The sequence below is a fragment of the Helicoverpa zea genome, chromosome 8, assembly GCF_022581195.2.
Source record: "Helicoverpa zea isolate HzStark_Cry1AcR chromosome 8, ilHelZeax1.1, whole genome shotgun sequence".
NCBI classification, from domain to species: Eukaryota; Metazoa; Arthropoda; class Insecta; order Lepidoptera; family Noctuidae; genus Helicoverpa; species Helicoverpa zea.
In genome coordinates, this window is record NC_061459.1 from 35,231 (window position 1) to 179,409 (window position 144,179).

At 44.5% G+C, this 144,179-nt stretch overlaps 1 protein-coding gene across 1 annotated transcript; it reads right to left on the bottom strand.

Annotated features, from left to right (window-relative positions):
• Positions 1–26,730: 26,730 nt before the first annotated feature.
• Positions 26,731–94,291, bottom strand: LOC124632838 (fat-like cadherin-related tumor suppressor homolog). Its single transcript, XM_047167824.1, has 29 exons — positions 93,964–94,291; positions 67,068–67,162; positions 63,914–66,982; positions 63,767–63,841; positions 63,486–63,690; positions 63,087–63,193; positions 62,811–63,021; positions 62,513–62,727; positions 61,135–61,278; positions 60,695–61,061; positions 59,738–59,877; positions 59,391–59,629; positions 58,510–59,161; positions 57,771–58,097; positions 57,170–57,694; positions 50,055–50,685; positions 46,767–46,790; positions 46,013–46,249; positions 45,735–45,935; positions 45,264–45,670; positions 44,051–44,822; positions 43,253–43,411; positions 42,642–43,187; positions 41,256–41,647; positions 29,951–32,401; positions 29,269–29,881; positions 28,547–29,026; positions 28,069–28,461; positions 26,731–27,997 (listed from the first exon to the last, which is right to left on the bottom strand). Exons 3-29 carry the CDS (start codon positions 66,956–66,958, stop codon positions 27,864–27,866), a joined length of 13,692 nt encoding a protein of 4,563 aa, XP_047023780.1. The 5' UTR covers positions 66,959–66,982; positions 67,068–67,162; positions 93,964–94,291; the 3' UTR covers positions 26,731–27,863.
• Positions 94,292–144,179: the final 49,888 nt, after the last annotated feature.

A 144,179-nucleotide genomic window follows, 5' to 3' on the forward strand; every position in this document is an offset into this window, starting at 1 on the left:
TTTAATACCCAATAAAAATATTTATTTATTTATAATGATTCTGAATCGCTACTTGAAAAATCAAGTCCACACTTTTATTTATTGTCCTCGTACCCCGAGCTAGAAAATATGTAAGGAGTATTTAATTCATCTTAGATATTTCACCTCATTTATTTCTTAGATACTGTCAATGTCAATTTGAAAAAACTTATGAGAAAATAAATGTCAATGGAAAATAATGAAAAACTGTAAGATGTAATAATAAAAAGCTTTGGATGTTGTTTCATTTTTTGAAACGCTACCTGACTCCTTAAACATTTTCTTCGTGAACAACTAGACATTTTTGTAAACGACTGTACCCATAACAAAAAGCGATAAGAACACGTCATGCTCGGACGACGTCACTGTCACACGAGCGAAAGTTGTATATTTACAAGCCGACGCACACATAGGGCCGCGCGCAAATCTGAGTTATCGTCACAAATTATTATACCTACGGCCGGAGCGACAACATGCGCAGGTCCGACCTCGACGAGGGCTATCGCCGGACTGGCTCGTCTCCGTACACATTGTGTATCAATCGCTAGAGCACGGACTTAAGGTTCAGAATTGCGTAGCGTCTATCATGATCGCTGCCGCTCAAAAAATCCAATATCTTAAAACTTTAATTAAAAATGTTTGGTAATAGTTATGGAAAAATGACTTTGACAGAACGTTAATATTGATGTTAAGAATATATTAGAGTAATTTTGAAACATAAAGATAGTGTAACTTCCTTGTAATTTCAAAAATAGTACTTTTTTAGACGTGTTTTCGGAATTAATTATGATCGAGTAAAATTATCAGTATCGTGTTTTCGTTCTGGCAGAATCTAGATAAAGATATCAATTTACCTATATCAAAATTTCAGATCCATTGGTAAGCGGGTAGTCCTATAATTTGGCATGGCAAACGGCTATCAAAATCACGGTGGCGTCTTAATGTAACCAAGTAGTACCTAGATTGTAAGAAAGAAGATGTTAAAATAAGAAAAATAGATAGTAAGTATCCAAACTATTGTTATTTTATCACAAGCTACAGAGAAAAACCAATTGTAAGCAATATAAAAATACAAAATAAGTGCAAATGTCATATAATTAAGATAACTAGTAATACTAAGAACATAAGGATGTGAAATGAAAAACTGCTGTCAAGAGTTAGAAATAAGAGTAAAAATTATGTAAGATAAAATAGAAGTTAAGAAGCTATTGTAAAAAGTTTCATAAAATACTGTTGGAAGTACATAAAATAAGGATAAAAATTGTAAAATTAGAAAACCGCTAAAAACATAATAACATTGTGTCATAATCTTTATTTGAAATAAAAGTCAAAACCCAAAATTGTAATCCCTGAACAAAATAAAGAGTAGTAAGTAAATTAGCGGGAATCCCACCCGGCAAAGAATAAAGGATGACGAATGAATGCGTAAAGTATGCGGCTTGAAAGTGCGAGAGGCAAAACTGCGAGAACTGGCATGGATGAGAAAATTAGAATACTAAGGTCCCGTTGTTCTCATGAACGGGGAAAAGCAGAAAAAAAAAAAAAAAAAAAAAAAAAAAAAAAAAAAAAAAAAAAAAACCTAACCTAACCTAACCTAACCTAACCTAACCTTTTTTTTTTTTTTTTTTTCTTTTTTTTTTTTTTTTTTTTCTCGGGGGGAAATCCTCATGGACTTCCTCCGCCTGGGGAGAGGCGGAGGGGTGTGCCGGACTCTTACCGGCTAAAACCCCCCTGTGTCCTCCTTACACGTGGGCGCGGGGCCGCGGGAATCCAAATTCTTCCGCAGCCCCGCACTGGTGCTGGCCCGCCTTGCGGGCCTCGCCTCGGGCACGGGGGAGTGAGGTGTTAAACTCCCCCGTGCAACGCCTCAGAGGCGCGCGTCGACACCCGCGCGCGCCTCCGCCTCGGGTCCGTTGAATAGGGGGCGGGGACTTCCCCAAGTCCTTCGCCCCTGGACCCGTTCATGGGGGGCGGAAGAGGGCGTTGTCTGCCCTCCTCCGGCGCCCGGAGCGCCTGCTGCGGGCGGGATCGGCAGTTGAAATCTCCCTCTCCCGTTCCGCAGCTTCCTTCTGCGACATCACGTCCTCGCAGAAGGACACCACTGCGTCCCACGACTCTGCGCTGCCGACCATCTTCCGTACCACGGCCGGCAGCGACAGATCGCCTCCTACTTCATTTGTGAGGACACGGCGCTGCTCCTCCCAAGCAACACACTGAACGAACGTGTGTTGCGCCGTGTCCTCCCCGCCATGGACGCAGTGGTGGCACCGAGCGTCCGGCTCCCTGCCTATGCGACACAGGTACTTGCCGAAGCAGCCGTGCCCCGACAGCACCTGCGTCACCCTGAACGACAGGGAGCCGTGCCTTCTCCCGAGCCAGTCGTCGAGCACTGGCCGGATCGCCTCGACGGTGGCGAGGCCGGCGGTAGGGCGCAGAAGCCTCTGCCGCCATTCCGCCACCAAGACCTGACGGAGCTCTGCTCGGCGCTGCGCTATCTGCCGCTGCACCGGCCTCGAGTCCCGTGCCCGCTCTTCCTCGCGCCACCGATACAGCGACGCGAGTACTTTAGCCTCTAGGTCCCAGGGCGGGGATCCGGCCAGGACGCAAGCCGCCTCGTAGGAAATCGTGCGATACCCGCGGACGACTCTGACGGCCATCGCCCTCTGCGGTCTGCGCAGAATGGCTAGAGTGCTGGCCGCCAGGTCCATCGCCCACACAGGGGCCCCATATAGGGCCATGGACCGCACGATTCCCACGTACAACCGCCTACAGGCGGCGCTCGGGCCCCCCATGTTAGGAAGCAACGTTGACAGCGCGCCCGCTGCACCCATCAGCTTGGGCACCAGCCGCCGGAAGTGGGGGCCGAATTCCCATCGGCTGTCGAGCACCAATCCCAGATACTTCATGGTGGACTCGACAGCTATCCGGGCTCCACCGACCACGATGTGTGATCCCGACGGCGGCGCGCGTCGGGGGCCATGAAACACCATGGCCTCCGACTTGTTGAGGGCCACCTCCAGGCCCAGGCGCCGGATGCGGTTCACCACCTGTGACACCGCAGCCGTGGCTATCAACGCTGCTTCCCTGTGCGAGCTCCCCCGGGCAGTGACAAGCGTGTCGTCCGCATAACACGTCAAGTCGGCGCCCGACGGGAGTTCGCCTCTCAGCACCCAATCGTAACCGATGTTCCACAGGAGCGGCCCCAGCACCGATCCCTGTGGAACACCGCACGTCATGAGGTGCCGACCGGCACCGTCATGTCCCCGATATAACCTAACCTAACCTAACCTAACCTAACCTAACCTTTTTTTTTTTTTTTTTTCTCGGGGGGAAATCCTCATGGACTTCCTCCGCCTGGGGAGAGGCGGAGGGGTGTGCCGGACTCTTACCGGCTAAAACCCCCCTGTGTCCTCCTTACACGTGGGCGCGGGGCCGCGGGAATCCAAATTCTTCCGCAGCCCCGCACTGGTGCTGGCCCGCCTTGCGGGCCTCGCCTCGGGCACGGGGGAGTGAGGTGTTAAACTCCCCCGTGCAACGCCTCAGAGGCGCGCGTCGACACCCGCGCGCGCCTCCGCCTCGGGTCCGTTGAATAGGGGGCGGGGACTTCCCCAAGTCCTTCGCCCCTGGACCCGTTCATGGGGGGCGGAAGAGGGCGTTGTCTGCCCTCCTCCGGCGCCCGGAGCGCCTGCTGCGGGCGGGATCGGCAGTTGAAATCTCCCTCTCCCGTTCCGCAGCTTCCTTCTGCGACATCACGTCCTCGCAGAAGGACACCACTGCGTCCCACGACTCTGCGCTGCCGACCATCTTCCGTACCACGGCCGGCAGCGACAGATCGCCTCCTACTTCATTTGTGAGGACACGGCGCTGCTCCTCCCAAGCAACACACTGAACGAACGTGTGTTGCGCCGTGTCCTCCCCGCCATGGACGCAGTGGTGGCACCGAGCGTCCGGCTCCCTGCCTATGCGACACAGGTACTTGCCGAAGCAGCCGTGCCCCGACAGCACCTGCGTCACCCTGAACGACAGGGAGCCGTGCCTTCTCCCGAGCCAGTCGTCGAGCACTGGCCGGATCGCCTCGACGGTGGCGAGGCCGGCGGTAGGGCGCAGAAGCCTCTGCCGCCATTCCGCCACCAAGACCTGACGGAGCTCTGCTCGGCGCTGCGCTATCTGCCGCTGCACCGGCCTCGAGTCCCGTGCCCGCTCTTCCTCGCGCCACCGATACAGCGACGCGAGTACTTTAGCCTCTAGGTCCCAGGGCGGGGATCCGGCCAGGACGCAAGCCGCCTCGTAGGAAATCGTGCGATACCCGCGGACGACTCTGACGGCCATCGCCCTCTGCGGTCTGCGCAGAATGGCTAGAGTGCTGGCCGCCAGGTCCATCGCCCACACAGGGGCCCCATATAGGGCCATGGACCGCACGATTCCCACGTACAACCGCCTACAGGCGGCGCTCGGGCCCCCCATGTTAGGAAGCAACGTTGACAGCGCGCCCGCTGCACCCATCAGCTTGGGCACCAGCCGCCGGAAGTGGGGGCCGAATTCCCATCGGCTGTCGAGCACCAATCCCAGATACTTCATGGTGGACTCGACAGCTATCCGGGCTCCACCGACCACGATGTGTGATCCCGACGGCGGCGCGCGTCGGGGGCCATGAAACACCATGGCCTCCGACTTGTTGAGGGCCACCTCCAAACCTAACCTAACCTAACCAGTCACGCGGACACCCCCCGCCGCGAGAACACGTGCGCAAGTGAACCTCCGCTCAAAAATTTGTTTGAAAAATTGCCAAAAGTGGTATTTTCTTCTTGAACCATATCGTGTTACACATCAAATTGTGCGGAAAAATCAGTTCTACACGCGGGTGAAAGTTTGGTGAAAATCGGTGCAGCGGTTAAGGAAATAAGTGAAAATAAGTGAAAATTTGTGAAAAATTTTACTTTTAAAAAAATAACGCTGCCCGATCTAGCGCGGTGACATATACCTTTTTTGATGCCATCTGGAAGCCGGGAACGACACCTTCATTTTGGACTACCTTGCTGATTTTTTCCGCTCACGAGGCTATACACAAATATCTATAATTTAATTTATACAATTATACTCAAATATTTATAATCTAATTTATACAATTAAACACAAATATTTATAATTTAATTTATACAACTATATACAAAAATTTATAATTTAATATATACAAATAATAATACTGTACCATATACAACTATACACAAAAATGACAATGTATTATATACAAAACTGAGATTTTATGATATAGACTACACATGAACTACTTAACATAAATATATACAAACATGTAAATGTATATGAATATTTATAATACACAAATATATATTGAATACGATCTAAGATTCCACGTATCATCAAAAAATAACCTAAGCTATAATAAAAGACAAATAGACTATAGTTCGGCCATTCAGAGAATGCGTTCCTGACACGTCGCGATTGAACTGACGACGTAACTACATTCATTGATTATTGATATAATAATGTTGTTTTAATGCTCCTCAATTGTTAAAACGGTAAACAACCAGCAAAAATATTTTTATCGTAACTGCAACGCCATTGCAAAGTTACGTCGTCAGTTCAATCGCGACGTGTCAGGAACGCATTCTCTGAATGGCCGAACTTTAAACAGGTCCCTGATCACGTCAGGGGAACAAGGGACGGCAGGAGTGGGTTTTAGCCGGTAAGAGTCCGGCACTACCCCTCGGGGTGTCCATGAGGATTTCCCACTCCTGCCACAAAAAAAAAAAAAAAAACCTAACCTAACCTAACCTAACTTTGTACAACCTACATTTGTGCAACCTATCTTTGTGCAACCTACATTTTTGTGCTGTAAATTTGTGCACCTGTTAGCTCATTCAAAAATATTGAGGTATTGGATATTAAATAAAATGCTTGAGGGCACTAAAGTTTTTTTTTTTTTTTTTCTTTGAAATCTTCCTTATAATAAACTTTATACTCAATAATTTATATACAAATAACTTTTTACAATAACTTAATAATAAATATATATACAACATACAACTAACTTATCTATACATATAATAAATCTGTAGAAAAGTAATTTTTGTACATTGAAGAAATTGACAACAAAAATAGCCAGCATTTTAAAGGATAACTAACAGAACCCATTTCCACCGCTTCCGCCACTTTTTACAAAGCGGGTCAGATATGCCCCATGACCTTTAAGACATAATTAGTTATTTTCAATCAGATTTCTGAATGATGACTATAAAATGTTGTATATAAATAACTTCAATAAAATAACTTTTACAAGGTACTGGCCTACTATTTTAGTTATATTATAAAATAAAAAATATTTACTATTTTGACTCTCACGAAATTACCATAACTATGATTGTTCTAAACTGAACGGTTGGCGCGAAACTCACTTTTTATCTATACAGCATTTGTACGGAACCCTCGGTGCGCGAGTCCGACTCGCACTTGGCCGGTTTATTCGATAGACATTTCAATAGTGTTTGTCAGTTTGCCGTGCCACATCAAAATCCAACTATAATTATTACCTTGATGAAAAGAAAATTAATAGTTCTCAGCCAAAGGACAATGCCAGGGTGTGGGCTCAAAGTTTGCCCAGCAGTGGGAGTAGTTTCAGCTGGTTCCATAGTGCACTCTGAACACGAAATCCAAATATTTTTGAAATCAGTCCCAGAGGTTATTTACTTATTACTTAGTTTTTGTTTCATCGAAATCGATTCACTCTATCAAAAGATATGATTAATTTTGTGAATTCAAGATGTAAAATATTACGACACGCAATCTATTTGTCAAAACTGTACATTTGAATGTTGTACTTATATTAGTTGATCGGCCTATTATTAATATTTACACAGAAAATCACACCTTTATAAGTAACTTCGGAAGAAAAAAAAAATGAAAATTTTGTTTAGCCAAGGTTAAAGTAGCTCCATCTGTGGTAAATAAAATACATCATCAATTTGTCAAAGGAGCGAGGTGGTAAATGACAATATTACCATACATTCTTTATAGAGGATTATTATTTCAACAGATAAAGTTGTGTATTTTCCGTAATTCACCATATATTAACACGTAGTGTAATTTTTCGATAGACATTTCAATAGTGTTTGTCAGTTTGCCGTGCCACATCAAAATCCAACTATAATTATTACCTTGATGAAAAGAAAATTAATAGTTCTCAGCCAAATTTAAAACGGTGCCATCTAAATTATTTTTTGAACATTATGTCAAAAATGATGACTTTAGTGGAACAATTAATTATCATTTAAAGTTACAGATGGAGTTCATATCAGGATTTTTTCATAAACATAGTTTAGCTTATCTTCCACTAATGTGGTGGCCTTAAAACAAATTACTTTGAGTGAGTAGTATTAAGTAGACCTTAATTATTTTTTCTGATACAAAATATGTAAACTTAATCCTAGAAGAAATGAGGATCTATCTCTAGCAAGCGCTGCTAAGCGTGAGGAAGGTAATGTAGGATTCTGTAGCTTTAAAAACAAGCCCAGATACAAAGTGCAGATAAGAAATGGGAGCTCTCTCTATTTAATACCATACACACGTAAAATGCTTTATGCGTCTGAAAACGTACAAATTATGCGCCGCATACCAGAGACATGCTTACTTTCAACTTCTGATCGCAAATACACTGTTCACGATTACGAACAGTCTCAGTAAGACCCGAGCCAAGTCTAAAAACCCTAAAAAACACCGTTTATATAAAACTACGTTTGTCATTTAATCACAAAGACAGAATTGTTCTCTGTTGCAAATCCTATCCACCTATATCCTATCCTAATCCAGAATGCATTGCAGGTGTGCATTGCACAAAAACCAATGGTATCCTATTCGAGAAGTCAAAAGAGTTGACCTGCCAACGTCAGCTTCTGCGCTAAGCAAGTGTTCTTAATAGTACCATCAGAATTACATTCATCGTTGAATGAGGTGAATAAATTTTCAGAAACCACAATAACAGTAGGAGCCAAAGCGTATTATCGCTTCATAGAGCTCTGATTGGCCCCAGGTGACCAAGTCAGGTCTGATTTGTTCGTTCATCAGATCTTTGAAAGTGTTTCGGTGGATACTTACTGTCGTCCTGTTTACGTGTGACACAAAATATGGTATATAAACGTCTTCCGCAAGAGCGAAATTTTTCCGGTGTGCGGTAGTGACGCACAGTATACAACACTTATGTTTCTTTTGATTTGCTGGCTCCACCAAGAAATGACAAATTGCGAGCGTACATTCTGAAAATCTTGGCAAAACTACAGGTTTCAAGTACGAACACATGAAGTGGACTCTCACAGATACGTACATTTTGCCTATTCGTGAACTAATGCAAACATTTCGGTGGAGTCCCGGCTTAGGCCTCCCCCACATTAGGCGTGCGCGATCCTCGGGCGTGTGAGTAGCGCGGGCGCCGCGCGTGCCTCGCGAGCGCGTTGCGTGAGCGTCGCGTTTTGCTGCCCTGCGGCATTTGCAGCGCGCTCGCGGCGCGCACGCGCCGCTCTCCTTGACGTTTAACTGCTAAGGCGTTTAGCGGGCGGCGGGGTTAGCAGGCGAAGGGGTAAGAACGCAACTCGAGCGCCGCGTGCTCGCCGCGAGCGCGTCGCTTGCACTCTTCACACATGCCGCAGGGCAGCAAAACGCGACGTTCACGCAGCGCGCTCGCGACGCCCGCGCTACTCACACGCCCGAGGATCGCGCACGCCTAATCTGGGGTCAGCCTTACCATGAGTAAGTGAAACTATCCTACCCTATGCGCCTGCTGATGATGATGACTCATTTTATCATCCATCCAGCTATTCCCCAACTATGTTGGTGTTGGCTTCCAGTCACCGAATCTGTTTGAGTACCAATATTTTGCTTGGAGCGACTACCTATCTACAATCCAGTCAACTACACAAGACGATTAGTCGCAGCAGCTGCAGAAAATGTACAAATGACAGCTTTGTCAGACTCAAAGCATGTAGACATAGATTATAGCTGTTTCCTGTGAAAATTACTTACGCACCATACGTAATAATTTTCCAAATTGGCTCAATAACGACACAAACTTTACTCCTTTTGTTTAGATAAATGGTCACATCCACAACACAACCTTGATCAATGAATCTATGCGACTGCTAAGTGCTAATCCTAATTATACTGTCACGTGAAAGAATGCACCTACTGGATAAGTAGTATTTTGACTATTCTATATTGCCCACGCAGACGAAGTTGCGGGCAACAGCTAGTTTAAACTTACAGATGGAGTTCATATCAGGATTTTTTCATAAACATAGTTTAGCTTATCTTCCACTAATGTGGTGGCCTTAAGGTGATCTTCACACTGCCCCGCATCACGCTGCATCTTGCACGCACCTACGCGCGTTCCTGCGGGAGTGCAGATCTTCATAATCGTGCGGGTTTTTTGCGCGCTCACGCGCGTAGGTGCGTTTTGTAGATTCACGCACGGCGGCTCTCATCGAGTTCCATTTTCAAACACACATGTCACGCCCATTCAAAATCACGCGCGGCACTGCGGGATTCAGTGTGCCATACCTTGCGTCTCGCCCTGCACCTACGCGCGGGGGTGCATGTTTCTCCGCGTGTATGTGCGTAATCCACATGAACGCGCGTGGATGCATTTTCAGTGTGTTGGACTATGCGTGTTTTCCATACAAACGGAGATATTTACAAGCAACGGAAAAAAACGCATCCCCGCGCTACGCTGCATCATGCGGGGCAGTGTGATAATCGCCTTAAACAAATTACTTTGAGTGAGTAGTATTAAGTAGACCTTAATTATTTTTTCTGATGCAAAATATGTAAACTTAATCCTAGAAGAAATGAGGATCTATCTCTCGCAAGCGCTGCTAAGCGTGAGGTAGGTAATGTAGGATTCTGTAGCTTTAAAAACAAGCCCAGATACGAAGTGCAGATAAGAAATGGGAGCTTTCTCTATTTAATACCATACACACGTAAAATGCTTTATGCATCTGAAAACGTACAAATTACGCACCGCATACCAGAGACATGCTTACTTTCAACTTCTGACCGCAAATACACTGTTCACGATTACGAACAGTCTCAGTAACACCCGAGCCAAGTCTAAAAAAACACCTTTTATATAAAACTACGTTTGATGTCATTTAAACACAAAGACAGAATTGTTCTCTGTTGCAAATCCTATCCACCTATAACCTATCCTAATCCAGAATGCATTGCAGGTGTGCATTGCACAAAAACCAATGGTATCCTATTCGAGAAGTCAAAAGAGTTGACCTGCCAACGTCAGCTTCTGCGCTAAGCAAGTGTTCTTAATAGTACCATCAGAATTACATTCATCGTTGAATGAGGTGAATAAATTTTCAGAAACCACAATAACAGTAGGAGCCAAAGCGTATTATCGCTTCATAGAGCTCTGATTGGCCCCAGGTGACCAAGTCAGGTCTGATTTGTTCGTTCATCAGATCTTTGAAAGTGTTTCGGTGGATACTTACTGTCGTCCTGTTTACGTGTGACACAAAATATGGTATATAAACGTCCTCCGCAAGAGCAAAATTTTCCCTGTGTGCGGTAGTGACGCACAGTATACAACACTATGTTTCTTTTGATTTGCTGGCTCCACCAAGAAATGACAAATTGCGAGCGTACATTCTGAAAATCTTGGCAAAACTGCAGGTTTCAAGTACGAACACATGAAGTGGACTCTCACAGATACGTACATTTTGCCTATTCGTGAACTAATGCAAACATTTCGGTGGAGTCCCGGCTTAGGCCACCACATTAAGCGTGCGCGATCCTCGGGCGTGTGAGTAGCGCGGGCGTCGCGCGTGCGTCGCGAGCGCGTTGCGTGAGCGTCGCGTTTTGCTGCCCTGCGGCATTTGCAGCGCGCTCGCGGCGCGCACGCGCCTCTCTCCTTGACGTTTAACTGCTAAGGCGTTTAGCGGGCGGCGGGGATAGCGGGCGAAGGGGTAAGAACGTAACTCGAGCGCCGCGTGCTCGCCGCGAGCGCGTCGCTTGCACTCTTCACACATGCCGCAGGGCAGCAAAACGCGACGTTCACGCAGCGCGCTCGCGACGCCCGCGCTACTCACACGCCCGAGGATCGCGCACGCCTAATGTGGGGTCAGCCTTACCATAGTGAGTAAGTGAAACTATCCTACCCTATGCGCCTGCTGATGATGATGACTCATTTTATCATCCATCCAGCTATTCCCCAACTACGTTGGTGTTGGCTTCCAGTCACCGAATCTGTTTGAGTACCAATATTTTGCTTGGAGCGACTACCTATCTACAATCCAGTCAACTACACAAGACGATATCCATGGTAAGACTGACAGACTTTCTGGCTTCTGATTAGTCACAGCAGCTGTAGAAAATTTACAAATGACAGCTTTGTCAGACTCAAAGCATGTAGACATAGATTATAGCTGTTTCCTGTGAAAATTACTTACGCACCATACGTAATAATTTTCCAAATTGGCTGAACAACGTCACAAACTTTACTTCTTTTGTTTAGATAAATGGTCACATCCACAACACAACCTTGATCAATGAATCTATGCGACTGCTAAGTGCTAATCCTAATTATACTGTCACGTGAAAGAATGCACCTACGGGATAAGTAGTATTTTGACTATTCTATATTGCCCACGCAGACGAAGTTGCGGGCAACAGCTAGTTACCTAATATATATGTTATGGACCAAGTGATAAATTGAGCAGTATACATAATGCCCGGTCATTATGAAAAATGCCCAATATGAGAGCGCAATTTGATAATAATTATTCAAATAATCAAATTGACCGGGCACTATACATATTGCCCGTGACCTTTTGGGCAAAGTAATACAAGCAAAGTAATAACATATTTATATTCATTTTTTTATTGTTATTGCCATTTAATTTAAAATAAACTAAATATTAAACCACTTAAATAATCAGCCTCATGATTTGGATTAATTATGAAGGGCCTTAAAAATCCACTAGTTTTTGCATTTAAAAGTTAAGGAAAGTCATATTTAAAGGGTGCTTATTAAACAGGCTCCTTTTTAATATAATTATTCGCCCCGAATAATGTATGTTGCCTTCTAAATTACTAAGTCAGCCACAATTAACGAGCATCTAAATAATACTATCTCAGCCACTCGTTATCTTCTAAGTAAACCGCTCTAAATACAACTCCGCATGATGGTTATTTTTTAGCATCTAAATTTGTAGCATGCATTCTAACAGTAAACTTCTAAAATACTATTAAATGACATCATAAAATTTATTTATTTAGCTTCTAATTTTTTAACTCAGTACGTTTAAAATGTAAGCAAGCAACATGCAGCAAGCATGGCTTCTGTCACGGCTCCGGTGCTGCGGGGCTCCGGCGGTCCCATGCGAGCTTATCGTCGCAGATGGTTTTCACGCTCACCGCCGCAGCTTCGGCTTGCTGGCCGGCTCAGCCGGCCAGCCTCAGCCGCGTCGGCGAGCGTTAAAACTACCTGCGCCTCAGCTCGCAGGCCGCCTCGCCCCTCCACACTTACGCGGTTTTGAATTGCACTCTAGGGGTAGGACAGACAAGACTACGTGGAGTCGGTTTTGCAGCGATACGTTTTCGTCACATCATCCTCCGAGCCTTTTTCCCAAACTATGTTGGGGTCGGCTTCCAGTCTAACCGGATGTAGCTGAGTACCAGTCCTTTACAAGGAGCGACTGCCCTATCTGACCTCCTCAACCCAGTTACCCGGGCAACTGTTACGTGGGATACGTTTTCGTCACTAACTTCAATTTTTTGCTTTATTATCAAATTGCCCAACTGTCATGTAGCAATATAATAATGCCCGTGCAATGTGATAAATAATGAAGTTAAGATAGTTATTAATCACTTGGCCCGATAAAGCTAGACATTATTCATAATGCTCGGGCATTATTAATAATGCCCGAATTAATCACATGGTCCATAACATATACACTTACTATAAATAAAAATATTTAAAAAATTGCATCAAAAAACTCCTCCTCATCGCTGCCCACCGGGAGTGTACCCAAGAGGCTGGCAGCATTGCCACGTTGGATGGCAATGCTTACTTTTTGGCCAAAATAAAAACCAGCCCTTGGGTCACCTGAAGTGTCAGCAAGTCGCTTAGCGATTTCCTTATATAGGAGATGAGCACATGGACCCCACGGCCCGAGGGTTTCAACCCCAAACGGCTCAAAGGTATAGTTACCCACCAAGGTACTATATTTGCGCCGTTTGAGGTCCTCTGCAGCCGCAGCAGCGGAACCAGCACATCGCGCCGAGCTAGGAAGGTGAGATGGTGCAAGGTATTTCATTACTTATTATTACCTATAATTTGAGTTACTTTTCGTTTGCGCCGGGCTTGGGTTTTTTTGAGCATTGTCCTTTAGGTTGCACAAAGGATCATGCCCATATTAGTATGGAGTCAAAAGTCAGCAACGCCATGCAATGCCCAAATTCCAGTTCTATGTCATACGATAGCTTTACAGCCATATTTGTAAGATATCTAGATTTAATATTATATAAAGCACCGATTCAAAAGATATTGGACATTAAACATGATACATTCCCACTGGTTTTTTATACATTTTATCGTTTATAGACAGCATTGCTATTAGTTTTTCACTAGGAACTTCATGATCATCATGAATTCATGACTTAATTGTATGTTATTAGATAAACATGTCAGTTATTTGAATATATTGTATACAGTAAATGAATATATACATGGGCCAAAGGACGAGATTACAGACCGTAATAAATAAAGCATGATTGAAACGATGTCATGTACTGCAATATCAACAAGAATGTCTTATTTTTTTTATTTTTTAACCGGTGCCTTTTAAGACTTCAAATTATCATCATAATTCTAGTTTTTATTTAATAGGGCTATCTTGTAAAATACTTTCTCTGGGCGTTACTGGGGCACAGATGGGCATGGTCCTTTAGGTTGCACAAAGTTAGGTTACATAAAGTTAAGTTACAAAAAGGTAGGTTGCACATAGTTATTATTCTTCATTCTGTTCGTATTTCTGTCACTTTATGACAAAAATAATTTTTCAGTCGAAACTTTTAAATATTGTTATATCGGGTGTGTCGTTCACAATCACATTAAATCATATCGCATATACTTTATGATATTCTATGGCGAATTGTAAAAAAAATATCCTAATCCATTCAGTGGTTTAACCACAGGAGTCATTTTTAGTTTTTATAATTTACAACATCATGTGTAAAGCAGAGAAAGTTAGGAGTATCGTATGTTTTGATCAGTTGACAGCTGTCAGTTTTCAAGGGAGAATTTCAGTTGTTTGTAATGACTGACTTTTATATGGTGTTCTAATTTTTGCACATTTTTATTCCATTTACTTTGTAAAATGATCTTATTATAGGGAAATATTAAAACTAAGTATCAAAATATTCATCCGCATCGCTGTCAGCTGGGATCGTGCCCAAAAGGCTGGCTGCATTGCCACTTACTTTACACCATTTACTTTGTTTGAAAAAAAAACATTTTTTTCTTTTATCTTTGTGTTAATCGTCATATATTAACCAGTATATTAACACATTTCATTTAATGTGATTATGAACGACACACCCGATATACCCACCTACAATTGATTGCTTCTTTTGACACCACTTACGTTGCGAAATCTTTTAAGAAACGTCAAAAAATCAACAATAGTCAAATAGTAATTTTCTTGAAGTATTATTTGAGAGCTCAGTGTACAACGTCAGTTTAGAAGTGGTTTTCATGCAAACCAATGTCATCCTATATTGTCTTTCTCCCATATAGCAGTCGTAAATAATTAAGGTTTTTTTTTTTAATGGAATTAGGGTATAAATAAAATAATGCAATAATTGTTACTGTAACATCAGGCCCAACTTTTAGGAACTTTCGCCCGTCTCCTGTAAAAAACAAAAAAATCAAACCTTTTTTTTTTCTTTTTTTGGGGAGTGGAAATCTTCAAGGACTTCCTCCGCCTGGGGAGACCTGCTTCATATTCCCTGCATCATTAGAGGCATAAGATATTGCAAATGTTTGAGTGGACACCGTGTTATTGTGAAGCAACGCCGTTGACACCGCGTTGCAACACGATGAGTAGGCGAAGTAAAACACGTTTTTCATCCCACCATCTCGGAAAGAGTAGTTTTACCCTCTGATATCTGAGCGCAAAAGCCGTTTTTAGGGTTCCGTACCTCGAAAGGAAAAAACGGAACCCTTATAGGATCACTTTGTTGTCCGTCTGTCTGTCTGTCTGTCTGTCTGTCTGTCTGTCTGTCTGTCTGTCTGTCTGTCTGTCTGTCTGTCAAGACCCTTTATCTTAAGAACGCGTGGACGTATCAAGCTGAAATTCACATGAAATACTCGGGTCTATTGTCCCTTTAGGCTGTGAAAATATCAAGCTTCTAAGCCAAGCCAATCAAAAGATACAACCGATTATGTCGATATTTTCAACAAATTCTCGACACTCGCAAAGGAATCAAAACCTACAGGGTACTTCCCGTAAACTCAGAATCTTGAAATTTGGCATGAAGCATTGTTATATAATGCAAATATAGGAAAAATTGCGAAAATCTCATTTTTTTTGTTATATAATATAAAAAAAATATTTTAATAAAATGAAACTTACTACTGTCGTGATTTTTGAAATATGCAACTGACTTCACTTTGTATGAAGACCGGATTTAACAGGACGTGTAAATTTATAATTGTATTCATTACTTTTAAGTTACTTATTTGTCTAAATTTAAGTATTTAAATTATATTTAGAAATTGTGATTTAGTTGTAATGTCTACTTTTGACTATTATTTAAATAAATTGTAAATAGTTTTTGTATTGACTGATGTAAAAGCGCAAAGCGAAAAAGCGCGGGAACCGAGGTTATGTCCGCATGTGCGGTGTAGTCTTGAGCTCAGTTGTCGAGCAGCAGTCGACTTGAATAGTATGGTGTTATTAGATACGTGTGTATAATAAAGTAATAATTACTATCAGCACGAATTGAGCAGTTTTATTAAAGTTCAGAAGTGGCAAGACCTGCGAGCTATGTCGGAAACAAACCGTAAGTTATATTAATATTTAAAATTAAAAAAATAATCTGGTGTTCCTTTAATGTTTAATCTACTAAGTTACTACTGGAAAAGTTCAGTGAGTGGTAATTGCATAAAATAAAGATTATGGAACAATAAAACTAGTGGGTAAAATCATGCAGCGTACTTTCGGGAAAATAATCTACATAGATTTTACGGTATACGCGGTATGGTTGGGCCTATACATTGGATACCTTTGGTCGAGGCAACTCCTCGATAAGTGTACCTTTGTATCGGGACTAGCCATAAAGAGGGCGTGGTTGGGCCTATGCATTGGATACCTTTGGTCGAGGCAACTCCTCGATAAGTGTACCTTTGTATCGGACTAGCTATAAAGAGGGCGTGGTTGGGCCTATGCATTGGATACCTTTGGTCGAGGCAACTCCTCGATAAGTGTACCTTTGTATCGGACTAGCTATAAAGAGGGCGTGGTTGGGCCTATGCATTGGATACCTTTGGTCGAGGCAACTCCTCGATAAGTGTACCTTTGTATCGGACTAGCTATAAAAAGGGCGTGGTTGGGCCTATGCATTGGATACCTTTGGTCGAGGCAACTCCTCGATAAGTGTACCTTTGTATCGGACTAGCTATAAAAAGGGCGTGGTTGGGCCTATGCATTGGATACCTTTGGTCGAGGCAACTCCTCGATAAGTGTACCTGTGTATCGGACTAGCTATGAAAGGGTATTACGCTGCAGGATTAATGAATACATTTAAATAGAAAACATTGGTACTACGTTCCACTCACTGAATTTACCGTATAACAGCCATGTAGGTGTGCTGTTTGCTAAGAGTTGATCATTACAGCCATGTAGGTGTGCTGTTTGCTAAGAGTTGATCATTACAGCCATGTAGGTGTGCTGTTTGTTAAGAGTTGATCATTACAGCCATGTAGGTGTGCTGTTTGCTAAGAGTTGATCATTACAGCCATGTAGGTGTGCTGTAGTTTTGAGGCACATGCCAATATTTTTAGCTGTGATTCGAGTCACCCATGTGAGCATAATTTATGATGTTAATAATAATGAATACGTATTATGGCAATTTTTTTAAAGAGAGTTCGAGTCACACGCCAAAGCGGCATCGACGACGAAGACGACGACGGTCTACGTCCACTGAATCCGACGAGCCTACGGTGCCTAGGAAGAAATCAAAGTCAAGGAAAGAGTCGTCAGCGGCGGTTCTGTTGAAGATATTGTCTTCGCTACCAAGCACTGCAAGTAAGAACACTCATACGACTAATGTTGTTCCGGAATTCGATCCTAACAATAAATCCCAGGATGTCGAGCGGTGGTTGAGAAAAGTTAACGAATGTTCTGTGATTTATGGCTGGGATGGCAAACAAACTATCCATTATGCTCTTCAAAAACTAAGTGGCCTAGCGAAACGATGGTACGAGTCTCTTCCGTCACTCGATTTTACCTGGGAGGAGTGGCAAACTAAGTTTAGAAAAGCGTTTCCAAATGATGTAAATTTCGGTAAATTACTAGAAGAAATGTTACACCGAAAATCTCGCACAGATGAGACCCTCAGAGATTACTTTTATGATAAGTTGTCACTACTTAGCAGGTGCGAGATTGTCGGTCGTAAAGCGGTTGATTGTATTATATACGGAATAACTGATAATTCGATTAGAAATGGTGCTCAGGCCCTTAAATGTGAGGAACCTGAAGATTTACTAACTTACTTAGCGTCGCAGCAGCAAACGCAACTTAAAGACACTGTACGGAGCTCTTTCACGTCCAGTGCCTTTAGAAAGCGAGATTTTCGCACAAATAATTACAGTCAGAATAGAGTTTCATCGTCAACTAGACAGACTGATCTTATTTGTTTTAACTGCAATGAACGAGGACATATGTATACTACTTGCAACAAGCCATTGATAAGATGTGTCAAATGCGACAGAGTAGGTCATAATTTAGATAGTTGCTCTAGAAAACCCTTACAGTCACGTGAGGTAAATGCCCCAACTACTCAGCAAGCTGAGAAAAAGGTATTTAAAGTGAAATCTAAAAATCTTCATTCCAAACTTGAAAACCACTCTTTGGGTAACACCCCTTTGAACAATGCCGTTAAAACCATCCCATTAAACAACACTAAATTTAATAAAAAGGTTAATATTAATGGTACCATGGTTACTGCTTATATTGATTTTGGTAGTGAATGCAGCATGATTAGAGTTTCACTGGCTAAAAGTCTTGGTCTTGATGAAAGTTACGAATTACTGCCAACTGTAAAGGGGTTTGGCAATTCTAGCGTAAAGCCAAACTTCCAGTCTACTGTCTTTGTTAGAATAGATGAAATAGAAACTGAGTTGAGTGTCTTGGCTGTCGACGACGAATTATTAGATACTCCAATGCTAATAGGACAGAACTTTACTGAGTTAGCCTTCGTTATGGTGATGAAAGACAGCGACAGGCTAAATTTTTATCATGTTCCTTGTGATCCATTCGGTGAAAGGAAAAATACCCTTAACCTTTATGTGTCTAAGGACCTAGTCATATCAAAGGGGGGGCTAGTGGAAGTGTATACGCGTGAATCATACACGGGTGATATTTACTCTGACGGATGCGCTAGGCTGAATCCAAACCAAGAGTATTATTTGCATCAGGGGTGTTATCGGTTGGAATGCGGCAAGGGAATAATATTTGTTACTGCCTTAACGAATACACCCATTATTTTTAAGGCAGATAAATTATTAGCTCGAGTTAATCCTATCACAGAGACTAAAGCGTTGATCGTCCGGTCAAACGAAACTCAAAAAGTACAACCTTTAGATAAAACCGATATAAAAGTTGGACATGAGCTAGACCAAAATAATTTTGATAAATTGTACCAACTTTTACAAAAGTACAGAAATTGCTTTGCAAATAATTTAAGTGAGTTAGGCTGTGTCAAAAACACTGTGATGGATATAGAATTAGAGGATAAAACTCCAGTGGTCTACAGACCGTATCGTTTATCACATACTGAGCGTCAAAAGGTTAGAGATATAGTCGAAGATTTAGAACGGAACAATGTCGTTCAAGAATCCAACTCAAATTATGCAAGCCCTATTTTACTAGTCAAAAAGAAGAACGGAGAATCTAGGCTGTGCGTAGATTATCGGGCTCTAAATAATAAAACACTAAAAGACAAATATCCATTACCACTAATTGACGACCAACTTTCAAATTTGAGTGGTAACAAGTTTTTCATAACATTAGATTTAGCCTCGGGCTATTACCAGATACCAATGGGGGAACAAAGCCGTCACTTAACGGCATTCGTCACCCCGGATGGACATTATGAATTCAAACGAATGCCTTTCGGGTTGGCCAATGCACCCTCAGTATTTCAGAAAATGATGAATCGCTTATTAGGTCCGCGAAGATTTAGGTCCGCTCTAGCTTACATGGATGATCTCCTCATTCCAAGTAAGACAATAAAAGAGGGGTTCGAAAGACTCGAAGACGTACTTAACGTGATTCAGGACGCTGGACTTACGTTAAAGCTTTCAAAGTGCACCTTTTTCAATACAGAAATCGAATACTTAGGTTACCATATCTCTTCGGAAGGTATAAAGCCCAGCGAACGAAAGATTTTGGCTGTACGCGATTTTCCTGTACCACGCAATGTCCACGAAGTACGACAGTTTCTTGGTCTAGCAAGCTATTTTCGTAGGTTCGTTAAAGGGTTCGGAGAAATTGCTAGACCACTGACTTCGCTACTCAAAAAGGAAGCACAGTGGCGATGGGATCATGAGGAGTTAAAATCTTTCAGTACGTTGAAAGAACACTTAGTCAAACGTCCTTTGTTGGCTTTATATAACCCCGAGCTAGAAACGGAAGTCCATACTGATGCTAGTGCTCTCGGTTTAGGTGGTATATTAATGCAGTGGCAGCCTTGTCCTAAGATACTAAAACCCGTCGCATATTTCAGTAGACAAACCACACCCGAAGAACGACATTTTCACTCGTACGAGTTAGAAACTTTGGCTGTGGTTTGCTCGTTAAAGAAATTTCGCCCCTACCTTCTAGGAATTAACTTCACTGTTTATACTGATTGCAATGCTCTACGAACTACTCTGACCAAGCGAGATTTAATTCCTCGAATTGCGCGCTGGTGGTTACAAATTAGTGAGTACAATTTTAATATCCAGTATCGTCCCGGCAGTCGTATGAACCATGTTGATGCTCTGAGTCGCAATCCTCCAAAACGAGATAGCTCAATTCCGATTTTAAAGACTTTAAATATAAGCACAGACAACTGGATACTCACTCTGCAGATGGCAGACCCAGAACTTAAACGTATTTTCAGTATTTTGAAACCAGATGTTACTGACGAAGTAGTAGAAATAAAAAAGAACTACGCCGTCAGAAACCATTCGTTACATAGAAAGGTTGGGGAGGAATTTCGTTTAGTAATTCCAAAGGATGCGAGATGGCAAGTTTGCAGAGCTAATCATGACGATGTTGGTCATTTTGGATTTGCTAAGACACTTGAGCGAATTCAGAGCCGGTATTGGTTTCCCAAATTAAATCGATTTGTTAAGAAGTACGTTGCAGCTTGCATAGACTGCGCATATAATAAAGACAATGCAGCTCGGATACGCTCTGGACTGTTACATCCTATACACAAAGTAGAAAAGCCCTTCCACACCCTTCATATGGATCACTTAGGACCATTCGTACGGAGTAAATCTCGTAACAGCTACATTTTGACGATAGTGGACGGTTTCACGAAATACCTTTTTGCCAGGCCTGTCAGAGATACAAAAACAAAAAGCGTTGTTAAAGTTTTAGATAGTCTATTTTGTGATTTCGGTGTTCCTTCTAGAATAATTTCGGATCGTGGAACGGCATTCACCTCGACTCAATTTAAGAATTTTTGTTCTGATAAAGGTATCAAACACGTGCTTAACGCAGTTGCTTGCCCCAGAGCAAATGGACAAGCAGAAAGGTTTAACCAAACTATCCTAGCAGCTTTATCCACGCAAAATTTCACCAAGGACGAACGAATTTGGGACGAGCAACTGGGTAAAGTACAGTGGGGTATAAATAACACGGTTAACGCTTCTACTAAGAAGAGTGCGTCAGAGCTTTTATTCGGGATAAAACTAAGTAATCCTATTGACAATATTTTAACAATCGAAAATCATGAACCAAACCAACCAAGTGTGCAACACACACCTTTGCTTACCACTGAAGATCATGACGATCTTTCGAGTAATGAAGTAGAACAGGACTGTCTTGATGTTACTGCTAATAATAACAACGGTAATACTGATGAATTTCTGACGCACCTTCCAAATTCAGTCACAGTTAATGGCCCAAGTAATGAAAACTCTTGCTCATCTCCTGAAATCTCAGCAGATGAAGATGGAGCTATGCGTTACTCAGCTCACTCCAATTCCTCTGCAGAATTTGATAGAATTAGAAAAGAAGCCTCAATTAACATTGCAAACTGTCAGAACCGTCAAAAGAAAGCTTATGATTATAAAAGGTTACCAGCGCATTCATATTCCGTAGGAGACTTGGTAAAGATAACTAAAACTAACTTCAAGAACGATGGCAAAAGTAAAAAACTTTTACCTAAATTTATAGGCCCGTTTAAAATTAAGAAATGTTTAGGAAACGACCGCTATGAAATTACAAACGTACCCGGTTTTAAGGAAAAGAAATACGAAACCGTTGTAGCCGCGGACAGAATGAGACCCTGGATAAATGTTCAGGCCCTGGAAATCAATAATTCCTCTAGCCCTAATTCTTCTGTCGTGGCAACAGACTCTAGTTCAGATTCCCAGTAGTATACACTTGTCCTTTATATACATACGTTATATGATTTACCATTTCATAAAATGGTGTCGATCATTGTCATGTGTTCAATTAAATAGTTTCCAATATAATTTAACTACATAAATGTAGCAAGATACTGTTATACCATTTATTTATTTATGGTAATTGATTGTAATTATGATTAAGCTCAAAGTATGTCTCATCCATGTATAAAATAAATAAGTTTAAAAGTTTTATGTTTTGTTAAAGCATTTGTAATTGCTTATAATGTGTGTAAGGTATGTCGTCTATTATTTATACAATTTCTAAAAAGATCACACTTTATAATTCAGTGATTGTAATTTTTGTTTTTTTTAGGTATCTATATTATTACTTATATTGTTTTGTAGCATTTATTACAGTAGTCACATTATTTGTTAATAAATTGTATAATTTTGAATGTCGTGATTTCGCGTGTAGCAGAGCTTTACACGCAGTCGGACGGCCGAATGTCGTGATTTTTGAAATATGCAACTGACTTCACTTTGTATGAAGACCGGATTTAACAGGACGTGTAAATTTATAATTGTATTCATTACTTTTAAGTTACTTATTTGTCTAAATTTAAGTATTTAAATTATATTTAGAAATTGTGATTTAGTTGTAATGTCTACTTTTGACTATTATTTAAATAAATTGTAAATAGTTTTTTCATCCCACCATCTCGAAAAGAGTAGTTTTACCCTTTGATATCTGAGTGTAAAAGCCGTTTTTATCCTCTAGAGCGGCAAAGTGATTTGAATTTAGAACATCGTGTGCAATACTCCATTTGTGACAATCTTGATAAGACTTTTCAAACAAATACATATTAAACAAATAAAATACCGCTTAAAATAATTATTCAATTAATTAAGTAATATTTATTATTGTTTTTACATAGATTTTTAACCTCGTTTCATTTTTAAACTGAGTTTTCAAATAAATGTACTTTAATAGGTACTTCTTTTTAATTTGATGCTCATATGTGCGCGCCATTTTGTTTTTTGAGTTTGGAAATTTCCTCGATGAGGTGGGATGAAAAGTTACGTGTTGCACTCGAGTGCAAAGATTTTTCACCTTGTGCTCTTTTGATTCCCTCGCTATCGCTCAGGATTCTAATTATTGAAACACTCGCTACGCTCGTGTTTCAATTTTAGAATCCTTCGCTTGCTCGGTCATCAAAATTGAGCCCGCGGTTAAAAAGCAACTTTGCACTCTTGTATAACAAATAACTATTGTATTGACTGATGTAAAAGCGCAAAGCGAAAAAGCGCGGGAACCGAGGTTATGTCCGCATGTGCGGTGTAGTCTTGAGCTCAGTTGTCGAGCAGCAGTCGACTTGAATAGTATGGTGTTATTAGATACGTGTGTATAATAAAGTAATAATTACTATCAGCACGAATTGAGCAGTTTTATTAAACTACCTTATTTCTCACGAACGAATAAAGGTACCAAATTGAAATTTATACCAAATACCTAGGTCTATTGTCCCTTTAAGCAATGAAAAAATCAAACTTCTAAGTTAACGCGATCAAAAGATACAGCAGTTTTACCGACACCTTAGACGAATTTCCGTCACACGCTAGGGAATCAAAACCTACAAGGTACTTCCCGTGAACTCAGAATCTTAAAATTCGGCACGAAGCAACGTTATATAGTACAGATAAAGGAAAAATTGCGAAAATGATAAATTTGAAGTTACATAAAATATTAAAATATTATTTTTGCTTACATGACATAAAATATTTTTTTAATAATTATAAACTTACTACCTACCCTTTTTCACATGAACGCGTAGAGATATTAACGTTTTGAATAAAAAGTGAAATTCATATCAAACACTTCTTAAATATAATGGCCTCTAAACTGTGAAAAATTTTAAATCATTCAATGGTCATTGGGCACCTTAGTATGAAAACCATACCCACGGCGGATACGAACGAAATATAGCACAGTATAATGATAAAGGCTCTGATTTACTATGGCATTAGTCGCATCAATGTGAACCATGGGAATCTAGAGAAAATCAGGTGTAAACATTAAATATTTTCCTCATTTCAATGGGGAATTTAAACGACCAAGTTTGACGGAATTGAGAAATCATTTCTTTGTAGTGAAAGAGTATACTCGCCGTTTATTTCCATTGTCATCAGGTCAGGATCTGATGATGGAAATCGTGAGAAATCGAGGGCAACTATCAGAAATTGTAGGCATGCATAGGATTAAAACTTGATTCTCAGATGTATGTCTGGTGATACTGTCAAACAGTGAAGGTTTAGAGCTTACCTGATGATGGAGACGTGAGAAAGTCGAGAGAACTCCTCAACAGTATGTTTTAGTTACGTCGTGTTTGGGCTTATATTATTCGTATTGACGAGAACTTTTCACAAAAGTTATAAAAATAAAAACTTTTTATTACAAAAAAAAAACAACTTCTAAAACAACAAGAAAACTGTTTATATGCTTCGGTCTAGATCTCGGTGGTTAAATAAATATAGATGCATCCTCTAGACACCGACTTCTAGACCGATGCACCTAACATCTTTTTAATTTCTTTCTTGCTTTTGTTTTCTTGTTGCTTTTTTATATGTTTGAAGTTGGATTTGTTTGTAAAATGCTACAAAATAAAATAATGCCGACTTTATAAAACAAAGAAAGGGACAGAATTACACTTTTGTCAAGGCTCTAGAAACGAGGCGGAAAAAAACCTGAAACTGGGGCTCTTTAGGTGATTAATCCCTCAAAAATAAAAGATCCCATTCCTGCAATGGCTGCTTTAACCCAAGTTAGTAGTGAATTCTCATCACCTAAAATAAAATAAGCTCCAACACAAGGTTACGTTATAAATTGTAAAGGAGTTCCCATAACTATATCTGATCTTAGCTGTCGATCCCACAATGGCAGTCAAACCTATCTTTGTGGAAAGTCTTCGCCAATACGAATAAAATAAGCCCAAATACGTGGTAGTTGCAACATACCGTTCGGGAGTTCCCCTGACTCTCTGTAGTCTCCATAATCAAATCAGCTCCAAACCTTCAGTTTACCAGTACCCTCAAAAATACACTCACATGTCTGGTTATGACTCGATGCGTGCCTACAATATTCAAGAGTTGCCCTCGATTTCTCTGGGTTTCCAGATCCTCATCAGATCCTGGTCATCCGGATTGGCACCTTCCTTCTTTATGAAATGTCTTTACCAATAAAAACTAGCATTGCAACCTGTACAATCCTCTGAAACTGCTTGTCTTTTACATTTTTCAAACGATCCTGGACATTCGTCTCCATGGAATTTTAATAAAATATTTATATTCAAAGAAACGTCATACCATTCTCCACGATTTAAAACGACTTTGATTCATGTCCGCCACTTTTTACAAAGCGGGTCAGATATGCCCCATGACCTTTAAGACATAATTAGTTATTTTCAATCAGATTTCTGAATGATGACTATAAAATGTTGTATATAAATAACTTTTACAAGGTACTGGCCTACTATTTTAGTTATATTATAAAATAAAAAATATTAACTATTTTGACTCTCACGAAATTACCATAACTATGATTGTTCTAAACTGAACGGTTGGCGCGAAACTCACTTTTTATCTATACAGCATTTGTACGGAACCCTCGGTGCGCGAGTCCGACTCGCACTTGGCCGGTTTATTATCCTCTAGAGCGGCAAAGTGATTTGAATTTAGAACATCTTGTGCAATACTCCATTTGTGACAATCTTGATAAGACTTTTCAAACAAATACATATTAAACAAATAAAATACTGCTTAAAATAATTATTCAATTAATTAAGTAATTTTTATTATTGTTTTTACATAGATTTTTGACCTCGTTTCATTTTTAAACTGAGTTTTCAAATAAGGGAACTTTAATAGGTACTTCTTTTTAATTTGATACTCATATGTGCGCGCCATTTTGTTTTTTTGCATTTAGTAATTTCCTCGATGAGGTGGGATGAAAAGTTACGTGTTGCACTCGAGTGCAAAGATTTTTCACCTTGTGCTCTTTTGATTCCCTCGCTATCGCTCAGGATTCTAATTATTGAAACACTCGCTACGCTCGTGTTTCAATTTTAGAATCCTTCGCTTGCTCGGTCATCAAAATTGAGCCCGCGGTTAAAAAGCAACTTTGCACTCTTGTATAACAAATAACTATTGTTTTACGCACACTATTATGTATGTTTCTCCCAATATCACCACGCCGCGCCGGGTGGAACCACTTGCCTGCATAGCTTTCCGTTTTGCCGTGTGTACTTCCTTATGTATTCCCCTTATGAACTTCCTTAATATTACTCCTATAATGTAATCCCTTATCTTTTCTTATCTAGAAGATTCCTTATATTCTCCCCTTATGTACTTCCTTATATACTTTATTATATGCTCCCCCTATGTTTCCTTTTGTACTATCCTTATCTACTTCCTTATATACTCCCCTTATGAACTTCTATATGTACTCCCCTAATGTTCTTCCTTACCTATGTTTTTCTGAGATACTTCACTTTGTTATAGGACGTGGGGTAATTTTGATCCATCTTCTTTCCATTCGTGTGCGGCGGCTGAACCATACCTATTGTTCGCGAGCGCTGCGTTCCGTTCTGACTAACCAAATGCACGGAGAAAATTTTGAAACGGATGCCGTTCGGAAAAAGTAAGAAAGTGTGCGCAACTTGTCCGAAAAAAGAGCATTTCGGTTTCCGAATCTAAATTCCTGATCAGGAAACCTAATCTGGAAGACGAATGTGTGCATCCGCCCTTACCTGGGTGACCTACAACGTGAGTATTATTTAATGAAAATGTCAAAGTTGTTTTAGTTAGTCTTTATTGGTCGTGTCAAAATTTACACAACGATTCAATAATTTACTTTTATTTTATAAACCTTTCTTTATAAAAAAAGATACAGATAATCCGTCGACGGCCGCGCGAGCGCCAGCAGGCCGCGCGGAACATCCGCGCGGACGCCGCAGTCGCGCGGCCGCGGCCGGCGGCGAGCACCCGCCACTCTCTTTGTACATATAAAAATAGATCACTTACTTTAAACTAATCTAGGAGGAGAACGCATCGGCTACTCGACTTTTTAAATGCACAGTTTAAAGTATGATATGAAACTACAATTGGAGCACCATTTGATGAACGCGTCCGCGCGTGTCGCATTCCAATATCCTATCTACAGCACTCGCCGGGACGCGCCTCTCCGATATCAGCTCGTCATAAATATATTTTCATAATTTGCTTGTTCCCGGCGTAGCTCGTCACATCATCGAGGAAAAGGAGAGTAACAAAAAGTAACGATATCACTTTCATACAGATATTTACAACATGATCTATCTAATACTTAATTAACATTATTTTATTCTATGTACATAGTACAAGTCTTTTAATACCTCTGCGTAACCTCTGCTCGCACCACTGAGAACAATGAGTGTTTCACAATACGTTACAGATACACTTTGAATGCTTATTATGATACAAATTATGTACGAACGTATTAGTCTCGAGTGTTTTAACTATTCATTCACAACGTCTCTTTAGTTACCTACTTCTTGGACCGACCATCAAATTATAAACTCAATATTATTCGAATTTGAATACATAATACTTCATGTAGCGCATATACAACGAATCATACTATGAACACAGACATACCGGTCGTGGGCTATTAATTTGTTGCTCGATCCATAGGAGTCGACATATTCCGAAGGAACATGAGAATCCAACATGCCAGTATTAATACTACCAAACACAATGTCGGTTAGTTTACGGTGACGCAAAGGTTTTAACAATAAATTCGTTCTAAGTCCAAACATAACGGAGAGCTCGCAGTCCGGTGTTAGAGGCCGCGCGTGCGGCGCGGGTGGGGCGGGCGGGGCGCGTGTGGCGCGTGGGGCGCGTGGGGCGCGCGGGGCGGGCGGGGCGGCGCGGCGGCCGCGCGCCGGCGTCACACGTCGGTGTGGCGCGGCGCGGCGCGCGCCGGCTCGCTCTCCGCGTCCGACTCCTCGATCTCGCACAGGTTGGCCGACAGCTCGCTGCCGGAGCCGTCGTCCTCGTCGCCCAGCAGCGAGTTCCGCTCCTCTGTGAACGACAAACGGCGTCAGGGCGAGTCGGAGGGCGGCGGGCGGGCGGCGCGGCGGCGCGACTCTCACCCAGCATGGTGATGAGGCTGGCGGCGTCGGGCTCGCGCAGCGTGCGGGCGCGCAGCGGCTCGTCGTCGCTGAGGCGCGCGTCGGGCAGCAGGCGCGCGTCGGGCGCGGGCGGCTCGCTGTCGGCGGAGGCGGGGCGGCGCGCGCGGGTGGCGCGGCGGCGCGGCGCGGGCGAGGCGGCGGGCGAGGCGGGCGAGGCGGGCGAGGAGGAGTCGGGGCGCTCGGAGCCCGCCACCTCGCTGATGCCGGGCAGCGCGCCGCCGCCGCCGCACCAGTCGGAGCAGTCCCAGTGGTAGCCGCCCACCAGGTGCGGCTCCACCGGCCCCATGGGGCCCATCGCTCGTCGAGCGCAGCCCGGCGATCGTGCCCTGATGCGACTCTTACATCCTTTCAAATCTGAAAAATAGTATAAAGTATTTAGGTTTGTGTGAAAATATTTATTTCTTTTATTGAATTATTTATTTTTTGAAAATAAATTTACCATTATATATTTTGTTATCGACAAAAGTATGCAGATGCATCTGCTCGGACCAGGGCTTGCGGTCGACGACGTCGATGTTGAGGTTACGGCGGTAGTCGGGCGGGATGCCCTCGAGCTCGTCGCCGGCCGAGCCGTAGCTGCGCAGCGTGTCGACGTTGTTGAGCGGCGGCGGGTCGGCGCAGGAGGCGGGCCGCTCGCGCCGCACGGCCTCCAGGTTGGACAGCTTGGAGGCACGCGGCGCCAGCTTGTCCACGCAGCTGTTGAGCGGCTCGTCGCGCGGCTTGCGGCGGGCGCGGCGCCGCAGCGCCAGCGGCAGCGCGGCCGCCAGCAGCAGCAGCAGCAGCGCCGCCGCCGCCGCGCCCAGCGGCCAGCGCGCCTCGCACGCCCAGCGCCACGCCGCCCGCAGCGCCGCCGCCGGGCCCGCGCCCGCGCCGCCCGCCACCACCGCGTCCGAGTACAGCGGGTTGCCGCAGTTCATACCTGCACGAGAGCCACCCGATTACTCTCGCGCCTCATTTCGCTTAAATATCACTCAATTCTGATGATGTCTTAGCAGATACTCATACGCACATGACGTAAATACTTTTCAAATTATCGCACCTACTATGCAAGTTAACCCGCATGGGATACAAAAGCCTATAAAACATCACATAATGGAGTAGCCGAAACCTCAAACTGTGCAAAAGTAAATATTTAAGTAAGGTTACGACCCCCGTCATTACCAGTCTTGTCCGGCGGGCAGAGACAGCGGAAGGAGCCGGGCTCGTTGACGCACGTGGCGCCGTTCAGGCAGGGCTCGCCCGCGCACTCGTCCACGTCGTACTGGCAGCGCGGGCCGTAGTAGCCGCGGCAGCGACACGACGGGCCCCACTCGCCCTCCTCGCACGCGCCGCCGTGCGCGCACACGCCCTCCCCGCACCAGCGCCCGCGCTCGCAGCGCTCGCCCGCCAGCCCCGCCGCGCAGGCGCAGCGCCAGCCGCGCGCGTCCGCCGCGCACGAGCCGCCGTGCAGGCACGGCTGCGACGCGCACGGGTCGCCGTCCAGCTCGCAGCGCCGCCCCGAGAAGCGCGCGTGGCACGTGCACGCGTAGCCCTCGTCGCCGCCCGCCTCGCCCTCCAGCAGCTCGGCCACGTCGCGGCACGAGCCGCCGTTGAGGCAGGGGTAGGAGGCGCAGGGCGTGGGCGGCGGCAGCGCCTCGCACGCGCTGCCCACGCGCACGCGCACGCGCCGCAGCAGCTGCGCGCGCCCGTCGCTCGACGTGCCGCCCTCCTCCAGCGGCAGCGCCGCGCCGCCCAGCTTCAGCTCCGATATGCAGCCGTGGAAGCCGTACGTCACCTGCCAACGAGAACCAGCGTCACGACCCACTCGCGCCCCGCGTCCGCCGCAGTCGGAGTCGGTGCTGACCTGCTCGGCGGCGAAGGCGTGAGCGTGCCGCTGTAGTGCCGCGCCCACCACGAGGCGGTCGGCGCGCACGTCCAGCACGGCGGCCGGCGGCGGCGTCTGCGCCTGCGCGCTGCGCCGGTCCACGGTGAGGCGCATGCTGGCGCCGCGCCGCTCCAGCCGCGCCTCGTGCCACAGCCCGTCGGCCACGGGCACGGCGGCGCGCACCTGCGCCGGGCCCGAGCCCAGCTCCATGCGGAACTGCAGGTAGCCCTCGGCGACCTCGAGCGCGGCGTAGTCGACGCGGCCCTGCGCCTGCAGCAGCGTGCCGCGCTCGCGCCGCGTGCGGAAGCGCAGCGACAGCGCCAGCTCGTCGTCCAGCAGGCGCGCGCCCTGCACGGCGCCGCGCTCCAGGCGCAGCAGCAGGTAGCCGTCGCCCGCCAGCTGCGCCACGGGCGGCGCGCGGCAGTCGGCGCAGGCGGGCGCGGCGCAGCGCGGGCCGCCGTAGCCGGGCGCGCAGGCGCAGTGCGCGCGCAGGCGGTGCGGCGGCGCCACGAGCGCGAACACCTCGCAGGCGGCGGCGCGCGGCGCGGGCAGCAGCGCCACGCGCTCGGCGCAGGCGCCGTGCTCGCAGGCGGCGCAGGGCGCGCGGCGCAGCTCCTCCACCACGAGGCGCGCGCGCTCCTCCAGGCGCTCGAGGTGCGCGTGCAGGCGGCGGCGCAGCGCGTCGGCCGGCAGGAAGGCGGCGCCGGCGCGCACGGCCACGGCCACGTCCAGGTCCTGCGCCACCTGGCGCCGCGGCCGGCCCGGCCCGAGCTCGTCCGACTCGGCCGACTCGCCGGCCGGCTGCACGCTCACTATGACCACGTCGCCGGGCTCGCAGTCTGTGGCTTCGCCGATTGCTCGAATGAAGCCCTTGCGATGGCTCAGGATGAAATCGCGATCGGTGACCTCTCGAAACCTTACGACGATCGTTTGCGCTAGCATCTCGTCAGAGATGAGTATAACTGAGACCTTGATTATTGCAAAGCCAAGGAACTTGCCGTCGTCGACGGTGACGTTCAACCGGTATTCGCCCACATCCAGGCGCGGAGCAGCTTTCAGTGTGCCGTCGGCCGGATCGATCTCAAACAGGTCTGTGGGAGGATAAGGCGCGCCGTCGATTGGTACGATCGAGTATGAAAGCGTGTCGTAGGCGTCGCGATCGGAAGCGAACACTCGGCCGATGATGCCTCCTGGAAATTCGTCTAAATAAGAGTTAACGACCACTTCCAATGGCGTCACGACCGGTGGGTACTGGGATTCTTCTATCACTCTTATATAGACCCACGCGTCTGAGTATAACGGCGGCGTGCCATTGTCGAATACGCGTATTTGCAACACGTATCGGTCCTTGATACGATGATTGAACCGAGTCGCCGATCGCAGGTAACCGTCCTGTTCCAAGCGAAAAGCGCCCATTTCGTTGCCAGATTGGAAGTCAAACGTGTAAGGTGCCCCATTCGGCGGAGCGTCGGCGTCTTCTACGACAAACTTCAAGATAGTATGTCCGAGCGGGCGATCCTCTTGCACGACCGCGGTGTAGTTGGACTGCGCGAACAGCGGCGGGTTGTCGTTGGCGTCCAGCACTTCGATGTTGACGCTGACGCTGGCCTCCAGCGCGGGCAGGCCGTGGTCGCGCGCGCGGACCGTCAGCACGTGCGCCGGCGCCGCCTCGCGGTCCAGCGGCGCCGCCACCGACAGGTAGCCCGTGTCGGCGTCCAGCGCGAAGCGGCCGTCGCGGTCGCCGCGCGCCACCGAGTACGTGACGCGGCCATTGGCGCCCGAGTCGGCGTCGTCGGCCACCAGCTGCAGCACGCGCGTGCCGGGCGCCGCGTCCTCGCGCACGCGCGCCGAGTAGGCGACCTGCGCGAACTGCGGCGCGTTGTCGTTGCCGTCGCCCACGGTGATGTTGAGCGTGGCCAGGTCGCTGAGCGGCGGCGTGCCCCCGTCCACGGCCTGCACGGTCAGCAGGTACTGCTGGCGGCGCTCGTAGTCCAGCGGCCGCGCCACGCTCACGACGCCCGAGGCGCGGTCCACGGCGAAGTCGTCGCGGTCGTCGCCGCCCACCAGTGAGTAGTAGACGTCGGCGTTGACGCCGGCGTCGCGCGAGGTGGCGCGCACGCGCAGCACCTGCGTGCCGGGCGCGTCCAGCTCGGGCACGGCGGCGCGGTACTGGTGGAACTCGAACTCGGGCGGGTTGTCGTTGACGTCGGCGACGGTGAGGCGCAGCGTGGCGGTGGCGGAGCGCGGCGGGGTGCCGGCGTCGGTGGCGCGGACCAGCAGGCGGTGTTCGGCCTGCGTCTCGCGGTCCAGCGGCGCGCGCAGGGTGACGATGCCGCTGTCGGCCGCCAGCTCGAACGCGCCGCTCGGCTCCTCCACGAACGAGTACCGCACGAGCCGGTTCTCGCCGAGGTCGGGGTCTGTCGCGTGTACCTGCCGGAACGAGTATCGACATGAGCAAACCTATCCAAGACTCTATAAACACGACATAGCTTCTAACACCGACTTCTATTCTAAAGTTCATTTAAAAAACCGGCCAAGAGCACGTCGGGCCACGCTCACTGCAGGATTCCGCACTTTCCAGAGAATGGCCCATATTTATCCCGCCCATATTATTAACTATATACTAGCTTCTGCCAGCGACTTCGTCCGCATTAGATTCGGACTTTGTAGAAAGAGAGGAAGAAATAATAAACACCAGCCCATCAAATTATTTAAATCTATGCATACCTACTACTACTTCACCTAGAAAGAAATAAAATGTAAACTATTAATAATTGATAATTTGAGCGAATATTTGAACAATACCAAAATAACTAATACTTACATATTTTATAAAATAACGACAAAAAATATAAAAATAATATTTAAAGACTTTAAGTCATCAAATCAATATTGTCAATAAGGTCGAACACTCTGAACGTCTATTCGCATCAACAGCCGAATGTATGCAGATCGCGCAGTCGCCGCTTCGCGAGCCGCATCGAGCGCGACGATGTTACACAAAAATAATCCTTATAGCATGATTCACGCGCAATGGCTTATTATGGTATTTCATGTATAACTTTGGTATTTCTTTACCGATTCATATGATTATTTTTTTATTGAATAGGTAATAATGTTAACATTTTTAAATTAGGGATAAGTGAGAGTGTTATGAACGCAAGCGTAGACAAATATAATCAGAAAGCTCCGAACTGCTAAGCTATCGAGACTTACATCTGTTATTGTGAGTCAACCATAAAAGATATGCTGTCGTGAGATATTTTTTACATAATTTTAAGGAGAACATTTCCCTTCACTGCTCTGCTCCTATTAGTCGCAGCGTGATGAAAAGTATCTTATAACCTGCCCAGGAGTATGAAGAATAATTCTGTGGTGTTAAGGCAAAAGGGGATGAGTCAAAAAACACAACTTTTCACCAGGGGCTAATCAAAAAAACGCGTGTTTGTTTTGTAATAAAAATGCAGTTTAATCAAAAGTGTATAGAAATAATTAACACAACTCTGTTTTAATATTCATTTATTAATTTAGTCGTCTTTTATATGTACCCAAAAAGTATTTTTATTTCTTAATTATTAAAATAACTGACATATCTCCTTTTTCCATAACACGGTACAAATTAAAAAAAAAATCCTAGAACGACTCGTCTCTTTATTTGCTATTATTATTTACGTATATACCTTTTTTTTTGGCAGGGGGGAAATCCTCATGGACTTCCCTCCACCTGGGGTGGGTGGAGGGGGTGTGCCGAACTCTTACCGGCTAAAAACCCACCCAGTATTGCCTTCAATTACCTATTGTCGAGGGCACGGGTATCGCCAAAGCATTCTTCCGCACCCCCGATAGGTATTGGCCCCCCAGATGTTCAAAGGCGGGCCTCGTCATCCGCTGTGGCCGTCACCCAGCGGCCACAGCAAGCTCCACTAAAAGAGGCGCTCGCAACACAACGCCACCGTTTCGAGGCCTGTTTCTGATCGGACGACAGACGCCCCTAGTCTGTCGACCGCAGGCCGCGCCCTATGGTGACCGGAAATCAGTCAGCCTGCGACGTCCTCCACGTCTGCTGCGGGCGGGGAGAAAGGAAGCAGCTTCTCTCTCCCTTTCCGCCGCCTCCTTTAAAACCATCACATCCACCAAAAGGAGGCGACGGCGTTCCATCCATCTTCGCTGCCGACCATGCAGGACACGACAGCCGGCAGCGAAAGACTTCCCGCAGCGTCTACTGTTGCCGCTAGGTCACGGCGCTGCGTTGCCCCAGATGCCACAGTGGTGGCATTCGGGCGTGGGCTCCCGACCGATGCGACACAGGAACTTTCCGAAACACCCATGTCCGGTAAGGACCTGTGTCAGCCGGAAGCTGAAGGCGCCGTGGCATCCCTCCAGCCACTCCTTCAGTATGGGCCTTACCGCCGCGAGAGCGGCGTGCCCTGCCGTGGGTCGCGCAAGTCGCTGCTCCCATTCCGCAATGAGGTCTTGGCCGAGCTCTGCCCTGCGCACCTCAACTTGCTGAGGCACGAGGCGCTCGGCCCGCCCCACCGCTTCCTCGCGCCATATATAGAGTGACGCGAGGGCTGTCGGTCTCGAAGTCCCGGGATCCGGCTAGGAGGCATGCAGCTTCGAAGGAGATCGTGCGGTATCCTCTTATAACCCTGATGGCCATCGCTCGCTGTGGTCTTCGCAGCACTGCAAGTTTGCGGGCCGTCAGGGTGTTCGCCCATACTGGCGCGGCGTAAAGCGCCATCGCCCGCACGACCCCCATATAGAGCCTCCGGCAGGAGGTATTGGGTCACCTGAGGTTGGGCAATAAGCGTGAGAGCGCGCTGTAGATGCGACCATCAACCGAGGAGCGAGCCGCTGGAAGTGTGGCCCGAAGTCCCAACGACTTTCGAGAACGAGTCCCAGGTATTTCATTGTCGGCTCCACAGCGATGGTAACCCCTCCCACCACGATACTGGACCCCGGAGGTGGCTTCTTCCTTGGCCCATGGAAGCAAAGGGCCTCGGATTTGTGCAAGGCCACTTCGAGGCCAAGACCTACCCATGACCTGCGCGACACTGGCTGTGGCCCAAATGGCCGCCTGCCGGTACGCCTACCCATGTGCTGTGACTAGCGTGTCGTCAGCGTAGCATATCACGCTGACGCCGTGGAGAAGCTCACCGCGCAGGACCCAATCGTAGCCAAGGTTCCACAGGAGAGGGCCGAGAACCGACCCCTGAGGAAGAGATGTTCTGACGACTCCATCCTTCTCGACCCGGGTACACGACAGCTCTTTCGGATAAATAGGCCCCGATTATGCGACGGAGGTACCCTGGCACTCCATGATAACGGAGCGCCTCCTTTATGATATTCCAGGGCAGGGTGTTGAACGCGTTAGCGATGTCATGTGACACCGCCAAAACCACCTCGCCCCGGTCAACTGCTTCCTCCGCCAGGACCGCCAGGACCCTCACACGCATGCGTGGAGGAAGCAGTATAGCGTCAACTGTTGAACGCCCTTTACGGAAACCATACTGGTTGTCCTCCAGATCCGAATCAGCTCATAATTTTAAGGTTTTAAATCCATCATACTTACGTTAAATCGAACTTGTTAATCCTATTCATTTCTGTAGGTTTCAACACTCAAATTACCCACGTAAACCATAATTTTAGGATTTTTTGCACCGTTGCACTAGTAAAAAGACGTCAACTTCGCGCGCGAAATGCAACTAACGCGGAACGACGAATATGAATTTAGGCACAAGTCGACTTATCTCATTATACCTAATTTTATAAGTAAAGGATCACGTATGCAATAAGAAGATAACTAGACAAAACTCTTTTTTACTTTTTAGGTTTTGCTATTTATGACTAGACTCGTATTTTTTATTTGAGATTCACGAAATAAAATACATTATATTGACTTATCTCCTTTTTACCATGATAGTTCGTAAAATGTTGTACCCAACTGTGTAATTAACTCATTTTTCACAATTTCTGACTTATCCCCTTTTGCCTTAACACCACAGAATTGTAGATACCAAGTTTCGTTAAAATCCGTCAAGTAGTTTTTGTTTCTATAACGAACATGCAGACAGACAGACAGACAGACAAAAATGTTACTGATTGCATTTTTGGCATCAGTATCGATCACTAATCACCCCCTGATAGTTTTTTTGGAAATATATTCAATGTACAGAATTGACTTCTCTACAGATTTATTATAAGTTTAGATGAAAAAATTTTAACAGCTGAAGTAACCCAATGTACTGAGACATCTTACTTACATAACTAAAAAGATGGGTTATGTATGTTGGGATTTCAATCGGTAGCAATTTTGGATTGTTGGAACCCATTTCAATATAGTTTTTTTAATTTATCAGATGGTTCAAAAGTTAGAGGGGGCGAGGGGGAGACCATTATTTCCAACTATCAGAGCGATTGTTTCCGAAAAAAATAATATTATGATAAAAATATTAACCCCTATTCCTTTTTAAATATCTATTCAACGATATACAAGCTGTTGATTTGCATCCGTGCTATATTCAAGGACGTAATTATGCTAATGATTCTCGACCCGCTTTTTTTTCGGAATTCCGTCAATGTCATCAAGCCGTATTAAACTTGGCGCGTATGTTACTGGCCTTAAAACCGTGCTGCGCTCTCACACAAAGCATACGATCATTCATAAATTTCATTCATAAAATTGGATTACTTCTGAAATACTACGACATTACAATGACAAAAAAAGCAGTGCATATTAGCTATTTCCCGTCTACTGTAATTCCAATCGATTTATTTACGAATTTTATGTCCTCCTCCTGAAATATGGCCTAAATGCAAATCAACACCTTGTATAACCACACAGGGTTAGAATGAAGTAAAAAAAAGGGCCAAGAGCGTGTCGGGCCACGCTCTCTGTAGGGTTCCGTAGATTCCCGAGTATAGCTCATACCTATCCCGAGTCCCGACCCATTAACTCGGAAAAATCAACAATTCGAAGTAACCCAATGTCAACATCTCGGTAAATTAGGTTACTACTTTTAAAAACTAAGTAGATGGGTTATATCGGGCGTGTCGTTCACAATCACATTAAATGAAATGTGTTAATATACTGGTTAATATATGTCGATAAACACAAAGAAAAATAAACAAATACATTTTCAAACAAAGTAAATAGAATAAAAATATGCGAAAATTAGAATATCATTAAGTATATGATGTGATTGTGAACGACGCACTCTGTTTATGTTGGGTTTTCGGTGGTAATATCATTAAGTATATGATGTGATTGTGAACGACGCACTCTGTTTATGTTGGGTTTTCGGTGGTAATATCATTAAGTATATGATGTGATTGTGAACGACGCACTCTGTTTATGTTGGGTTTTCGGTGGTAATATCATTAAGTATATGATGTGATTGTGAACGACGCACTCTGTTTATGTTGGGTTTTCGGTGGTAATATCATTAAGTATATGATGTGATTGTGAACGACGCACTCTGTTTATGTTGGGTTTTCGGTGGTAATATCATTAAGTATATGATGTGATTGTGAACGACGCACTCTGTTTATGTTGGGTTTTCGGTGGTAATATCATTAAGTATATGATGTGATTGTGAACGACGCACTCTGTTTATGTTGGGTTTTCGGTGGTAATATCATTAAGTATATGATGTGATTGTGAACGACGCACTCTGTTTATGTTGGGTTTTCGGTGGTAATATCATTAAGTATATGATGTGATTGTGAACGACGCACTCTGTTTATGTTGGGTTTTCGGTGGTAATTTTGGATTGCGTGAACCGATTTTAATATATATATTTTTTATTTGAAAGAAGATACGTTAAAGATTATAAATATGTAAAGAAAGTAAAAAAAAATTGCAAATACGGTTGAACAACAAACTGAGTTCAGAAATTATTTTGCTGAATTTTTCTAAAACTGTTAAATCAATCGAGTTCAAAATAATTTTCCTAGAAAGTTTATATAAAGTTCTGCAATTTATATTTTTAAAACTTATGGTTCAAAATTTAGAGGAGGGGGGCGGACATTTGGAACCATAAAGTAAACGGTTATTTCCGAAAATATTAATATCATCAAAAACTTAGTAAACCTCTATTCATTTTTATATACCTATACTCAACGACAGGGTTGGATTGAAAAAAAATCACGCCCTTTACGTGCTTTACTTTACGCCCTTGCCCTAATAAAACATTTTTTTTTTCACTTTTAGGGTTCCGTACCTCGAAAGGAAAAAACGGAACCCTTATAGGATCACTTTGTTGTCCGTCTGTCTGTCTGTCTGTCTGTCAAGACCCTTTATCTTAAGAACGCGTGAACGTATCAAACTGAAATTCACATGAAATACTCGGGTCTATTGTCCCTTTAAGCTGTGAAAATATCAAACTTCTAAGCCAAGCCAATCAAAAGATACAACCGATTATGTCGATATTTTCAACAAATTTTCGACACTCGCAAAGGAATCAAAACCTACAGGGTACTTCCCGTAAACTCAGAATCTTGAAATTTGGCATGAAGCATTGTCATATAATGCAAATATAGGAAAAATTGCGAAAATCACATTTTTTTTTTTTGTTATATAATATAATAAAAATATTTTAATACAATGAAACTTACTACCTTATTTCTCACGAACGAATAAAGGTACCAAATTGAAATTTATACCAAATACCTAGGTCTATTGTCCCTTTAACCAATGAAAAAATCTAACTTCTAAGTTAACGCGATCAAAAGATACAGCAGTTTTACCGACACCTTAGACGAATTTCCGTCACACGCTAGGGAATCAAAACCTACAAGGTACTTCCCGTGAACTCAGAATCTTGAAATTCGGCACGAAGCAACGTTATATAGTACAGATAAAGGAAAAATTACGAAAATGATAAATTTGAAGTTACATAAAATATTAAAATAATATTATTTTTGCTTACATGACATAAAATATTTTTTTAATAATTATAAACTTACTACTTACCCTTTTTCACATGAACGCGTAGAGATATTAAAGTTTTGATAAAAAGTGAAATTCATATCAAACACTTCTTAAATATAATGACCTCTAAACTGTGAAAAATTTTAAATAATTCAAAGGTCATTGGGCACCTTAGTATGGAAACCATACCCACGGCGGATACGAACGAAATATAGCACAGTATAATGATAAAGGCTCTGATTTACTATGGCATTAGTCGCATCAATGTGAACCATGGGAATCTAGAGAAAATCAGGTGTAAACATCAAATATTTTCCTCATTTCAATGGGGAATTTAAACGACCACGTTTGACGGATTTGAGAAATCATTTCTTTGTAGTGAAAGAGTATACTCGCCGTTTATTTCCATTGTCATCAGGTCAGGATCTGATGATGGAAATCCTGAGAAATCGAGGGCAACTATCAGAAATTGTAGGCATGCATAGGATTAAAACTTGATTCTCAGATGTATGTCTGGTGATACTATCAAACAGTGAAGGTTTAGAGCTTATCTGATGATGGAGACGTGAGAAAGTCGAGAGAACTCGGTATGTTTTAGTTACGTCATGTTTGGGCTTATATTATTCGTATTGACGAGAACTTTTGAACACAAAAGTTAAAAATAAAAACTTTTTACAAAAAAAAAACAACTTCTAAAACAACAAGAAAACTGTTTATATGCATCGGTCTAGATCTCGGTGGTTAAATAAATATAGATGCATCCTCTAGACACCGACTTCTAGACCGATGCACCTAACATCTTTTTAATTTCTTTCTTGCTTTTGTTTTCTTGTTGCTTTTTTATATGTTTGAAGTTGGATTTGTTTGTAAAATGCTACAAAATAAAGCCGACTTTATAAAACAAAGAAAGGGACAGAATACTTTTGTCAAGGCTCTAGAAACGTAAAGCCAGCAGCCCCGAATCCTACTCTCTAGAAGTCGTTGTTACAATTCGACAGCTACAAGTCGTCAGGCGGTTTCGAAAAAAACCTGAAACTGGGGCTCTTTAGGTGATTAATCCCTCAAAAATAAAAGATCCCATTCCTGCAATGGCTGCTTTAACCCAAGTTAGTAGTGAATTCTCATCACCTAAAATAAAATAAGCTCCAACACAAGGTTACGTTATAAATTGTAAAGGAGTTCCCATAACTATATCTGATCTTAGCTGTCGATCCCACAATGGCAGTCAAACCTATCTATGTGGAAAGTCTTCGCCAACACGAATAAAATAAGCCCAAACACGTGGTAGTTGCAACATACCGTTCGGGAGTTCCCTTGACTCTCTGTAGTCTCCATAATCAAATCAGCTCCAAACCTTCACTGTTTACCAGTACCCTCAAAAATACACTCACATGTCTGGTTATGACTCGATGCGTGCCTACAATATTCAAGAGTTGCCCTCGATTTCTCAGGGTTTCCAGATCCTCATCAGATCCTGGTCATCCGGATTGGCACCTTCCTTCTTTATGAAATGTCTTTAACAATAAGAACTAGCATTGCAACCTGTACAATCCTCTGAAACTGCTTGTCTTTTATATTTTTCAAACGATCCTGGACATTCGTCTCCATGGAATTTTAATAAAATATTTATATTCAAAGAAACGTCATACCATTCTCCACGATTTAAAACTACTTTGATTCATGTTCGCCACTTTTTACAAAGCGGGTCAGATATACCCCATGACCTTTAAGACATAATTAGTTATTTTCAATCAAATTTCTGAATGATGACTAAGTATAAAATGTTGTATATAAATAACTTTAATAAAATAACTTTTACAAGGTGGCCTTCTATTTTAGTTATATTATAAAATAAAAAATATTAACTATTTTGACTCTCACGAAATTACCATAACTAAGATTGTTCTAAACTTAACGGTTGGCGCGAAACTCACTTTTTATCTATACAGGATTTGTACGGAACCCTCGCTGCGCGAGTCCGACTCGCACTTGGCCGGTTTTATTTATTTTTGTTTTCTGTTGGCGTGATTGATATACCCATTGGTACCAAATTTCAGCTCGGTAGTGCTAACGGTCACTGAAATTAAGCGAGGACGGACGGACTGACGGACAGAACGTGGTGAAACTATAAGGGTTAGTTTACTACGGAACCCTGAAACCTTGTCGCAGTAATTAATATACGTATTGGTACGAAAGAGCTCTCTAGTGCAAAACACGATTGACTCCAAAATTAATGACCATAAAGTAGACTGATGTTTTATTTAATCAATAAAATAATTAAGAAATGAACGCTATCGAGTTCATAAGGAATGGTGATCTGAAGTTCAGTAAGCGATTCGCTACTCGCGGTACCTTGGCGACGAGCGTGCCGAGGTCGGCGTCCTCGGGCAGCGTGACGCTGTAGAGCGGCGCGGAGAAGGCGGGCGCGTTGTCGTTGACGTCGGCGAGCGCCACGCGCAGCTCGGAGCTGCACTCCCAGTCGGCGCGCTCGCGGTCCTGCGCGTGTGCTCGCAGGCGGTACGCGGCGCGCCGCTCGCGGTCCAGCGCCGCCGCCACGCGCACCTCGCCCGAGTCGCGCGCGATGCTGAAGTGCTGCGCGGCGTCGCCCGACAGGTAGTAGCGCAGGCCGGCGGCGCCCGGCGCGTCGGCGTCGCCCGTCTCCAGGCGCATCACCAGCGTGCCGTTGGCCGCGTCCTCCGGCAGCCGCGCCCAGTAGCGGTGCCGCAGGCAGTACGGCGGGTTGTCTGCGCAGTCCACACTCCACTCGCTTACGATTTATCTCAATAAAATGATATAAATAATTCATGAAATCGCACATTTTTATTCTAGTACTTTGTGCGAATTAGTAAGTAGTAAGTTGGTTATACCATATTTATTACTTTGGCTAACTTGGACCAGCTATTATGAATAAAATATGTAGGGAAGTGGAATATATAAGTGGTGGAATATATACAAAAAAAATATTATACGAAATAGAAACTTTAATTAAGAAACAATCAGTCTTAGTTCTCTTATATTCTAATCAAAAATAACTCAAAAATTTAGATGTTATGATTACCCCACGACCCCATTTTATACCACTTTCCCCTATACAACTAAAGTGAATAATTTATCACATTGTCTAGTCTATTTGGGTATTGTATGTCACCGGAAAATAACAAGACTCGTAAGTTGATCAATTTTCTAGGTAGGACAAGTAAAATCATCCACGAATGGGCCAATCGTTACCCAGTGTAATTTGACGGTACACTATTATCCGTCACTTATTATACTTTTCTCTGATTGGTCGACAGCATTCATTACAAGCATTTGGCAAGTGAAAGCACGTGAGTCTTTTGACCAATCATCGTAGGTACACCTCGCCTTTGTCGGATCATTTAACGGCAAGATGCCGTAAATTAATCAACTTACATATTTATCACTTACAAATTAATCAGCAACATAAGTTAAATAGTACATATCAAATGCCGTTTAATGATCGAGGAAAATCTGTGAGGTACAATAGAGAAGACGGATGTAGGAATTGTGAGCACAAACAGGAAGTGGTATGACGAATAAGGAGGCGAAAATGTATTTAATGCAATGATGTCATGTATAAAATTGTTCTGACTGTTTTAAGACAAATAGACATTTTTTTATTCTCATGCAAAAATGCAAAAGAACGATTAATAAATGCTTTATTTTGTCGATAGATAGGTAAGGAGCGATGCGATCTAGCAGCGAGCGCGAGCCACTCACCGTTAACGTCGAGCACGTCGATGTGCAGGTCGGTCTGCGCGGTGAACTTGCCGTCGCTGGCGGCCAGCACGAGGTCGTAGCTTGGCGTCAGCTCGCGGTCGAGCGGGCGCGCCACCAGCAGCTCGCCCGACGCGCGCAGCTGGAAGCGCGCGCGCGGGTCGCCGCCCGCCACGAAGAAGCTGAGCGGCGCCGCCTGCGCGTCCGCGTCGCGCACCTCCAGCCGCGCCACCACCGTGCCCGGCGCCGCGTCCTCGCGCACGGCGGCCGGCGCGGGCGCGCGCAGCTCGGGCGGGCAGTCGTTGTAGTCCAGCAGGCGCAGCACCAGCGTGCCGCGCGCCACGCGCCGCGGGCTGCCCGCGTCGCTGGCCAGCAGCGCCACGCGGTGCTCGGCGCGCGCCTCGCGGTCCAGCGGCGCCAGCGTGCTCACCCAGCCCGTGTACGGGTCCACGGCGAACAGCGCGCTGGCCGCCTCCGCGCCCTCGCCGTCCGGCGCCAGCGAGTAGCGCACCTCGCCGTTGCTGCCGGCGTCCGGGTCGTCCGCCATCACTGCAAGTGCGGAGGGTGAGCGCGGGTGCGGCGAGGCGGGGGAGAGGCAGGCGGGCGGTACTCACGCTGCACGAGGCTAGAGTGCGGCGGCGTGTTCTCGGCCACGTGCACGACGTAGGGCTGCGAGTGGAAGGAGGGCGCGTGCTCGTTGACGTCGAGCACGTGCAGGCACGTGGTCACCATGGTCGCCGGCGCCGGGCTACCCTCTCCTTCTGCTATAATGCCTATAAAGACCACACTCTTCGATTAAACGTCTTCGTACATAATTTTTCAACAGTTAGTTAAACAGGACTGTGTTCTTGTTTTCAGGTAAGTACGTCAGTACCACGGCCGAAGAAAAGATGAGCGATGGGTAAGGTTTCACCTGCAATCCGGGGAAACTTTATCCCGCACCCGGATAAAACGTAGCCCATGTTCAGCACAAGTAGGTGCTGTAGCTTCCTGACTTCCAAAAAAATTTAAAAAACGGTTCAATAATTCCGGACCCAATTCGATTCAAACAAACAAAGTTATAGTACAGATAAAATAAACCTTCAAAACCACGACGGTGGCCACAAAACATATTTCCCGTTTATTATATTAGTATAGAAGTATATCTATAATAATACGTGAAAGGCCGATTTCGGCCACGGCGGCTGTTCTCATATAAGGAGATCAGCCAACTGCGCAGGACATATTATGCACAAGCATTTGCGCAGACACAAGTGCACTCATTATTCTTCACTCTCATAGCGCGATGATGGGACGGTAATCCGACACGACTGGAGAGGTCGGCGCAGTGATATTAACGTGCTTACCGATACACGGGTATACGGGTTTACCTGATGATCGAGATATACATATGAGATACACAAAAAAATTACCAATGATATGTTCAGATGCAGACTCCCGGTCTAGCTGTCCAGCGAGCACGAGTCGGCCGGCGTCGTCGATGGCGAACAGGTCGCGCGGCCACAGCGCGGGCGCCAGCCGCCAGCGCGGCGCCGCGCCGCCCGCCTCCGCGCGCAGCTCGGCGATGAGCGTGCCGGGCGCCGCGTCCTCGCGCAGGAACAGGTCGGCGGGCGGCGGCGCCACGCGCGGCGCCTCGTCGCCGGCGCCCAGCACGAACACGGTGACGGGCGCCTCGGCCGCCAGCCCGCCCGCGTCGCGCGCGCGCACCCACACCTGCAGGCTGCGCGACGCGAACTCGGCCGCGTCGCGCGCGAAGGCCAGCGCGCCCGAGTGCGGGTCCACGGCGAACAGGCCGGCCGCGGCGCCGCGCTCGCCCTCGTACACGGAGTAGCGCAGGCGCGCGTTGTCGCCCGCGTCGGCGTCGGCGGCCGCCAGCGTGAGGAAGGGCAGGCCGGGCGCGCGGTCGGCGCGGGCGGCGGCGCGGTACTCGCGCAGCGGGAAGGCGGGCGCGTTGTCGTTGAGGTCGGCCACGCGCACGCGCACCACGGTGTGGCGCAGCAGGCCGCCGCCGTCGCTGGCGGTGACGGGCACCTCCCACTCGGCGCGGCGCTCGCGGTCCAGCGGCACGCGGCTGGTGAGCGCGCCGCTGCTGGCGTCGATGGCGAACGTCTCGCGCAGCCGCGCCGACGGGATGGAGTACGTCACCGTGCCGTACTCGCCCGCGTCGTCGTCGTACGCCTTCACCTGCAATAAATGCTCGACCGTGTCATACTTGTAGCACATTTTTTTTAAATTAATGTTTACATTGGGGAGAAAGGGTAACACTAATGGTATGTCTGCTCCTTTCTCCTGACTTTTCTCCCAGTATGGACAGTAGTTACCACGGGACTCTTGTGAAAAAGCAAGAAAACGGTTAATTGACAATATTTTTTATTAAGTATCGGAATTGAAAGATAAACATTAACTGTCTTACCACAAAAACTTTTAAACGTCAGTTTATGCCTTGTCTAAAAAAATGTCAAATTATGACGTTGACATACGGTTCATTTTGCAGCCAAAATTTTATTAGACAAGTGTAAAACAGGGGTTAAAGTTTTTGTAGTAAGGCCATAAAAGGCCTCTTTTATAAATAATTCCCCACTTATATCCAAAAGTTGCGAAAGCAATATGTAAAGAGATGAGTACCGTGGTGAGCAGCAGCGGCGGCGGCTGGTTCTCGAGCGCGCGCGCCTCGTGCACGACGTGCGGGAAGCGCGGCGCGGCGCGGTTGGCGGGCGCCAGCGACAGCTTGACGCGCGCGAAAGCCGCGTGCGCGCCGTCCGACACCGACACGTTGAGCGAGCGCAGCCCCGCCGCCGCCGCCGCCGCCCACGCGCGCGGGCTCGCCAGCCACAGCACGCCCGTGCGCGCCTGCACGCCGAACGCGCGCTGCGCCGCGCCCTCCAGCGCGAAGTGCAGCCGCTCCGCGTCCCGCGCGTCCGGGTCCCACGCCGCCGCGCGCGCCAGCAGCGTGCCGCGCGCCGCCTCGCCCGACACCAGCGCCGGCACCACGCCGCGCTCCATGCGCGGCGGGCTGTCGTTCACGTCCTCCACTGCAACACAACGCGCGTCACGCGGCGTCCCACGGCCTCGGCGACCGCGCGGCGCCGCACTCACCCGTCACGAACAGGTGCGCCGTGGTCAGCAGCGCCGGCCGCCCGCCGTCCGTGGCCGTCACCAGCAGGTGATACTGCGCGCGAGTCTCTCGGTCGAGCGGAGCGGCCACCCGCACCGCGCCCGTGTCGGCGTCGATGGCGAAGGCGCCCTCGGCGGCCGAACCCATTTCGGAAAGCGAATACGTCACTCGGCCGTTGTCACCTAAAAAAATAAAAATATTCGGTTCGATGCGACAGGAGATAAGAGTCGGGCGGCACTCGGAGGGGTGGCGGACATACCGGTGTCGTTGTCGGCGGCGCTGAGCGCGAGCACGAGCGTGCCGGGCGGCGCGGCCTCGGACACGGCGGCGCGGTACAGGTCCTGCGGGAAGGCGGGCGCGCAGTCGTTGGCGTCGAGCACGGTGATGGTGAGCGCGGCGTCGGCGTAGGCGCCCGTCACGCCGTCCGTGGCGCGCAGCACGAGGCGGTGCTCGCGCGCGGCCTCGTAGTCCAGCGCCGCGCGCGCCACCAGCACACCTGCACACGCAGCTCTCCGCTACACTCGCATGTTTCGTGTTACAGCGTAGACTTCGACAATCACTATATATAACGCCGGTGAAGCGATAGCGTTATATACCAAAAAAAGCAAGCCAGACAACAGTTAACAATATTTTTTCATGCTCCAAGATGACAAAAGCACCAAACTTTCGCGGTCCATCGACAAGCTCTGAACATTTGTTGCTAAACCTTCGAAACGACTGGGTACCTGGGATGTCCATTATGATGAAAAATACAAATAATGTGAACATGAAAACAAAATTCATTTTTGCAACGTTATACTTAGTTGTACGTTGTTTCTGATATTTATTTTATTCGTGAACGCGTGACACAGGGCAGGTAGGTTCATGTGAGTTTTCATGACCCAATAAGAATGGGATTTGACGTAAAAATAAATCAAGAAGCGTGGACGCATGCGAGCAGTGAACGCAGGTCGCGTGGAGGGGTGAGCGGGCGAGGCGGGAGGGTGGGGGGAGGGCATGCCGCTGATACTCACATGGACTATTGCCTCTGTCGGGTGCTGCGGATAAAATGAACATGTTAGTAACCCGCCAGTACTCCACCACCTGCCGCGACAACACACTCATCCCTGCTACTTGCGACGCTTATTAAAACAAGTTCAATCTGAACACAATAATTGTAATGCCTTAACATCTACAAATATTTATCAAACCTAAAAGGCAGAGAATATTCGAATCTTCGAATAATCGGGAACACCAGAGAATATGTTAACTTTCGAGAAAATCTGATGTTCATAGCTCCAGCATCATCATTATCATCATACTAACCACCGAGAGAGCCCAGCGAGCAGTTCTTAAAGTATCTACATTTCGCCCTTTCCTTTACCCCAACAAAAAGCTTTGCCAGAGCGAGTAGCGCTGTACCTAGTGACACTGCCGCACACCTGTCAACTCTCGCTTCCACGATGTTTCTATATTTATCATGTTTATCTGAACTGAAGCTAAATTCTGTCCTCTCAGCACACATCATTCTACATTATAGAAGTACATACATGGATGCTTCATCGATTGATTTAGATATTGAAAACTTGGCAAAAATATCGCAATATTTTTTCATCCCACCATCTCGGAAAAAGTAGTTTTACCCTTTGATATCTGAGCGCAAAAGTCGTTTTTATCCTCTAGAGCGGCAAAGTGATTTGAATTTAGAACATCGTGTGCAATAATACTCCATTTGTGACAATCTTGATAAGACTTTTCATACAAATACATATTAATAAAACACGATTCAATTTTTAATTTTTTAATTTTTAATTATTAAAACACGAGCGTAGCGAGTGTTTCAATTTTAGAATCCTGAGCGATAGTGAGGGAATCAAAAGAGCACAAGGTGAAAAATCTTTGCACTCGAGTGCAACACGTAACTTTTCATCCCACCTCATCGAGGAAATTACTAAATGCAAAAAAACAAAATGGCGCGCACATATGAGTATCTAATTAAAAAGAAGAACCTATTAAAGTTCATTTATTTGTAAACTCAGTTTAAAAATGAAAGTAGGTTAAAAATCTATGTAAAAACAATAATAAAAATTACTTAATCAATTTAATAATTATTTTAAGCAGTATTTTATTTGTAAAATATGTATTTGTTTGAAAAGTATTATCAAGATTGTCACAAATGGAGTATTGCACACGATGTTCTAAATTCAAATCACTTTGCCGCTCTAGAGGATAAAAACGGCTTTTGCGCTCAGATATCAAAGGGTAAAACTACTCTTTCCGAGATGGTGGGATGAAAATAACTATTGTTATACAAGAGTGCAGAAAATAACTATTGTGTCACTTATAAATATCGTTAAAAAAAGACGAGTAGAACTAAGGGGGAATTTTATTGTTACTTTGCAGACTTAAAAATATTATGTATCAATTATGAATTATTTACATGTGTAAATAGCTCGTGGTCAAGATACATTAGGTATAGCAGGCGCGGTGCGGGAGGGGTGGCGGGGCGGGGTTGTCTCATGAAAACCCATCATGAAACATTGATGCTTTAAAAACAACAATTAATTAAAGGAATACACTTCAGATTACTTTATCCTACATTTAAGATTTCTAAGTTTTGATTCTTTGAGTACTTAAATAAATAAACAATATTATACAATATGTATGCCTATTGCGTAAAGAATATCTGTCCATAATACGAGGAGCGCAGTGTCCCTAGAGAGCCAGTTCCGCCACCACGAGGCAGAATACAGCTCTGCCAGAGTCCTCCAGCAGGTTTTATTGAAATTCAGAGCCGTATGTTCCCAGTTTATTTAAATACATATAAAATATGTACTGAACTATAGTCTGTTTTTTAATCTCGTAGACTAAACTGACATTATGAGTGTTGTCAGTTTATTGCAAATTCTTAAATAGTGATGTGGTACGACCGAAACTTACCTATCGTTAGTAAAATCAAGTATCGTTTTTTTACAATAAGTCATCCTGAAATAATGGGCTTATTCTTGATGATTACGCATGGTGTTGCGTGGTCAGGTATCCCTGGCAGTTTGTAGCACATCGTGCAGCCATGTGTACGTACGTAATTTTGTAAATATAAAACTTTGAATGATTATTAAATTCGTCTATTATAGATAAAAAGTTACGATTCAACAAACCGGTATCATAAGCGAACTGCACAAAAAAGCTAGCAACATTATTTGTAAGATTGACATTTTGCAAGTGTCAATTTAGTCTACGAGATTAAAAACAGACTTTAATTGCTTTCTCACGCTTTTACTCGCGTCCCGGGGATTTCCTTCCCGTGCCCAGACAAAATACCCATAGCTTATGTTACTCGGGGATAGTCTAGCTACTGAAAAGTGAAAGAATTTTTCAAATCGGTAAACAAAAATTATATAAGTTTATTGTATTCATACTTAGTGCAGGTAAAGAAATGTGGATAACCAGAAATCTAAAAATTGCGCACTAATTAGAACCCTATTTACTATTTTTGCCAAGGAGTATTCAGCTCCCACTGGAAGCGGGAAATTGGATATACAACAGTTTTTTGATGTTATCCGATTCACTATTACATTTCACATAAAAAAAGACAGACAGACATTAAGAAAGACATCGGACATTACTTTGAAGCATATAATAACTAACTACAAAGATAAGATCACAGATCGATCGAATTCTCTTGGAAACGCGGGCGAAGCCGTTGGCGGAAACTAGTCATACATAAACGCAACAGCGTAATAGATGTTTTGACATCTTGGTGTTTTTTTTAAACACTTGCGCAATTTCTTCACTCTGGCAAAAGTGCCAGCCATATCAGACTCTATGTATGTCGAGGGATCTATGAGGAGGAGTGACAGCGATTTTGACGATCACCGCATATCGAATGCGTAACTTAGGTAAAACATCAAAAACACATTTTATATTTGAATTTCTCACCACCAGTCTAAGCATCATCATTATCTCCCCAGCCTTTTCCCAATTTTGTTGGGGTCGGTACAGTCAGATGATGATGATGCTTAGACTGGTGGTGAGAAATTCAAATATAAAATGAGTTACTGGCTTCTGACTACCCGTAACGATTGCCAAGCACGCAGCCGGGACCTATAGTTTAACATATATAGTTTAAGTGCCATCCGAAACAGTCATTGGTATCCAAGATATACCTACTTAGAAATCGGTCTCCTTAATACTTCAACGATACACATACTTCTGAGTATTCCCTTCATGCGAACATTTACACAGATTAATTTAGTAGTTAGTATTCGTGCAATAAACCAGCGGCCAAGTGTGTGCGTGCAGCGAGGCGGGCCCGCACTCACCCGTGTCGAAGTTGATCTCGAAGAGGCCGGCGTCGTCCTCCAGCAGCGTGTAGATGAGCTGCCGGTTGAGCGGCGAGGTGGCGAGCAGCGGCGGCGCCAGCGCGCTGCCCACCGCCGCGTCCTCGCGCACCGCCAGCGCCACGTGCGCGCGCGGCCAGGCCGGCGCCGCGCCGCCCGCCCACACGCGCACCGTCACGTCCGCCTCCGCGCCGCACGCCGGCACGCCGCCGTCGAAGGCCGCGATCACCAGCGAGTACAGCTGGTTGTGCGCGTCCACCGTCTGCTTCAGCGAGATCTGCCCCGTGCGCCGGTCCACGCGGAACAGCTCGCCGTGGCCGCGCTTCATCTCGTAGCGCACCTCGCCGTTGTCGTTGGCGTCGGCGTCCACGGCGCGCACGCGCAGCACGGGGGCGCCCGGCTCGGCGCCCGCCAGCACGGCCGCCACGTAGGGCCGCTCCACGAACACGGGGCAGTTGTCGTTGACGTCGGTGACGGCCACGTGCAGGCGGGCGCGGGCCACGCGCGGCGCGGGCGCGGCGGAGCGGGCCTGCAGCAGCAGCGTGTAGTTGTCGCGCCGCTCGCGGTCCAGCGCGAGCCCGGTGCTGCGCACGGCGCCCGACGTGGCGCCCACCTGCACGACGCCACATTCGCACGTTAATCAAATTCAGCTCGAGGAAATTCAGCATGAAGGATTATCATACAAGTTCATGGAAGACAACTAGAATATATTTTTTGATAATCATTCCCTAAGGAGGTTAAACGGTACCGTGTCAGAATTGATGTCACTCCTCACCAATCCCCTCGAAATACATGGAGTTGCTACCTAATTGCTACGCTATCCGCTATCTGATAATTTGTAGGACAATATATAATATCTAAATAACCTTTCTTATAATTTTCGTGTATAAAATAAAATCTCACATCTATATGTTTAGATCTCTTGCTAAATGAACCTGTTTTAATTGGATAGCACTCTGGTTATCAATATTCAAACTAATCTTAATACTGCTGTGGAGGTATGGGAGCAGAGAGTAAAGCTCATCATACCTCGCACTAAAGGGAGGATCCTCCAACCGGACAGGTGATATTGTCCGATGGGCTACTGCCCGACAGTTGTTGTCGGGGTGATCTACGCGTATTAATGTGCGCGCGAACACTGCATGTGCGATGCAGGATACTTGTTTGAGAGTTGCGTCGGCGACTGTGTAGATGGCGGTGTTAACAATTGTAGTGCCGCTACGCTGCTCAGCTGCAGTCTTTAAGTATAAACACTCTTTAACGCAATCTGCTGCTGCTATATATTCAGCTTCAGTTGACGATAAACTTACTATCGGCTGTCTTTTGGAGCACCAAGCTATAGGTCCACCTGCCAAGATTATTATGAACCCAGTTGTACTTCGTCTGGTCTCTGTACAACCTGCATAATCTGAGTCACAATATGCATGCAATCTTGTAATATCTTTCCCAGCATTATACAAAATCCCTTTATCTCTCGTTCCATTCAAGTACTTCAACACCTTCTTTACTGCTAATATGTCTTGCCTTGATGGATTTTCTATCTTTTTACTTGCTTCATTCACAGCTTGACTGATATCTGGTCTTGACCTGGTTGACGAGTACAATAATCCACCAACTAGTTCTCTGTATGGAAAATTTGACGTAGCCATCTTAGATTCATTTTCCTTTCCCACAATGCATGGAGTATCTGCAGCTTTGGAATCATACATATTATATTTTCTAAGTAATTTTTCTGTATAATTCTGCTGATGCAACAAAATGCCTTGTTCTGATCTTTTTATTTCAAAACCTATATAGTTTTGAGGTTGTTCATATGTTTTTAAGATAAATTCTTTTTCCAATTGATGCAAGATCTGTAATAACTTTTCCTTGTCTTTTGATATGGCCAAACCGTCATCAACATATATAGCCAATATTATAGTTTTGTCTTCATTAAAAAACACACACTGATCCGACTTTGTAGCTCTCAGTCCAAGTTTCCTTAAAGTTTCTGTAAATCTTTTATTCCATGTCATTGGTGCCTGTTTTAGCCCATATAGTCCTTTCTTTAAACGACAAATTTTATTAGGCTGTCTTTCATATCCTTCAGGAATATACATAAATATGTCTTCCTTTAACTCGCCATACAAAAATGCTGTTTTCACATCAAAAGTTATCATTTCATATTCCTTTGAAGCAGCAATTGCTATTAATGATTTTATTGCTGATTGACTTACTACTGGACTATATATTTCTTGATAGTCAATGCTTTGCTGTTCGAAGCCTCTCGCTACAAGTCTTGCTTTGTAAGTACCATTTTCTTTTATACAAAATACCCATTTACTTGACAATATCTAGTGTCCTTTTGCTCTTCCTATATCAACTATTTCCCATGTATTGTTACTTTCCAATGATTCCTTCTCCGAATTTATGGCCTTCTCCCAATTATTCTTTTCAGCAGACTTCATGACTTCATCATACGTAAGTAATACATAATCTTGCAGGTAAGCTGGTTTTTTCCGTTGTCGTTTTGTATTTATAGTTTCTATAGTTTCTATCTCTGCAGTATTACTTTCTTTATTTTCATCATTTTCTACTTCATCAATAATATCTGGGATGTTGTCTTCTATTACATTACTTTGTTGTTCTAACTCTTCTATTTCATAATAACTGTCATCACTTTCTTCTTCTTGATTTATTTCTTCTTCATTATTACTTGGTATTATTTCTGTTATCACCGAACTTCCTGTTTCTTCATATTTTTCTCCAATTTTCTTATTATTATTAATTATAACAATATCCCTTGCTATTTCAATTCTTCTTTCTTCTTTATTCCACAATCTATATCCATTATTAGTAAATCCAATCATGATTAATTTTTTGCTTCTTGGATCTAGTTTCTTAATATTTGAATGTAATTGTTTAGCATATACTATTGAACCAAACTTGCATATATTAGATATATTAGGCCTTTTACCATGCCACATCTCATAAGGTGTCTTATTCTTCAATGATTCACTTGGTAATCTATTTATAATATAAGTAGAACAGTATACAGCTTCACCCCACATTTCTTTATCTAACCCTGAATCAAATAGTAATGCTCTGGTTTTATCTAATAATGTTCGATTTAGTCTATCTGCTTTACCATTTAGTTGTGGTGAATATGGTACTGTATAATCTAGTTTTATTCCCTTTTCAGTACACCATTTTTTAAAATCATTGCTTGTGTATTCACCTCCATTATTGCATCTTATGGTAGATACCTTTTCTGTTCTCTCTCTTTCTGTTTCTTCTATATAATGTTTTAAATTTTCTTTAACTTCATTTTTATATTTAAGCAAGTATATTTTTGTAAAATGAGTATAATCATCCATGATGGTTAAAACATAACTATAGCCATCATAAGTTTTGTTTTCGAACGGTCCACATACATCAGTATGTAATAATTGAAGTGGTCTACTGGCTCTGTTTCTTACTGTGTTAAATGGGAGTCTTGTTTGTTTAGCTTGTGTATAGATTTCACATTCGTCTATTTGCCTTAATCCATTTATTTTTAATCCATCTGCCACATCTGGTAATATATCTAGTATTTTCTTTCCTGGATGTCCAAGTCTTTGATGCCATTCTAAGGCAGTGCCATTTTCTTTCATTAACAGTGTTTTTTCTTGCATATTATTATCATCCAAATTAATTTTATATAAACCGTTTTCTTTTTTTCCTGTTAATATTAATTCTGACTCCTTATATATTTTTACATTATCTTTGGTAAATATAACCACTCCTTGATTGTTTGTAACTGCATTAACCGACAATAAATTTTGTGATAAGTCAGGAACAAGCAGGGTATTATTAAGAGTGCATTTATTGCCAATGACTTTACCAGTCCCTTTCACCTCTATTGTTTCTTCATTTGCAGTCAAAACAGATGATGGTTTATATTCAAAAAATTTTAGTATGTCTAAATTTTTGGTCATGTGTGCAGTACACCCAGAATCTACAACAAATTCTTTCTGTTTTGGTTTTTGTATTTCACCGTTTGTAAAAAATGCCTTTTCTATTCTTTTGTTACTTTTTTTTTCATTCTCATTCTTATTCTTATTTTTGAAAAAACAATTTTCTTCTCTGTGATTATTTTTTTTACAGATTGAGCACTGTTTATTCTTAAACTTACAGTCTTTATCTTCATGGTTGTCCCTTTTACAGATACTACAGGCTCTACAGTCTTTCTTCATGTGCCCTGTTTTGTGACATTTGAAACATTTTATTGCATTAAACTTTTTCTTTGAAGATGTAGCTTGAAATGCTAGCTGCTTGTCACTTTCTTTTGCTTTCAACATACGATTTTCTTCAGCCAGAAGTCTGTTTGTTAAGTTTTGAAGGGTTTTCTTATCGTCTGCCATGCATTCCCAAGAAGTTATAAAATAGTTTAAATTATTTGGTAAACAGCTTAGTATTTTGGATATGACCATTTCATCATCTATTTTTGTTCCTAGCTGATTTATACGAAATTGTAAGTTTTCTATTTCGCTTATTAATTGCGAAAGCGATTGATTGTCTTGTTTTTTATATGTGAAAAACTCTTGTAATAAGGCATCTTTGTTTCTTTGCTCAGAACCTTCGAATATTTCACATAATTTTACGTACATTTCACGTGCACTATTGCAATTAATTATGTGACCTTTTAGTCTCTTATCAATACTGTTTATGATAATCCTTTGCACCTGAGCATCTTTGATACTGAAGTCACTTTTCTTGTCATCGTCTTTTATTTGTGCAATTGTTTTTGCAAGATTTGCCGCTTTTAAGTGTATATTGTGTAACGTTGTACGTTAATGTCAACGTTTTAAAATACTTGCCTTTTGTTTTTAATCAAAATATTGAAATAAGGTGGGTAGAAAAATAAATAAATAAATGTAATGTCTACCTACGGTTGCGTTTAGAAACGCGTACAATTATTTGTTTCGTTAAGTATTAATTATTTCTTTTACTAAACTGATTAACGTATTTTCAAATTCATATTTATTATAACAACTTGGGTCTAGAAATAAAAAATTGTAACTTAGTCAAAACTTAATAACAAACAGTACGTAGTCATTATCTGTATCGGTGCAACGGCAAGTTGAGCCAAATTGGACTTCACGTCATTGTGATATGGTTTCGATTCTTTTACCTGGACTACTGTACCAATGCAAATCGGATTCGTTCGCTACTCATTCACGGGCGTGTTCCGTGAGTTTGGTTAGCTGCTTTAGCGAACCGACCATTTTTAAAATATCATCACGGAAGACACACGTTCACGCGCTCCTTACAAGTACTCACTTTTGCCAATCCTTAGTGCGTGACGTTAATCGTGGTCTTAACGGTTTTATTTTATAATTTTGAAAACATATTTTTCAAACTTCGTTTAACTTATTCTCTATATTGTAGAATTAGTGCATCTCCCCGTATTGGGTAAGTGTTGAACAATTCGTGTAATTGCTACCACCCACCTATTGGGTGACCGTTGGCAAATGACTTGCAGATTTTATCTTTTCTTGCTTTGCACATTGTAGCATCATTTGTAGCCTTTTTTCATCATCATAAGCAGTCAGGGTTATTCTTTTCATTTGTTTATCCCTGCATCTTATTTTTTTATATGTTTTATACATTTTATATAAAATTATATTTCAGCTGTTCTCTGCAAACTCCGATTCTGACTGTGAATTTGCACACATTCGCCTTAAGCGCACTGAGCTTCTGCTTCCTGCTTCCGCGGCAAACACAGTCAGAGGAGGACAATCAGAAATGGACATTTATTTGAATGGACGTGAATTCCAGGGTCCAAAGTTCGGGTTCAAAGTTCGGCTTAAACTCCGGGCCACGGCTGATCCGTTGGCCGAACGTCGACAGGCACCGAGAGGCACCGTGCACCTATTACCCTCTACCATACTGCATCACCATCTGCGGGTCGTCCACCCTGAAGCGCCTCCTCGGCTGAGCGTCATCACCGGACATCTCTCCACGTGAAGCCAGGACAGTGCTACGCGCTTTACCTCCATATAACGAAATTAATTTTGCTGACGGGCATTCGAATCGCGACCTTGAAATAAATTTTTATGTTCACAATGTGGGGTTTAATTTAAAATCTAAACCGTCCACACGCTAAACGTGACAATTGAATTCAAATTTCCACAATAAAAATGTTTCCGCATCTTTTAGTTTTTCTATGTGTATTATCTCAGATTTTTCCATTTTTTAGTTTTTCACCGTTTTTTATTTTCTTCTTTGTTATTACTGTTTTTTAGTTTTTTTTTTTCACTTGTTCTTTATGTTGGGTTTTTCATTACCCAATCCCGGTTTTTAATTTTTTCTTCTCGGGCGTTCTGGGCCCATAACCTATTGTAGGTATTCAAACTTCTGGTATTCTTAAAAGTCTTTATTAATAGTTAAAGAAATACAATCACATTTTGTTAGGAATTATAACATTGTTCTCACTGGTTTTTACATGACGACAATTGACCACCATCATCATCATTCATAGACTAACAACCCTACATTTTTTAAATGTCATAGACTATAAATTCCTAACATATCTAACCTGACTACCATCAGTTACTACCAACTGCTACCCTCGTCGTTTTGAAGATATGGTTGCCACTTTCTTCAGTGTGAAGAAACGGCGCAAAAGTAATGAGTTTTTTTTAAATTTAATATTGGAAGCAATTAGGAGTAACGCTCTATATTTATTTCTAATTGATCGGTGAGGAGAGACAGCGATTTTGACGGTCACGGTAAAACGGGGGTGCAGGCTAGTATAAACATTGCGTTTTGAAGTTTTTCAAAAGAATTTCTGTGTGAAGGTTCTTAAGGAAAGGTCCAAAGGCTCCTTGTCCCGACTTCTCATATTTTTTTAATTTATTCGACCTTATGTTTCTAACGCGAATGTTGTTTTAAGATAAAATTAAAAGTCATTATTCAAAGTAGGTTGAAAATCAGCACCTTTTAAAGGGCAAATTTGTAAAAGACAGTCCCCAAAACGTCCGCCCTTCACCACTTCCTATGTGTTTTTGCTGAGAAGAAGAAATGGTGACAAACTCCCCAGTTTATAATTCAGATAACAAATATAATATTCTTACCTCGAACCCATCCACAGGGTTAAGTATTTGGAATTCGATATGTTCATTGAGCGCCGCCCCGAGCACGTTGAGGACCGCGATGGTCGTGGGCTTGGTGGAGTTCTCCACCACGGAGCCGTAGTAGTCGGGCTTCTGGAAGGCCAGGCCCGAGTTGTCGGCTTCGCGCACTAGCACGTCCACGCGCGCCGTGGCCGAGTACAGCCCGTCCGACACCCGCACGCGCAGCCGGTACGCCGCCTGCAGCGCCGCCGCCCGCGCCACCGACACCGCGCCGCCCGCAGACAGCGCGAAGGCGCCGCCCTCGTCGCCGTCGATGATGTCGTACTTGAGCGCGGCGCCGGCCGGCAGGTCGGGGTCGCTGGCCGCCAGCGTCAGCACCGTCACGCCCGGCGCCGTGGGCAGCAGTAGCGTGGCCTCGTACGCCGCCTGCGAGAACGCGGGCGGGCAGTCGTTCACGTCCGTCACCTCCACAGTGACCGTGGCCGCGCTGTCGGACGGCAGCCGCGGCGTGCCCATGTCTATCACCTGCGAAGCGGTCGGAAGAGAGTGAGTATAGTAGTAGTAAGTGACAGCAGAAGGGCGCGGGGGCGGAGCGGCGTACCCGCACGGTGAAGGTGTGCTGGCGCTGGCGCTCGTAGTCGAGCGCGGCCAGCAGGTGCAGCGCGCCGGTGGTGGCGTCCACGCGGAACAGCGCGGCGGCGGCGGGCTGCAGGATCTCGAAGGTGCGCTGGCGGTGCGCAGGCGAGTCGGCGTCGTCGGTGAGCAACACGAGAGGCGCCGCGTCGGGCGCGGCGGCGTCGGGCACCAGGGCGCCGGGCGGGGCGGACTCGGCCACGCGGCCGCGGTAGGCGCGGCGCCGCAGCGCGGGCGCGAACTCGTTGCGGTCCAGCACGTGCACGTGCACGCGCGCGCTGCTCGTGCCGCCGCCCTGCATGCCCACGTTTATATATGTTACAGTTGTGCTCACATACAATCTACGAAAAATATATCCTACAGGATGTGTAATACCTACATCAAAAAAGAGCACCTATATTTATGCAACTCGAAGTCTTTTTGTTTTCCTATGTAAGTTTTTTGTATGTGACTGTTTGTTTCCTAAATAAGATAAAATAAATAAAAATAAAAATTATTATAAGAACGATAATGATTATACCCATAGCCCAAGACATAGCCCAAGATAGAGACGCATGGGTATCTTTGGAGGAGGCCTATACCCAACCAGGGGTTCTTGCGGACTAAACTATGTTACATATAATATTCTTAAATATTCACATAGGTTAATAACTAAAAACTTTGTAAAAGCGAGAAATAAAAGGCTTATTTATTTATAATGATTATACCATATTGATGGCAGTGACGGTCAAATTGTAGAAATTCTGCGTCTCGTAGTCTAGCGGCGCGGCCGTGGCGAGCAGCCCGGCGGCGGGGTTGAGGCGGAACAGGCCCGCGCCGCCCTCCAGCGAGAACCACGGAGCGCTGGCACTCCGCACCTCCAACGCCAGCAGCACCGTGCCCGCCGGCTCGTTCTCGAACACCTCGCACGCCAGCTCCGGCGCCGCGAAGCGCGGCGGCGCGCCGTCCGGCTCCACCACCGTCACGTGCAGCGGCAGCAGCGCCGCGCGGGCCCCCGGCGCCGCGCCCGCCGCGCGCACCGACAGCGCGTACTCGCGCGGGCCCGCCGCCGGCAGCGCGCGCGCCAGCCGCACGTCGCCCAGCGCCGCGTCCACGGCGAACAGCCCGGCCGCGTCGCCGCCCGCCAGCGCGTACACCACGCCGCCGCCCGCCGCGTCGGGGTCGGCGGCGCGCAGCGCGGCCACCAGCGCGCCGGCCGGGGCCCCGCGCGGCACCCGCGCCTCGGCCAGGCGCCGGCCCCAGGCGGGCGCGTGCTCGTCGGCGTCGTGCACGCGCACGGTGACGCGCGCGAAGGCCCGCGACGCGCGCGGCGCCTGGTCGCGCGCCCACACCGTCAGCTCGTGCACGGCCGCACTCTCTCTGCGGATGGAAGTCTCGGTAGTACCTCGTTTCACCCTTTGGGTACGGAACCCTTTGGGTAGGATGTTACAAGTAGGATTTAGTGTCTCTATGTTTTACCCAAAGGCGTACAAATATATTTATTTAACATAATTGTAAATATACATAATTGGAAAAGGAAACGACACATTATGAGAGTAGGTCGGGCGCGTTGAGACGTGTTGAGGAAGGTGTTACACATAGTGGGTACCTGTCGAGCGGGTGCGCCAGCTCCAGCACGCCGCTGAGCTCGTGCAGGCGGAACAGCCGCGCGGACGCGGGCGCCCGCGCGGCGTGCACGCCGTACAGCAGCCGGCCCGCGCCGCCGCCCGCGCGCAGCGCCACCAGCGCCTCGCCCACGCGCGTCGCCTCCGACGTCTCCACCACGTACTCCTCTTGTGAGAACGACACGCCGCCCTCGTTAGCATCGTTGATAACGGTTATATTTACCTGCAAAACGCGACGCTACATCATTACACTAAATAATGTGGGACGTAGTGACCGTGTAAGGGGCAACCGGAGGTACTTTGGTTTCAATAAAAACACTGAGTTCCTTACTGGCGCGTAAACCACGTGAAGACCATCGGTGACGGAAATGTTGAGACAGTATTGTGACTGGCGCTCCCAGAGCAGGCGGCGAGCCAGCACGAGGCTGCCGTCCTCCCGCCCGATGTAGAACTCCTGCCGCGGGTCGCCGTCTGCCGGAGACCACGTTGTTATACCAAAGCAACATCATTTACATACGTTTAACTTCCCACCAGATATGAACAATATATAAAAACATACACCAGGGCCGAAACCTTCCAAAATGGTTAATACATTAAAAAATATACAGTACGAAACATAGTAGAAAAAGGGGGGATTTTATAAAAATAAAATTATACTAAGTACTATAATCAACAAACAAATAAGTTAATAACGTTAATAAATCCTACTAATATCCTAATAATCCTACTTCCTACTAATATTATAAATGCTACTCCCGCTATGCTATAAATGTGAAAGTTTGTGAGAATGTATGTTTGTAATTCTTTCACGCAAAAACAGCTGGACCGAATTAGTTGAAATTTAGTTAACACACCACGCGAGCGACGCCGCGAGCGGAAGCTAGTATTTAATAAGACATCTACAATAATTTGAATAATTTGTAGATACCTATTTATTATTGTTGTAATTTATAGGCACTGATTCAAAGAGGCAGTTACAAAAAGCAGTTTTGGTAATTTAAAAATTATAAATGACACGCTCAATAACTACTTACAAGAAAAGATCGCATTTTAGCAATTTATCTGTATTTTTCTCGAATTCCTTAGACTTTTCGAGGTAATGTACATGTAGTGGACCGAATTTGAAACTTCTTTTGGTGTTTGAATACATAAATACCTACCTGGTACTATTGCTATTTCCTGGTGTAAAGGAATAATTTTTGATTACAGAATTAAGGGTAAGTACCGAATGATTTCATGGTCATTATATTGACGTGAAATTTTCAAATATGAAAGACAGTGGAAGTACCCGCTATGGTATAGTAGAGAGTGTCAGCGTCGGGGTCGGTGGCCTGCAGCACGGCCAGCAGGAAGCCAGGCGCGTCGAGCTCGGCCACCTGCAGCGGCGGCGGCGCGGGCAGCACGGGCGGGCCGCCCGCCCCCCGCGCCACGCCGCGCACCGCTGCGCGCGCCACGCTGCAGCGCGGCCGCGGCGCCGCGTCGCACGCGCGCAGCGTCACGTCGTACGCGGCGCCCGGCGCCAGCGCCAGCCGCGGCGCCGCGAACACGCGTCCGCTGCTGGCGTGCACGCGCAGCAGGCCTCGCGCCGCGCCGCGCGCCCGCGCCCAGTAGCGCACGGTGCCGTTGGCGCCCTCGTCCGGGTCGAAGGCCACCACCTGCGGAGCACTCGGGTCAGGCGGGCTCGGCGCGGCAGCTCGCAATGCGGCGAGCGGGCGGCATGCGGCTCACCGTGGCGACGTAGAGGCCGAGCGGCGCGGGCTCGTCGTACAGGTCCCAGGGCGCGCGGGCGCCCGAGCCCTCGTCGTCGTCGTCGGCGTCCCACTCGGCGCTGCTGTCGTCGGCGCGCGGCGACTCGCCGGCGGCCGCGTCGCCCTGCAATGTGCCCGAGCCGCTACACACTACCACTCCACACACAATATTGTTGACTCGCCCGAGCTCGTTCCTTCTCGAGGCAATGCTGCAGTTTCTGACCGCGTACATTAAGGAATTCACTCCACACATCAAAAAGTAAAACACATGCACGATACAGTACGTGACATCAACTTTGCTGATCGAATACAAAATATTGGCCTTTCGAAGCTTCGCACATGCTTTGCTGGTATTTTTTTTTACGCGAAGACAAGTAACCAAATTCGGGTATCACCTGTATCCAATTTTTACTTTTCTTTGAAATTCAGAAGCAGTTAAAGCCGGCTCCAGACAAGTGTCACGAGTATTGTGGGTACGGGTTTAATGTAAAAAAAAATATTTATGATTTTTTAAAATCTATGAATTTACTTTATTGTCTGCCTAGTCTTCGGAGAGCACGTAAATGTCGGTCCTGCGCCTGATCTCTTTCCGGTCGTGTCGGATTATCGTCCCATCGGGCTATGAGAGTGAAGGAATAGGGAGTGCACCTGTGTCTGCGCAAATGCTTGTGCACTATAATATGTCCTGCGTAGTTGGCTAATCTCCTTACATGAGAACAGCCGCCGTAGCCGATCGGCTAGGAGGACATCATCATCATCATCAGTCATTTCCCAACAATGTTAGGATCAGCTTCCAGTCTGACCAGATACAGCTGAGAAACAGTGTTCTACAAGGAGCGGCTGCCTATCTGACCTCCTCAACCTAGTTACACGGGCAACCCAATAGTCTAGTCTTATCAAGAAGACTGACTTTCTGCCTTCTGACTACCCGCTACGACTGCCAAAGATGTTAAAATGATAGTCGAAACCTTCAGGTTATCGTGCTTTCTGAAACACGGAAGGACTCGTTATGACAAGATCCCCCATCCATCCGCAGTCCGACCGCTCCAAGCGTTGCTTCACTTCAAGATTGATCGATTGACCTCCCTACATATAAACAATACGCATAGATAACAGTTGTTTTATGGAAAACGAACGGACTTTCGTACCATTAGGTGTATGGCCCGATTTAGCATCATCGTCTACCTACATCAAACATACGTATAAATGCTTTATATTACACGTAACTCTCGTGGCACCTTGGTGGTACTCGTGATGATGTACACACACACACACACACACACACACAACACACACACACGTTCGTGTACGTTTATAGTAAGGACATGTCAGTGGGGTGCAGGGGAGCGCGCACATACCTGTGGCAGGGCGTCGGGCAGGGCGGGCGCGGGGGGCGCGGGCACGCGGATCTCGTAGAAGCGCTGCGCGAACACGGGCGCGTGGTCGTTCACGTCGAGCAGGCGCACGGCCACGCGCGCCGTGCTGGCCAGCGTGCCGTCCGACGCCTGCACCTCCAGCGCGTGGCTGGCGGCCGCCTCGCGGTCCAGCGTGCGCCCCGTCGTCACTATCTCGCCTGCCCACCGAACACTATCAACTCAAACACCTATTTCACATCAAAACGAGGACGAGGACAACATCAAACATTTTAAATTTTACCGGTGAGTTCGTCTATAGAGAAGAGCCCGTCCGGGTTGCCAGCAACGATGGAGTAGGTGATGTTGGCGGGCGCGGGCGAGGCGTCGGCGTCGAAGGCTTGGACGCGGGTGACGCGCGTGCCGGCGGCGCAGTGCTCGGGCACGGCGGCCGCGTACGCCGCGCGCTCCGGCCACGGCACCATGTCGTTCACGTCCTCCACCTCGATGAACACCTGCACACAAGTACACGTGAGGCAGCGGCCGACGCGGCGCCGCGTCTCGTCGCCGCCTCACCTACCTGCACGCACGAGTGCCGCGGCACCAGTCCGTGGTCCTGCGCGCACAGCGTCAGCCAATAGTGCGGAATCGACTCGCGGTCTAGCGGAGTTAAAGTCCGGATTACACCTTATGTGGGACAGAAAAAAAACATTACATGAGTGGTCATATGTGTCATATTATATGTATATTTGGAAAAAAAAATGGTTGTCTGTAAAGTCGCTTTACGGGCGGGAGTTTGACGTGATAACGTTATGAGTATTTATTATATGAGCCGACCACTCGATCCGATCATGCCTCTCTATCGTTCGTGCCGCGCCTCGCTTGCGGAACGGGACAACTGTTTCGTGCATGCAGTTGATACTATCGAGTTATTAGACGTTGTCACGTCCAAAAATGATGCTAGATGTGTGCAGCGTACCTGCGTCGTCGACGGAGAAGTGCGCCATGCCGGAGCCGGCGATGATGTAGTAGGCGAGGCGCGAGTCCCGGCCCGGCGGGTCGGCGTCGAACGCGGCGGCCGTCAGCACCACGGTGCCGCGCTCGCTGTCCTCGCGCACGCTGCCCGTCAGCACGGCGTGGTCGCTGAACGCCGGCGCGTGCATGTTCTCGTCCACGTCCACCACCTGCGCGACGACACTCCCTCACTATATACTTCTACCATTACACTTATGTACGCACTGTCATATTATGTTTACCTACCTCAACGATGACAGTCGCTTCAGACCACAGTGCTGGCTGACCGCCGTCCGTGGCTCGCACTGTTACGCCATACACCTATACATATATAATGTTAAATAGGTTTTCTTTTAGTGTGACTTACTGAGTTCAAATGTTCTGCGGACCGACCTGCCTCTCCTCGAAGTCTAAGAGCTTAGCCGTGCGCAGGGTACCGGACGTGGCGTCGACGGTGAAGACCACGTCGTCAGGCGATTGGTCGGGCAGCGAGTAGGTGACGGCACCGCCCGCGCCCAGGTCGGGGTCGAAGGCGTCCACCACGGCCACCAGCGTGCCGGCCGGCACGTCCTCGCGCGCGCGCGCCGCGTACGTGCTGAGCGCGAAGCGCGGCGCGTTGTCGTTGACGTCGTCGACGCTGACGCGCACGAGCGCGTCGGCGCTGAGCCCGCCGCCGTCCGTGGCGCGCAGCGTGAGCTCGTAGAGCGCGCGGCGCTCGCGGTCCAGCGCCGCGCACACCGTCAGCACGCCGCTGTCGCGCTCCACGCAGAAGTCGCCGTCCGCGCCGCTCACGCTGTACGTCACGCGGGCGAACTCACCCGCGTCGCGATCCGTTGCGTTGGCTCGGAATATGGCAGTACCGTTTAATGCATTTTCAGTCACTCGGAAACTCGCCAAAGTTTTTTCAAAACGTGGTTTATTGTCGTTAACGTCCAAAACTGTGACGGGCAAAAGGCGAGATACGGAGTGTTGCGGGGTACCGAGATCGTAAACTGTGATGTTAAGATAATATTCGCTCTCTCGCTCACGGTCTAAGTAACCGATTACTTGAAGCTCACCGGTATCGGGATCTATGCGAAACGCTGAATCGGCGTCACCACCGGATATGCCGTAGACGAGCAGACCGTTGTAGCCGAGATCACGGTCGCGCGCTCTTAGCTTCACGAGAGATGTGCCAAGGGCGACAGACTCGTTAACCTTAACCTCAACCGGAAAATCGAGAAATTCAGGAGCGTGAAGATTTTCGCCATACCGGGAAGGAGCTAGAGAAAACTCATCGGCGAGGTCGAGCGGCGCATTGCTGCGCTCGGCGGCCGCCAGCAGGTCCGTGAGGCGACGCGCCACGGCCGTGTCGCGGCACTCCAGAGCGCCCGGCTCCGCGCCGCCGCCGCTCACCAGGTGCAGCGTCAGCGACGTCGCGTCCGCGAAGTGGGTGCCGTCCGTCGCAGTCACGTTCAGAAGCCGCGAGTCGGCGCGCACGTCTCCCAAGTCGCACGACAGACTCATGACACCGGTGCCCGCGTCCAGAGCGAAACAGTTATCCTCGTTACCGCCGATGATGCGGTAAGACACAACGTCTCCCGCATCGAAGTCGATCGCAGAGAGCGTGACTATCTCCGAGCCGATGGCGAGCCGGCGCGGCAGGTAGCCGACGCAGTCGACGCGCTCGAACTGCGGCCGGTTGTCGTTGACGTCGCGCAGACGCACCACGAGCCGCATCTCGGCCTGGCGCCGGTAGGGCACGCCCCAGTCGCTGGCGCGGATGCGCAGCGTGTACTCGCGCCGCATGCTCTCGTAGTCCAGCAGCCGCGTCGTGCGCACGGCTCCGGAGAAGTGGTCCACGTCGAACGGCACTGGCTGTAGGTTGGCGATACTATACGAAATATATGCGTTATCCCCCGAATCGGCATCTCTGGCAACGACGCGCGCAACTACGGCGCCGCTGGGCCCATTTTCTTGGACCGTCACCTCTGTCACTTCTCGTTCAAAGACAGGGTCGTTGTCATTGGAATCCAGAATGGTGATTTTAACTTTAGCAGAAGATTGCTTCCGTGTGCCGGCATTTCCTTGATCTATAGCAGAAACCGTAAGAGTATAAAGTGCTTTTTCTTCTGCATCGAGCGCTATCGCGGTGTACAAAACTCCTGTGTCCGGGTTAACATAGAATTCTTCACCTTCATTGCCACCGACAACTTCGATGTAAACACGTGCATTTCGTCCCTCGTCACGATCGCTCACTTTGAGCCTGATGACGGGCGTGTTGGGCGGCACGGTCTCCGGCACGCTGGCCTCGTACACCTCGCGGCTGAAGACGGGCGCGTTATCGTTGGCGTCGACCAGCGCCACGGGCAGCGTGAGGTAGGCGGCGCGCGGCGGCCGGCCCGCGTCCCGCGCCCGCAGCGTCAGGTTGTAGCCGGCCGGCGCCGCCTCGCGGTCCAGCAGCGCGTGCACCAGCACGTCGAACTCGCCCGCCTGCGCTGACGCGCGCACTCGGAAGTGCCCGTCGGGATCGCCGTCCACGATCTCGAGACTGGCGATGCGCCCGTGTTCTCCGGGGTCTTCGTCGCTCACTTCTACGATGGCATAGATTTCCGCAGTGGAATTTTCTACTACTTCTGGCATACGTCGGACATGAAGCTCGGGGACGTGTAAGTTGACTCGTTTGACTCGCACTGTGACTGAGGCTCGCGCAGCCGGGGCTTCCTCACCCCGCGCGAGCAGCGAGGCGCGATCACGAGCTAAAACTGTAAACTTGTGATGCGTACTTTCTGCTGCCGACAGCAAGCGCGTGATTGTAATGACGCCAGTAGTCGGATGGATGGCAAAGCGGTCGGTGGACTCCGCTAAGCTATAGTAGATCTCGCCGTTGATGCCGAGGTCGGCGTCTTCGGCCGTGACCCTCGCGATGCTGGAGTGCAGCGGCGCATCTTCCGGCACCAGCGCCTCGTACTCGGTCGGGTAGAACAACGGGCTGAGGTCGTTCTCGTCGGCCACCGAGACGGCCAGCACGGCGTCGGCTTCGAGCTGGCGGCCGCCGGGTAGCTGCGCGGTGGCGCGCACGTCGAGGCGGTAGGCGTCGCGGCGCTCGCGGTTGAGCACGTCGGCGTGGCCGGCGCGCGTGCGGATGGAGAGGAAGCAGAAGTCGCCGACGGTGCGCTCCTCTGCTTTGAAGAACTTGTCTTTGTCGCCGTGGCGAATGCGGAAGCGAACGCGCGCGTCGGGCGCGGGCAGGCGCACCCCCAGCGGCTCGGCGGCGGGCGGCTGCAGCGCGTACGTGCGCGCTGGGCTGTTCTCGGGGATGCTCAGGTTGTAGAGCGCGCGGGTGAAGCTGAGCGCGGGGGGCGCGGCGGGCGCGGGGGGCGGGCCGGGGCCGCCGCTCGCGCGCCACACGAGCCCCCACAGCGCCGCCAGCGCCAGCCACGCGCGCACGCCACGCATCGCGCTACACACCGCGCTGACCAACTGACAAACAGATATCACAGTTACTTCATTACAGGTACTTACACAAATTATTGTGTGTAGTTTGATTCGAACTTTTCTTACTAACCTCATAAAGTATGTGTGTGTGCGTGAGGAATTGCGCGGCGCGCGCGCAGCACTGGTCACGCAATCGGTGGTGACGTCACGCGCATCCCTGCGCACCTGTAACAATAAGTAAAAATATATAATAATTGGAAATGCATCGATAGAATAATTGTTATTATCTATTTGTAACAGAGGAGTAAAATATATGGCTTATGTTTAACTGGCCACCAGATATAGTAACAAATAGCAGACAAAAATAGTAAATGATCACCAAAATGAAACTCGCATTTTAATGTAAAATTATAACCAAAGTTTTAACACTTTGCTATCCTATTTAAGTAAAATTACTTCAAGTAAATCATGAGTAAGCCAAAAATAGTAAATGATCACCAAAATTAAACCAACATTTTAAAGTAAAATTATAACCAAAGTTTTAACACTATGCTATCCTATTTAAGTAATTTATCCGTCTGGGGCTGACATTAAACCAAAAGCTAAAGGATTTCTAGTGTCGTGAATACAATTATTGAAGAATTATAGATGTTTAACGATGACATAAAATACACTCAATTAATTGTTGAAATTTCATATAGAAAAGGCAGCCCCCGACGGTTATTCCTATATAATTGGGTTAAGTCGGGGGTTTTGAGTTATTTTATTATTTTTCAATAAGATTTTTACCGTCCCCCCGACGGTTTTTTTTTTTTTTCAAAATTTTTAATTTTGCTTAATTTTATTTCAGACCTTTTAGAGAGCATATACGAATATTATAGTCTATATAATTATAATTTTGAACTGCCTCGTTGGTCTAGTTGTCGCAAGTGTGGCTGCTGAGCACGAGGTCTCGGGTTCGATTCCCGAGTCGGGCCGAAATCGCTTTGTGGGTTTTAGAAGACTTTCACAAAGCAGCCCGAAGCCTGGAAGTTGGTGATTGATTCACCCGTGCATCGGAGAGCACGTAAATGTCGGTCCTGCGCCTGATCTCTTACCGGTCGTGTCGGATTGCCGTCCCATCGGGATACGAGAGTGAAGGAATAGGGAGTGCACCTGTGTCTGCGCAAATGCTTGTGCACTATAATATGTCCTGCGCAGTTGGCTAATCTCCTTACATGAGAACAGCCGCCGTAGCCGATAATCGGCTAGGAGGACATCATCATCATATAATATGTTATTGCAAAATTATTTTGCACCGATATTGTAGCGCCCTCTAGTGAGTTATAGGCGTCATTTTTATTATTTGGGAACATGCATTAAGCACGTACACATTGCTGATGAAAACAGAATTGTAATCGGACGTTTTGATTATATTGCAACATTGTTTGGCACTAATATTGTAGCGCCCCGTAGTGAGTAATAGCCATGACACCTATCTAAGAACATGAACTCATTGAACATTGTTATTGAAAACCGCATCAAAATCGGATCACTAGCTTAGAAGGTAGGTGGGAACTAGGGCATGCAATACAGGTTTACCGGTTTCGGTTTTACCGGTAAAACCGCCCATTTTCGCGATTTTTAAATTACCGGTAAAAATAATATGTAACCGGTAATTTAACGGTTTTTACGTTTTTGTGATAAAATATAGAAATTGTTCATTTAACGTCAAATCTTCATTATGTAGCCTGAACATAATGTAACATTGCAAGAGTGTTAAAGTTGCTGTTTTTTAGGAAAGTAAACTTATGTGTCTCCTTAACTATCTCTAGGTTCGATACAAATCTTCATTCTCGTCTTAATTTGTAATATCTAAACAAATTTTATTCATTCGGATATTCTGATTTTCCTCATAGCTGTCATCTCTTATTAGGTAAAAATGTAGCTCACGCTTATTTTACCTACTCTATGACCTTACTGAGCAAGGGCTTTTACTTCACCACCATGCGGACAGCTCTGAGGACACGGTGGAGCACACAGTCCAGGTGTGCACTGCCTGGGAAGGGTACCGCCGTATCGTCGTCTAGGCAATAGGCAGCGGTGACCTCTCGCGTCCGGTCCTGGTTCAAGCCATGGTCCGGAGCGAGAACGAATGGGAAGCCGTCGCCTCCTTCTGAAAAGCAGTCATGCTCGAGAAGGAGACGGCGGAGCGACTGCGAGTTCGCACCTCTCATCCCAGCCGCTGTAGTGCACCAGGTAGACACCACGGGCGCCGATTGTCGAGAGACGACTCCTGGCCACTGTAGACGTCGGTCTGTGGGCGATGAGTTAGGGTGGCTCATCGTGCCTCCGTCTAGACAATAGACCCGTGTCGGCGGCGCGCGTTGTTCGACGTGCAGGGCCAAAGCCTGCCGGAGCTGCGGGATTGTTCGAAAGAGTTACCGCGACCCTGGTCCACAAATCCTACGATTTACCATAAAAAAGGCCTTTCACTTCAATGAAAAAACATTTTTTTTACGGTAATTCTTAGCGTTTATACCGTCTTGTGACAGGGTCCGCTTTCCGTATCTTCTTCTTCCACTTCACTCTATCCAGGATATCTTCTTCTTCGAGTTCGTAGATTTTCATTCATTACGACACTGAACGACCACAGTTTCGTCCTGCCTCTGCGGCTTTGACCGGGTATATCGAGATTGAGTACATTGGCGATGTATTCAGGTGGTCTCCCTTTTACATGTCCGTTGCATTTTGTCGTCGACATCGCGTACGGATGGTACTGACATATTTTTTTGTTACGGCCCACGTCACAAAAAATGTTTATATACCTTGTATTTTTATTATTTTGTTTTGCTTTTAGACTACCCAATCTTATTGTTATAATATCACATTTAAAAAAATACAAAAATTACCGTTTTACCGGTAAAAATTAAATAAAAAATATTTTTATTACCAAATTTTTACCGGTAATTTTTATTTTACCGAAATTGCATGCCCTAGTGGGAACATTACTTTGCTGTTTGGACTAATATTGTGGCGCCCCCTAGTGATTTGCAGCCATGACACCTGTCGTAGAACATGAACTCATCGAACACAAACCCTTTATTGAAAACCGCATCAAAATCAGATCATTAGTTTAGAAGATATGTGGTAACATTACTTTGCACAAACGCACACACAATAACACAACATCACAAACACACAAACGCCCATCTCTCACCCTAAACGCATATACCTGCTCCGTTCCGCGTGGGTAAAAATTACTCCAAGTAAATCATGACTAAAATAGCTGGTACTATTATATTTTTAGACTTAATTGATATTTTTGGTTACAAAACTAAGGGTATCAAAGCATTTTATGGTGGTCATTATATGTATTTATCCCCAAAATATATATCTGTTACCGGCCAAACCAGATTTCAGGACAAACTTGTTTTGCCTAGGCTAAACTAGTTCTTCCTATACGCGATAGGATTAACCAGTTTAGGATAGACCAAACTAATTGATCCTGATATAAACCTAGGATAAACTAATATGGCCTAGTCTAAACAGTAAAATTTGCCGAGTCGAAAGTAGGTCAAATCTGTCCCATTTGGTCGTTAAAATTCACCATTGAAATGGGAAAAATATTTGATGTTTAAACTTGATTTTCTCTAGATTCCCATGGCTGACATTGATGCGACTAATGCAGTAGTAAAATAAGAGCCTTCTATAATTACTAGCTTCCGCCCGCGGCTTCGCCCGCGTAGAGTTCGGTTATATCGCGTTTCCAAGAGAATTCTTCTAAAGTCCGGGATAAACACTATCCTATGTTCTTTCTCAAGGTCAACTCCATCTATGTACCAAATTTTATTAAAATCAGTACAGTGACATCAATCCACCAGAAACATTCAGCAGTACGTGGTTATGGTACATAATTTCAATTGAAAACTTTGCCCGCGACTTTGTTCGCGTGGAATGGTGACTTCCAGCAGATTTTTGGTTTGACCAATAGATGGCGCTATAAGCCCGGAATAAATTTTATTTTTTTGTAATAAAAACTATCCTATGTCCTTTCTCAAGTTCCAAACCATGTCTGTACCAAATTTCACACAAATCGGTTCAGTAGTTTAGGCGTGAAGAACAGACAGACAGACAGAGTTACTATCGCATTTATAATAGGTATTAGGTAGTTAGAATTATAACTGCCTCGTTGGTCTAGCTATCGCAAGCGCGGCTGCTGAGCACGAGGTCTCGGGTTCGATTCCCGGGTCGGGCCGAAATCCTCGTGTCTTCTTTCAAATAAGAAAAGGATTAAGTCTATATACATATGTCGGAGACGGTCAATAGTACGGACACTAAACGAGACGCAAGCGCGCCATCTGGTGGCGCTTTTAGTGAAACAACATTTTGGCGCGCTTGGCAGAGTCGTGGTGGTCAGCGTGGCGTCGACGGAGCTCAGTGTTCGTTGAGTCGTCGTGTTGCACACATCTCGAAACTGCCCTACGTCACGTCTAGTGTACTTAGTGTTATTGCCTAGTGTTCTATTCTCATTACTCCTGTGCACAAGGGCGGGAATCGAGACGATGTGTCGAATTATAGGCCTATCTCTGTATTGTCCTCACTCTCAAAACTATTAGAAAAAACTCTTAACAGCAGACTCATTAATTTTCTTGAAAGTAAAAGTATTTTGGCAAACAATCAATTTGGTTTTAGGACATCAAAAAGCACCGATGATGCAGTTAGTCTACTTACCGATTTCGTAACTACTAAAGTTGACGAAAATCAAAAGTGTATAGGTATTTTCCTGGATTTAGCCAAAGCTTTCGACACTGTCTCGATTCCAGCACTTGTGAACAAGCTGGATGTCATTGGCGTGAGGGGAACGGCCCTAAAAATTTTTGGAGACTTTTTATATAACCGTAGACAACAGGTAAAGATTGGAAGTTATGTTAGCTCTGAAGAAAATGTTGTTTTTGGCGTTCCTCAGGGCAGTATTCTAGGACCGAGTCTCTTCCTGGTGTACATCAATGACTTATGTCTCCAACCACTCTGTAACGGGAAAATATTTACGTATGCTGATGATACTGCCATAGTATTCCATGGTGGGACTTGGGAAGAGGTAACTCGTATTGCCGAGAATGGCCTCCATCGTCTTGGCCAGTGGCTGGAAACCAATCTCCTTACCCTCAATGTATCTAAAACCTCATTCATTCAATTTTCATTTTCCAAAAACAACCTTAATAACATTACTATCAGAGCTCATTCCTGCAATTATCCTAATGGCACAGGCTGTTCTTGTCTTTCTATTAATAAAGTTACACATGTCAAATATTTAGGTGTTATATTAGATGAGAGGCTAAGTTGGGAACCTCATATAAATGTTGTGACGTGTCGTACTAGGAAGTTAATTTGGGTTTTCAAAAAACTCAGACACGCCGCGGACTTCTCGCTTCTCCGTAATATATATTATGCCTTAGCTCAATCCATTCTTGGATACTGCATAGGAGTTTGGGGTGGTGCCTGCAAAACCCGCATGATGCAATTAGAGAGGGCTCAAAGGTCATTACTAAAAGTGATGACCTTTAAGCCCTTCAGATATCCGTCTAAACAGTTGTACGAAAATTGCGAGCTGCTTACAATTAGACAATTATACATTTTCCAAATTATAACTAAAAAACACAAGCAAACTCCCTGTCCTGTAAATGAGTATAAGAGGAAACGAGTTATTAAAAACGTTTGCTTACCGGACAGATGTCGGACGGCTACGGCTAGACGACAACAATCTTATAGGTCATCCTACTTATACAATAAAATAAATAAATTAATAAACATTCATCCACTTACCGTTCGAGAAACAAAAATCAAAGTTAAAAACTGGCTACTTCAATTGAACTACGACCAAACTGAAAGGCTATTGCTCGCAAATTAACATTCCCTATTATCATATTCAGACATAACACACGCACTTACACACACACACACACACACGCACACACACACACACACACACACTCACTCACTCACTCACAAAGACTTCTATAAACACTCATAAGTAACCTTCCATTATTAGATTTATGTTAAGCTACTTTAATTTTCTAATTTCCTTTTTTATTCACAATTTGTATAACAGAAACTGGAAGAGGGCACTGACTTCTGTAACACAAGTTTTTACTTAGCTCAGAAGTCAGGGTTTTCAATAGGATTTTTGTAAAAAGTTTGTGTGAATAAATTATTTATTTATTATTTATTTATTTATTTATTTATTCTAGTACCGTTGTAGATCCATATTGTAAAGTGTGTAAAGTGTCTTTTGAAATTAAAGTGTAAAGGTTCTTCTAACCTAACAGACAGACATGTGTTGCTGGGGAGTTTGTTCCGCCACTTCTTCTCCCCAAGTCAAAACACATAGGAAGTGGCGAAGGGCGGGCGTTTTGGGGGCTGTCTTTTGTTCTGACTAATTTGAATAAACGTTTTTGAGTTTTGAGTTCTTTTGAGTTATCTCTTTGTGCGATTACCCTAACTGATGTCGGGCGATTGTGCCATCTTGATGTTTCGCCCCCTATCCGACATCAGAAGTGGGATGCAATCCGAATGCCCACATGTGTTAAGGATTGCCATGCCATTGTTCAAAAAGTGAAAAAGTGATGTGCTCGTTTGGAGTGATGTGTGGCGGTCGATGGTGGATTAGTTTCGGGAGAATTCGCCACGTGAAGACAAACTTTCTGGATTTCTGAGTGTACGATAGGCACATGCTGAATACCATGTTTTCCAGTAGGCAGAAAACAAAATAAGGAAACATCAGAATTTTGATATGGAGGTTATAGTAGAAAATTGATTAAGGATTTCAGCGATGGTACAAGTATGGTAGCCACGGTTATGGTAATGGTATCGATTTCCATTGTGACATGTCAAACTAGTTATCGAAGGTACGCTAGAAAATTAACCGATTTATCTTCTCATTTTCATGTTTCAACAATGACGGTGATTATTGTGCAATATGGCGACAAAATGGAGCATCCCAGCTGAAATCGGAGCCTGACGTGCGAACGTGAGGTCGGAGTGTTGGTGCTCCTGCATCTCCGTAGTCTGTGAACGTGAAGCCTTGCTGAACTGCGCGCCATAGCGATGTGCGCATCGTCATGCGCGTTGAGGCGTTGAGTGGAAACCCGGTGAGACCGATCCATTTTTGCTTTATGTTGAGGTTATTTGTCTTACGACATTTATAAACCTGAGAGGCAGTTTCAGTCTCGTTGATTGCGCTCCCACTGCGCTTATTAATTAGTGGAATCGTAGATAATCAGAATCAGAAACCGTGAACCTAGGTTTTATCCCAGAGTTGAAAATTATTAGTTACCTGATCCTATCAATATCCTAAAGTTAGAATAATTCAGTTTCTGCGTCATTGATTGATTTAATTGTGCGTCAGACTAAATTAGATCCTAAGTTTAAAGGTGCGTTTAAGATTATTGATGTTTTAGACGGGAATAGATGCCTACTAAAGGCACTTTAAACAAACATGAAAAACACCCCCATGATTGTGTAGGAAAGATAACCGATCACCAAGTACCCAAGAATTAGAGTCATAGTTGATAACGGTGGTAGTGAAACCAATTCCGATTAAGAATGGCATGTGTACTCATACTCAAACCTAGAGACCGCATCTCATGTGGTGTAACATGGGACGATGGGTCAGAACTAGGGACCGCACCTCATGTGGTGTAACTTGTGGCGCTGGGTCAGAACTAGAGACCGCATCTCATGTGGTGTAACATGGGACGATGGGTCAGAACTAGAGACCGCATCTCATGTGGTGTAACATGGGACGATGGGTCAGAACTAGAGACCGCACCTCATGTGGTGTAACATGTGGCGATGGGTCTGAGAAATCGTTGGTGCGATTTCTGTCTGTGTTGGTGCACAGGTTGGACGAGTTGAGTATGCATTGCCCTTGAAAATCAGCTCAGATTTGTGATGATGATTTTGCTTTGTTTAACTTGTTGATCGGGCCTCTTTCTAATGTTGTAAAAAAACCCTGACAATAGGGAATTGATTATTGATGATAACCGTAGTTATAATGGTCCTGTTTACCAGTTGAAAGTCTGACTAGCAATTGGTTCTTTCTTTGATTTCGCGCTTAGCAACTAACGTATCTAGTTTCTTCATTCAAATGGTGATTGCTATTCTTAAATCGAGATGGTCTATTACTGACACATACGTTGTCAATATTTAATCGGTTGCCTAAGCACTTTCTATTTCTGGTTTAAGGGAAGCCCCTGTTTAAGGGAAGCCTCTGGCAAAGAGAAGTCCCTAGTGAAGGGAACCCTAGTTAAGGAAACCTGGTTGAGGGAACCCCCTATTTATGAAATGTCCCTGGTTAAGGGAGCATCCTAGTCTTAACAAATGTTTTAACAAAGTTTCACAATAGCTGAGCTTGATGATATGGTCAGGAGTGGCCGAGGCAAACGTACTGTGCTGTGTTTGTGTTGTTGCAGATTAAACCCACGAGGACGTGGTCTACGCAGGATGGCCGTGTCGGAGACGGTCAATAGTACGGACACTAAACGAGACGCAAGCGCGCCATCTGGTGGCGCTTTTAGTGAAACAATATTTTGGCGCGCTTGGCAGAGTCGTGGTGGTCAGCGTGGCGTCGACGGAGCTCAGTGTTCGTTGAGTCGTCGTGTTGCACACATCTCGAAACTGCCCTACGTCACGTCTAGTTTACTTAGTGTTATTGCCTAGTGTTCTAGTACCGTTGTAGATCCATATTGTAAAGTGTGTAAAGTGTCTTTTGAAATTAAAGTGTAAAGGTTCTTCTAACCTAACAGACAGACATGTGTTGCTGGGGAGTTTGTTCCGCCACTTCTTCTCCCCAAGTCAAAACACATAGGAAGTGGCGAAGGGCGGGCGTTTTGGGGGCTGTCTTTTGTTCTGACTAATTTGAATAAACGTTTTTGAGTTTTGAGTTCTTTTGAGTTATCTCTTTGTGCGATTACCCTAACTGATGTCGGAGGTCTAAAAAGCTGGCAGTACAAAGTGGGCAAAAATTAAAAAAAAAAAGCTCAAAATTTGTTGCTAATTTGTTGCTAATTAGTTGCCAAATAATCGATTTTTTTGCTTTTGCCGATTTCGAGAAATCGTCAACAATGCTAGCTTCACCATAAGCTGGCATGGATTATAAGATAAAAGTAAAGGTAAAATAAACAAAATCACTACAAATTTGTTGCTAATTTGTTGCTAATTTGTTGCTGTATAACCAAAATAAATTTGAGGTGCAAAAATATTTTTTTTTTCAAATAGTAAATTTTTATTTGCTTTGCGCGTTTGAATGTCAATTGTTTCATGAAAAAAATATGAAATAAATTTGTTGCTCGTCACAGAACTGTTCCTTGTCACTTAGAGAACCAGCAACTAAATAGACACCCGACGATCGGGTGTCTTGAACTTCGGTGACTAACAAACCGGCCATGCTAGCTTGAATGTCGATTTTTCCGGTGAAAAACGTTGAAATGAATTTGTTGCTCGTCACAGAGGTGATTAATGTCTCTCAGAGAACCAGCAACTAAATAGACACCCGACGATCGGGTGTCTTGAACTTCGGTGACTAACAAACCGGCCATGCTGGCTTGAATGTCGATTTTTCCGGTGAAAAACGTTGAAATGAATTTGTTGCTCGTCACAGAGGTGATTAATGTCTCTCAGAGAACCAGCAACTAAATAGACACCCGACGATCGGGTGTCTTGAACTTCGGTGACTAACAAACCGGCCATGCTGGCTTGAATGTCGATTTTTCCGGTGAAAAACGTGGAAATGAATTTGTTGCTCGTCACAGAGGTGATTAATGTCTCTCAGAGAACCAGCAACTAAATAGACACCCGACGATCGGGTGTCTTGAACTTCGGTGACTAACAAACCGGCCATGCTGGCTTGAATGTCGATTTTTCCGGTGAAAAACGTTGAAATGAATTTGTTGCGCGTCACAGAGGTGATTAATGTCTCTCAGAGAACCAGCAACTAAATAGACACCCGACGATCGGGTGTCTTGAACTTCGGTGACTAACAAACCGGCCATGCTGGCTTGAATGTCGATTTTTCCGGTGAAAAACGTGGAAATGAATTTGTTGCTCGTCACAGAGGTGATTAATGTCTCTCAGAGAACCAGCAACTAAATAGACACCCGACGATCGGGTGTCTTGAACTTCGGTGACTAACAAACCGGCCATGCTGGCTTGAATGTCGATTTTTCCGGTGAAAAACGTTGAAATGAATTTGTTGCTCGTCACAGAGGTGATTAATGTCTCTCAGAGAACCAGCAACTAAATAGACACCCGACGATCGGGTGTCTTGAACTTCGGTGACTAACAAACCGGCCATGCTGGCTTGAATGTCGATTTTTCCGGTGAAAAACGTGGAAATGAATTTGTTGCTCGTCACAGAGGTGATTAATGTCTCTCAGAGAACCAGCAACTAAATTTAGGATAGGATTTTCTGCTGGAAAAATCGACATTCAAGCCAGCATGGCCGGTTTGTTAGTCACCGAAGTTCAAGACACCCGATCGTCGGGTGTCTATTTAGTTGCTGGTTCTCTGAGAGACATTAATCACCTCTGTGACGAGCAACAAATTCATTTCAACGTTTTTCACCGGAAAAATCGACATTCAAGCCAGCATGGCCGGTTTGTTAGTCACCGAAGTTCAAGACACCCGATCGTCGGGTGTCTATTTAGTTGCTGATTCTCTGAGAGACATTAATCACCTCTGTGACGAGCAACAAATTCATTTCCACGTTTTTCACCGGAAAAATCGACATTCAAGCCAGCATGGCCGGTTTGTTAGTCACCGAAGTTCAAGACACCCGATCGTCGGGTGTCTATTTAGTTGCTGGTTCTCTGAGAGACATTAATCACCTCTGTGACGAGCAACAAATTCATTTCAACGTTTTTCACCGGAAAAATCGACATTCAAGCCAGCATGGCCGGTTTGTTAGTCACCGAAGTTCAAGACACCCGATCGTCGGGTGTCTATTTAGTTGCTGGTTCTCTGAGAGACATTTATCACCTCTGTGACGAGCAACAAATTCATTTCAACGTTTTTCACCGGAAAAATCGACATTCAAGCTAGCATGGCCGGTTTGTTAGTCACCGAAGTTCAAGACACCCGATCGTCGGGTGTCTATTTAGTTGCTGGTTCTCTAAGTGACAAGGAACAGTTCTGTGACGAGCAACAAATTTATTTCATATTTTTTTCATGAAACAATTGACATTCAAGCGCGCAAAGCAAATAAAATTTTCTATTTGAAAAAAAAAATATTTTTGCACCTCAAATTTATTTTGGTTATACAGCAACAAATTAGCAACAAATTTGTAGTGATTTTGTTTATTTTACCTTTACTTTTATCTTATAATCCATGCCAGCTTATGGTGAAGCTAGCATTGTTGACGATTTCTCGAAATCGGCAAAAGCAAAAAAATCGATTATTTGGCAACTAATTAGCAACAAATTAGCAACAAATTTTGAGCTTTTTTTTTTTAATTTTTGCCCACTTTGTACTGCCAGCTTTTTAGAGCTTGATGTCGGGCGATTGTGCCATCTTGATGTTTCGCCCCCTATCCGACACATATAATAAATCTGTAAAAAAACTGTGTCTGTACATTGAAAAACTGTGTCTGTATAGGCTATAATTTATCTTCGAAACTTGAAGACCTGATGCAGAAATCCAACAGACCAACAAAACTATAAGAGATACAAAAATGGTGCCATGGCAAAAATTGTTTCAAGTGATGAGCATTTTCAGCTGAGATAATAAATTTTAAGATCTGGAACACCTGATGTGGAACCCCAAGAGCCCACCTTCTCTGTACCATATACATGTATGACGTTTTAGCAAAAGTTGTTCAATCTGATAAGCACTCTCTGTTGACTTATAAAAATTGAAGATGTAAAACACCTGATGTGGAACTCCAGGAGCCCAGCTAGACTATAGCATTATGAAGATATGACGTTTTAGCAAAAGTGGTTCAATCTGATGAGCACTTTCTATTGACTTATAAACATCGAAGATCTGGAACACCTGATGTGGAACTTCAAGAGCAATACTACACTTGAAATGTATAGAAATGAATGTTATGAAATAGGTATGGTGAATCAAAAAAAAGTAATTAGTCCGTCTTTTAGATAACCCTAAAATAATGGACACGTATTTTTCTTTTCTCTCTCTCACAAACAAATAATAACGAAGATACAACAACGCTTGAATTTCGTTTTAAGTCACTGTTTAGTACAAATTTTACATACCTAGACGTGGCGTCACGAGCCCCCACTCTCACTTACTGGGCCCCCGGGAACCAGTCACTGAATAGTAACAAGAGGGCAACAGGGACATGAGCGGCTGAAGGGTGAGGATACCTCGGCGGACTTTAAACGCAGTTTACGCGCTCCCTGTGCTTACCAGGAGGCATCTACCCTCCGAGCAGGGCTACTAATGCTGCTCTAGCGACTCCACTCTGGACGGCCAAGCCAAGCCAGAGGCGTGAGACCTACCCCCGTCATGGTTGACTCCGACCGGCCGGAGATGGGGGACATTATACTCTCCCTGGAGAACAGTATATATAGCTCCGCTGGGTCGCTACTCCCCGTCATCAGCCTCAGATGTCCTGCGGTGCCTATATCTCATTATTATTGTCATTATTATCTCAAGAGCCTTTGTCCCAATTATGTTAGGGTCGACTTCCAGTCACGATGCAACTGAGTACCAGTGTTTTACAAGGAGCGACTGCCTATCTGACCTCCACAACCCGGTTACCCGCTCAACCCAACACCCCTTGGTAAGACTTACTGGCTTCTGACTACCCATAACAACTGCCAAGAATGTTCAATGACAACCGGAACCTACAGTTTTTACATCCCCTCCAAATAACGGTCATCGGTATCCAAAATATACATAGAAAGTACATACGAACTTAGAAAAGTTGCATTGGCAGGCACTTGCCAGACCTGGAATCAAAGACGCACGCTCATACTTGAGAGATTGGTTGTCTACCCACTAAACCACCACGACTTCAACTAAGTCACCACGACTTTGTCATCTATTTAATGTTTTTTTACGTAATAATACGTGTAATATTTTTGCCACACACAACTTAAATGCGGACTAATTAGAATCACTACTTTTATCCCTATGGTCACATCTATTGCAGTTCAGTTCTCAGCGTTTTGTTTAGTCTGCTGTGCTTTTGCCGTTAAAGTACAAAAATTAAATATATGGAACGTTTCTAATGGTTATGCGTATTCCGTTGTTTTCAAGTCAACGGGCCCTTAAAATTCAATATCAGACTATTCAGATCTTTGATTTTGCTGACCCCGTAGTCGCTGGCATAAGGGACAGGATCCGCGTACGAAGTCGCGGGCAGAAGCTAGTATTGAAATAAGTTCATACAAACCAAAATTACCACCGAAAACCATACATAACCAGTCTAGTTTTTAGTAATTTGTAATATGTCGATTTTAAGGTAGGTATTTGTTGAGTTTTAAATTGGTTCTCATTTTTGGGCTTTGGGCTTTTCTACGTGCACTAGATCTTCTGGGTGATAAGTTCCACACTCTAACTCTGTGTAGGTATAGTTACCGGCATGGATATTGAGCTTTCGGCGGAAGAGTGGGGATCGCTTTGCGCACTGTACACATAAGGCAATAAACCAATAAATCGCTTCTGCGCAGGTGAAGGTCATGGCTCGATATCCGTGCCGATAACTTTACCTGTCCTCTTTGATTCATAAATTCACTTAAAGGGGTACTGAATGTTTTGTGCAGGTTCCTAGAGACAGTAACTCTGGTCTATCTAATAACTCAATAGATTAATTATATTCACATCGCCAGATTTTGAAACCGACGATTTTAGCGAGCGACGTTATAGTTTTAACAATTAGTAGGTACATTTAGTTTGATCTAATCGTACTGATTAATTATAGGTAGGTACAGTGACCCGGCGCCGCCAATGCTTCGCTGCCTTGTGTTAAGATAAAGCAACTGTTTAGCTCATAGCCTGTTGTGATAAAAAAAAACTTAGGTAGGTACCTACTGCTTATCGTAAATCGTGAAAACAAAAATAATATAAAGTCACAGCAAAATGTATTCTACTTAAATCTATTCGGCGAATGAAAAAAAGGCAAATGCTAGTCGGAGTCGCACAAAGTACTTGTGCTTCGTTAGCGAGTTGTTTCCGTGTGCTTAGACTTACATGCTTGGGGGCTTAGACATTACCAAAGATCTTCTAGGGATCTAGGGCATAGTCACATTAGTCACTCAGGGATAGAGGTGTATTTCAGCAGTTTTAGCTTGTGTTGATCTATCTACGACTGAATGTATAGTAAGGTTATTCGGCAGTTTTAGCTTGTGTTGATCTATCTACGACTGAATGTATAGTAAGGTTATTCAGCAGTTTTAGCTTGTGTTGATCTATCTACGACTGAATGTATAGTAAGGTTATTCAGCAGTTTTAGCTTGTGTTGATCTATCTACGACTGAATGTATAGTAAGGTTATTCAGCAGTTTTAGCTTGTGTTGATCTATCTACGACTGAATGTATAGTAAGGTTATTCAGCAGTTTTAGCTTGTGTTGATCTATCTACGACTGAATGTATAGTAAGGTTATTCAGTAGTTTTAGCTTGTGTTGATCTATCTACGACTGAATGTATAGTAAGGTTATTCAGCAGTTTTAGCTTGTGTTGATCTATCTACGACTGAATGTATAGTAAGGTTATTCAGCAGTTTTAGCTTGTGTTGATCTATCTACGACTGAATGTATAGTAAGGTTATTCAGCAGTTTTAGCTTGTGTTGATCTATCTACGACTGAATGTATAGTAAGGTTATTCAGCAGTTTTAGCTTGTGTTGATCTATCTACGACTGAATGTATAGTAAGGTTATTCAGCAGTTTTAGCTTGTGTTGATCTATCTACGACTGAATGTATAGTAAGGTTATTCAGCAGTTTTAGCTTGTGTTGATCTATCTACGACTGAATGTATAGTAAGGTTATTCAGCAGTTTTAGCTTGTGTTGATCTATCTACGACTGAATGTATAGCAAGGTTATTCAGCAGTTTTAGCTTGTGTTGATCTATCTACGACTGAATGTATAGTAAGGTTATTCAGCAGTTTTAGCTTGTGTTGATCTATCTACGACTGAATGTATAGTAAGGTTATTCAGCAGTTTTAGCTTGTGTTGATCTATCTACGACTGAATGTATAGTAAGGTTATTCAGCAGTTTTAGCTTGTGTTGATCTATCTACGACTGAATGTATAGTAAAGTCCCGAAACTACTGAACCGGTTTAAAAAAACTAACAGTATTGGGTGGCAGCTAGACTATCCCCGAGTAACAATGTTTTGTCCGGCAACGTGAAAGTCTCCTGGGGTACGCGGGGGTAAAACCCATGCAAAAGTGGTATTTTAAAACTGCCCTTTCGAGGCTTTTAGGCTTACCTAGGGCTGCCATCCGTCCGGGTTTCCCCGGATTTGTCCTCGTTTAGAGGCCGTCCGGGGGCCGTCCGGGCGGGGTTTTAAGAAGTGTCCGGGGAAAACCCGGACACTTTTTATGTAAGGAAGCACCTCATTGAATTTAAGTATATGTTAATAGTAAATGGATTACAAATTAGGTATTATTTTGTTTAAAAAAATCGTACTCGTTCGGGGAAAAAATGCGATTTACGCCAAATGTCCGGGTTTTTTTAATGTTTGTCCGGGTTTGGCGAAATTCGAGATGGCAGCCCTAGGCTTACCTAATGTTCACTTACCGCAATTTCTCAATCTGAACACCATACTTTGATGAAATGGATCCGAATGAAGTATAAAATCGGTCAGCTTAAGTTCTTAAATCAAGTGTTTCGAGTAAAGTATAGTCAATAGACTTAATAAGATATATCACTTGCTTTGTCAAACAATATGAACTTTACAGCACCAACGAAAGTCAAAGCTGTTGGGACTTTTTACAACGTAGTCACTTTGGATTTCTGATATTACTTAAATTAATTCCTAGTCATTAAAATCTCTGACCTAGATATATATTAATGGGATTTTAGACATTTTCACACTTGGTCAATTTGCAGGAAGTAGGTACTCAATCCAGGTAATTTTTAAATAACCCGTCGGTACAAGGTATTCGTTAAATAACCGACGGAAGCTTACGCCTCCCTGGTCTACAATCGCGTAACCCTCGGTTTTGTAATGCGTTCCTCTAATCTTGCATTACCGACAACGCTATTGTCGGCGTGTGAGCGCACGCGCTCGCGTGCTGCCCTACTTCTTGCGTCGCCCGATAGATAGCAATAAGTGCCGGCTGTTTACATCGATCTATTCCTTTTTGATATTCCCAATGCGACAACTGCGACAAGCACTTAGGTACTTAGCTAACATTACCTGTACGTGTGCGTTATTCCCTGCACTGCATGGCCAGTAGTTTCGCAATAGAACCGACTGCACAAACAAGTTAGATATTTCTAGTGTAGTGTGCGCAACACTGAAGTAATCGGAGGTGGCAAGTCGTAATCAGAATAAAGTGGCATCGGCGAGTGTCGCGGGTCGGGTGCGCCGTCACGGTCGCCGTGTGTCACGTCAGCGCTGAGTCACGCCGCCTGGCGCCGCCGGCGCTCAGCTGCCAGGGCCTTCCTTTGTGCACGTTACGCGGCTGCTAACACATTCAAACTAAATCCAAAACATACGTCTATCATTACAGTTGTAACTAACTTTTTGTTCTACTTATCTCATTGTTTATTAGATGCCGCCCCTAAGACGACCCACTAACCGATGTGGTGTCTCCTAATAGTATTATTATATTAATTACTAGCTTCTGCCCGCGACTTCGTACGCGGATCCTGTCCCTTATGCCAGCGACTACGGGGTCAGCAAAATCAAAGATCTGAATAGTCTGATATTGAATTTTAAGGGACCGAAGAGAAACGTTCTATATACTTAATTTTTGTACTTTAACAGCAAAAGCACAGCAGATTAAACAAAACGCTGAGAACTGAACCGCAATAGACGTGACCATAGGGATAAAAGTAGTGATTCTAATTAGTCCGCATTTGTGTGTGGCAAAAATATTACACAAGTATTATTACGTAAAAAAACATTAAATAGATGACAAAGTCGTGGTGACTTAGTGGAAGTCGTGGTGGTTTAGTGGGTAGAGAACCAATCTCTCAAGTATGAGCTGAAGGGTGAGGATACCTCGGTGGACTTTAAACGCAGATTACGCGCTCCCTGTGCTTACCATGAGGCACCTACCCTCCGAGCAGGGCTACTAATCCTGCTCTAGCGACTCCACTCTGGACGGCCAAGCCAAACCAGAGGCGTGAGACCTACCCCCGTCATGGTTCTAGCTGGGCTCCTGGAGTTCCACATCAGGTGTAGGTGTGGTTCAATTTTTATAAGTCAACAGAGAGTGCTTATCAGATTGAACAACTTTTTCTAAAACGTCATACCTCTATATGCTATAGTCTAGCTGGGCCCCTGGAGTTCCACATCAGGTGTTTTAGATCTTCAATTTGTGTAAGTCAATAGAAAGTGCTTATCAAATTGAACAACTTTTGCTAAAACGTCATACCTGTATATGGTATAGAGAAGCTGGGCTCTTGGGGTTCCACATCAGGTGTTCCAGATCTTAAAATTTATTATCTCAGCTGAAAATGCTCATCACATGAAACAATTTTTGCCATGGCACCATTTTTGTATCTCTTATAGTTTTGTTGGTCTGTTGGGGTTGTGCATCAGGTCTTCAAGTTTCGAAGATAAATTATAGCCTATATGTTGACCAGGCTTAATACTGATACAACAAAGAAAAAATCATTGAAATCCGTTCAGTATTTCGGAAGATTAGCGTGTACAAATCTAAGAAGATGTATACAAACTTTCATCCCCTATTTTATCCCCTTAGGGATGGAATTTATCAAAATCCTTTCTTAAGAGTTGCCTACGCCATAGTAGCTTTATGCATGCAAAGTCTCAGTCCGATCGGTTTAAAATTGACAAAGTTTCATACAAACTTTCATCCCCTATTTTATCCCCTTGGGGGTAGAATTGATCAAAATCCTTTCTTAGCGGATGCCTACGTCATAACATCTACCTGCATGCCAAATTTCAGCCCGTTCCGTCCAGTGGTTTCAGCTGTGCATTGATAGATCACTATGTCAGTCAGTCAGTCAGTCAGTCACCTTTGAGTTTTATATATTTAGATTTGGACGTGGGATATATCAACAAAATGTTGGAAGCTGTGATGATGTCAGAGGTAAGTAATTTCAGGTCATTGGCCTAACCTCAACAGTGTCTATAATTTGCCATGAATAGAAATAAATGTCCTACTGTTTTCTGCTTACCTAAGTATGTAATCTGGTTTCCTTTCAAGATCATCATCATGCCACTTGATGGATTCATAATGGGATTTTAATTGATTTAGCAAATAACTTACAGTATGTAGATAAGAAACTATCCAAAACACCTATGAGAATCTTGGTGTTCTGGACTCTATTTTAAAAGGGTTTAATGAATGGAATATGTTACTAGGTGTATGCCTAGTTTGATCAAAATCCGTTTAGCTGTTTAATCGTAAAGAAGTAGCTTTACATACACAGCCGCAAACTTTCGCCTCTAAAGACGAAAGATTGTTAGTGTGATAAAATTATGGTGCATCAAGAAAAAATAAGTTGAAAATTCAGTTTAATATGAACAATTAGATTAAACTGCAATGTAAGTGCAATACCAACTTATCTACTTAATAATATATAATTCCTCTAAAAAAATTAGTTCAAGTTGAAACTTGAACTAATATTTTTACTTTAACAAAGAAGGTACAAAGGCCGCCAGGTAGCTACATTTTTGAAGTAACGTCTCGATCAGGTAAAGCAAGCAACCGTGAGCAAGCAGCTTCAGAAGGGCGAATTTGGTTCCGAGCCAACTCAGGTACGGCAACATCCCGCAGGCCACCGCAGGCAGTGGCGAACAATACGAGCCGGCACGGCGGGCGGGGCGGGGCGCGGGGGGCGGGGGACGGCGCCGGCAGCTGCGCGCACGCACACCGCGCCGCCGTGTTTACTAACACGCGAGCACGTGTGTGCGTGCGGGCCCCGCCACCACGCCTTGTCGTGCCACAAACCTGCCTCTATGCGTCGCACTTCAAATTCTTAACGAGTAATATTTCGATAAAACAAAGTTTTGAATGGCCACTCTACAAGCCTATACGATTGCAATGTAGTGCAAGACAATCAAGACAATCTTTTGGAATCCTGGTTTGGAGAACAGAATGTCTCATTCAAATTCAGTGACTAAATATAGATGGATGCAACTGGTTGGCTTAGTAGCCTTGCTTACTTATGCTTGCTGTTCCTACGCTACTGATTGTGGCATGATGGCTAATGTAGCAGTTAAAGTTTAACCACTATGCCGGCACTACATCTTAATACAAAGTTCGCAGTGTGGCACCGTGGAGTGCGGTGAGGGGCCGGGGCAGCAGACGGCGGGGACCGGGGGCGGGGCGCTCGGCCGCTGTCCGCGTTTGTTTATTAACAGGCGGCCGATGAACTTAACATAAATCGTCTCCTCCACGTACACGCACACACGCAGCCGCGCGATGCGATAAGCTGCATCTTACGCAACCGACTCCGTGTCACTTGTCTGCTTCGAAAGCTGGACACTGCGCGAGGCACACGGATATATTCTTGTGTCCCACACAGAGACCGCCCGTCTATACCAGATTGCATACCAAGTCGACAGAAAATGCTCGGATGGAAACCGAGCTTAGGTCTGGTGGGGTCTACGATAACATTCGATTGAGATTATTTAAATAATATGGAGGACTAACAACTAAAAAACACAGACAGTCCTCACTGATGGGGTACAGGACAATACTAAATTCTATGGATACTTAAGTACAGAGAAAGGAATACTTGCTAAATAATCAATCAACCATATAAGTTGAAAGCTAAATGAAAAAGTTTCGGCATTCTGACCGAGGACACTGTAGTAAGAAATGGATCTATATCATGCTGTTTACACAATCTGTTAAAATTTCTGTTGCACGCACAATGTTTGACTTCTGTCTATAATTTGTTGAAGATAATGGCACACGCAAAGGTGGATTAAACCTTCTAGACTTCCTAGGAGCATTAAAATTAAAGGGAAACTGGCAAGTTGTATGGGATTTGTTTGGTACCCACTCCAACAGTAAAGTACGATATATCATTAGAAAGGTATTTACGTGTAGAATAATAAAAACGATGGAGCTTGGGGCTTGCCTCAATAAGCAAAGGTTATAATAGTCTATTCTATGGAGTCATACTAAGGCAATACAACCATCATATGATTTGAAAAAACTTTTTTATTCGTCTTTTTTAAAGAGAAATTCTTCAACATCTCTCAGCACCTCTTCAGGAGAGGTGTTCGAGTCGTAATAAATGTACTATGTTAACATCATTTGCGAATCTTCAGTTACCCATTCTGTTCCAAGGTCGTTTGGTTTCCTGACTTATCAACCTCAATGATAACACTGATGCTGGATGCTAAAATGGTGGATGTTAATAATACAACACACGACAAGTTTCTCTACCAGTTTTTGTTGACACAGTTGGATTTAAGAACTAGATACTTCTACGTTGATGATTTATGAACATTCCACATTCTATTCGTCGTTGTCAAGCGAAATGGACAAGGATTTGGGACTAGCCGTCATAGTACTTTTTTTTTGCCTTGCCAAGGCCTATGCAATAGTACTATAATCAACACTGTTGGACAGGGTACCAAAGCCACCGCAATCGGAAATCGCGCGGCGATTAACTATTAGCCAGAGGAATAAATAGATGCAATAAATGATTTTTTTTACAAAAGCTGAGGTAGTTTTCACTTTTTGATGATAACACAAATACATAATAAACCTTATACTTAATATTTGTATTTTTTCCGCTTATTTCTGAAATCAAGTGCTAAAAGTGTTAAGTTAGATCGCATAGGTAAACTTAAAAACATGGTAGCAGAAGTTAGCGGCGGCATCTTCGTCTTATTACAATCTCCTAGATATGAATGAATGCAGACGTTCAGACCCTAGCAAACGTGAATTTGTCAGGTTATTTATACTAATTTAAAGGGAAAACATATTTGTTTGTACGCTAAATGCTTCATAACTACTAAACCGTTTTAAAAAAGTCTCACTGTTGGAAAGCATTATTCTCTACAAGAATCCACAATTTTTTTCTTCTGGCCGGCACTTTCAGTTTTGGGTACGAAATGAATGTTGTCCTTTATATTTGCGGTTTTTCAAGAACATTGTGTATGAATTTTGACTGCATTGATAACTTTGTTATTTATTTATGCACAAAATGTTACTATTTGTTTTATTGTTACGTAGTGGTATATTGTTATTATGTATTAAATATACAACATATGAATAAAAAAGCTAGGTTTAAATGAAATGAATAATGATAAAATCTTTCATATTAATGCAGTGCGATAAACACTGCATGCTCGCTCGATAGATGGCGTTGTCCTGGTCTAAATCGCGCTATGGTTTCGTTACATTGCTAAGTATAAGTAGTACTTAAAAAAAAATCAAATAATTTCATGTGATAGCGTCATCTACCTCTGAATTTCAGAGGTAGATGACGCTATCAGAGATTTATTTCAGAGTCTGAAATAAATCTCTTTTATTCTAAAAGATATTCGATTAAAAAATTCGACAATTTCGAATTTTTTTAGGTTAAAAAAAATGTTGTTTACGTGCTACTTTAGGTGTACATATTTAGTTTGTTATATATTTAGTTAGTTGCATGTAAGTTAATTTAATTTGTTATACCTATACTTAGAGAAGAAAGAGACATACAAAAAATAAATTAGATCCCACCAAAAACATTAAATGTAAAAAAAAGCCAATCGTCTTCGCAATTCCTCCACCGTAAAAAGTTTTGAGATCGCATAGAAGCCAAGTCCTGTTCTACTTTATTTGTAATAATAAATCAATATTTTGTGACTATATCAATAGTTTTGTTCACATTACAATAATACTGTCTTGGCCATGAGCACAAGTTAAAAGTCACTCCTTGTAATAATGTGTAAATACCATTGTATTGATAAATTCTATATGGACATGATTTTACTATTGGACTGATTATGGACTGATTGGAATTTGAGATCACCATGGACTAAACATGCGCCATAGTACATGTGCAGTTCATTGATGTTGGATGATACTGACTGTCGGTCATTTAGGAACAATTGAATAAACTAAAAGTATTTAATTCTGTGATATTAAACTTCATGTTTGACTTTCACCTCTCCAAGATATGCTGTATTATATTTGTAGTTTATTGTGCTCATGGCCAAGTCAATATTATTGTAATGTGAACAAAACTATTGATATAGTCACAAAATATTGATATATTATTACAAATAAAGTAGAACAGGACTTGGCTTCTATGCGATCTCAAAACTTTTTACGGTGGAGGAATTGCGAAGAGGATTGGCTTTTTTTTACATTTAATGTTTTTGGTGGGATTTGTTTGTACGCTAAATGCTTCATAACTACTAAACCGTTTTAAAAAAGTCTCACTGTTGGAAACCTACATTCCCAAGTAACATAGGCTATATTTTATACGGGTACGACCAAAAGTTCCCACAGCACGTGGGTGAAACCGTCGGAAAGCAGCTAGTTACTACTAAAGGAAGAGCTAATAATATGAAAGTCTAAAATCTCAAATAAAAGCGTGGCTAACAAAATAACTAGCAAGGCGCGTGCATTGCTTGCTTTGTGTGCGAGCCTGTGATCACCTGCGACATCAGTTTAAATGTACATGACATTAGCCATCCCCGGACAACCACTGGATTCATTTCATTCCTTTTCAGTGGTAACTTAAATCTCAAATTCTAATTTTAAACGGTCTACATAGGTAATATCAAAATTAGTTTTAAATAGAAGATTTGTTACTGAATGTAAGCATCCCTATTCAGAATGACCACCTACTCACCCACAAAGTGCAGGTTAAGCAAATCTCGAAGGCTGCGGAAGTGTTTCAAAGAGTTATTGTTTGAAGTTTTAGTTCTAGTCTGTAAATGTACGCTGGTCCCACAGCAGGAGGAGTCAGAAGTGGTAAAAAACTGAATTCCTATACACAAGTCAATTTTTTCGTGATGTAAATCTGGCAACAAGTCAGACAATTAGAGTGTTTCATTACGGAGAATATCATGCATGTTCACAGATATGATTATTAAGAAAAAAAAAAACATTCACACAGTAGAAGCTTAGACTGGACGTACATCGTGTAATACTCTTCGATTATGTAAAGAACGCATTCAGTAATGATGGACGACATTTAGTAGAATTAGGTGAGAGGTCAAGTGGTTGTAAGGGGGCGCTCCGGCAGTCGGCGCGCGGCGACGCGACGCTCAGGGCGCGCGGCGCCGCTCTGCTGTCTCCGCCGCCCACTAGCCGACACCTTCATGTCCTTTGGGCTTCCAACCCTATTCTACCTCTATGGCCTTCTAATTGAACATTGAATACATGGCGTATTCGATTTTTCTCTAATCACTGTCTTCATAAGACTCATTGCTCGAATGCCTTAACTGTGAATGTCTGTGGAATGTTCTTTGCTGACTGTATGTTCCAAGTTTCTACAGGGCCTTGAGGGCGAAAATAGGTAACCATCGAAGCAGAAACAAAAATTAAAATAAAGTAGTTATTTAATTAATTATCTGAGGCAGTACTTAACTTTCAAATTAAGTCTACGAGCCTGCAGACTACAGTCGGGCGACTGTTGGCCCGGTGGTTGGAAAAAAAATATTGTTCATACAAAATCGTTAATTTAATAAAAGTTTTTAGTCACTCCCATGTTAAGAGATATTTGTGTCGTTACGCGAATGGATAGAGTAAGGAATGATTAAGAGGAACTTTGAAAGTGGCGCCGGTATCAGAAAAACTGCGTGGAAACCGTCTGTCATGGTATGGGCATGTGATGCGGAGGAATGAGAATCATGTTGTGAGGAAGACGATGAGTATGATTGTGGATGGATATAGTGGAAGATGAATTGTGTGAAAGTAGAAATGGTAAGCAAAAATGTTACTTGTGAGATGACGACAGATAGAAGAGTATGGAAGGAGAAAACATGCTGCGGCGACCCCAAATAAAATTGGGATAAGGGCAGGAGGACGATGATGATTTTTAGTCACTCCCATACCGGCCTGTGGTTGCTTCCATTCATCCATACCGATTTATGAGCCTTAAACAATTATCGTCCAAGTAAAAGTTTATAGGTAGTGTACGCGTGCTTTTAATGTTCAAGTTAACCATTATCAGATTATCAAGAAATGTCAGTGTTGAAATTAAAATTCAACTGTGTTGAAATTGAAATAATTCATTGGGTTCCTATCCATTGTTTGATCAAGATCTGACCGGTATATTTGGTTAGGATGGTCTACGTGGACGACATGTTTATTAAAATTTTATGGCATTTTCAAAAACGCGACATCAGAATAAACATATATATTATGAGATATTGGAACTTAATACTCGTAATAATTTGCAGACGTCTTTTGAAGTGCATACATGTGCTTCTACAAACTGTCAACAATCAAAATTTTCTGAATTGTGTCCCCACTACTATGTAAAATGCGCAAAAATTTACCACTGGTAAAGATATACCTCACCGCTGATTAAGGATTGAAAGGGACAACGGGTGTGAAATAAGAACATATTTGTATCAGAAGTTTAATTCTTGTAAGGATCAAATTGCTATCTATTATGTAGCATTCCTCGAAGACTCATCAAGCACTAAGCACGTACACGACAAGACACTTATCCTGAACACAGATGCATGTTTATTTGTCATTCTGAGTCTTCACAATTAACATTACTGGGCAATTTGTGTGTTTCGATAATGTTTTCTTACTGTAAATTTATTTTTTCACTCTAAAAAATTACTTTCATCGGAAGGAACACCTGCTCCGCCAAGAGCGATCCATGGAAAGCAAATCGACGACAGCGCATAAGACTGATAAAGAAATTAAATACGATAACTTTGATGAGATCACCACTGTCTCTAACATACTTGGAGGTCTACTCCGCCCAACGAATAGCATCGTTTACTGAGTTATCGCAATTTAGCAAACGATATCTCCTTGCGATATTTCGACTGTAAACAAATTGTTTGATCTTACATCATCTGGACATCTTTTGAAGGTCCAAAAATTCTAGTCATAATCGAAACTTCATTTAATTGATTATCGTTTCTGACTTTTGAGTCAAGGTAGACCCTCGACGGTTCGGCATCTCGTCACGATGATGATGAAGAAATGTTATTAGTTTGACTGCTTCTTAGAACTCAGTTGTTATTAGGATTATTTTGAGCGTGTGCACGCTCAAAAAAAGGATTCGATTCCAGGTCAGGCAAGTACCAACCAATGCAACTTTTCTAAGTTTGTATGTACTTTCTAAGTATATCTTGGACACCAATGACTGTGTTTCGGATGGCACGTTAAACTGTAGGTCCCGGCTGTCATTGAATATCCTGGTTACGGGCAGTCAGAAGCCAGTAAGTCTGACACCAGTCTACCTCGGGGGTACCGGGTTGCCGGGGTAACTGGGTTGAGGTCAGATAGGCAGGCGCTCCTTGTAAAAACACTGGTACTCAGCCGCATCAGGTTAGATTGGAAGCCGACCCCAACATAGTTGATGGCTTATGTTCTAGTAGTTAATGAGCACTGGCGACTAATAGTGCTCAGTTTCTGAGTTTGAAAAATAAATACCTATCGTATTCGAGGCCAGTAATTAATGTAACCAGACTAAAACACTAAATAATCATCATTATCATCATGTCAGCCATAGGACTTAAACTGCTTCTGACTACCCGTAACACGAATCTACGAATGAAGCCCTTTCGAAATTCGGAGGAAGTCGTTGTGTATTACAGAGAACCATGGAACGTTAAGTTGCTTAACGTTATGATCGACACAGAGGGCGATATTTAGCCACGAACGAAATGTAATAAACACATGGCACTGTATACTTTTTCTCGTCGTCATCTTCGCTTTTAGGCACATTATCTTTCCAGTTCAAGGTACAAGCCTGTTCGCATCCTAAAAGGATTGAGTAGTAATCAGCATGCTAGCTCAGAGCTCAATTACAGACTCAAAATGTTTTCTTTCGCCTTTTCCTTCATTGGTGTCCAAGATAAACTTAAACACATAACTTAAAAAGTTTTTTTTTGTACTTGTCTGACCTAAAATAAAACCCGCACACTCGTACTCGAGAGGTTAATCACGTCATCATGTGAATAGGTGGCTCCTCAGTTTTCTATCGAAGTTATCGGAGGATGGAGGTACATCGGTACGTATGTACCACTAAATACGAGTGGAGCTCTATTTAATCACAACAATTTCTTGATCTTGGGATTACTAAGCAGTTTGGTATAACCTAAGTTCTATATTGGTAAATCTTGGCTGTATACTTTCTTGTAATGAAATTCACCTTTTCAATAACTCTTTGATTGATGTTTACATATTGTGGAGGTACTGAGAAGCACATTCCACCTTTACGTTTGCGTTTTGGTGGCGTCTTGTTGTAGTCCGAAGGTCGGATGTGTGTGGGAGCCACTTGTGGTTGGACTGGACCAATGTGCCCACTTGACATTCAGTTGCGTTCACATCTTCAGATAACAACTTTTTCGATCTGAATTAAATTCTACAAAATTAAGACTTACGAAGGTTGAAATTTAGGTAGGATTTCACAGTATAATATGTGTATAAGTCAAGGGCGACACAGTAATCCCGGTGAACAGGAGCTGCTGAATTGTAACAGTGTAACGGTTTGTTATTGAGTGGTCAGTGAACACACGACACAGACGATGTTAATGTTTAGTGGCGGCTGATCTACGACTAACCGAACACTACACGCAAATGTTGCCTATTGCCTAGTCGCGAGAAGGCTAACTAGAAGCAATGTTAATGGGCTTTGCACGTTAGTATATTCGTCATCGATTAGATGTTTCACACATATTCGTATTCTGTGGTGGAGTCCCACTATATTCACTAGTCACTGCTCACCTTTTAAGTAGTTTTATGTGAAATCCGTGTATCGCACAGAATGCACACCGTGTCGGTGTGTCGGGACTCGTTTAGAAAGCACTAAGCCTCACAGACACTGTCGGCACTCACACTGGCCCGCACACGAGGTGAACCGGCTCCTGCACTATGCACTGCACACTGGTAACACTCAGATCGCACACATGCTCTTCACCAACACTCAGCCACTGAGGATTTGTTTCAAGTTTCACAAGTAAATGGTCGGGGCGAGTCGCGCGACTGTACGTAGAGGTGTGCGGGGGAGGGGCGCGGAGCGGGCGACACGTGCACAGTGCGGCGCCGTCGTCGGCTGACTGGCCGGCCTGCATCGCGAGCTGTCGGAAAGACCGGTTGGCGGCCGGGCGCGTAGGGCGCGGGGGGCGGCGGGCGCGGGGCGCGGGGGCGACAGGCGCTCTCTCCGCACGCAGCTTGCCCTATAAACTTGCTTTCTGCCTGCTCTCATATCGTGAGTAGGCTGGCTGACTGGCTTGTCGTGCACTTTTGTGAAAGGCAAATTATTTGCATCGCCGAGGTTGCATTTCGATACCTATACTTATAATACCTATCTGTAGACTACGGCATGGCGGGCCATACTACTATAGCCCGCCTACGAATCATGTCGAGTGGCGTGCCGAACTAGCTCTATTTACAATACTCACCATCACCACGGTAAGAGTAGGTAGTCGTTATCCATGCCCGATATACCTATTTTTAAACAAGTAAAAAATTGCTTATTTGCTTCACTACCAGTGCAGTGTAGAGTGCATGAGATAGGTACCTACTTTATGTAGGGTAGGTATAATACTTACATTAGCATTCCCTCTGTCCGTGAAGCTGTAGGCGGGCGCGCAGCAGCTCTCGCTGCACCGACTGTCAACCTCTTCAAAGCTCATTGCCCCTTTAATGACACACTTTAGTAAATCAAGTTTAGGCTATTTTTATTTTCAAAGGTTGGATTATAAATATGGGTAGGTGCCTAGAACTTATGTGAATACTTACGTAAGTTAGTGAGTAGGAAACATGAGGTAGGTATGTGATGTGAGCGACGAAAAATAATGATTGGCGACAACGGCGAGATATAATAACTCGCCACTCGCGCTCTGCACTTCATTAAGATTAGTTAACTTTAACAAATAAAACAAACACGGGCCGACTGCCCTGCTGTACCAATTTGATGCTCACGTGTATGTAGAATAATAATAATGGCGTCCACGGCCGATTTCGGCCAAGGCGGCAGTTCTCATGTAAGGAGATCAGCCAGCTGTGCGGGACATATTATAGTGCACAAGCATTTGCGCAGACACAAGTGCACTCACTATTCCTTCGCTCTCATAGCACGATGGGACGGCAATGTGACATGACCGGAAAGAGATCAGGCGCAGGACTGTGGGTTAGCAGCGGCAAAAGAGTGTCAGACTCTTACTGACTAAAAACCGTCGTGTTCCGTCATTGGCCTTTTATGTACCAGGGCCGCGGTAACTCTTGATACTGCTAATTCCCGGCAGACCTTGGCCCTGTTGGGACCCGCTGGGGTTGGTGATATCTCTTTGAGGAGCGCGTGGAACAACGCGCGCCGCCGACTGGGGTCTGTTGTCTAAAAATAGACATGAGTGATGACCCACCCGAACTCACCGCCCACAGACCCATGCCTACGGTGGCCGGGAGTCGTCTCGCGACACCCGGCGAAGGTGCGAACTCTCTGACGTTCCGCCGCCTCCTTCTCGAGCGTGACTGCTTCGCAGAAGGAGGCGACGGCATCCCATTCTCTCTCGCCCCGGACCATGGCCTGAACCAGGGCCAGAGGCGAGAGGTCACCGCCGCCTAAGGCCTCGACGAGGACCCGGCGGTGCCCTTCCCACGCATGGCACTCCTGGACTGTGTGGTCCACCGTGTCCTCAGGGCTGTCCGCACAGTGGTGACACCCGGGCGCCTCCTCACGACCGAAACAACCGTGTCCGGTGAGGACCTGCGTCATGCGGTACGTGAGGACGCCGTGACTCCTCCCCAGCCACTCCTCATAGAGGAGACTTACCGCCACTATAGTGGCGTGCCCTGTACTGCGACAGTCGCTCCCTTCAGGCCGCCATGAGATCGCGCCGGAGCTCCGCCCGCTGTGCGACGACTTGCCGCGGCAACGGGTTTCCCCTCGGCGCTGTGCCTCCTCGCGCCAGTCGTACAGGCGCAAGAAGACTCTCGCCTCCAGATCCCACGGTGGTAGTCCGGCTAGTAGGCCATGTGTTCGCGTTAGATCGTGTGGTACCCCCGGATTAGCCTAATGACTATCACCCTTTGGGGAACGTTCAGGTAGTGTACGGCCTGCGGCCGTACTGAACGTGCCCATACCGGGGCCCCGTAATCCAGATTATGGGCTGCTTTGTGAAAGTTCTTTAGAAAACACACAAAGCCATTTCGGCCGAGACCTCGGGTACAACAGCCGCGCTTGCGACCACTAGACCAACGAGGCAGGCACGTGTACCATGCTGTGAAAGAAGGTAGGTAGGTACCATGTACTTACAGGTTATGGGAATACCTAAATAACCCAGGCCTTTCTAAATAAGTTCTAAGTAAGTAACCGGATAGTACCTAAATAGGTTTATAGCTTTACCTACGTCTACGTAGCAGGACTACCTATTAATTTAAGAATCCATTGATTAAAGATCATCAGTTATAAACCTATTTACATACCAAAATTTTCTACCAATCTCAAAAAGGTTACAATCTTAAAATGAGAGTTAGTGGAATGAAATTCTAGAATTTACTTGCAGCTCGGTACGTGATCACCCGTGGCATCATCAGCTGCCTTATGAAACAGGGTGGAACTCAGTTAAAACATAGATTGTCACCTATCAACGGACATACTGCGTCAAAGGATTCTTACTTAGGGTTGATTTATATAAGGCCGGGCCGTGCCGTGCCGTGTCCGGGCTTTTACGAAATTCTAGAGACCATGCACTGTGTAATATAAACTGCTTGATACAAAATGTATGTAACGTTTCACATCCGTGCCCCGTACGAGCCACGTACACGGCACGCCCCGGACACGACCTGGCCTAATATAAATCATCCCTTAATCTTATAATCAATCCAGCCATGCAAGTGCGAATTCTTCAGAGCGTGATACTTCGTTGATGATAATGATGATTTCCTCCTAGCCGATTGTCGGCCACGGTATCTATTCTCTTATAAGGTGCTCAGTAAGCTGCGTAGCATAATGATTTGTGCAGCAGGTGTACTTTCTATTCGTTCGTTCTCATAGCCCGATGGCAATCCGACACGACCGGAGAGAGATAAGGCACAGGACTGACACCAACGTGCTCTCCGATGCACGGGTGTAGCTATCACCAACTTCCAGAATCCGGGTTGCTTTGTGGAAGTTTCTAAGACCCACACAGCGATTTCTGCCCGACCCGGAATCAAACCCGAGACTTGGTGCTCAGCAGCCGAGCTAGCAACATCTAGACCAACGAGGCAGTTAAATAAGACTTAGTTATGTAGGCATATTAAATGGATAAATGAATATTGGATGCATAAATACAATAAAGTGGTTGTGTGGGTGCAGGTTGCACAAGCGCGGAGGCGCGGGGGCGTCACAGACAGCCTTCATGCCGCAACACTTGACTCATTAGTGTCGCCTCAGTTAGTGTCTCCTTTCAAAACTGCAAAGATCTACGTTCTGCTTCTGCACTATACACCATAAGTAGAAGGACAAAAGAGGTTGCATGTTTTCTTTCGCTAACGGCGGCTGTTCTCAAAAGATATTGTTCAGCAGACACACTTACTATAGTGAAATAATATGAAGCACTAGCCGTTATCCCGAGGTTTCGCCCGCGTCCCGTAGGAAGTGCTGCCCTTACCGGGATAAAATATAGGTTACCTTACTTCTGAAGAATGTAGCTTTCCAACAGTGGAACAATTTTTAAAACCTGTCCAGTAGTTTTGTCTCGAAGTATGGCTGTACAGCTAAGTACTTACACTGATTACGAAAGCAGTGAATATTGAAGCAAATTCAATAAAGTTGGAATGCCCGTGAGCGACACGTGAGTCACGACTCGAGTGGAGCATCAAGCTTTACTTTAATTGGACAACGGTCCGAGAGCGCGGTGCCGCCACCGCGAGGAACCGACTCCAGTGAGTGTGGACGGAGATGCGTCACCACTTTCTGCTAATTCGCTACACGTAATGTATTACTTTACTGCGACAGCATTGCGCGACTAAATGCAGTGCAGATTATAAGATGAGTTGGCAGCGCGTTGTAGCAGCGTTACTGAGCCGTCGCACGTGGGGTACCTACTGCCGATGCCGGAGACATGTGTCATGTTCGCTTTATCAATTTAGTGCTAATCTTTTTGACTCACCCAACACCACGTTAGGCAGCTCGTGACAATTGAAGAAGTTCTGTGTGGGCCAGTAAGGCATTGCTGAGACTATTGCAGTCAATTGGTCACCTTTAAAGGTTGTGTTATGTAAGTACCTACCACATCAATGTTGAGTAATATTCATAGCTAAGTAGCTAGCTATGTGACTATGGATCAAAATTGAAACATAAATTGAAATGTCAACTCGAAGAAGAACAAAGTCTACCCTTATCTGAGCATGTAGAAGAAGTGTAGAACAGTGGTGAACACCTATGAACTATGAACAGAGGTATATAAACTAAGTAGTGAGTATGAACGTGGCGTGGTGACGTCACTCCCGCACACCACACAGTATCGAGTGTTGTGCGCCGCGCTCTCTGCCTTCCAGGAAGCGACTTAATCAATTTATTTAAAATCCACTCGCGGCTGTCAGACAGAGTTCCTATTAGGTACAGCACTCAATTTAATTTAGGTTGTTTGCTAGCCGTTCGCCAGCCCCAGAACTTCTCGTATGAAGAAAAGGTAGGTAATTCTGTAATTATGTGTTCCTAACACAATCTATAGTGATATTGAAAGCATTGAATTGTTTAAGTAGGTACGCAAGACATATGCGGCAAGAGACAGACTATTGATATAGCTGGTGACACGTGCGCCGCGTACGATGTGGAAGCAAGGGGCAACCGGGAGGGGGAGGATATATTTAGGAAGTACAATCTGTGATCAGAAATAAAGTATCGCGCGAGACTGCGTGCGCTTCTGTGTGACGTCACGGGACTCGGCGCCAAGTGCAGCGCTCACGGTGAGTCTACTCCGAGCGGCCTGCACCGGCTACTTCCCGTGCTCTAACAGCAAATGAATGCTGTATTGCAGCTGCGGCATGCGGCGCCAAAATATCAGTTGGCTGAACTTAGATTTTCCTCTCTTACGTCGCAAAAGTCACGTCGCGTCGTTTAGCAGAAACACCTACGTATGGCTAACCTATACCTATTTTGCACCCGTGTAAAGGAATATTATAACAAGGAACTCTATAACTTAAACTAGTTAGTTACAGACTCAGACGATTACAATAACTCAAGCTTGTTGATAACGTATCCGGTGTAAACGTTTTATGACACACTGCTACGCAAGCCGGCGACGGGACACGAGACGGCCTCTTAGAATCAACCTGCAATAGAAAGAAGAAACATGTATTTTTTTTTAATCCCCAACAAATATTTAGGGAATGCTTACTAGTAGATATCTACTTACCGACATTTGTTTAACTTTCTTCTTTCTTTTCTTCAACGAAAGCAATAATGTGTCGTATGTCGGAGGTTCCGAGGATGGCTACGCGACACCTCGCAGCGTAACACGACGCCGACACTTCGTGTGCATTCGTTTTTAAGTTATCTATGTATCATATGTATTAGTTTATGATTTAATTTTATAATGTATTTATGTATTGTATTCTCTATGGGCCTCAGATGCCTGACTTAAATAAATAAATAACAAAAAATAACAATAAACTCTTCGAGTGTTGTGATCAGGTGTAACCCGATGTTCTGGCAAGGAAGCATAGAGGACACTCTTTGGTTGAAATCGCCCGACAGAGTAAAGCTAAAGATGACTCGACGTCGACGCCGGTGACGACAACGATGATTGACTGTGCCAGCACCAATCGAACACATGCACTTACTTATATTTTTATTTTACCCTCGTCCGGTGGGAACTACTACACGTCCCGTGATATCCCGTTAATCGACATATATTAACCAGTATATTAACGCATTTCATTTAATGTGATTGTGAACGACACACCCGATATATTATATTAGTAAGAGGTTAAGACTATATTTAAGAGGGCCGCGATAATTTCGCTACAGGCCCATCGTTTCCTTAATCCGGCATTGCTGACTATCAATGCGCATTGCACATGAAGGGAGTGTGTCTGCTCTGTGTGGCGATTATCATAATCAGGTTCATAACAGCACCGCCTGAGTCCAGGGTCGGCGACAAGCACTTACATCTTAACTTTCACCCGAAACGTGTCGAAATTATGTCACAGCGCATGACAATGGGCTCGTAGGTACGGCCCAGTTCACCCGGCGTAGTGGAACGCGACGTTCGGGGAACTGTCATTACGGACGGAAATGGTGTAACAACAACCCGCAGCCGAGACGAGGGTTGAACAAAGACATGACAGTAAACACTGCAAATAATTTACAAAAGGCAAACACTTTTCAGAGTCGGAGCTGCCCTCGTATTGTCAGACGTGAACGGTATCTCTAGCATTAATTAAGAAGTTTGTCGAAGTGGCCGTTACTGCCACATATTCATTGATTAGATAGATTTAACTTACTTACTGGGTACGAAACATCTTCCTATGTAGGAATGGTTTACAAGGGTTAGCAAGTACCTAATTTCAACTTGCATACAGACTAACACGTACGGTCTAACTTAGTACGCGGATCAATACGTGTACACAAAGACGTGACACTATTTATGAACCTATAAATATGTGTACCTACCTAAGTACCTGTTTTGGCCTGGACTTTGACTAACCGAAACTACTAGATTTATCTGATATACAAATATTAGCACAATTTTCGAGGAGTACGTTAGTACTTAGATAAACTTCAGCCAGACTCATCGGCCACAACATGTTGTAGATAGAAAGAGCTGAGCTGTTACTGTGCCTTAACTCCATCCATTAGCACAATTAAAGCGGTATCAACGGAAGAAAGAATATAGGATGTTTGTAAATAACGTGTTTCGACTGACACGTTATTAGAATATTGTCGTTTGAGTAGGCTCGTCGCGTCGCGGCGAGGTGTCGCAGTGACTCGGCGTACGATTGATATTGTATCGCATGAGATCGCCGATAGCGCGGCCCGGTGTCACTGCTAACTATTCCATATCATTGGAAACCAACTAAACACTGATATCATACCTACTTTCACAAGTAAACAACGACTGATTACCTACGCAAATGTAATCGTTACCTTATCTCTTCTTTGACATAATATATTGATACTTAAATATGAAAGAAAATAGGAACAGGTAAGTTTTTATTTATAGAGCTATCGGCACCAAGTAAGCAGTCGAATGATGGTTTCTGTGAATATAAGGATGGTACGGTTTCGTTTACTTCGTGTCCTCATCTGGTTAATGACCGCAGAGCACTCATAACATGCGTGTAGCAGTGTCACGGAAGGATTAGAGGGACAGACATGAATTGTACGGGTTGGTGTCGCCGCCAGCTCATTCACGCAATCGATTCAAGTATCCTTCACGATGACCCACGATGTCACACCATCTACTGCAATATTATGTCTGTGCAGCTCAGCCACTGCTTGCCTTAACATAACGAGCTGCGTTGATTGATATCTGTTCAGCATTAACAGACAAGCGTTACCATTACCAACTAAGTGATGCATAGCATGCTTGGCATTGTTAATCGCTATTTAGGCACTAGGCAGGTAAGCAGGTAGGACCTACTAAGTAGGTAATCTGAAACAATATTAACTTTAATAAATTAACCGTCTTCCAAAAAACGGAGGAGATTCTCGATTTGTAAGATGTTTGTTGAACACCAATATGATTGTTATTAAGTATGTGTGACTTATCGCGAGGGTGTGACTGCACACGAGTGTCCCACGTGAGCGATATCCTTATTGACGTTCCGGGAGCTGCCGGGACCTGCGGCCGCGCCGCTATACAAGGTGTTGATTTGCATTTGTGCCATAGTTCAGGAGGAGGACATACAATACGTAAACAATCGATTGGAATTACAGTAGATGGGAAATAACTAATATGCACTACTTTTTTTGTCATTGTAATGTCGTGGTATTTCCGAAGTAATCCAATTTTATGAATGAAATTTATGAGTGATCGTTGCGTATGCTTTGTGTTTGCGTTTGAGTGAGGGTGCAGCACGGTTTTAACGCCAGTAACATACGCGCCAAGTTTAAATAAGGCTAGATGACATTTACGGAATTCCGAAAAAAAAATAAAGAAAAAATATTACGCACCAATTTTTTTATTGATTTGGGTCGAGAATCATTAGCATAATTACCTCCTTGAATATGGCACGGATGCAAATCAACAGCTTGTATATAGCGCCGCTGCGAGCGTTGACTTGCTCGAGCCGTTTCATGTCAAGCCGGTAACGTTTTAGGGCGCCCTTTACCTTTTATAATTATGTATTCAGTTTTGTAGACTACTGTTATTATTGAAACTTTGTTGATTGTAGAATAAATGTGTAATACCAAGGCTTTGGTATAAATTCTTTCAATGTTGGGTCGCTATACTATTCCCACGGGTAGCTCCCACGGGCCGCGAGTGAAACCGCGGGAAGACAGAAAATGAATATTTTTTTGTTTCTTTGTACCCTAGACCCTCCGAGACCATTGAACCGATTTGAGAAGTTGTGCGCGCGATATTGGCGCGATGCGGGCCGCGTCGCGCCGGAGATGCGTCCAAGCTGCCTAACGCACATCACCGCACCAACTGAACAGCCGTACATTTATAGGTTATTTTTCGGTATTATTGCTAAATCGATAAACATATTTGCCTTGTCCTACTTATTTATTTTTTCTTGATAATGTCTATCTGTTGGGGTTGTTCTCTGGCGCATTTTCTGCTCGATTTTTCAAGCTGTAAAACTCGCGAGAGCGAAAGCCCTGTAAAGCGAATAATTATTATGTATTGGTTAGCACTGCATGAGGAGTACTAGCCAGTAAAGAACGTAATTGGTAGGCACGAGTATGTAGAGGTTAGCTCGCGAGGCGCGGCCGCTGGAAGCCGCACGAGTGCCGCGCTCACTGCACACGTGCGCCGCGCACCTGTCCTCTTACAACTGCATACATCTACATGTCTGCCTAATACATTATGTAGTTACATTTTATTGTAAACTATGTGTATAAATGACACGAAATAATGCAGAGTGCCGAGCCAGCTATCAACTACATAGCATTCGATTGTAGTCGAAGTCTTCTGAAACTACTTTATGTGATAATGTGATACATAGTAGTGACTCGTCTCACTCGAACACATTTCCACCTACAATTAAGCACATCATTATATGATAATGTTACTCCAGTCCAGTTTCACAACATATTCGTCTCATAGCTGTTTGTGCTGCGTCGGCGCGCCGGTGCGGTGCTTGCTGGCTGCTGACGAGATGGAGGCCGCAAATGGCACACAAATGGATGTTTGAACGAAAACCATCAAATTGCGATTCCCGTCGCATATCTTCGTGTTAGTGACAATACCTAATATCATTAGGATTTGAATAAATCAAGTAGAAGCAGGCTCCCCGCAAGCATCGGTACAACGCAGGTGCTGCGATGACTGTCGATGCGTCACATTGCATTTATTTGATCTGTTTCGTATCTTTGCTTGTCTTTCGAATATACAATTTTGAATTATTTTTGAACTAATGGGGAAGTCAAACGGGATCATTTTACTCTAAAATGCACAAAATACATAACGTCAAACTCGGAATAGTTGGCTAAACGCAAGCGACTCTACATTTGGTTGCGTAAACTGCACTAGCTGAGTAGCTGAACAAATTCTGTTTAGAAGTAGCAAAAATACATTGAACATAATTATACTAGAACTAGCCCAAGGTTTGTGATATTTTTGTGTAGTATTTTATCAAGCAATTTAGTAACTTAGGCAGATCCTTATAAGGCTTCTCAAAGTCTTTCATGTCCCCCCAGCTCTGCCAAATTGCCGAACTTATAAACTAACTTCAGACATTTTAAGGGTTTTCAAGCTCGTAAATGGGAACCTTCGTAAAAACAATTTGATTAAATTCAGAGACCGCCTTATTCGAGCTTCATCGTCCGTCGGTAAAAACTCCTTATTACCACCACAAACTTACATCTGTCTGGAAGTATACTAAGTATACTGTATATGACTTATTTGAAATTGACTCTATTAGCAGATGATTATCCTTTTCCCAACTATTTTCACCTTAGCTGGTATTTGAGTACCGGGGTTTTTACATGGAGCGACTGCCTCCTCAACAGCAAATCTCCGCAACCGGCACGCATCGCGGTTTATTTACGCGGGCAATCCGAAACAACTTTGTAAGACTGGTTGTCAGACTTTCTAGCTTCTGGCTGTCGGTATGGACTAAAAATATGTCCAAATGACATCAGGGACTCACCAATGTATCGTGCCTCTCGAAACCTGGAAGAACTCGTCATGGCATGGTCACCCATAATGAACCGAGCGTTGCTTAACCTTTTGATTAATTAACAGAATACGTTCTTTTATGTTAGTTGCATATACTTACCAACATAATTATAGGTAAGCATCAAAGTTACGTATCAAAAAAATGGTTCTAGTTCCGGCCTTATTTCATGTCACCAGCCTTGGTTCAGTGAGCGGCAGTGAGTCGCAGCACGCGGATGGCGCGGAAGCGGCAGATTGTCGTCGCGGTGATTTCCTCGGGGGCGCCCCCCTCCCCCCGCCGCCACCGCCGTCCCGTACCACGCCACTCTTTACCGTCACGTGGTCACGAGAGCATTGTAAACAGAATGTGAAAACATAATACTTAATGATAATGATACATGAAATGATTAAAACAATAATGGCAACAGACTCTCATACATCATCATTTGACCAACATTTTCCCAACTATGTTGGGGTCAGTTTGCAGTAAAACCGGATGGAGCTGAGTACCAATGTTTTACTAGGAGCGTCTGCTTATCTGACCTCCTCAACTCAGTTACCCGGGCAACCCAACACCCCTTGATAAGACTGGTTGTCAGACTTACTGGCTTCTAATTACCCGCAACGACTGATAGAGATGTAACAGTTTATTGTGCCCTTCGAAACTTGAAACTCGAAATTGGTGTCCAAGATATACAGATGTACTTAGAAAGTACTTGCTAACTTTAAAAGACGCATAGGTACTTGTCTAACCTGGAATCGAACGTACACTCATATTTGAGAGGTTGGTTCTTTGCCCGCTAGGATACTCCGACTTTTTACTTTGGTAAGTACCTCATCCTCCGAGCCTTTTCCCAATCATGTTGGGGTCGGCTTCCAGTGGTAAGTACCTATTAGTAACTATGTATGTTATCACATTTGGGGTAGTTATGAATAAGTTGATGGTTGATCATGGTGAGGGACGTGAGCTCGCATGCTTCGTCAACGCGTACAAAAGCTACTTATTGCCCGCTCGTTTGGCACAGATAATTGCTGTCGCGAGTCGCCCTTATTGCAAGAGCTCAAGGTTAAAGTTGCAGTGGCCGCAGCTACGTCCATCACACGCCTCTCCGACGACAACAGATTACGATTCAATTTTGCAATTAAACTAGAGAATGGCACACAGGCCAACGGCAGAAGGTTTACTCCGAGGTGTGCCTGAGATCGCAGGTACACAGCTCTTACAACTTTGAAATGTTCAAAATCCTGTGCGACTGCTAAGGTAAATGGTGTGTCAATTTGGGTAAGTATGTTCTACTAAGGTAACTTGATTCGATATTCAGCTGTTGTCAACTGTGTTACTGCTGCGAGGTTGGATGGTTTTGTGGGCTGGAGCGCGTGGCGGCTCCCCGCGCCCATTTGGCACCGCAGACTGCACTGGACAGTAATTTTACGTACGAGTATAACTTCATTTTAATCGTCTCGAACGCTAACAACTATATCACGTATTCACTATACCGGCTACGATCATAGACCCTCGGAAGGTTGTTTTTCAAAGTAATTGAAGCACGAAAGGCCCTTTTAAGAAGGCAAATGAAACATATATAGAAGTGTCAAGAATTTTATATAATGTAGTGCAGCCACTGACTTCGATAATTGTCTATACATATACTTACTTACTTATTCTTTATTGCACACTAAACAGTAAATACATACGAGATACAGACAGTTATGTACAACGGCGAGCTTAACCCAGAATTGGGTTCTCTTACAGCCAACCTTAAAGCGATAGAGATATTCGATAGAGGTAGGGTCAATTATATGTGCACAACAAATATGAAATACTAAACAAATATTAAATAACAATAAACTAAACATATGTATGTAATAGAGCTACACAATATATAAACATAATACATATAGAATATAATATATATATAATATAATATACATATATAAGAATAGAAATATCATCTTGATAAATAGTATTCCTTTACTCGTCTCTTAAATGCATCCAACGATTGGCTTTCGCGTATCGAGTGTGGAAGGGAATTCCACAGTCTCACAGCACGAACAGTGAACGATCCATCGTAGCGGCTCGTAGTGTGGGAAGGGACACGAAGGAGAAGAGATGAGGAAGTACGACAAGGTTTGCCTCTCGGAACAAGAAACTCAAAACGGTCCCGAAGATAACTTGGTGAGACGGGATTATAGAGAAGAGAGAAAAGAAAAGAAAGTATGTGAGCATCTCGACGCCGCCGAATAGGCAGCCACTTCAGCCGACTCCGAAACTCCGACACGTGGTCGTACTTTCTGAGCCCGAATGCACAGATTCTGCAGACGTTCAAGCTTATCTAGAAGTTCCTCAGTCGCATCAAGGAAACAGACATCAGCATAATCTAAAAGAGGGAGAAGAAGCGACTGAGCAAGAGTAATTTTTGTTGGAAAAGGCAGGAACTTCTGGAGACGTTTGAGAGACTGAAACGTGCAAAATACTCTCCTGCTTACTTCTGCAATGGCTTACCCCAGGACAGGTTGCAGTCCATTAGTACACCCAAGTTTCTGACTTGCGAAGAGTAAGGTATTGTGACATTGTCGTACAAGAGTGACGGGGGAGAATGCAGCCTATTCAGAAAATATCTGCCACCAATAATGATGGTTTGAGATTTGGAGGGATTGACCAAAAGACCAAAACTTTTAGCCCATTGACTTATGTTGTCAAGATCATTATTGATGGCATCAATTGTCCTAGGAAGCTCTTCGAGATGACAATGTTGATAAAGCTGCAAATCGTCTGCATAGAGATGGTAATGTGAAGTAAGTGTCTTTGTGATGGCGTTAATACAAAAGGGAGAAAAGTAGAGGGGAGAGAACGCCACCCTGAGGAACACCCGCAGCAAGATCACACCACTCAGAGGAACCCTCGTCAGAGCGAACCGACTGCGAGCGACCTCGAAGATAGGAGCTAAACCACGCAGTTACAGACGGAGATATATTAAGAGAGGAGAGGATACCTAGGAGGATGTCAAAATCAACTGAGTTAAAAGCACTACTGAAATCTAGCAATACCAAAACTGTTAAGCGCCTGTTCTCCATAGCCAGCCGGATATCATCTGTGATTTTCACCAATGCAGATACCGTGCTATGGCCAGGATGGAAACCAGATTGGTACGGACTCAGCAGGCTATTAGAGGAAAGAAAGCGAGACAGTTGATTATTGACAACACTCTCAAGGACTTTGGAGAGGATTGGAAGAATGGATATTGGACGGAACTGGGAAACTGTGGAGGAATTAGGTATCTTGGGCAAAGGCAATACATGGGCTCTTTTCCATGCTGCCATATAATAAATCTGTAGAAAAGTAATTTTTGTACATTGAAGAAATTGACAAAAAAAAATAGCCAGCATTTTAAAGGATAACTAACAGAACCCATTTCCATCATTTTTGTCATTTTTGTCTGTTTGTCTGTTTGTCTGTTTATCTGTTTGTTTGTTCGCGATTCACGTAAAATCTACGAATTAAATGCAGACAATGCTTATATACAAAAATTCTACGTAACTTGGGGTATTACTTAGTTTTTGTTTCATCGAAATCGATTCACTCTATCAAAAGATATGATTAATTTTGTGAATTCAAGATGTAAAATATTACGACACGCAATCTATTTGTCAAAACTGTACATTTGAATGTTGTACTTATATTAGTTGATCGGCCTATTATTAATCTTTACACAGAAAATCACTCCTTTATAAGTAACTTCGGAAGAAAAAAAAAATGAAAATTTTGTTTAGCCAAGGTTAAAGTAGCTCCATCTGTGGTAAATAAAATACATCAAATTTGTCAAAGGAGCGAGGTGGTAAATGACAATATTACCATACATTCTTTATAGAGGATTATTATTTCAACAGATGGAGTTGTGTATTTTCCGTAATTCACCATATATTAACACGTAGTGTAATTTTTCGATAGACATTTCAATAGTGTTTGTCAGTTTGCCGTGCCACATCAAAATCCAACTATAATTATTACCTTGATGAAAAGAAAATTAATAGTTCTCAGCCAAATTTAAAACGGTGCCATCTAAATTATTTTTTGAACATTATGTCAAAAATGGTGACTTTGGAACAATTAATTATCATTTAAAGTTAGAGATGGAGTTCATATCAGGATTTTTTCATAAACATAGTTTAGCTTATCTTCCACTAATGTGGTGGCCTTAAAACAAATTACTTTGAGTGAGTAGTATTAAGTAGACCTTAATTATTTTTTCTGATGCAAAATATGTAAACTTAATCCTAGAAGAAATGAGGATCTATCTCTCGCAAGCGCTGCTAAGCGTGAGGTAGGTAATGTAGGCTTCTGTAGCTTTAAAAACAAGCCCAGATACAAAATGCAGATAAGAAATGGGAGCTTTCTCGATTTAATACCATACACACGTAAAATGCTTTATGCGTCTGGAAACGTACAAATTACGCGTCGCATACCAGAGACATGCTTACTTTCAACTTCTGATCGCAAATACACTGTTCACGATTACGAACAGTCTCAGTAAGACCCGAGCCAAGTCTAAAAAAACACCTTTTATATAAAACTACGTTTGATGTCATTTAATCACAAAGACAGAATTGTTCTCTGTTGCAAATCCTATCCACCTATATCCTATCCTAATCCAGAATGCATTGCAGGTGTGCATTGCACAAAAACCAATGGTATCCTATTCGAGAAGTCAAAAGAGTTGACCTGCCAACGTCAGCTTCTGCGCTAAGCAGTGTTCTTAATAGTACCATCGTTGAATGAGGTGAATAAATTTTCAGAAACCACAATAACAGTAGGAGCCAAAGCGTATTATCGCTTCATAGAGCTCTGATTGGCCCCAGGTGACCAAGTCAGGTCTGATTTGTTCGTTCATCAGATCTTTGAAAGTGTTTCGGTGGATACTTACTGTCGTCCTGTTTACGTGTGACAAAAAATATGGTATATAAACGTCCTCCGCAAGAGCGAAATTTTCCCGGTGTGCGGTAGTGACGTACAGTATACAACACTTATGTTTCTTTTGATTTGCTGGCTCCACCAAGAAATGACAAATTGCGAGCGTACATTCTGAAAATCTTGGCAAAACTGCAGGTTTCAAGTACGAACACATGAAGTGGACTCTCACAGATACGTACATTTTGCCTATTCGTGAACTAATGCAAACATTTCGGTGGAGTCCCGGCTTAGGCCTCCCCCACATTAAGCGTGCGCGATCCTCGGGCGTGTGAGTAGCGCGGGCGCCGCGCGTGCGTCGCGAGCGCGCTGCGTGAGCGTCGCGTTTTGCTGCCCTGCGGCATTTGCAGCGCGCTCGCGGCGCGCACGCGCCGCTCTCCTTGACGTTTAACGGCGACGCGGCGGGGATAGCGGGCGAAGGGGTAAAAAGGCAACTCGAGCGCCGCGTGCTCGCCGCGAGCGCGTCGCTTGCACTCTTCACACATGCCGCAGGGCAGCAAAACGCGACGTTCACGCAGCGCGCTCGCGACGCCCGCGCTACTCACACGCCCGAGGATCGCGCACGCCTAATGTGGGGTCAGCCTTACCATAGTGAGTAAGTGAAACTATCCTACCCTATGCGCCTGCTGATGATGATGACTCATTTTATCATCCATCCAGCTATTCCCCAACTACGTTGGTGTTGGCTTCCAGTCACCGAATCTGTTTGAGTACCAATATTTTGCTTGGAGCGACTACCTATCTACAATCCAGTCAACTACACAAGACGATATCCATGGTAAGACTGACAGACTTTCTGGCTTCTGATTAGTCACAGCAGCTGTAGAAAATTTACAAATGACAGCTTTGTCAGACTCAAAGCATGTAGACATAGATTATAGCTGTTTCCTGTGAAAATTACTTACGCACCATACGTAATAATTTTCCAAATTGGCTGAACAACGTCACAAACTTTACTTCTTTTGTTTAGATAAATGGTCACATCCACAACACAACCTTGATCAATGAATCTATGCGACTGCTAAGTGCTAATCCTAATTATACTGTCACGTGAAAGAATGCACCTACGGGATAAGTAGTATTTTGACGATTCTATATTGCCCACGCAGACGAAGTTGCGGGCAACAGCTAGTTAATAGATATTCCAGCGAGCCTGACTAGGTATTCTATCGGGAATCATCTAATTTCTCGCTGGCTAATTTAGATGAAGCGTTTATGATGCAGTGTTAGGCATAATAGTTAGCATATAACACTCGTTCGCTAGGGATGGGGATGGGAGGGGGGATGGTGTATTGAAGTTAATGCCGGTTCATTTGGCACGCAGCGCGCGGGGCTGCGGCCGCGCCACGCTGCCGCCACTGCAGAAGCACAGCTCGGCACCGCCACACACACAAGCTCCACAAACATTTCGCCCATTATAATATTATACACTACCGAATACGCTATTCAAGAAAATCCCGTTCAGCAGTTTTTGAGGTCATCAAGGAGTCTTTTTCTTACCGTAGTACCTAGACCGTAGCGGGGGATTTTACTGAATTTAAAATAGTTTATTAAATTGCAGAGTTCTGATTCTTGAAGCGTATATATGGCTGAAGCATATTATAATGAAAATTAGCGTAATATAGGGACATATACCTATGTGTGTATTACACTGCATGTAGAGTGTGTTGCCCTTCTCACCGCGCTGCACTGTGTGTATTCGCTTCGGATGTATGGATTCGGTCGGTGCCAAACGGCGACATCTTAACAATACATTCGGATAATGTTATTCGCGTTACAGATGGCCAACCTCGTACGTTGACCAATCTATTCGCTTTGTCTGCGACCGACCGCGCACATGTCGTCATCTCCCGAACCTCTCCTAAGTATGTTGGAGTCGGCTTCCAGTCTAACCGGATACAGCTGAGTACCAGTGCTTTACGAGGACCTTTACAACTTTGACCTCCTCAACTCAGTTACCCGGACAACTCAGTATAACTCGTTAAGACTGGTTGTCAGACTTACTGGCTTCTTGACTATCTGTTACCAATGATATTCAATGACAGCCGGGACCTACAGTTTAACGTGCCATTCGAAACACCGTCATTGGTGTCCAAGATATATTTAGAAAAGTTGCATTGGTACTTGTCTGACATGGAATCGAATGTTTACTCATATTTGAGGGGTTGTTTTTTACGCAATAGGCTACCACGGCAGCACGTCAAAGGGAAAGTGACATTTCCTTACGTGACAGGTTTCAAAAGAGGACTGTTCGCGTTACTTGTGTGCACTGTGGAGCGGAATGTGCTCTCATATTTACCGCAAGTTCATTAAGCGCTGGCGCCGGCGCGCGATGCTCATGGCCAATTTGCTATTCTTCGAAAATTCGCTAAACGTAATGTGTCATCAAATTCAATAAACATTTATTGATAAATAGGATGCCAACGTTACGTTACGACTACGCTGTGCCGTTGGTACCGTCCCTTACCTCCAGACCAGAGTAACATCAAACTGGAGTATCTCTCTTGTAATGCCTACAACTGCATTACATTGAGTTCAGTTTGATCAACAACTCGGCGATAAGAAGATCTCTTACACGACTAGTGCGGCTATAGATTGATCTAGCAGTGGTAAAATAATAACCGTGATGTTCCCATGCAGGTATTTGAGATTAAATTTAAATATTCGTGAGTTTGATCTCTGATCTCTGGAAAAAAGTTTAAAACTTTATCTAAATTTAAATGATATTCTTAGAAGATAAGAAAGATTAGGTTTTTTACATGATATGGCCAATGAGCCCAATAAAAATACGAGTTTAAAGTCCAAAAAGATTTTTATTTTTGTAAATCCCCAAGGACCCCGGTACCCGACCGCGCTACAAATAAATCTGACGCAAGAAGTAGAAGTATGTATACTCACTATTAGAATTCGTTCAATTTATGAGCACAAAAGCTAATTGAAACAAAGCTGAAAAAATGGCGATGCGCGCAGTAGTACCGCGTAGGGCTGCACCAGCCTAGCATAAGCTATCCGCACAATATGGGCTTATTGTAATTTCAGGACTTGACAAGTCTTCTTCTTGGCGAGTCGATGGCAACTTAAATTTTGGAGGCCCAATATTTCGCTACGCATACGGCATTGTCAGTAGCGTTATAAAGGTCATCCACTATGCAGCTGTCGGGGCATAGTGGACAACTTGACAAGTGACAGGATTCTTATGCGGCGCACAAAACAGCTCTATGACTCTGCGCTAACTCTTCTAGGCATAAGTCTCTCTTGCTGTAGTTACACACATGCTATGAAACCTGCCAAGTCTGCCCTTAGTATTTTTTTACAGGTATTCTTATTACACAGATCACAATAGGCAGAAATCCATTAAATTAAAAATAACGAAATTTCACCTAATAAAGTACGGATGATAGATATTCTTCCATTATGGACCATTCTCCCATGTCTACAAGGGAAGACGGTCTCAAATGATGAGTTCTGTTATAAGCTCCTTTAGTTCGCTAGGCAATTTTAATGCCCTAAATATCGTAAACGCATGACTGAGTAAAGTTACCGTTGCCGTTGTTTGAACATGAAACAAAGACGCTGCTTGGTACATTACAGACATGACACAGAATGTTCTACTTTGTACTTTGAATTACCTACGTAGCAACTTTAAAATATGGATAAAACAGCAATACAACAAGTTGTGTGCACGTGTCCTCGCACAGGAGTGCGCACACGAGGTGGAGGCCGCCGCCGCGCGCACCAAGTGAAGCCTTACAGTACATTTGCCCTGATCACCCGAGCCGGCCGGGGCCGCGCAGTGTTTGTTTTCACCTCATTCTTCAATACTAGTTTTATTTTTTAAACACCTAATATAAGTAATAAATACCTACCTAATAATAAGTATACACAACAAAAGTACTACAAGTAGTGGTGTATCAGGGCCGGCCGCGCACTCACCCCGACTCTAATTGCTTTGATGCCATCTTCATGAATTTAAATGAATTACCGAACATTCCTATGTTCGGCGTCACTTCACAGAGTTATGCATATTTAAATTGATCTGTTGCCGAGCGACAGACTCTAGATACCGTGCTCTAGATCACTTAGTAAATATTTGCAATTTTACTTTAAATGTTGTCGCTATTAGGGGCAGCCCCGATGCAGGGTGTACGGGTGACGGCCGACGGGAGTGTCTACTGATGATGTTGACATGTCAGAGAGTGTACTTGTTGCCATTTTGTCTCTCGCAATAGGTGCCGCATGCCGCTACAAAAAAAAAAACAAATCAATTCTTTTTAACAGTAGTTAAATGAGAAAAAATCACTTTCTCAAGTCAGCCCAACTGCCTATTTAAATATTGGCATAATAGAAAAAAATCGGTAAAAAAACTTTTAAGTTAAACGGTTTTATCTTATGTGCACTGAAAACTAGAAAAAAAAAAAAACTGTTACTTACCTTAAACCTACGTAGGTGGTCCCGGTCATATTAGACTAAAATAAAAACGTGGGGCCTATTACCTAACTATTGCTGTAACACTTTCTTCTAGAGGTATAATAGGTGTGGATTGCATCGACTTACTATAATCGTAACTGGAGATTTTGACAATCAATAATCAGCCGTAGCGGGTTCACCAGCGAACGCCGAGCTCACGATCTACCAAAGTATAAAGATATGCTTTCAGGTAGGATTTCAGAGGGCCCCACGTTTTTATTTTAGTCTAATATGAACGGGACCACTTACGTATGTTTAAGGTAAGTAACAGTTTTTTTTTTTTCTAGTTTTCAGTGCACATAAGATAAAACCGTTTAACTTAAAAGTTTTTTTACCGATTTTTTATTTCCTAGTTTTTAGTATTTAATGAAAATACCGAATATTCCTCATTCTATATATGGGTCAGCAACGGTGAGGGAGTGCCAAACTCTTACTGACTAAAAAACCGTTGTGTTTCGTCGTAGGCCTTTTATATACCAAGACCACGGTAACTCTTTCGAACAATGCCCCAGCCCAGGCAGGCCTTGGCCTTGTTGGGCCCCGCTGGGGTTGCTGACAGTATTCTACTTGACTAGCCCTTTCATTTGATACCCATATTGAGGGGGTTGTGGAAAAAATATGTAATCCGCCATTTTGTGCCGGCGGCCATCTTGGATTTACAATGTTATTGATATTACTATATTGTATTGTCATCGGAATTCAAGGTGTGTACCAAATTTCAGATCAATCTGACAACAGGAAGATACTTAAATTTGAATTACTAAATTTGACCCAAGAAAGAATAAAACAAACAGGGTGAGCTAAATAAAACCGTTTAATAATAATTCGGCGAGCTTGTCGTTTGTAATATGAGCGCGGGGTTGCCCGAGCTGTCATTGCCTCTTGTGTGCGATATGGGAAGTGTTTCTGACGAGCGGCGCGGGCTGTCCCCTCGACTCTCGGCCTCGTGGCACAAGGTCAGACGGACAACGCGCGCAGTCCGCACAGATGGCTGCATCTGTCGGGATCGGGATAGTGTCGCTGCAGGCGAGGGGTGCACTTGTCCGCATGTAGGCGTGGACCACAGTGCGCCACTGGGTCACGACACTCCATAATAATTCTCACATAGGTATCTGCATGAAGCTTAATAGGACAGAAAAGCTACCTTCTAACATACTTAACTGCAAAGAAGGGTTGATTGCAAGTTTGTTTTACACTCACACTTAAACATACGTCACTAATCACTGTATCTATAACAGTGGTAACTGACTTGACTCTCGCTTTTATATCTCGTGTACCTATTAGGTAGGTACACGAAATATTGTTTTATGAATTGGTATTAAATATAGAAAATAGCACGTGCCGCTTCATCATAAGTACTATTTACAACGAAGAATTCGTCGGCCCCTTATCCTACATTGAGTTGTCGACGCTACTCGTGTCTCGCCCCTGCGAGATCGTCCAAAAATAGGGGCGCGTGACCTTGACCCCGGCGGAGGGTGCGCGCCCCTCGAGCCGCTCGGAACACTACGAACTACCCCGGCCCTAGCACTGCTCCTGTTCGACAATACGCACCCAAAATATGCTTATTTATTTACATACTTTAATAAAATAAATATATTTACAGGAACATTATGTAGGTACCTATATCTAAAAATATTAATATCGCATCGCATCATAAAATTCCTCCTCATCGCCATTTACCGGGAGTGTATCCAAGAGGTTGGCAGCATTGCCACGTAGCATGGTAATGCTTAACTTTTGATCAAAACAAAAACAGCCCTTGGGTGACTTGAAGTGTCAGCAGGATGCTTTGGCTTGTTTGATTGTACAAGCCACAGTGTTTCGCGGCTGCCGATTGCTCCACCACAGTGGCAGCGATGCTGAGAGCATCACACGCATGCAAGCAGCTACACGGAAATGGAATTTATAATTTACCCTCCTAACTTGACAAATACTTGATACAGGTGGTACACAAATGGTTGAAGAATCGGTATCGGTACTTAGTAGTGTTAAAGCGAATGCCGTCCCGGATCCAGTGCAGTAAAACAAATATACTAATTAGTTTTATAGTAGGTAAGTTAGTGAGTATCAAAATTGGCAGTATGAAGTTGCCACACTCAGCAATCACTGCAAGGCCGTCTCCGGTCGCAAGCGCTGTGTCATTTACATTATTGATTCGATCGAACAATTTGATCCACTTCATACTAATTATTTGCCAGTTTGAGTTTTCTGTGTCCTATAACTGAAGTTGACTTAGCGAGCATATCAATAGATCACGTCAATAAGGTTTTTATTAGGGTAATTTTTGAAAATGATAGATTAGATATGATTATGATCGTCGCGTCGTACAACACACTACACATTCACAAGATCATTAAAATGTCCTGAGTGCAATTTTGCTGTATAGCAGAGCTATAACAAAAGTCTATAATATATAATAATATGCACATGTAAACCGAAATTCATTGAAAACGACAATATTGCACGATCGCCATTTAGCCAGGTATATCGATTTTATGACGGGCATCGTGACCGGCTTGCGTAACCAACCGCCGTGGAACCGGCTCTCAGCCGCCAGCAGCACGCGAGCTCACATAGCTGCACCACCCACTACCACCGCGGCCGACTGCTCACGGTGCGGGGGCGTCCGATAGCGTCATCTTGTTAACAACACGCCCAGCAGACCACTTATAGCGAGGGCCAAGAGTCATTACTGGCAGTAGCTATTTATATCGTGTCCGAAGTGTCTTTCTTACAGCCAACACTAGGATCCCAGGTGGCGTGACACAGATGCAAAAACACCCATTCAAGTATTAAGTATCTGTCTCACTTTGTTGCGTCCATAAGTAAACAATAGTAATTTGGCCGTAGACCCAGCACTAGAGTTTTCACTCTCAAAGCTCCAGAGTGGCTGTATTGCCGTATGATGCTGATGATGCATAACGTACTGCATGACTGCATACGTACGGTGCCACGCTAAGGCTTAGCGCCGGCTTCTGGCCTCGTGCTCGCTGCACCATTATTAAACCACTAGAGCCAAGTTCTTCCCCACGACGTAGTTAGCGCACGTACTCGCGTATAACTTTCTGTCCGCCTTACATCGGTCCCGAACTCACCGGACCAACTCCTCGACAAATAAAAAAGTGAATTCTACAGCTCTCGTCTGCTGCATTACAATGATCGTTTGACTAAGTTGGTCCGAAGTTGTCGTTCGGCGTTAGGGGCGAGCACATGACGGCTCGCTCCTTGCAAGTGTTCGAGCTTCCGAGATGCACGATTACTTCGACACCTCTTGTTCAGAGGCAAGTTTTCGATGATGTGTGTTTGATCGTCGTCCGTGACGTTGTCGCAGCAGCTCGCGGCTGCTCAGTCTGTGCGCGTGCGACACACGGCAGGCGCGGAGACTGCCGCCCCGCATGCTTGGCGGCTCGCATGTCGCCGAACACTATTCTGTATGGCTTGTGTTTAAACACCACCCAAAAAAGTACCTATTTTACTACCAAAAAAATTCTAAACGGTTACCAAAATGGATAAATGGTCACCAAATAACGTTTCCAAAAATATTGTTAGGTAAAACCATTTTTTCGTATTATTGACTACTAAAAAAATATATGGACGCCTTTAAAATACACTTTAGACCAAATATTATATATTGTCACTACTTAGATGTTACCAATTATGTAATACCATGACTCCTAATTTGGTCATTTTTGTTAGACTAAAAAAGCTAACGATCGCTAGAATATTTCCCAAATACCAATTAATATACTGGGGTTCCCAAACGTACGTCGCTTATTTATTGTTATATGAATTTGTGTGTAACTCAGTAGTAAAATGTAAGCACAAAACATGCAGCAAGCATGGCTTCTGTCACGGCTCCGGCACTGCGGGGCTCCGGCGGTCCCATGCGAGCTTATCGTCGCAGATGGTTTTCACGCTCACCACCGCAGCTTCGGCTTGCTGGCCGGCTCCGCCGGCCAGCCTCAGCCGCGGCGGCAAGCCTTAAAAACTACCTGCGCCTCAGCTCGCAGGCCGCCTCGCCCCTCTGCGCCCACGCGGATTTGAATTGCACTCTAGGGGTAGGGCAGACAAGACTACGTGGAGTCGGTTTTGCAGCGATTCGTTTTCGTCACTAACTTTGATTTTGGTAGTAATATTAATCTTTTAGTTGGATAGAATTTGGTGACCATTAATCCATTTTGGGAACCAAAAGATAAAGATAAAGATAAAGATTCATTTATTGCATAACTGTGTACATATTGATGTTCATTAAATACAATAAATTAGATCAACAGTTTATCCAAGTCGGACATGCAATATTAAAATAAAGTAGAGAAAAAAAAGAAAAAAAAGATAAAAAGATTCACTGACAATACAAAAGTGACACTTCTAAATTACTTTTCCAAAATATTCATTTAAATTATAAAAAACATTATCAATTAAAAATTTCTTTAACTTTGCTTTAAACATATTTCCATTTAATTGCTTAATTGCTGATGGCAGTTTGTTGTATACACGAATAGCAGTAATATATGTACTTTTATAATAAATCATATTGTTTATACAAGGCAAATTAATATTATACTTATATTGTGTACGAACATTTTTAATGGAGTCACTTTTAAAATTAAAATATTGCATATTATTTTTAACAAACAAACACAGTTCCAGTATATAGATTCCAGTCAGTGTTAGGAAACCCTTTGTCTTAAATGTATCTCTTAAAGATTCAGTACTATACATGTTATATATTGTCTTTATACATTTTTTTTGGAGAATGAAAGTAGATTGTACATTTGTCGAGTTCCCCCAGTAAATAATACCATACGTTAAAATGGGATAAACATGTCCATAGTAGGCATTTCTAGTGATGTCCACATTTGTAGTTTCTGACAAGATGGATAATGCATAACAAGCACTAGATATTTTTTTATTTATTTAAAAATAATATTTGTGCGAGATTTGCGATTTTTCTGATGTTATTTTATTTTTTTTGGATCATAATATTATATACTTTAGTGCCCTTTTAATAAAGTCAATTTATTTTTTTTGGAGTTGTTTATTTTATTTGGTGCCTCAGCTTAGAGTCTTAAAAATATTTTTGGTGATCGCCTAAATTATACCCATTCTGTATTCATTTGCCATTTATTTATCGCTTCACATCTAAATAAACGGAGTAGGTATATGTAATGTGTACGAAAGCGGAATGTTTTCAAATAATGCAAAGATCGTGAAACATAGCCGCAACTGCATTGAATATCAGAAAACAGACTTGATAACGGAATCCGTCGTAGTCGTAGTGTAGCGGTACAATGTGAAGTCCGTGTGTGTCACCATTAAGCACCTCTTAAGTACAGGGAAGCAGTGTATGTGTTCTCTATATATAAACAAATTAATCTCTGTATCCCTTGGTTCTGCCATCACGAACAGCTGGATCGATTAAACTGAATATTTGAGGGGAGGTAGCTAAGACCTGGAAGAAGGATGTTTTTGTGAACATTCGGCAACGGGAAGCAAGTATGTCGGGGCGCGGTGAAGTCGCGGGCGGACCAGATGTTGGTACAACTTTCGATTGATTTAACTGTACAATCATTGCAATACATACCTAATTAAGAAATAGTACAGCCTTTCACGTGTTATCCCAAACATATTTTATTCTTGCATGCTGAATAACACATGAAAAGTCAAAGTACCTAAACAACAAAGCGGGAAAGAAATGAGAACGCGCGTGGCGAGAAGGTGAGCCGTGGGGCGAGGGGGGGGGGGAGGCTGCTATCGCGCGCAACTCAAAAGTCGTTGAATTAACTGTAAATCTTTAATAAAAACTTGTGAAACTCAGCTAGTTACAGTGAAATTGAATTTAAATTGGCCCGCAAGCGGCCGGCGCTCGCTCTCTTCCGCAAAAAGTTCAAAGATAGCGGCTGGAGTGGGAGAAGAGGCTTTGAATTATTTAGTCTTTGGCGTATGTAAGAGATTACTGCTAATTTAGTAAGTTAGAAAGGGTTCGGAACAAGGTTAATCTAAAGTTTACAAAGAAGGTTTGTCGGCGGTGAGACGGCTGCGCTCTGCTGGCGCACTGAGCAGCTAGCGACATCAACAACAAGATCTTACGGGAAATACACGAAATTATTCAAATGGAAATTGATGATTGTGTTTAAAACAAAGCTACAAAACACACTACTAATCTCAATTTTTCTTGTGAAAAAAGCCGTTTAGTGCGAAGTTATATGACAGTAAAAGAGCAGTAGGTATCTGCAGCTCGCGCCAAGTTCACCGACAACGCTTGAGTTCAGATCTGAACGCTGCTCTCCTCACTGCTTACATATTTGTATAACTTTCTCAAGTTTTGTACTAATTAGTTTCACAGCCGTCACAAGTCTAGATTATTTTAAGCTTTATTTCAAATACGAATGCGAATTTTGAATTAAATATCTATCTATACATATATACCCGTAGATCTTGAAGTCAATGTGTACCTATAGTGTGTGTAGTGAAACACACGCAAGTTGGTTAAACACTGGTTTATTTCAATCTACCCTAACAACATATATCATGGTACCTACCTACACAAATATACTACATCTTTCCCCTTTAAACAAAAAAAAATGCTAAAGAAAACTTCATCACAAAATAGTAACAATGAACACATGACTTAGTACCAATAATAATATAATACTTACTTACTAGTACAAAGGTGCATACTTATATCAGAGAGAAAAACAAAGCAAGTATTAATGCATGTTTACATATTGATATACAGACAAAATACATATTCAAAGCTAACTAACTACATTTAGGTTGTCTACTAACTAAAAAAATTATATAAAAACAAAACAATGAGACCCACAAAAAGACCAATAGTGTACAATGTGTTATCTCACCAAGTACAACTACTAACATATTATGTACCTATGCTATTCACGTCCGAAAAGCAGATCTTTAAGCATCCGTGTAGTTCTTTGCGTAGACCTCGTAATAGGAACCGTGGGTGGCGACGGTGATTGATCATCACTTATGTTACCGCAGGCGGTACTGGTTGGACTTCCGAAATTGTCACCAAAATCCTGTAGTACCGACTGAGTACTGCCAGCCTCACTCATCGGTGATGCAATAGTGCATTCGTCCTGTACCTGCACTTGCTGATCATGCACCGCGTTTTGCCTGCGCCTACGCGCACCTGTTTTCATAGCCAGACATAGTGGCCTCTTATTATCATGAACAAGATTAGATCGCTTCGGCATATTACTAATTGTCGGTGACGTTGAGCGCAGAACTAGCTGACTACGAGTGCGTCTAAAACGACTGCCGCAATCATCTTCCACGATATAGGAGCGAGGTTGAGCTGCACGTGCTACTATCGAAACCGGTTTCCTAATCCCATTACTAATCAAAGTCGCCTTGTCCCCAGATGACAGATCTTCAAGCAACTTGGCAGATTTATCATAATGACTTTTAGTTTTGTCTCTGTTACTAATAAATGCCTTATAATTTCTGTCATTATCTACCTTGTCAGTTAACAATTTTTCTGTAACTGGTAATTTTGTATTTAAACGTCTACCCATTAAAATTTGTGCAGGCGAATCTAAGCCGTTCCGTGGTGTAGTCCTAAAATTCAGTAAGGATAAGGAAAATTCCTGGCCCGAATCTACGCATTTTTTTAACATACTTTTTACTGTCTGGACTGTCCTTTCACTTTTACCATTCGACTGTGGGTAGTGCGGTGATGACGTCTCGTGTCGTATTTCCCAGTCGCGCATGAATTTCTTAAATTCCCGTGAACTATAAGCCGGACCATTATCAGTAACTAACTCCGCAGGTATGCCGTGCCGCGCAAACTGGTCCTTCATAAAACTAATAACAACTTTAGAGCTTATACTGGACAGTAAACCGACTTCTACGTAATTAGAAAAGTAATCCACCAAAACAATATAGCTTTTCTTTTTATATTCAAAAATGTCAGAAGCTAGTTTATGCCAGGGCAACGCGGGCACCGTGTGCTGCAGCAGAGGCTGACGTCGCGGGCGCGGAGCGTGCAGCGCGCATGCCTCGCAGCGCCGCACCGCGCGCTCCACGTCCTCGCACAATCCCGGCCAAAACATTACCTCGCGCGCACGACGTTTACACCTTTCTATACCTAGATGTCCCTCATGTACTCTCGATAACATTTCATCTCGTAAGCCACGCGGAATAAACACACGCTCACCTTTTAAAATTATTCCGTTCATTTCGTGAAGTTCCTCGCGATATGGCCAGAAGACCCTAACACTCTCCACTACGTCACGCCTATTCTTGGGCCAGCCATTCCTTATGTAGCCAAATAACCACCTACAATCATTATCAGTCTCAGATTCTTTTTTAATTGCCTCCATTTTATTATAGCTGTATTGCATGTTGTTGATCATGAAACACGTTTGCACTTCAACTTCATCAGATACTTGTTCAGGCATCATTTCATTCAGAGGAGCCCGAGATAAAGCGTCCGCTATATACATATATTTCCCTGGCGTATAGATTACCTTAAATTCATACCCTTGCACTCTCATCATCATCCTTTGCAACCGGGCTGGAACTGAGACCAAAGGTTTATTAAATAATGCTTCCAAAGGCTTATGGTCACTGTGAACCGTTACATCAGACCTACCATAAATATACTGCCTAAATCGCTCAACTCCAAACACAATGGCTAGCATCTCCTTCTCAATATGCGCGTATCTGGTCTGTGTATCGGTGAGTGTGAGAGAGGCGAACTCCACCGGGCGGCCTCCCTGCAGCAGCACGGCCCCCAGGGCCACGCTGGACGCGTCCACCGACACTACCACTGGCGCGCTCTCACTATACAGCGCCAGTACCGGCGCACTGCCTAGCTTGCGTTTCAAATTATCTACGGCTTCGGAATGCTGGGATTCCCAAATCCACTCAGATTCCTTTTTTAGTAACATTCTTAAAACATTGACACTTTCTGCATAATTTTGAATGAATTTAGCCAAATAATTTACCATACCCAAAAATCTCTCGAGTGCCTTCCTATCCACCGGATAGGGCATCTCCATAATAGCCTTAACTTTCGAATCATCCGCTCTCATGCCATTTGCATCAAACTTGTGCCCTAAATACGTAATTTCTGGCACTCCAAACTTACATTTCTCCCGATTCAATTTTATACCTACTTGCCTAGCACGTTGCAGCAAACATTCCAATCTAAGGTTGTGTTCCTCTACAGTACGTCCCCACACGATGACGTCATCAATAAAGGACTCCACACCCTCTAAGTCTTCTAAATGCTGCCTAAGTCTCGCGTGAAAAACTTCTGGTGCACAGCTAATACCATACGGTAGTCGTAAAAACTGATACCGACCGAATGGTGTGCTAAAGGTACAAAGGTCAGCACTAGCATCATCGATTTGGATCATCCAAAATCCACACCGTGCGTCTAGCACGCTGAACACGGTAGCCCCGCGCAGACGCGCCGCTAACTCGGGCACTGTCGGCAGCGAGTACTGCGCCCGCCGCACCGCACGGTTCAAAGGTCGAGGATCTAGGCAAACACGAATACTGCCGTCTTTTTTAGCAACTAGAACAATAGCATTTACCCATTCAGTTGGGTGTGTGACCTTTCTAACTACACCCAAACTTTCCATTCTACGTAATTCATCCATCAACTTATCTTTAAGTCCTAGTGGAATTTTTCTAGTAGGACAAACTACAGGCTGTATATTTTTATCTACAACAATACTATATTTACCGGGTAGCTTACCCAAACCCTTAAATAAATCTGAATATTGTTCAATATTTATAGCATTAACCTGGGTAATTAAGCCCAAAGCGATACAACCTTCCAAACCGAGCACATTCTGACATTTTAAATCCGCAATAACAAAAGATAAACAATATCGCATCTTATTAAAAACAAAAGACAGCTTATCAGTACCTAGAATAGGCAACCGGTTACCAGTAAAAGAATGCACTCGTTTTGTGAATGGCATAAGGTTACTTATAGCTAAACCCAAATTCAGGTAATCCGTTTTAGAAATAACATTTATCATTGAGCCCGTATCTACTTTTAACAAAACATTTTTTCCATTGCACTTTACAACTTCAACCCATTCATTAGACGACTTACGTAGTTTTTTGTGATCCTCAATTGTATTCACGTAAAACATGTCATTGCTACAACTGCTTTCACTATCACTGCTCGCTACATCTACACTTAAATTGAGCACTTTACGGATAGCCTTCTTTTGTTCACACACTCGCGAAAAATGACCTTTTTTATCACAAACATAACACAAAGCTTCACGTGCCGGGCATCGCTCGCCACCGAGACACCGCCCGCTGCCGCATCGTTGACAGCCGCTCCGCTGACCCTGCGCCTGCGCTGACGGGCCGGCTGCGCGGGCCCTGCGGCCCTCGCCGCCGCCGCCTCCGCGCCGACCTCTCGCAGACCGTCTGCCTCGCGCACCACTGCCGTCAACTGCATCTACTTGAACAGACTGCGACGCGCCGTCAATGCACTTACTTTCCTCTTTAGACATCTCAGCTGCCTGACAGATTTGTATGGCTTTCGCTAGTGTTAAATCATCAGTGCGAAGAAGTCGATCTCTGACTGTATTGTTGATGATACCGCACACAATCCTGTCCCGTAGCAAACTTTCATGCAGCTCCGCAAACTCGCACTGTTGACTCGCAACCCTCAACGCAGTCACATATTGGTCAATGTTTTCGCCTTCTTCTTGATTACGAGTAAAGAACTTAAACCGCGTTACTGTGATATTCGGTTTCACATCGAAATACGTGTCAAACTTTTTCAATACACACTTGACGTCATCTTCACTTTCCCCTTCTTCAAATCGGAAAGTTGTATAGGCCTCGTAACCCGCCGGTCCAATGAGGTTAACTAACAAACCAGCCTGAACTTCCTTAGGCTCTTTGCTCACTCCAGAAGCTTTAACAAATACTTCGAACAGCTTCCGCCATTTCCGCCACGCCATAGCCCGGACGGCCGGACCGCCGTCGAGTGATAATTCCGCTGGAGGACGTGCGTGTTCCATAATTCCGTACAACACTATACACCACTGTACTTATTAATTAATATTTTATCGGTTCGAGCACGTTTTAACCGTAAAACCCCGTTAAAAACGATGCACCGCTGTCACCATGTAGTGAAACACACGCAAGTTGGTTAAACACTGGTTTATTTCAATCTACCCTAACAACATATATCATGGTACCTACCTACACAAATATACTACAGTGTGCGCTCGCGCAGCACCGGAGTGCATGGCGCCGCGGCAACTGATGTCTCCAACGAATTGATCAATTAATTGCTACAATTCTAACTAATTGTCAGTCGTAAACGTTCTGCCAGCTGGCCATGTCCTTCAACGAATTTACACTCCATTGGCATTGCTGAGTTTTACATGCGTGTGACTAGGAGGAGCACGGTTCGAGGAGTTGGAGAAGCCAGCAAGAAACTAACTCTACGGACACTGTTTAAAGATACGAAGATAGCTTCCTTTGAAACCGCGGAACAACGGTTAGTAACAAACAAGGCAATTAATATGTAACCTTAACACTTTGATACGCTGATCTCCGTCAATAGTTTGATGATTACTGGCTTTGTACAGCTACACTTACAGTTCATCAGCGTGGGCTTGCTCAGTTACGCACAGAGTCGGCACTCGACAGTTTAAATTAGGCAGTATTGTGTTTGTGAACATCGACATAACAACATATCGACTCGTAGGTGGTATCGTCGCCGGGCGTCAATCAGCCATTCATTATGGACTGCCTATAGCATTGTCACTATATCATTGTAGCGCCGCAACAAGTAAACAAGAACAATGCTCTCATTACACAGATATGGACACAATATAAATTAATGATTTATCTCGAAGTGCACCTACATATTGTTATATGGTCGATATAAATAGGTACCTCTGAATTGATGAAATGTGTTCATTAACTCAAACAAATAGACCAATACAGAGGTCAACTGTAGGACGCGTGCTTGTCGCCTGACGCCTCATGGAAATACTCTGATTAATAATTGCTCTAGATGTATGACGGCACATACTCATACATACTCACTACTTGTAAGTTAATTCACGCCATAATATGACTTTGTTCAACCTTTTTAAGGATTCCGTAGTCAACTAAGAACCCATATTTTATAATCTTGAGTGTAGGAGAGGTTTCTTCTTTCAAATAAAAAATCAATTATTACAATCGGTTCAAGTAATCCAGTAACGAGGTGCACAGACGACCTTATGTCGGTCGCCGTCGACGCCGGATGCAGGTCGCGCCCAACAGGTATCTGTGAAGATCTAAGGGGGAGGCCTGTGTTCAGCAGTAACGAGGTGCACAGACGACCTTATGTCGGTCGCCGTCGACGCCGGATGCAGGTCGCGCCCAACAGGTATCTGTGAAGATCTAAGGGGGAGGCCTGTGTTCAGCAGTAACGAGGTGCACAGACGACCTTATGTCGGTCGCCGTCGACGCCGGATGCAGGTCGCGCCCAACAGGTATCTGTGGAGATCTAAGGGGGAGGCCTGTGTTCAGCAGTAACGAGGTGCACAGACGACCTTATGTCGGTCGCCGTCGACGCCGGATGCAGGTCGCGCCCAACAGGTATCTGTGGAGATCTAAGGGGGAGGCCTGTGTTCAGCAGTAACGAGGTGCACAGACGACCTTATGTCGGTCGCCGTCGACGCCGGATGCAGGTCGCGCCCAACAGGTATCTGTGGAGATCTAAGGGGGAGGCCTGTGTTCAGCAGTAACGAGGTGCACAGACGACCTTATGTCGGTCGCCGTCGACGCCGGATGCAGGTCGCGCCCAACAGGTATCTGTGGAGATCTAAGGGGGAGGCCTGTGTTCAGCAGTAACGAGGTGCACAGACGACCTTATGTCGGTCGCCGTCGACGCCGGATGCAGGTCGCGCCCAACAGGTATCTGTGGAGATCTAAGGGGGAGGCCTGTGTTCAGCAGTAACGAGGTGCACAGACGACCTTATGTCGGTCGCCGTCGACGCCGGATGCAGGTCGCGCCCAACAGGTATCTGTGGAGATCAACGGGGGAGGCCTGTGTTCAGCAGTAACGAGGTGCACAGACGACCTTATGTCGGTCGCCGTCGACGCCGGATGCAGGTCGCGCCCAACAGGTATCTGTGGAGATCAACGGGGGAGGCCTGTGTTCAGCAGTAACGAGGTGCACAGACGACCTTATGTCGGTCGCCGTCGACGCCGGATGCAGGTCGCGCCCAACAGGTATCTGTGGAGATCTAAGGGGGAGGCCTGTGTTCAGCAGTAACGAGGTGCACAGACGACCTTATGTCGGTCGCCGTCGACGCCGGATGCAGGTCGCGCCCAACAGGTATCTGTGGAGATCTAAGGGGGAGGCCTGTGTTCAGCAGTAACGAGGTGCACAGACGACCTTATGTCGGTCGCCGTCGACGCCGGATGCAGGTCGCGCCCAACAGGTATCTGTGGAGATCAACGGGGGAGGCCTGTGTTCAGCAGTAACGAGGTGCACAGACGACCTTATGTCGGTCGCCGTCGACGCCGGATGCAGGTCGCGCCCAACAGGTATCTGTGGAGATCAACGGGGGAGGCCTGTGTTCAGCAGTAACGAGGTGCACAGACGACCTTATGTCGGTCGCCGTCGACGCCGGATGCAGGTCGCGCCCAACAGGTATCTGTGGAGATCAACGGGGGAGGCCTGTGTTCAGCAGTAACGAGGTGCACAGACGACCTTATGTCGGTCGCCGTCGACGCCGGATGCAGGTCGCGCCCAACAGGTATCTGTGGAGATCAACGGGGGAGGCCTGTGTTCAGCAGTAACGAGGTGCACAGACGACCTTATGTCGGTCGCCGTCGACGCCGGATGCAGGCCGCGCCCAACAGGTATCTGTGGAGATCAACGGGGGAGGCCTGTGTTCAGCAGTAACGAGGTGCACAGACGACCTTATGTCGGTCGCCGTCGACGCCGGATGCAGGTCGCGCCCAACAGGTATCTGTGGAGATCAACGGGGGAGGCCTGTGTTCAGCAGTAACGAGGTGCACAGACGACCTTATGTCGGTCGCCGTCGACGCCGGATGCAGGTCGCGCCCAACAGGTATCTGTGGAGATCAACGGGGGAGGCCTGTGTTCAGCAGTAACGAGGTGCACAGACGACCTTATGTCGCCGGATGCAGGTCGCGCCCAACAGGTATCTGTGGAGATCAACGGGGGAGGCCTGTGTTCAGCAGTAACGAGGTGCACAGACGACCTTATGTCGCCGGATGCAGGTCGCGCCCAACAGGTATCTGTGGAGATCAACGGGGGAGGCCTGTGTTCAGCAGTAACGAGGTGCACAGACGACCTTATGTCGGTCGCCGTCGACGCCGGATGCAGGTCGCGCCCAACAGGTATCTGTGGAGATCAACGGGGGAGGCCTGTGTTCAGCAGTAACGAGGTGCACAGACGACCTTATGTCGGTCGCCGTCGACGCCGGATGCAGGTCGCGCCCAACAGGTATCTGTGGAGATCAAAGGGGGAGGCCTGTGTTCAGCAGTAACGAGGTGCACAGACGACCTTATGTCGGTCGCCGTCGACGCCGGATGCAGGTCGCGCCCAACAGGTATCTGTGGAGATCTAAGGGGGAGGCCTGTGTTCAGCAGTAACGAGGTGCACAGACGACCTTATGTCGGTCGCCATCGACGCCGGATGCAGGCCGCGCCCAACAGGTATCTGTGGAGATCTAAGGGGGAGGCCTGTGTTCAGCAGTAACGAGGTGCACAGACGACCTTATGTCGGTCGCCGTCGACGCCGGATGCAGGTCGCGCCCAACAGGTATCTGTGGAGATCAAAGGGGGAGGCCTGTGTTCAGCAGTAACGAGGTGCACAGACGACCTTATGTCGGTCGCCGTCGACGCCGGATGCAGGTCGCGCCCAACAGGTATCTGTGGAGATCTAAGGGGGAGGCCTGTGTTCAGCAGTAACGAGGTGCACAGACGACCTTATGTCGGTCGCCGTCGACGCCGGATGCAGGTCGCGCCCAACAGGTATCTGTGGAGATCAAAGGGGGAGGCCTGTGTTCAGCAGTAACGAGGTGCACAGACGACCTTATGTCGGTCGCCGTCGACGCCGGATGCAGGTCGCGCCCAACAGGTATCTGTGGAGATCTAAGGGGGAGGCCTGTGTTCAGCAGTAACGAGGTGCACAGACGACCTTATGTCGGTCGCCGTCGACGCCGGATGCAGGTCGCGCCCAACAGGTATCTGTGGAGATCAAAGGGGGAGGCCTGTGTTCAGCAGTAACGAGGTGCACAGAAGACCTTATGTCGGTCGCCGTCGACGCCGGATGCAGGTCGCGCCCAACAGGTATCTGTGGAGATCTAAGGGGGAGGCCTGTGTTCAGCAGTAACGAGGTGCACAGACGACCTTATGTCGGTCGCCGTCGACGCCGGATGCAGGTCGCGCCCAACAGGTATCTGTGGAGATCAAAGGGGGAGGCCTGTGTTCAGCAGTAACGAGGTGCACAGAAGACCTTATGTCGGTCGCCGTCGACGCCGGATGCAGGTCGCGCCCAACAGGTATCTGTGGAGATCTAAGGGGGAGGCCTGTGTTCAGCAGTAACGAGGTGCACAGAAGACCTTATGTCGGTCGCCGTCGACGCCGGATGCAGGTCGCGCCCAACAGGTATCTTTGGAGATCTAAGGGGGAGGCCTGTGTTCAGCAGTAACGAGGTGCACAGACGACCTTATGTCGGTCGCCGTCGACGCCGGATGCAGGTCGCGCCCAACAGGTATCTGTGGAGATCTAAGGGGGAGGCCTGTGTTCAGCAGTAACGAGGTGCACAGACGACCTTATGTCGGTCGCCGTCGACGCCGGATGCAGGTCGCGCCCAACAGGTATCTGTGGAGATCTAAGGGGGAGGCCTGTGTTCAGCAGTAACGAGGTGCACAGACGACCTTATGTCGGTCGCCGTCGACGCCGGATGCAGGCCGCGCCCAACAGGTATCTGTGGAGATCTAAGGGGGAGGCCTGTGTTCAGCAGTAACGAGGTGCACAGACGACCTTATGTCGGTCGCCGTCGACGCCGGATGCAGGTCGCGCCCAACAGGTATCTGTGGAGATCTAAGGGGGAGGCCTGTGTTCAGCAGTAACGAGGTGCACAGACGACCTTATGTCGGTCGCCGTCGACGCCGGATGCAGGTCGCGCCCAACAGGTATCTGTGGAGATCTAAGGGGGAGGCCTGTGTTCAGCAGTAACGAGGTGCACAGACGACCTTATGTCGGTCGCCGTCGACGCCGGATGCAGGTCGCGCCCAACAGGTATCTGTGGAGATCTAAGGGGGAGGCCTGTGTTCAGCAGTAACGAGGTGCACAGACGACCTTATGTCGGTCGCCGTCGACGCCGGATGCAGGTCGCGCCCAACAGGTATCTGTGGAGATCAAAGGGGGAGGCCTGTGTTCAGCAGTAACGAGGTGCACAGACGACCTTATGTCGGTCGCCGTCGACGCCGGATGCAGGTCGCGCCCAACAGGTATCTGTGGAGATCAAAGGGGGAGGCCTGTGTTCAGCAGTAACGAGGTGCACAGACGACCTTATGTCGGTCGCCGTCGACGCCGGATGCAGGTCGCGCCCAACAGGTATCTGTGGAGATCTAAGGGGGAGGCCTGTGTTCAGCAGTAACGAGGTGCACAGACGACCTTTTGTCGGTCGCCGTTGACGCCGGATGCAGGTCGCGCCCAACAGGTATCTGTGGAGATCTAAGGGGGAGGCCTGTGTTCAGCAGTAACGAGGTGCACAGACGACCTTATGTCGGTCGCCGTCGACGCCGGATGCAGGTCGCGCCCAACAGGTATCTGTGGAGATCTAAGGGGGAGGCCTGTGTTCAGCAGTAACGAGGTGCACAGACGACCTTATGTCGGTCGCCGTCGACGCCGGATGCAGGCCGCGCCCAACAGGTATCTGTGGAGATCAACGGGGGAGGCCTGTGTTCAGCAGTAACGAGGTGCACAGACGACCTTATGTCGCCGGATGCAGGTCGCGCCCAACAGGTATCTGTGGAGATCAACGGGGGAGGCCTGTGTTCAGCAGTAACGAGGTGCACAGACGACCTTATGTCGGTCGCCGTCGACGCCGGATGCAGGTCGCGCCCAACAGGTATCTGTGGAGATCAACGGGGGAGGCCTGTGTTCAGCAGTGGACGTCCTATGCCTGAGATGATGATGATGAAGTAATCCAAAACTACCACCATGGATTACCACCGAAAACCCAAAATACATAACTCATGAAGTTTTCACAGAGACTGTACTTTAGGCTAGTTCACGCTGTTGAGATTTTTTTGAATATATAGGGTCGGGATTGCTTTGAGTTATAATCGGGTAACTATGGAACCCTACACTGAGCGTGACCCGGCACGCGCTTGGCTGGTTTTAGTTCAGGTGCATTCGTGTCAAGATGTTCTTAATAAACTATTTTTTGAACACTAAAATACCCTAAAAAGTAATTGGTTTTGTAAAAAATACGTTATTATTGTATACATTATAATGTGAGCTGTCAGTGCTATGAGTAGTTATACTACACGGCGAGCGAGCGGCGTAGTATTTGTAAACGCGTGCTGAAGAGCTTGCCGTAGCAGTTGACGGCTTGCTGGCTGTTGACTGGCTGCTGTAGCAGCGTAGCGGCGCGCTACGGGGTGGTGGCTTAGCGACGCGCTACGGGGTGGTGGCGTAGCGACGCGCTACGGGGTGGTCGCGTAGCGGCGCGCTACGGGGTGGTGGCGTAGCGCGGCGCTGCGGGTTGCTCCCACACAACCAGTTACGTAGTGTTAGTCATTGCCGGCGGCGCGTCGCCTCGTCAATACTGGTGTCACACTCGCGCACAATTGTGTCGTTAACTGTTGTTTATTCGACGACGTCATCACATCGTATTGCGTCGCGCCAGTGCTACTGTGCCGATTCACTACTCGACCTATGTCGTACTATAAACAAATGACGACTATCACCCAACAACTTTCCATGCAGATAAGTGGAACATTATGTAACAGTATCCTGGCACATTTCACTTGTACGATATGCGACGGTAATGGAGCTCGCTGACAGAGCTCACACGGTTCTGGCACAGTTTCAACAACAGATGAGTTGCGGAGACAAGCCGCTGACATGGGCTCACATTGTTTTCTTTTTATTCAACAGTTCTATGTTTTATATCCGTCAAGTACACTATAACACTACTACAGAGACCATAACAACCTTATCCCGTTATGTAACAAACAAGACGATACTTTAATGTATATATTTTACTACTCTGTAAAAGAAATTCCTATAAGCTTATAATAGTGCAATATAATTGATCTATTTCCTGGTGGTCGTCCCATGTGCACGGAGATAATAAATCCCGCAGCACTCGCCGAAACATGTCGTCACCGCGCTTCTCATTGTACCGACAACTTACTATGTTATTTTCCCGGAAATGAAAATCCTTGTTTTTGTCCCTTTGTCGTATAATGACTGAGATTCATAAATTATTTTCAAACTTATTAGCTATTTAGAGTAAATATTGGATTCTGTTCGTTAATAACTTAGTATCTTAAGTTAAAAATGTCGATTGGTAAATAATAAACACCTTCGTTGTTGTTTGTATGTACTTTCTAAGTACATCTTGGTTACCAATGACTGTTTCGGATGGCACGTTAAACTGTAGGTCCCGGCTGTTATTGAGCATCCTTGGCAGATTTACTGGTAGTCAGAAGTCTTAGTCTGACGCCAAGGGGTATTCTTCCTCAAACATTTCGTCAGCGTGTGTGTGTAAGGTTCGGACCCGGGACCGAACCTTATTCACACTATGAACTTGAGATGAAGGACGCGATTGGAAAGTCACCCAAGAAATATATTTTTTTAACGAGAGTCCTTTACATGAGTGCGAAGTGTAGTGTGACATCATTGTCGGTATCGGTATCGGTGCAGCGGCAACAGGCTCAGTATCTCTCGGGTTGAGCACAGGGTCAAGTAGGACACGAGGACTATTTATATTTCTCAGGCGGTGCGCTCTCCGCCCGATGCGTACTTAACCCCGGCCGGACTGAATAATGACGCCATGATGCTCACCAGCCGCCCAGAACTACGCGACTAATACAGTTCACGAAGACTTGTAGTGAACAAGTCGATAACGCAACTTAAATTGAAACACAAATCGATAAAACCACTTAGTGTAGGAACTTTTGTATTTTTTCTTGTAATTAAAGTACTTAACTTACAGTCACCTGAGGAGCATTAGTACATTGCCTGCATAAACGTGATGAATTTAAAGAACACAGCAATGCACTTAAGAACACCAATTTAGAAAATTAATCTAATTGTTCTTGCGAGTTAATTGCTAAAGTCGAGTCACCTTGGAAGACAAGCTGAAGTCGGACTTAGTAAACGTTGCACATCACTTGCAATACAAGGGTACTGCACTGCGTCTGCGTGCTTTCTTATTCAAACTAAGCAACATTGTGTTGTACAAGAGTTCAACACGGGCAGTGTACAGCCGCCAGCAAGCGTGTCACTTATCCTAGTCTGCTAATCATAGTATACTTTCTAATGACACTACGAATTAGTGCGATGATTACGTGAGTAGTTTGACATGAGCTCCTGGATGTTCCCAGCGAGTGGGGCGGGGCGGGGAGGGGGGGTGGACGAGGTCGGAGCTAATGCGCGTCATGTGTTGACACGTCGCGCGACTGATACATCCTGCGACACGTAGTGCCGGTGCCACGGCCTTGTCTCACCACCGACACCTGATTCCAGTACACCAGTAGGTACCTACGCAGATTTATATTTGAGTGTTACGGTATTAGTCTTAAGGGCTTATTACACTTGACTAAATTCAGTCGTCTAAATGATTCAGTCACTAAATTCAGTCAAATGTAATCGCATTTAGGAAGGTAGTTTTCATTAAATCATTTAGAAACCTAATTAGACAAACCTATTTAGACGACTGAATTTAGTCAAATGTAATAAGCCCTTAACTTATGCATATATAGCCCGATAATGAAATGTAACAAAAAAGTAAAACAGCGGGTTCGTTCAGGGCTGTGATCTCATTGACACGTGCGTGAAGTGGAGCGTGGCGCCATTACGTGTGGGTCGCGGGTTCAAGGCCGCCGTCACTCCTCACAACAAATTGTTCGCCACAATCAGTCAGCCGCGCGTTTCACTCGCACTTCCGACTCGAGGCTTTTAGCAAATGTGTGGATTTCAACCGAGCACATTAGCCTAAATGAATACTTATCCGCTATGTAGGTACCTGTAGCTACTAACTGTAGTGGATTTACATGATGATGAAGTCCTCAGTCAGCTCACTGTCTGCGTAACGGTAGTATCGTATCCACGGAAGTAGTAACAGTTTGTCATTTAACAGCTCGAAGCAGACGAGGCGTGCTGGAGTCGCGAGTGCCGCGTGACGTCACACCTGCAACAGAATTGAGTGGTTGATATATGCGCGCCATATAACCATCACAAGCACATCATCCTCCAAGACTTTTTCCCAACTATGTTGCGGTCGGCTGCCAGTCTAACCGGATGTAGCTGAGTACCAGTGCTTTACAAGAAGCGACTGCTCTATCTGACCCCCTCAACCCAGTTACCCGGGCAACCCAGTACCCCTTGGTTAGACTGGTGGCAGACTTACTGGCTTCTGACTACCCGTAATGACTGCCAAGAATGTTCAATGACAGCCGAGACCTACAGTTTAACGTGTCATCTGAAACTCAGTCATTGGTGTCTAAGATATACTTAGAAAGTACATACAAACTTAGAAAAGTTGCATTGGTACTTGCCTGACCTGGAATCGAACCCACGCCCTCATACTCGAGAGGTTGGTTCTTTGCCCACTAGGCCACCACGACTTCCGTCACATGACCGTCACAAGCACGTCACGATATAATGTGCGGCGTCAGGTAAAGCGACGCAAGCTGTACACTCGCTCGAGTCACATTACTGCTTACTTTCACTCGCAGCTGATACTATGTATTATAAGCTAATTATTTATTAATGCTAGCTTGACATGTACCAGAGCGGAATGAAAAACTCAAACACACTGACGACAAACAAGTCAACTAGCTCTACTAGCACAGATTACTTAATACTTACTTTGTCACTGCTGGCTAGTTACTCAGCTTTTCTTTTTTTTACACAAAGTTGAATTGGTTATTTGAAATGATGTATTAGTATGTGATAATAACTGCCAAGTCTTTAGTTCGTTATGTTCATTTGTCATATTTGTAGGAGATATCTAGCATGCAGAAAAGCAAAACGTGTCGTTCGTACAAATTGCTACAGGTCAATGTCCAGTCATGCGGACTCATTGTGCGTTATGATGACGTCATTTGCAGTTGTGTTTGTACGTGCTATATGTTAGCAGCCGTGCTGCATCCAGCCGGGCGGCGCGCGGCGCCTCTGTCCGCGCTGACTGGACGATAAAACTATAATGTGGCGCTTGAGAGGACATACTAGCTACAGAGGGTGTCACATTTGTAAATATAGTGCGCTCCTACATAACACTTTACTGTATTATTCGCTGGTGCTGCTACATACTTACTACTACATTACCTGATTGCGTGTACTACTACCTGTCGCGGGGACCTACGATGTTAAAACTTAACATGCTCAGTGCAATTTAGTAAGAATGTTCCCGCGGCTAGTGTCACCGCACAGGTGTGTCACGTTGCACTGTGAAGCAGCTGCACCAATCTGCCACATAATAATGATAAGCAGTGTTTTCATCAGGCTAATTTGTCTATGAATTAAATTAAATTAAATATTCTTTATTTTCAGGTCACCCATAACATACACTAGATACAGACTAACATAAACACAAAAATAAAAATAATAAAATTAAAAACTTAACCTATATGAAATTAAAAGTACTAAAAGTCCTTCATCTCTCGTTTTAGATGGACGTTATGAAAAACAGAGGACAACATTTTTGCTGATATTCAGGGCTACTCTGCTGTTGAATGACATCCTCAGCTTCTGCACTAGGCCTGCAAAATGAATGCATCACTACTACGACTGATATCTATTAAATGTAACACTTTTTGAAAAGTTTATTTTAGGGCATAACAACAAACAATGATTTAAAAGGTAATGGTAAATGGTTCTTTATTCTAAAAAGTGCATTCATTTAATCATTTTACGAACTGGAAAACTTTGAGTGCCATTTAAGAAGAAGGCTTTCTTAATAGCGAACCAAGAAAGTTTTATTAACGTTTGTAGGTAATTTATTCTTATGTCGGGCAATGTTCAATAATATGAAGCTAATGTGGAGCGCGAGTGTGCGGAAGCCATCGCTCTGAAGGGACATAATTAAGACAAAATGGCCGCCGTGTGACACCGCCGAGTAAAAGCAAACAGGTTCGTAGTCAGGAGGCGAGCCGCGCTGCGTCTACTATGTAGAGGAACGTTTAGCGGCTCGGCCCTATCTGCATACATAAGTGTAATCACGGTATCAGTAATTACAACTGTTGCAACTGCTACAGGATAGTGAACCTTTTGCTATGAAGTCACGGCTTATATCGCTGAGTGAATGCACCGAGTGCCCGATGTTTGAGTGCGCGGATTTCGTCCAAGTTCCCCGATGTTTGGGTAAAGTTGTGCTTCACCTACGCGCCCGCGGCTGTATGTTACAGCTTGTGTAGTAGGTACGGGAATAGATTTGGCGATAACTCAGCCAGTATTCATAAATTAGTTGAAATCACTTATATTCGTCTCACTTAGGTATGTTGTCAGTTGAACCATAAATAGCACATTAATAATCATTTACTATTTCAGTAAAGCTCTGATTTCCCGTACCTATATAAATTCACGTTCCTCTGAAGCTTGGCTAAGCAAATGCAGCGATACTTAGCTCTTTCATAGTTATCTATAACGAAATCCGTCAAAGTGATTTACAAGCACAAAGATTAACATTATCGCCTTGCCTCATCTGGGAGAGACCTTTGGAAACTTACTCGGTGTGAAATTGCTTGAACATTTTCTGTTAGACTGGTCAACTTTTGACATTTTGAATTCCTATTGACGTGTAGCAAATTCGTGTCGCTTCACACCAAGACATCGACGACAAGACATCGTCGACATCTGTAAGTGCACCCGAGGGGCACTTACAGATGTCGAGGACACTACTGTATTTTAGGTAGATCTATCTATTTAGCAACTAAGTGACTAAATAGACTGACACGTTTCCCGATTTAATTAGTTTTGAGTGAGAAGCGGCAGCTGCGTGCGTGACGCTGCGGGCCGGGCGCGGGCGGCTCGTCTCGCGCACACACAATGGGACCGCTTGCTCAGACCCACATAGCCGTGCTTCCAAACTTTGTCAAAGTTTAATGAAATACTTTGTTGAACAGCGCACAATAACAAACGAATCAGATCCGCGTGCGGTTACCTGCGCCCCGCTCGTGACGTCTATTACACTCGTCACGTCACAGGCTACATCAAATGAGCTTCTGTGTGGTTTGTTTTTATTATTGTTTTAATTTAGTTATGACAAAATATTCAGCGTGTTGTTCTCCCTATCCAATAGAAGGTAAGTAGTAATAATTAGATAGATGGTAAGGCATACCGAGCGGCGTTTGGTATAGGAGAGCGGTGTCACAGTGGCACGTTGAGCGATCTCGGCCATTACGTGCGATATTGAACGAAGTATGGCGATCGTGGCGGTCACGCGCGCACAATGCATAACGCAATAATGTGAGTATTAGCGGCTCCCGAGCGAACCCGAGCGACCCCGAGCGACCCCGAGCGGCTCCATGCGGCTCGGCACCAGTGCGATGCGGCGCGGCGCGATTTACATGTCAAAGCTCGCCTCGCCTCACCGTTAACGCGATTATGCTAAGAAACAACGCGTTGTACGTGGTAGCTATTAAATTGGAACTTGACTACATACCAGTAGAATGTGTCATGTTAATTGTTGTATGCATGTATACATATATGCTTTATATATTCGGAAGCATTGTTAGTGTTGTAGCTTATCTACGGTGCTGTAACTAAAATTAATATTGAATAGGCGTCGCATTAACTTGCAAATAATTTCAATGTAGGTCCTGACGATGGTAGGAGGCGAGACCAGCCCAGTGTGGAATGGCGGCCAGCACTTGTCGTACCTACAAATAACTATTTGATCATAGTGCGTCGGCGGCGGCGCCAGGGTGAGGACTGTCGGAGTACTCGCGGAGAGGGCTCCAGTGCTCTACTTACTTTGCTTTACTACTCTCACTCACTGATTAATGATCAGACTATCAACCTGAAGTGTCACGCGATACACACAACATTCCTTTAAAGTTAATTCGTTCGAAATTAGGAATAGGTTAAGTAGCCAAATATGTTCTCAGAGAAACCTAACATATGTAGGCACTTATGTATATTACTTATCACATCTAACATATGTAGGCACTTATGTATATTACTTATCACATCTAACATATGTAGGCACTTATGTATATTACTTATCACATCTAACATATGTAGGCACTTATGTATATTACTTATCACATCTAACATATGTAGGCACTTATGTATATTACTTATCACATCTAACATATGTAGGCACTTATGTATATTACTTATCACATCTAACATATGTAGGCACTTATGTATATTACTTATCACATCTAACATATGTAGGCACTTATGTATATTACTTATCACATCTAACATATGTAGGCACTTATGTATATTACTTATCACATCTAACATATGTAGGCACTTATGTATATTACTTATCACATCTAACATATGTAGGCACTTATGTATATTACTTATCACATCTAACATATGTAGGCACTTATGTATATTACTTATCACATCTAACATATGTAGGCACTTATGTATATTACTTATCACATCTAACATATGTAGGCACTTATGTATATTACTTATCACATCTAACATATGTAGGCACTTATGTATATTACTTATCACATCTAACATATGTAGGCACTTATGTATATTACTTATCACATCTAACATATGTAGGCACTTATGTATATTACTTATCACATCTAACATATGTAGGCACTTATGTATATTACTTATCACATCTAACATATGTAGGCACTTATGTATATTACTTATCACATCTAACATATGTAGGCACTTATGTATATTACTTATCACATCTAACATATGTAGGCACTTATGTATATTACTTATCACATCTAACATATGTAGGCACTTATGTATATTACTTATCACATCTTAATCATAATTTGGTCTCCTGTTCCTTAAAACGAGATATCTTAGACGAATAAATAAATTAGAATTTAGCTTAGATTGCTTTCCGTTTCCTATGTCAGACTTAAGTAACAGAGTTTGAACAAAAGGTTAAACACTTTGTTTGCTCTAGAATATAAGTGACTTTTGACTTGGTCAGTTGAGCAGTAGGTGCAGCGTGCGCGGTGAGAGCGCGTGCCGCGTGTTCGCACAGCGCCGTGTACTCGGGGCTTTACGCAAGTCACTATTATAGTAATCTGTGGCTTTCCGGCTTAGCCGCACACTCATATTGAACGGAAAGTAATGATCAACTCCAAGAGAGATGTCTTTGAGAGCCTTTGTTAGAGATCTCGTTACAATGGAGCCTTTCAGTTCGATTTGATGGCTTAACTACAATAGGTAAGCACAGATCTAGGGTAAATCTTAGTGCGGATTGTCCTTTTCATATTTATGTATTCACCGTAATGTAGGTCATACGATAGGCTGAGCCGAGCCCTGCGCCTGCGCATCGCATACTGGTACCTCCACGATGATAGTCACAGCTGGGTTACTAACTTTCTACACATCGGGAACAAAAAGACGGAACACGAATACAGGACTTCTGTTACTATTATAATTATTTATAATGATACCTTCGAGTATTAGAAGGTCAAAGTTCGTGTCATTTGTTACAACATTAATGCTGTCCCGGTTTATGTTCGCCGCAGTTAGTGTAGTATTCAGTCATTAAACCTTAGTTTAAGTGGTAAACATGTGGCGGGTGATGTTGGGCGCAGTTATCCCTCACGTCGCGTGTCACATTAGAACCGTATCAGACGTTACGCCAACAGCAATAATATGCCATACGTTCACTCATTTAGAATTACCGACAAGGCACTTATGTGTTAAATAGCTTTCAAACAACATGACAATAGTCAGCAGTTTCCGGAAACTAGCCTTTACACACGTGGTCATAGGGGCGCGTGAGGCTACCTGCGTGGAGAGGCATCGCTCGCACACTGGGCGAGAGCGGGCGCGGTGTCTCTATAACGATGTCTTCTGCTCCATATCAGTCTATATACATATTTACTTATGACTAGATCTACTTATCCGATTTCCTTATCTTTGAACACATTATTAGAAATCAGATTTCAGCCTATTTGCTGTACGCATTACTTTGTATTTAATATGTATTTAATCTATGTAAGTACAGTACACTAATATGTATATTAAAGTAAAAGAAATCTGTTTGGTCGTTTGTAGGCTCCGAAACTACTAAATCGAGTTTATTTCAGGCAACGGACTGAAATGTACCAACTTCTGGCACACCACATTAACCACCTTGAAAACATCCATTGATACCTATATATTTGTCAGTACACTCAACAGTAGGTAATCGATATTTAAAAAAATACTTACAACAGTTTCCTTTAACATCTACATACATTTATCTTTCACTTAGTATAGGCTAAATAAACCTGACAGACTGAACCTGTGTATAACAGTAACCTACCATAATAAAATACGTATTGTACAGCTATGAAATAATTAACTTCAGTGTAGTGTGTTTATGTTCCTCCGAGTTTAATGAAACGTATGTTCATTAAACTGGAAGTCAAACAAAATATCAGTGTTCATTTATATCGTGCCTTCATGATGTCATTATGTGCTGTACACATGGCGTGGTAAGTGCTGTACTGCAGGAACATCACACGGCGCTTGTGCGTCGATGTGTACTTGCGGGTGCGGGGGTACCGACACACTCGATGTTTACTAATTGTGTTTGTATTACTCGGGAAAGCGTTGTAAAGGCAGGCGCCTTATGTGAAGTCAGACCAGCAACCGTTGCATGTTTTGTTATTACATCAATCAACGAACCGGACGGTTTTAGAAAATGAGCTATTGATGTAAAAGAAAATAATAGAATTGATACCAGTCGAAATCGAAATATTTGAACGGTTCGTGAAGCCTCATCGAAGACCATGAAGCGATGTATTTCTCGCATGAATTCGAGCAGGCGAGAGGGCACAATCAGGGCTTTTGTTTCAAGCTGATGTTTACGGACAATGGAAGCGAGCGCACAGTCGCGGCCGCGGGTAACAGCCAGCTCGCGAGCTAGTCAATCAGCCGTCGATCCGGCCGCCCCGACGCACAGTGGATCCATTTTGGCAATAAATTTCATAGAAAATATTATTTTTTTACCGAATGATTACTCGCGCAGCTGCAGATAGCCGGCGCTGGTATATTTTTTGTGAATAGAGAATGACCCTAGGTATCATATAGTCACGCCATAGACCTAACATATTCGTACAATTGAAGAAAAAAAAAAATAAACGTGATTCGCTCCATACAAAAAAAATCTATTTTTTTTTTCAGACAAACTATCAACTTTAGAAGAAATTTTACAAGAGTAAAAGTTGTTTGGAATATCATGAAGAATAACATTAAAAAATTCGAATCGATATTGGAACTTTGTTGCCTATGTCCACTAATTTTCAATATGGATCCACTGTGCGACGCTCGATGAAGAGAACAATCAGAAGGTTTGTATAATTTAAAAAAAATCTTACATTTTTAGCTCAATAATTGTAGCTAATATGTGTGACACACATGTATGCCAATACTAATGATTGACGATGAGGATCTTGATGTCGGAGGTGCATACACGGTCGTACATGTGGAGCTTCTTCGATAACCAAAACCTGAATGTTACAATAATTCATACTATCACGATTGAAGACGAGGACTACCCGCACACTGCAGACTAAACATTCGGCTGACAGTAAGGTCAGGCCTCCGTCACTCCATGTACTTGCGCGCTATAAGTGCCTACCGCCCAGCCGAGCGGTCTCGGTCCGCCGGCGGATCAAATTCAGTGCGGTTTTCGCAAGCGAAGCGCGCGCACGCTGTTTAATTTTTAACCGACTTCTAATAGTGCTATTCGTTCGTACGCGTATTACGATGTTGTGTGGTGCCTTATGTGCTGTAGATGGGTGTAAACTTACAAATATAATAAAACAAACTTTAAAAAAAGAGAACCGACTTCAAAACACTAAACCGTAAGAAATAATTTATTTTTTGATGTCGGTGCTTTTTCGATTCGTAATTACCAGATGTTAGCACCAACATATTTCTTATGGCTTAGTGCCTTACCTATTTGAAGTCGGTTCTCTTTTTTTAAGGCTTTTTTTTTCATTTCTAGTGAAAGAAAGAAAAGAAAGAAAGAAAATACATTTATTCACATGGACATAACGCATAGACAAATACAAACAATAATACAAACAAAAACGAATTAATAATAACATAGAACTACAGAAGACAATACACAATAGTGGGGGAAATATGCGTCACATCCACGCGAAAAGGCCCTTGCTCAGCATGTTGCTGTCACTCTGTTGGACAGAGTCTCAGCGCTGGTTTTCAGCAAAAGCCGAAAGCTGACGTGTTAACGTCCGCCGGCAATTTAAATAATATATATTAAAAATAAAACAATAATATTATTAAAATAAATACAATAAATTATGAATTAAAATAAATAAATAAGTTAAGTAGTGATAACATTGGCAACATTCATTTGGCTCATTCGTTCCTTGTCTATGCGCTGTTGTCAAAATCGTTGGTTGAGGTTATGATGTAAAGAATGAACCAAAATCATGGCGGCGCTCAACGTCTAATATTACGTAATTGAATATTATGCGTTATGTAATGAGTGTTGTTTATGTTGTGTGTGTTAGGAAATGCGAGTATGTGGAGTGTATTAAGAATTTATGTGCTTAAGTGTGTTCTTAAACTTATTAAGAACGCAATATTTTCAACTGAACATCTCCGAAGATCATCATCAAACTAAGAAGTATTATACTTATTTTAAAACGTTCTCCTAAATGTAACAAATACTTTTCTGAAAACCGCATAGATATAGGTTTAGCCAAACGCGAGATTATCGTGCACAAACATACATACCTACAAACCATACAAGTCAAACTTCTCAGTTTGGCCTGTACCTATGTCTGATCATGATAATGATAAAATTTTTAACTGCCACATAAAAGTCAGAACATATTCACAGTTCTCAATAACATAGATAAAAAGTTATGTTAATTTAATTTTACCGAAGAGGCAGCCCTGCGATTACTGTGGAATCGCGCGGTGCGAAGCAATCACTGCTGTACGCTTGAGCATTTAGGCGCATTTTAGCATACAGTGGTTGTTGACGCGAAGGAGTAGGCAATTATCGTAATAGGTAGGAAATTTTCTACTGAGTGAAGTATCTGTTACGTAGTTACTATTCAGTAATCTGTGGTAAGATGTTTTTATTAAGAAAATCTTGATTCCAATAATACAGTTTCAGTCAGTCTGATACTTTTTATGCACCCAAACAAAGTATCGGCCGATTAAAAGTTTGTTGTATGCTGGTATTCTTGGCTTAGCTAATGGGAATTGGAGTGAGGTTGAGTTGGGAAAAGCTTGCCACCGGATATGATGACATTATGAAGATAAATTGTAAGATGCTTATCAGTAAAGAACTTGTTTCCAGAGAGCGGGCTGAACAAACGCCTGCGATACACATGCGTCATCATTTCACTTGGAAACACTACGGAAACTTACGCTGTTATCTGATAACTTATAAGTCCGCTCTCTTATACTTTATCATATCTTTTAGTTTAGGAGCTACAACGTGTTTACTTCAATGCTAAGCTTTAGTTTACAAATGTTGTAGTAACGTAGAGGTAGAATCGTTATTACAGCCTTTGATTGCTCGTACTTGTGCTATTCCACTTAATGTTCATAATATTCATGTGAGCAATTGTGTAGCCCTATTGGGATATCGTTGTACCAGCACCATTACAATACTTAAACAAAATAACTGTTTGTAGCTATTATGTGATTCCATTGACTTAAAAGTTAGTCACGTGAAGGATCTGTTTACACTACGCCAGTGTGTGTAGGTGTAGTGTGTACTGTTTAGAGTCGGCGATGAGTATGTGCGCTAAGTACGATACGACTTCATATTCAAATTCAAATATTTTATTTCGGATTTCTTTATATCT

Coding starts and splice junctions, on each gene's coding strand:
- LOC124632838 (XM_047167824.1), bottom strand. CDS start 66,958: ATGCGTGGCGTGCGCGCGTGGCTGGCGCTGGCGGCGCTGTGGGGGCTC. Junction 44,823..45,263: donor CGCCGCTGCTGCTCACCACG/GTACTCATCTCT, acceptor CATTTATTGCAG/GTGAAGGCGTACGACGACGA. Junction 27,998..28,068: donor CAGCCTCATCACCATGCTGG/GTGAGAGTCGCG, acceptor TGTCGTTCACAG/AGGAGCGGAACTCGCTGCTG.